Source organism: Prosopis cineraria, unplaced genomic scaffold, assembly GCF_029017545.1.
Source record: "Prosopis cineraria cultivar Desert tree isolate PC_DT_omini unplaced genomic scaffold, ASM2901754v1 PC13, whole genome shotgun sequence".
Lineage (NCBI taxonomy): Eukaryota > Viridiplantae > Streptophyta > Magnoliopsida > Fabales > Fabaceae > Prosopis > Prosopis cineraria.
Genome location: NW_026555344.1, coordinates 31,716,551 through 31,830,223, shown reverse-complemented (window position 1 = coordinate 31,830,223; position 113,673 = coordinate 31,716,551). Strand labels below are relative to the sequence as shown.

At 30.5% G+C, this 113,673-nt stretch overlaps 6 protein-coding genes across 14 annotated transcripts; 5 read left to right on the top strand and 1 right to left on the bottom strand.

Annotated features, from left to right (window-relative positions):
• Positions 1-12,534: 12,534 nt before the first annotated feature.
• Positions 12,535-19,832, top strand: LOC129290143 (MLO-like protein 1). The gene is made up of 13 exons (XM_054926849.1): positions 12,535-12,857; positions 12,983-13,233; positions 15,306-15,422; positions 15,513-15,573; positions 15,866-15,960; positions 16,308-16,382; positions 16,496-16,584; positions 16,725-16,774; positions 17,114-17,154; positions 17,973-18,182; positions 18,297-18,364; positions 18,499-18,559; positions 19,331-19,832. The coding sequence occupies exons 1-13, from the start codon at positions 12,668-12,670 to the stop codon at positions 19,523-19,525; spliced, it is 1,503 nt and encodes a 500-aa protein (XP_054782824.1). The 5' UTR covers positions 12,535-12,667; the 3' UTR covers positions 19,526-19,832.
• Positions 19,833-20,207: 375 nt separating this feature from the next.
• On the bottom strand, positions 20,208-24,731 carry LOC129290146 (chromo domain protein LHP1-like). Its single transcript, XM_054926851.1, has 6 exons — positions 24,161-24,731; positions 23,911-23,936; positions 23,711-23,797; positions 22,508-23,248; positions 20,734-20,794; positions 20,208-20,598 (listed from the first exon to the last, which is right to left on the bottom strand). The coding sequence occupies exons 1-6, from the start codon at positions 24,518-24,520 to the stop codon at positions 20,545-20,547; spliced, it is 1,329 nt and encodes a 442-aa protein (XP_054782826.1). The 5' UTR covers positions 24,521-24,731; the 3' UTR covers positions 20,208-20,544.
• A 22,631-nt stretch (positions 24,732-47,362) lies between these two features.
• Positions 47,363-50,428, top strand: LOC129291432 (uncharacterized). The gene is made up of 3 exons (XM_054928768.1): positions 47,363-47,483; positions 49,852-50,026; positions 50,192-50,428. Exons 2-3 carry the CDS (start codon positions 49,856-49,858, stop codon positions 50,261-50,263), a joined length of 243 nt encoding a protein of 80 aa, XP_054784743.1. The 5' UTR covers positions 47,363-47,483; positions 49,852-49,855; the 3' UTR covers positions 50,264-50,428.
• Positions 50,429-54,817: 4,389 nt separating this feature from the next.
• LOC129291362 (uncharacterized) lies at positions 54,818-60,293 on the top strand. 4 transcript variants are annotated; one of them, XM_054928662.1, is made up of 9 exons: positions 54,818-55,145; positions 55,270-55,326; positions 56,043-56,118; positions 56,434-56,513; positions 56,662-56,711; positions 56,798-56,882; positions 57,020-57,118; positions 58,346-58,459; positions 59,847-59,988. In XM_054928662.1, the coding sequence occupies exons 1-8, from the start codon at positions 54,861-54,863 to the stop codon at positions 58,418-58,420; spliced, it is 807 nt and encodes a 268-aa protein (XP_054784637.1). In that variant the 5' UTR covers positions 54,818-54,860; the 3' UTR covers positions 58,421-58,459; positions 59,847-59,988. The 4 variants fall into 4 exon arrangements, with proteins under 4 accessions (XP_054784637.1, XP_054784636.1, XP_054784635.1 ...); XM_054928661.1 differs by lacking the exon at positions 58,346-58,459 and having other exon boundaries at positions 59,898-60,293; XM_054928660.1 differs by lacking the exon at positions 58,346-58,459 and having other exon boundaries at positions 59,847-60,293.
• A 12,210-nt stretch (positions 60,294-72,503) lies between these two features.
• Positions 72,504-96,825, top strand: LOC129290594 (protein CYSTEINE-RICH TRANSMEMBRANE MODULE 10-like). 4 transcript variants are annotated; one of them, XM_054927405.1, is made up of 5 exons: positions 72,550-72,620; positions 88,879-88,999; positions 91,272-91,361; positions 95,492-95,790; positions 96,478-96,825. In XM_054927405.1, exons 4-5 carry the CDS (start codon positions 95,523-95,525, stop codon positions 96,582-96,584), a joined length of 375 nt encoding a protein of 124 aa, XP_054783380.1. In that variant the 5' UTR covers positions 72,550-72,620; positions 88,879-88,999; positions 91,272-91,361; positions 95,492-95,522; the 3' UTR covers positions 96,585-96,825. The 4 variants fall into 4 exon arrangements, with proteins under 4 accessions (XP_054783377.1, XP_054783379.1, XP_054783378.1 ...); XM_054927404.1 differs by lacking the exons at positions 88,879-88,999; positions 91,272-91,361; positions 95,492-95,790; positions 96,478-96,825 and adding exons at positions 76,068-76,356; positions 76,729-77,027; positions 79,157-79,504 and having other exon boundaries at positions 72,531-72,620; XM_054927403.1 differs by lacking the exons at positions 88,879-88,999; positions 91,272-91,361; positions 95,492-95,790; positions 96,478-96,825 and adding exons at positions 76,065-76,356; positions 76,729-77,027; positions 79,157-79,504 and having other exon boundaries at positions 72,549-72,620.
• An 11,605-nt stretch (positions 96,826-108,430) lies between these two features.
• On the top strand, positions 108,431-111,510 carry LOC129291852 (glycine-rich protein A3-like). 3 transcript variants are annotated; one of them, XM_054929407.1, is made up of 3 exons: positions 108,431-108,545; positions 110,196-110,378; positions 111,129-111,510. In XM_054929407.1, exons 2-3 carry the CDS (start codon positions 110,198-110,200, stop codon positions 111,272-111,274), a joined length of 327 nt encoding a protein of 108 aa, XP_054785382.1. In that variant the 5' UTR covers positions 108,431-108,545; positions 110,196-110,197; the 3' UTR covers positions 111,275-111,510. The 3 variants fall into 3 exon arrangements, with proteins under 3 accessions (XP_054785382.1, XP_054785380.1, XP_054785381.1); XM_054929405.1 differs by having other exon boundaries at positions 110,196-110,465; XM_054929406.1 differs by having other exon boundaries at positions 108,495-108,545; positions 110,167-110,465.
• The last annotated feature ends 2,163 nt before the right edge of the window (positions 111,511-113,673 follow it).

The window sequence follows — 113,673 nt, the reverse complement described above, 5'->3', positions numbered from 1 at the left end:
GTTGGCGCAATACACACAGATCTTTACGATATATAATATATTCTGGTTTCTTTGTACTTTTTGTTTAACATTTGTTGAGTTAAGAAGTTCAAGAAAGTTAATATCTACATTAATTTTATAGAAACTCTTTCACTAATTCATAATGAGTTTCCTATTACTTATCTACTCACTGTTATTATTAATAAAATTAAAGACCTCACTATATGAGATTGGACAATCACTTCGATCACACTTTTAGGGAGGCAAATAGATGTGCCGATTAGTTATCTCATCAAGCTTATACTGACAATCATTATATTTGTATCTTTGATATCCTGTCGCCTGATTGTTGTAATATCTTATATGCTGACATGACTTATCTTGTCAATTAGCACGGTTTACCCGTGGCCTCCAATTCAAAATATATATATATATATATATATTTTAACCTTCTAATTTTATATAAAATTTTAATCTAATCTTTTAATTTTATAAAGTATATTTTTGTCATTTAATCTTACTACTGTCCATTTCAATTGATTATTTTTGTGATAATCATTGTTATTTTGAAAAAAAAAAAGAAACTTAAAAAGTCAACATTATTTAAGAATGTTTTGTCAATATAAAAGTTCAACATAAAATATTTATGATAAAACTAATAATATTAGGATTAAAGGATTAAAAATGTACTTTACAAAATTAAGAAATTAAAATAAAGCCTTGTATAAAATTAAAGAATTAAAAGTATACTTTTCCTATTTATAATAATAATAATAATAATAATAATAATAATAATAAGAGGAGAAAAAATAAGAAGGTAGACTAAAGTTTCAAAAATAGTAATTAATGATAATTATATCCTAATAAGATTTTTGAAAATAAATCACAAATATTTATTTAAATAATTGCAAACAAAAATCCAATTACATGAGAATTAATTTTAAAGTAAAGGATTAGAATTTAGTAAATATCCTAAGTACACTCACTTAATAAATGTTTCAATTACAATCACTAAATTTTATTAAATACTTAAAAATTATTAAAATATTTTTTCTCAAAAATTTAAAATAATCAACACTATTATAACATTTCTTACTTATGTTATCCCCTCAATTTGCAAAGCACATAAATTTTTTTAAACGATTAGGAGGAAAGACATACACAAAAAATCTTATTACTTGCAAAGCACATAAACTCTTTTTTGTACCCTTCAAAACTTAATTTTACCTGCCACTCAATTTTTTTATTGTCAAATAAAAAATAAGAAAGAATATTTTATTAGATAGAATTCACATTCCACATCATTTGTTTGCTTTAAGAAAAACCAGGTGTACTTTGCAGATGTTAAGATTTTTTGTACGCTACCTTTTGCCCAACCATTAAATAAAATGCACGGTCAGAATCTCTCCACTTCTCATCCATCACACCAAGTATGCTGCATGTGATGATTCAAATCCAATAATAATAAAAAGCAAAAATATATATTTTTTGTCCCCACATTTTATTTATATTTTGTTACAAATTTCTGCATTTTTTAATATTTTAAATTCTTTAAAAATTTTTACACTTTGTTCATTTAGAAAGTTAAAACATCAAAAAATAAAAGTATAAAAATTTAAAATATAAAAAAATTGTAGAAATTTATAGTAAAATAAAAATAACAGGATCAAAAGTTATATTTTTTTTAATAATAACAACGACAACGATAACAATAATAATAACAAAACCAACGAGATTGCAGGGGAGGTTCATTTATGGAATGGCTATGGATGGAATTTTATTTTTATTCTTTCAAATTCAAATTCAAATATGCAAACAACATGTTGTGGGAATAAACTATTAAAGACAAACCATTTCTGCATAAAAGAACTTCTCCACAGCTCAACTGGACATGTTATTCACTTTATATATATATATATATATATATACATATATATATATATACATATATATATATATATGTATGTATGTATGTATGTATGTGTATATCTATAAATTATTGTCTTGTCCTCTTAACTTGATATTTAATTCTTCCTGGTATTCGTCCAATCCATCACCATCGATCCATAATACAATACTCTTTAAAAAATTGAAGATTAAGGGCTTGTTGGGTTTGTGTTTTATAAAACAATTTCTTTGTTTTTAAAAATAAAAAATTTAAAAACTTGTTTGGATAAGTGTTTTAAATTTAATTGTTTTTAAAATTATTTTAATTTTTTATTTTTAAAAATAAAAAATAAAGACACCTTAAAGCTTTTTTTCATTTTTTTTCTTATTTTCAAAATGCGTGACATTTAATTATTAAAAAATATAATTACATTAACCAACAATTATTATAAGCCAGTACCATTAACGGTCAATAACCATTAGCATCAACTTTTTTTTTAATTCTAAAATTATCTTTAAATTAATACAACTAAACAAATTATTTTATTTTATTTTGAAAAATAATTTTTAAAATTATATTACAAAAAAATTTTTAAAAATAAAAGATGAAAACAGAAGTCAAACAGCCTTTAAAACTTTTCATGCTTTCACATTAATGAATTCAGTTTGTCTCTCGGCACCCAAAAAAAAAAAAAAAAGACAAACAAAGATGTTCAGTTTAAAAGCAAGAATTATTCAATTTGAATTTATAATTATTGCATCGCATGTATAGTTATTAGACTCTCAAGTTGACTCTTTAAGTTTAATATTTTTACATTTTTAACTTATAAAACTGTGTTAACTTACTTATAAACTTGGATGAAATACAAACTTAATTAAATTTACAAGATTACTTTTGAGTTTATCATTTTCATGCTTCTAACTTACCAAATCATGTCAACTAACTAATAAACTCAGATTAGATATAAGTTTAGTTAAACTTGTTAAACTCATTAATTTATTTTGAGTTGATTGAATTAAGTATATATTATAAAGAATTTGATTAATAAAAGTTATATGACCTGATTAAAAAATACTTAAAACTCAAAAACTAATATTAATAAAAAAGAAAACAAAAAATATCAAAAATAATTTTTTTTATTTTAAAATTTCTATGTTTTATATATATGATAATTTATCAATGTAGAAGGATTTAATTTTTATGTTCAATAATGGCTATTTATTAATAGAAGTGAATTTTTACAAGTTTATAATTCGAGTTTATATTTTTATCATGAGTCTATTTAAACTTACGAGTTCAACAACTTTGATCGCACGAGACACTTATTGAATGAGAATATTTAAACTACTCATTGGACTCAAATTTAAATTTAAATATTTTATTTGTTATTGGAATTCTAATTTATAATTTATTTTTAAAATTTTTTTATCAAAAACCTAACAGTCATTAATTTTTTTTTAAATTATTGTCATTTTCTATGATGATGATGATGGATTCGGATCACATGTAAGTATATCTGGTGCACGAATGGAAAGTGGGGAAGATCCTGATCGTGGATTCTATTCAACGGTTGAGAAGAAAGAAGTGCATAAAAAAGCCTTATCATTCGATGTTAAGATATTTTGTACACCTCTTTTTTTTCAACCATTAGATTAAATGTAAGGTCAGGATTTTCCCACTTTTCCATCAACCACACCAAATTCTGCATGTGATTCAAATCCATAGTAGTAATAATAATAATAGAACCAACGAGATTGCAGGGGAGGTTCATTTATGGAATGGTCATGGATGGAATTTTATTTTTATTCTTTCAAATTCAAATCCAAATATGCAAACAACATGTGGTGATAATAAGCCATTAAAAATAAACCATTTCTGCAGAAAAGAACTTCTCCACAGGTCAACTGGATATGTTTTTAAGCATATCAATATATATATATATATATATATATATATATTGTCTTGTCCGATCTTGACTTGATATGTAATTCTCCCTGTTATTTGTCCAATCCTTCATTGATCGATCTATAATACAATCCTCTTTGAAAAATTGAAGATTAAGGGCTTGTTTGGTTTGTAATTTTAGAAACAATTTTTTTATTTTTAAAAAATAAAAACTTTGTTTGGATAAGTGTTATGAATCTAATCGTTTTTAAAAATTTTCTTATTTTTCTTAAAAAAAATAAATACAGCTTAAATCTTTTTTTCATTTTATTTTTTTTTTTTTAAAATATATCACATTTTATTATTAAAAAACTATAATTACATTGATTAAGCCAACACCATTAACAATTGATAACCATAACCATCAACCGATTTGACGTACACTTCTCTTTTTCCAACCATTAGATAGAAGGCACCATCAGAATTTCCCTATTTCTTATCCACCCCAGCAAGTATACTGCGTGTGTTTCAAATCCAATAATCCAATAATAATAATAATAATAGAACCAACGAGAGTGCAGGGGAGGTTCATTCATCGAATAGTCATGGATGGATTTTTTTTTTTAATTCATTCAAATTCAAATTCAAATATGCAAACAAGATGTGTTGACAATAAACAAATAAAAGACAAACCATTTCTGCAGAAAAGAACTTCCCCACATCTCAACTGGACCATGTTCTTCAAGCATATCACTTATATATATATATATATATATATATTATATTGTCTTGTCCTCTGATCTTGACTTGATATTCAATTCTTCTTTGTTATCCGTCCAATCCATCGTCATCCATCCACAATACAAGACTGGTTCAAAATTTAATAAAATATTTGTGACTGATTTTCGAAAATTCCTTTTTTTTTATGGGGAAAAAAACGCAGTGATCAAAATCACTACTCCAAAAATTCCATTTCTCTCTTTTACTTTTAGCTTAAAAATAATTCTAATTTAATTAAGGGTAGTTTTGAAAAGTTATAAATTTTTTTAACATATAACTGATTTCAATTAATTTCTTTTTAATTTTATGAAAGTAGCTAGTTAGCACTTAACGGGGTTTTATAAAGGACCAAGGATGTGTATGTTCTATGAAAAATCGTTTTATCTACACACTATCAATGACATTTAATCCATGCACAAGATGTCTTGAAAACTAAAACTATAGTTTGTTTAGGAAGATTGAAAAAAAAAAAACCTACTCTTTTTTGTAAAGAAGAAAATAGTGTGATCATGTATGTTACATAGAATCTAGGGTTAAAAGGTAAAATGCCTTAAAACTTTTTTTTAATGGGTATTTGGCATCTTAAACTTTTTTTGGAGTATTTTTTTCCCAAAAATTTAAAAAATAGAACATTTTCACTCCACCATTAAAAATCCCTAACATTGACTGTAACCTCCTCCCATATCAGTCAAATCCAGGAAAAGATTAATAGAATCACTACTGCAAACACTAGTTAATAATCAAATATTTTGTTTGAAAAACTTCGGCCAAAGACTTATTTGCAAAATCATCAAAATCACAAAGCAATTATGGCAATACGTAGCGAAAATAAATAATATACATTCATCTTGATTATTGCATACATTTAAAACTCCAAAATCAAGTTGGAAATTAGGTTATGCATTGTGGCATGCAGTACATACATCACGGCATGTGGCACAGAGCCACATGCTCATCTTTTTGTGCTATGCGTCATGGCATGTGACACAATGCACCATAATGCGCCTGTCCGAAATTTCTATTGACATTTTGACAATAAAATGGCAAACTTCCAACGTGCATCGTTTTCACATATGATGTTTGATCGGAGTAATTCAAGCACGCATACAAAACTTATCTTATAAGTTAGCTAATGAGACAGGATTGGATATGATCTAATAGTCCAATCGAAATTTGAACACCCAAATGCAAAAAATTACATTTTTTGAAAATTTTGCACATTCAAGCACTCAAATTGATCCTTTTCTCTCATTAGACCACACAAGGCCTTAAATCAAGTTCAAAATGCTTTAATACACCTAATTAACCATAATATATCACACATGCACATATATATCGAAATTTGGCCTCTCAACAGCCAATTTCCACATATCATAAATTTTCACCATTTACTATCACTTGGCACAACATAGCTCACTTGACTTTTTTTTCAACACATTCACATGAAATCACATCCATAATATATTCACAACTCAATCTTAATCTTAAATTACTCATTTCATCACAATCTCACACATGGGCTTAAGATTCACCAACATTTACGACATTGACAACACATACGCACCTAAATCTTAGCGCTTAATTCATTTCACCACAGATATACACAATTGGGCTAAGATTTCACAAAAATCACTATTTAAAACATGCACGCAATCCTATGGCAACTTATCTACATATTATCTATAGGAATTCTAGTTCATCACACAAACTCTGGAATCACATGGCTTCTTGATTCTAAACCGGCCCATACTTTTTTTCCTTGTCCTGATCACTACTTTATCCTATAAAAATGTAACCACGAGAGTAAGATAAAAATTTTAATAATAGAATAACTTGTTCCTGTTAACTATCATATGCAACTATATGAGAGTAAAGCATAATATATTATTTAATATAACATATTACATATTCCATTTCAATTCACAACCACATGTGTCAATTCACTTCTTTTACCACTATAATAACCACTTTTCATCACTTTTTTACATATACAACATATAGTATGACTACCATTGACTGAACCTTCAAATCACCCCAACACAAAACCATAAACTCTCCTTAGACCAATGTACACTCTCATTGGCCTTGAACTCACCTTTAATGGTAGAATCACCCGGCCAAAGATGTTCTATCTCACTTTCAGACTATGATTTTTCCTAATACACAAAATGGGGTGTCGTTGACTCCAACACCATATCACATAGACACTAAGGAGTCCTAAATCTCTAACACTACACCTCAATAGGTACTAAGAAGATCTTCTCCAACACCGCACCTCGAAAGGCACTGAGGAGGTATAATTCTTCAACATTGCATCTCATCGGGTATTAAGGAAAATGTGTCATATGGCCTTATTACCACCTCTCTACTCTGGTGAACTCTCACTCCTATGATCATGTTTTCCAAACCATTCGTAGGTTTCCAATCACCACTTTAGTAATATATATGCAAATATACATTTCTATATCAAATTACACAATTTTTATTACTTGTTTAACTAAAATCTCTTCTTATGCAATAAACATTCAATACTATGAAACATGTTCAGTTTAAAATTATTTCATGCATTACATAGCAAATTCACACACAATTACAATAAACAGTCAAACAAAAGAAGTTATTCGGTTATGTTAACCCTTCTGTCACAAGAAAAATTACTCGTGGATTTTAATTATCACAACAGCTTATCACAAGCTTACTTTCTCAACTCACATACTTAATATACCAATCTGAACACATTTGGCACAATTTAATCATTTAGTCCAATTTGACAAAAAAATATTTACTACTTATGGTTATATTTTGCGATATATCTTTTCCATTTATTCATTATAAGTTCATTGCTATTTGATTACTACTTTACATCATCTCAATCAATCTCACTTCACTCAAACCAGATTCTTACCCCTTTCTCTCTCTAACTTAGGGCCAAATTGAGCCTATAAGTTCAAAGCTTTATCTTCAGCTTTAAACCAATTGCAAAGCTCTAATTTAACTTCTGAGAACCTTTTTATTACTATTAAAAAAGAATCAAACTGCTAAAACTTCACCGATTCAACTTCTCTACAACTCATATTCAAAGAAATTTAAGTAAAATGAAAGGTAAGGATTACACGTAGCTTACTTGCTAAGTTATCGATCAGAAGCACCTTCTAATGACCTGAAATAGCTTGCCCTAGCACATCGGCCCCTCTCCTCTTCTCCTCTCCCGCGTTTTTGATTTCTTCCTTACGAAAATCACCCAAAATTCATGACTTAAGGGATTATTTTTTAGTCTATGCACTACGGTGTATGCAACACAAGCTGTGACGCGTGCATAGTGAGAAGAATTTTTACCACGCATACTTTTTTCGACCCGAAATGCAATCCTTCCACCCGTATCTATTTATACAACATCCCAATGAGTCAAACTACCAAGTAATTATCCGAATCTTAAATTCTACACTAATGATCACTTTTACCCTCAATTAATTACTAATTACGGAATTAAGAAATTCAAGATGTTACATTGAGTGTATTGAAGTTTGTCTAAGGATACTTTTGTATTTTTTCCCCTCCTTTCTATATTTAGTCTTTAATTTTGTTTTCCAATGAATTCTTTCTTTCTTTCAATGAATGAAAACAAAGATTAAAAAAATGCAAAAATGAAGGAGGGCAAAATCAAAAAATATCATGGTCAAATTTTAGTTAATGTTCAATATTGAGGATTTTTAATGGTAGGACAAAAATACTCTAAAAATATGTTTAGAACGTCAAGTGCTTTTAAAAAAAAGTTTCAAAATATTTTATCATTTAATCCTAGAATCTAAGGATTACTATTGCACTTTTCATCGTTGATGAAGAATAGTGCAGCATATTAAAATTATTATTATTATACATATATTTATCTTAGCCTATTAAAGGATATAAAATTTCATATACAACTAGATATGGACTTTTGCATTACATGAAAATTTAAGGAGAAATTTTTTATCAGTCACTCTTGTCTTAAATATAAAACTTAGTTAACTAACTCACATAAATTTGAAAAGTTAGTTAAGTTGATTATTTCTTGTATTGTGTTAAAAAAGAAAAAAAAAAAAGTTAGTTATGCCACTTTCTTTGAATTACCCTGAAGGGAGAAAGCATTAAATATATGGGAAACAAAAAAAGTGAAAAAACTATGAAATTCATAAGAGTAATATTCACTTCATCTTAAATTATAAAATAATTTTGAAAGTATTTCATCTCAAAATATAAGATAATTTTAAAACAATAAAGTTTTATTAATTATGCTTTTTTAATATTACCCTTCTATTATATTCTCTCTCTTTAACATTTTTTCACAAATGAAGTATTAAATTAAGGGCATTTTTGTAAACTTATATTTTTATTTTAAAAAAATAAAGTTGTAAAATATATTTGATGAGCTATATTGGTATGAGTGATTTTGTCTAAAAATGTCCTTATAAATTAAGATGGAGAGGGTTGTATTTTGGACCAAAATTAGTTGGAGAAAAATGAATTACATTTTACTTTATTAGAATTAATAAGAGGTAGTTAATTCAATAACTTTATTTAAAAATTAAATACTTATATTTTGAGCCAAACATGACTTTTAAAAATATCCCTTCATCTAATTTATAAGATACTTTTAAGGGAGATTCAGCGTTCCAAAATATAAAATATTTTGACAAAAATAATATTTTATTAATTATACTTTTTAATATTATCTTTTTTATTATATTCTTTCTTTAATTTTTTATAAATAAAATATTAAATGAAGAATATTTTTAAAAATTTATATTTTTATTTTTTTAAAAGATTGTAAAGTGTATTTATTAAATTTTATCAATATATGTAATTTTATTTAAAAATATTTTATAATTTAAGAGAGAGTAATTCTGTGGATGATATTGAGCGGATTAATTGTGACAGTGATAAGGAGAAAATTCTAACAAAACGCGTTCAGGTATCAATCATCTCAGGACTTTTTGTGCCTTTTCTCTTGCATTTTTTCTTTCTTTCATTCATTACCGATGACTGTAACATCTTTCATTCATTACTCTTTCTCACCTTTTGGAACCTTTTGCACAATATATATATATATATATATATAAAGGAGGAAAAAAAATAAAAAATTCCAACTCCGTGTTTTTTTAATAGAATAAAGAAAAATAATAATAAAATTTATTAAATTATATAAATAATAATTTAATCATTCAAATATTATAATATCAATAAAATTTTTAGAAATCTCTTTATCAATAACTTTTTTTTAAAAAATTATTTTACCTTTATTAAAAAATTATAATTTTTAATTCAATTCTTATAATTCTTTAAACAAAATTTATGAACGGGGTTTGTTATTATAAGAACTTATTTTTTAATAATAAAAATTATACTTAATAAATTATAGTTTTTATTCAACTTTGACAATTTACAGAATAAAAGTTGTTATTTATTAAATAAAAGTTATAATTAAGGCTTATTTTTAAATAATAAAAATTACACTTGATAAATTATGATTTTTTATTCAACTCTTGCAATTTATGAAATAAAATTGTGACTGGGTTTTATGATTTTCAGTAAAGGTAAAATAGTTTTTTATATAAAAAAATTATTGACAAAGAGGTCTCTAAAGACCTCATTAATATTATGATATTTTGAGAGATCAAATTATCATTTACATAATTTAAAAGAATTTTATTTTTATTTTTCCTAGAGTAAATCCGTGTGAGATGCAAAGGACATTTTCATTAATAATTACTCACTTTTGTTACGTAATTTAGTCAATTGCCGAGTGAAATCCGCGTTGAAGCAAAATGCCAATTATTTTTTATAATAAAAAAATTATATTTGAATATTACAAGGATTAATCAAATTACGGTAAAAAAGAATAGTCATTTGTAAATCTCGAATACAATTCTTAATTTATGGAGGAAGACTTGTAAATATACAAATGTGATTTGTAATTGCATGTGAAGATTTTTAAATAGTAATAATAATAATTGAGTTATTAACTATTAAATTATTAATATTTTAATGAGAAAGAAATGACATTAATTCCTTCACATTTGTTTGTAATTTCGAGATCTTAATTAATACCTCTGTCTCTGTGGCTCAAAGTATAAGAATTTTGTCCTAGCTAATCTTAATCGAAAATATAAACAATTTAACATTTGTAATTTTTTTTCATTTTACCTCTTTATTTATTAACCTAAATTTTTATGTTTTTTTGCAAATTTATTACCTTTCTCTCACTCATCATAAATTCAAATTAAAATTAAGTGTAAAAAGGAAAAACAATATATATTCTAAAAGGAATAAAAAATTTATAGGTACATGAATTATTACTAAAAGATGCTTATATTTTTTATTAGATATAATATTAATTTTTTTAAAACATTATTCATAATTTTTAATGGTTTTATTTGCGATTTTTTTATATCAGTAACGGTAAAAATAACATAAAAATACAACAGCATCGCTCCATTGTGTCGCCTTTTACTTTAAAGTAAACAATACATAAAACAAAGTGTAAATTTACACGTTAACACTTTTTTTTTTAATCAAATTAAAAGAGTTTTTTTTTTTTTTTTTTGGGTCTGAAAAATCGAAAGAGTTTAATGTATGGACTTTTATACCCTCGGGTCCCGTTTCCTTTTTTATATTATAGTTATTAGCCTGGCAACGACTATGTTTTTTACGTGCTTCTCCCACATGTTTTACACATTAGCGTTTATGTTTGTATGAAAACCACTGTTATAATTAATTGATTGATTGATAATTGATTATTAATTATTTAATCAATAAACTATGCTGGTGGTAAGGATCAGATTACCTAGAACTGGAAAGGACCAGCCTAATTTGTACTCCCTCTATTTCTATAACACAGCGCTTCTTTGAAAAATTTCTTAATCTTTAATGTAAATTATATGGAAGGTTATTAATTAATAGTTTTAAATTTTACAACTAAGAAATCATTAAAATAAAAATTTAACTATAACTTAGTGTTTTTTATACGGCTTTTCGAATATTGTGTTTCTTTTTCTATAAAATATTTTTTATTTTTAAAACAGATTTAATAAGTTATTCCCTTTAATTTAAAATATAAAAATTTTCCTCCAACTAATATTTATTCAAAATATAAGTAATATAATAAAAGTAAACAAAAATTCAATCTACCCTTTATATTTATTAATCTAATTATTTGAGTAAATGTGTTTTTCAGTTATCATATAGTGCTTTGGTAATTAGAATTAAAGATAAAAAGAAAAACAATATATATTTTTATGAAAATAAAAAATTTATTAATATGCTGATTTTTTTAAAAAAATTATTGGCTAAACTATACTTTTAATCTTTTAATTTTATATAAGGTTTCAATTTGATCTTTTAATTTTATAAAATATCTTTTTAATCCTTTAATTCAAACATCGTTAGTTTTAAATAATTATTTTTTATATCAACCATTGTTATTTAAAAAAATTAAACTTAATATATATCAACATTTAAATGTTTTGTCAATATTTAAAAGTTTAATATAAAAATTTGTCAGATAAAATTAACAATGCAAGAATTAAATAATTAAAAAATATTTTATAAAGTTAAGTGACTAAAATAAAATGTCCTGTAAAATTAAAGAATTAAATATATACTTTAACAAAAATTATTTGTATTTTGGACACGAGTAACCCTTGACAGTTCTGTAATGGGTAAAGCAAATTGGAGAGCAGAGTTCATTGTCGTTTTTTTTTTTTTTGGTGGGCCAACAGTTCATTATCAAATAACACTCAATTTAGTTGAAAAAAAAAAAATAATACTCAATTTAATTTAAAAAAAAAATTAAGAACTCCGCGGAATCATCGGTTGTTTGCGCGGGTCAAGAAGGACTCAGGCTTTCTGAAATTTGATTTGATTTTATTAAAATATTTAAATCTAAATAGAGAGAGTCCCGAGAGTGGTCCACCAAAAACATTTGTGAAGTTGACTATAAAATGCAGAAAATAACCGTGACTGATTCCTAGAACACGAGAGATATATAGAGACAGAGCAGTGCAGAGTCTCTATAACCAGAGAATCAATTGCTGGGAAGACGATAGGCAAAGGTCAGGGTGAGAGAGAGGGAGATCATCAAGACGAAGAAGAAGAAGAATGAGCGGAGGTGGTGGTGGTGACGATGAGAACAACTTAGAATTCACTCCCACATGGGTAGTGGCCGTCGTTTGCTCTGTTATTGTTGCAGTTTCATTCGCTGTCGAACGTTTTCTTCATTATGGTGGGAAGTACCTCAAACGGAAGAATCAGAAGCCGCTTTTCCAAGCGCTTCAGAAGATCAAAGAAGGTTCTTCTTTTCCTGTTTCATTTTCATGCAATGTTAATTAATGTGGTTTGACGTCCGTACATTTCTGATCTGCAAACTGAGGGTTTCGTTTTGTTTGAATTTTTGTTTTCTCTCCCTCTCTTCAGAACTGATGCTGATGGGTTTTATATCTCTGCTTCTGACGGTTTCGCAAAATGGCATCACTAAAATCTGCATTCATCCGAGTTGGACTCGCCATATGCTACCTTGTTCGCTGGAGGAGAAAGAACAGAAAGAATCACAAAGTGGCACTTCCCATTTTCAGACTTCGTTGTCTTTTCCTGCTATTTCGGGCATCAGGCACCTTCTTGCTGAGGAGCCATCGTCGGAGTCCGCAACCGGATACTGCGCTCGTAAGGTAATGACACAGCGTTGATCAGTTTATTATAATATGATTTTAGCTGGTCCTCTAGTTTGTTCCTGTAAAAAAATTGTCCTTTGGACAAGAAGACTGTGGTTTCTGTTGCGAGCTTTCCAGTTTGAGGAAACAAAAGAAGCATCTCAAAATGGAAAAAAGACAATTTCAGAATTCTCTCATCAAATCCCTTATATTGGGAATGATGATCTAGGCATTTTTATTACCAACGTTTCCAAAAGTGACGAGCTTTCAGTGTCATATCATCAAATCACTTAGGATCCAACATTCCTTATGACAATTTTAAAAACAAAAATGTTTTTGACGTTGTATGTGGCAATTATGGCAGAACACAGGGAGGAATAAAAGACCAACATGTATGAACACATTTGGCTTTATATTTTGGTTTCATTTTCATTTTTTTTTTTATATGGGAATCTCGTTGTCTTTCACTTTTCCCCCCTATCGTTAACTTTTGGAAGCCTCGGCTGTACTTTTTCACTTATCTAGTCCATGTATTTTTGTTGGATAGCAGGAACCCAAGAGATACTCGTTTTTCTCTTACATATTGCAATTATAATGGATTTTTGCTTGGCAATTGGCCGTATAATGGAATTGGTTGGTCAATGTTCTAGACTATCTGTTTTATGTAAATCTTTTTATATATGGATGCTTCTTGAGATTCTTCTGGAACTGTGATCTTCTTTTTAGGTTTTGCGGTGGCATTTATGTCAGTATGCATGTTTATAAATGATTCAACGAAAAATTGGCAAGTCCTTGTTCATAGCTTGTAGATGGTTGGCTCCGTTACTCAACCATCATATAAACATGGGTCATATACTCATTGTCATCTTACTTGTGGATCTTTCTTGGATTTTATTAAGTAAATTATGTGTTGCCCTACTAGTTGTTTGGTAACAGTTGGTTGGTTATAAAGTTAATTATACAGGTTTAAGGCAACAGTCTGCTCTCTCTATCTAACTCATTACATGTTTCTAACAATAAAAATTAAGCTCTCTGAAACTTTATATGCACACGTGATGGGAAAATTAGGTTGTCTGAGAGTAAAATGATGGATATTATGTTTATTTTGAATTAACCAGTAATTTTCCTCGTACACCAAAACATATTTTACCCTTTTCATGTTTCAACAGTTCCTCTATTCAATTTTTACGTTTCCCTAATTAGTCTTCCAGTGACACTAGCTTTTTCCTTAGAACGCTGAGTTTCCCTGTTTCTGTTTATCCTTTACAAAGCAATGAGAAGGATTAGACTTTTGTTACTGGTTCCAGTGTTAGAAGAAATTACATTGTCAATGCTTACTGGTTGATGACAATGACCCGAAAGTCAGTTGTCCGTGCAAACATTGTGTCTTGAATTATGAAGTGTCCACAATTTTTTTCATGCACAATACTGTTTGACACGTCAGACAAAAACTGCCATGATATGCAAAAAACAACTCCAATGCATATTTTCATGTGATGGAATGAAAATAATTACTTTTTGGTTTGGAACACACCTGACATGCATTGGAATCAGATTGGAAAAAGAAATGGTGAGGGAAATTAAAAAAAAAAAAAGGGGATAGGATGAGATCCTAACAATTCTTTCCAATCATATCGTGTTCAAATTGATTTTGAGGAGTCATATCAGTTCTCTGTCCCCAGTCATTTAGGGGTGATGTGATCAGGATAACTTTCTTAATTTCCTTGTGTTTCTCTATTATCTTATTTGTTATGCCAAGCAGGATATTACTAATATGTGCTGGCACTGGCACAGCAGAAAATTATGAATTTTTGCTACAACCTTGTATCGTTGTATTCCATTAATTTTGCATATTGATTACTTGTGCCTTTGTCAGATTGGGTCTTACCCCATTCTCACATTTATCAAGAGGATTTCACTGGACTGTTATTTTTATTAAAATATTATTGCCTTCTGCCTCAAGCAATATAGATAGTGTTTCACTGAATTGAATCCTTTTTATGATTTTCCCCAGTTACTCATGTAATATGTCTATTTTTTCCACATGCTACAGCATCTTATTCTGTAATATGTTTTTGATTAAATTTCAGGGTAAGGTACCATTAATAGCTTCAGAAGCACTGCATCACCTGCATATATTTATTTTTGTTCTAGCTGTCGTCCATGTGACATTCTGTGTGCTGACTATTGTTTTTGGAAGTGCAAGAGTGAGTATCTAGTAATCTTATTCAAAAATGCCTCTGCTTGTTTAGGTTCTCTTAGTCTTCTTTATTGATAATCCAACTTTCTTGATATAGATACGTCAGTGGAAGCATTGGGAGAATTCAATTGCCAGAGAAAACGATGAAACAAATCAAGGTAAGCAATTTGACCATTTATTGTGCATACCCTTTCGATAATATTGTTAGCTTCTGGAATCTTTGATGGTCATTGAATATGTCGGTTGCATAGTTTTAAAATCAACATGATGGCACTTTAAATATGTCAATATTTGGTTTGAGGATTACAATGAACAATTGGAAACTTGAGCAAGTCAAATTTCTTTATTTAAGTTCCAGAAATTCTCTTGAATATAGTTATTTCTTAAGATATGATGAATACAGTGTTGTCTTTCCTAATTACTCTGTTTATGCATATTGAGTAACTGCAGTTCCAGAACCAGCAGTCACTCATGTTCAGCAGCATGATTTTATTAAGGGTCGATTTCTGGGTTTTGGTAAAGATTCAATTTTGCTAAGCTGGTTGGTAAGTTATTCTATGCTTTACAGTCATGATAAACCCCTCTATCCGTCTGCTTGTCTAGCTCCTGGTTGGCCATCCTTGTTACTAAACTCAATGTGACAATTAAAACCTGGAATTTGATTTCCTATTTATTTATTTTTCATTTTAGTTTGATTACACCTAGGTAGTTTCGTCATATTTTCTAGTTCAGGTTTACAATTTCATCAGGGATAAAAAAATTGGTTGATCCTTTGTTTAGACAACATGACCTATTAATTCTATGGAAATGTTGAAACAGTCATTATTTATGGATTTATGCCATGTTTACTGAAATTTTAGTTATTCATCCTGAATTTATATTTTTCTTTCAGCATTCGTTTTTTAAGCAATTTTATGGCTCTGTGACAAAATCAGATTACAAGACATTACGGCTTGGTTTTATTATGGTATGGCTCTGATGGACAATATTTGCTTTTCCATGTTCTCTTGACTGATTATCAGGCAGTCTAATGAAAGCCAGAATAATAACATAATCTTTGTATGTTTTTTCTTGTTTTAGACCCACTGTAATCAAAACCGAAAGTTTGACTTTCACAAATATATGATGCGTGCGCTTGAAGATGATTTCAAAAAAGTTGTTGGCATAAGGTAAGTGCTTCTCTAAAATGACTTTGTAGTTATAGTTCTTCTTAGTTTACCTTACATGATTAGCAATCTAATTGCTTTTAATGTCATTTGTTTTGTCCTATGTGATCTGTGTAGTTACATTTATATTTTCATGGCTGCAGTTGGTACCTGTGGATCTTTGTGGTCATCTTCTTGTTGCTTAATGTTAACGGTATGCTCTATAGCTTTAACGCTCCTGCTATATGACATATCTTCTTTTTGAACAAATGGCTATTACCAAGCATTTATTGTGGCTACAGTTTGATCTTTTTGGCCTCTTTCTCAATCCATATCAGAACTTGATCTCGATAAGTTTAGTTGCTCGTAGCTGTGTGCCACTGGTGTTTAAAAACAATGACATCTGGCACCATGGGCTTTAACAACAGTGACTAATAAACTCTTGCAGTTTTGCCTGCATAGAGCAATCGATCAAATTGCTTCTTTTGATTTGCTAGTTTACAGTGAATATTACTTCAATTTCTTAGCTAAGATGGTTTCTTTACTCATCCAGGTTGGCATACATATTTCTGGATCGCCTTCATTCCTTTCATTGTAAGCTTCTTGATGAACTTTTTTCTTATTTCTTGTTGACATGTGCATCGTTGGGCATATATTTAATCATGTCATCTAACTTAAATCCAAACTGTTGTTTCCATTAACCTGATGCCATCTCATAATTTTGTTGGCTACATTTTCTCTATTGAATTACTTGGAAATTGATCTCAAGGGCTTCCTTCCAATTCTGTTGACAATATTAAATATCTCATCCTAAGCTGATGTAAATTTTGAAATTTAGTTATTGAATTCAGTGTCTTCTAGTGAGAGTTGATGAATGTTGAAATATGCTTTGGGAGCAGAGAATCGCTCATGTATAATACGGTTGATCTGTTTGGTTAGAGTTTAACATAAGAGATCATTATCAAATAACCCTTTCCCTGCTTCTCCTCCAAATCTCCTGTAGCATTTAGAAGTTCAAAAACTAGAGTTTAGCTTTTGTAATTTATATACAGCCAGAGTCAAGGCACTGGTCAAGTGTGGATTGAAAAATGTTTATCAATTGATTCCGTATCTATTATTTCCTAGTGGAAGTCTCTTTTGCAATGAATCATGTGAAGTGGTGACCCCCAGCAAACACATCATTCTATATGTTGATGGTGATCTAAAGATGAGTTTTTGCTTACATTCTGCAGCCTACAAAATTTAATAGGAATGCAATTTTACTCTTATATGGGCATTGTCTGTCTTGTTCCCAATTTAATTTCTGTTTGAGTTGTGTTTTATATTGGTGCAAGTGTTTCTATTTTTAATAATCATTTTCTTGTCCTATTGCATCTTCTTTATTGATTCGGTTGCTGTTTCTTTTCTTTAAGCTTCTACTTGCTGTGGGAGCTAAGCTGGAGCATGTAATCACTCAATTAGCCCATGAAGTAGCTGAGAAGCATGCAGCTGTAGAAGGTGAATTGGTGGTCCAACCATCAGATGATCACTTTTGGTTTCATCGACCCAAATTTGTCCTCTTCTTGATTCATTTTATCCTTTTCCAAAACGCTTTTGAGATAGCATTCTTTTTTTGGATTTGGGTAAGCAAATTCTTCTGAAGCATAATTTCATGATACCATTTGTTTTATTTCCCCTTCGTTTAAGATCACTCAGAGTAATACAACTTTTAAACACTATCTGCTTCTGTATCTTAGGTTACGTATCACTTTGACTCATGCATAATGGGAGAAGTCGGATACATTGTGCCCAGGCTTGTTATAGGGTAAATGCAACACTGTTCTTGCCCTTTATCTAGCATTCTCTTTTCTGTTTCTATAGTGTGTGCTGACACTCATTCAATTTTTTTGCCCCCCTTTTTCTCCTCTTCAATTTTTCTGCTGGGATTGCATTTTGCAGGATATTTATACAAGTACTTTGTAGCTACAGCACCCTACCCCTTTATGCTATTGTTACACAGGTGAGTTTGAGTTTCTAGTGAGAATGAATTGAGAAGAAATTGTTAGAAATTGTAAGTACCTGTTTGGTACGTAAAAAAGTGTTTTCTAGAAAGGAAATGGAGAATGTATCACAGAAACATGAGATAGGTGCATTTATCATTTCCTTTCTAGAAAATACTTTTCTATCTACCAAACATTGCATAAGTTTCAGTTAGGTAATACAAGGAGTCAACATAAATTGGTTAAAGTGATTGTAGTGATTTTTAGAGGAACTATATGCTACTGCTTGATAGTTCAAGAAGTCAATATAAAATCATTAAAGTGAGAGTATCTGTGAACTTTATTATCTAAAACTCCCACATCTACGAGTTTTTATCAGATAGTTCGAGAGGTCAATATAAATTTTTAGGAACTATAAGTGAATGTTAATTCATCAGAGTTATAGAGTGAGTGTATCAGTGAACTCCACTTGAAACACCAATCACAGCAAATTTCCATTGGACCAGCATACGAATGCATTATGCGTGATTGAAAACTGCTAAGAAGCCTTTGGATTTGGTGGTTTCAAATGAGAAACCAAACGTTCTGTGGCGATATTTGGCACACAGAAAAATGTTTTCTAATAGGAAATGAGAAATATACCAAGAAATAAAATGGGATAAGTACATCTCACATTTCCTTTCCAGAAGACATTTTTCTACCTACGACAGACACACACACACATTACATGCACCTGAGGATTTCTGGTAGGTTCTAACGCATTGACATTCATCATTTTCAAAACCATGTAGATGGGAACATATTACAAGGCCGCAATATTTAATGAGCATGTACAAGCAGGCCTGGTTGGCTGGGCAGAAAGAGTGAAGAAGAAGAAAGGACTAAAACTTGAAAACCAACAAGATGGTTCTTCTGCAGGAGGAGTTCAACTTAGTTCACTTCTCCGGAAGCCATCTGCACCACAAAACAGTCCACCCAATCCTTAGAGCTCACACACACGTAATGGTTTTGTATAGTGAAGAATGGCAAACATTTTCACGTTGTATGTTTTGTGCTGTTATATATTGTAATATACGTTGCAAGGCTCCTTACTTGGAGGAGTTTCTTTCTCGTACCAAAGAGTTCAAGGTGCGAGAGAAAGAGCCGGGGTGGGGGTAGGTTTGGAGTCCACATAGGTGAGTTTGATTGGACTCCGTTACCTGTCTATTTCTTTCATATTTATGATGGGAATTTAATTAAACCGTTGTAGTTTATTTCTTAATACAAATCTTAACGTTTGCAGTGTGTAACAAAGCATTTTCACAAGTCATCTTTCCGATTAAAATGCACTTAGGATTGGTTTATGCATCAATTCAACTTTGTTTATCATTCAAGAGTTGCTCATTGTAAAGCGTTTGTTGTTGCCTCTAAGCAATTGTTTTATAGCGTACTTGGAAGTTAAAAGTTTGTATAGGTCGTATACTTGGAATTGCATTTGAACTGTTGAATTAAATATTTAAAACATATTCTAGTTATATAACAAAAGGGAGGTTTTGATTTTGAATGGTGCTATAAACCATAATTGGGAGTTGGGAATTCACATATAAAAGTTTATTACTAACTCTGAAAAACTAAATTATTCAAAACAAACTAGAAGCATTGAAATAGATAATTTCAGACATTATGATATATAAGCAACCCAACACGGCATTTAAAACGAAGAACTGAGCAGCTTTAATAGTTTATACACTAAATCACCAACGAAGAGTCTGACCTGTAGACAATTTCCTATCATAATGGTAAAAACTAAATACACAGACATCATATAATGTACTCATGAGCATTTTAAAACATAGAACAAAGCTACTTAAACAGTTCATATTCATATACTAAATCATAAACCAGCTAGGAGATTTTGACCCTATACTTTCTGCTGAATCTACACAAGAACAAATTCTACAGCACTGAAAGCAACATGATGTTTTCACTGCACATGTGAGACCATTTGCTGCTCTACTCTGTCCAATCATGGTGTCGGTGCAGGAGTGTACCTCAGGTGTTGCTCATAGAAATTGATCAGCTGTAACATAAAAAAGGTCGTTAGATTTTGGTAAGAGGAAGGCAAAGAAAGTGAAAAATTTTGCATGTCCCTGAAACTGTGGAACATTAATAAGCAAAGATCCACAGAACATTCTGCATCTACATGACAAATTACCATAATTGGATTGTTCAACTTGAGATACTTATTATCCACTATCACTTCAGCTCCATCATTCCTGGACAATAAACCAGAAAAGGCAATTGTGAAGAGGCATACTACATGATAATCCAGCTCACTCCTTAGAAAGGAGGTTAAACAGATACAAATGTCATTTCCAACAAGAATGAATAAGGGAAATGAAATCCTAATCAAAGTAAGGAGACAAACAGATCAACAAATTCCAAAATTGGGGAGTGTTCCAGAAAATGGCTCCAAATCAATAAATCAATGAAAGGTTCTAGGAAAAGGGAACCAAAATTGCCTCTTGCCCAAAGCATTTCACTCATCCAAAACCTTGAAAATGTCTCTCGACAAAATAGGAGACAAACAGATCAACAAATTCAAAAAATCAAACAAGTATTGTACTAATTACACCCAAAAACCTATATGCTGAGCCAACTCAGCTTCTTGAAAATGATGGTTCCCAAAGTTCCCGAATCCTGATAAATAGATGCATGGATTATAGAGGTTTTATTGAATAAGTTGATTGATAATAATTTAATATCTTCAAATGTTGAAATAAATAATTCAACTACTTGATTGTCTTCTTCCCAACAGAGCAATCAGGATGAAAAATTCTTGATAGAAAGATGTTTTTTTCTTTTTTTTTTTTGTGGAAAAAAACAAGGACAAAAATCCTATTTTAGTCCCAAAAAGATGGTGTCACCATCTGTTTAAAAATCTACATCCACAAAAACCTACAAGTAACCCAATAGACCCACTATCAGTCCCATTCCAAACAAACCACGGATGTTTATGTTTTTATTCATTAACTCAAACAATCGAACAGTTTGTTACACAACCAAACAACTTCAGACAAAGGATAAGTCACCCAGTAAAGACATTTATGTACAAGTTATCAGGAAGCTTGATTTAGGAGAAAAATTGTTGAAAGAAAAATGCAAGTCAATTCATTCACTAAGATTCATCAGAAAACTGGCACAAGTATTTATACTATAACGGTAACCCCCACCCCCCACCCGGAAAAAAAAAAAATCTACTTCATGGGACATCCCTTTTTGGATTGAATGCAGAAATATTTGGCATCAAATTGCACAGTAACATCCAACAAATTGAATATCTGATGTACTAAAGCAGTTTTAAATTATATTCTTGAAATTGTGAAACTATGAAACTAATACATAAATAAACATTTGATCAGTTGTCATTTGTTAATAATCATAATTTTAAATAATTGTAGAAATTTCATTAATTTAGCAAAACTGGAAATGATTTCATCTATGATATGATATTCTCTCGTGCCATATTCTCTATTTTAATAAGATTATTAATGTGTTTACTATATAAAATAGTCAAAAGATCAAATCATTGACCTAATTATCAAAGCAGTGAAGGAATAACCCGAACAGGATTAGATGCCTTGCAGTTCTAATAAGTAGTAACCATGGATACAATACAAGTGATCTTAACCTTCATCAACGTGAAACAGAATACATGTTAAACATGGATGAGTTGTAAAGTCTAATAATTCTAATTACTAATAATTATTCAAAGTGTAAGGTTCCTCTCGTTTGCTCATGACTTGACGTATATTATAGGTAAGAGGAAATATACGTCCAACAGAACCATTCTTCCCATTTCTAAGGTGTCAAGCAATCTGAGAAAAATTATAGATTATTCTATATCAGCAAATAAGATCAGTAGCGCACATACCAAAAATATCAAAGGTATCACTAAATAATTTGGAGATATCAGTTGAACAACTAACCTCAAAGCCACAAAAGTCACCAAAATATTCTGCCCATTGCCATCGGCTATAGAAGCTGAATAGCCTACTGGCCTTATAAGCTTGACGATATTACAGGCAGTCATAGCATCATTCGTCTTGGCATGACCATTGTTCCCTGCAGAAGCAAGAGTGCCTGTGTGCGCATGTTCTGCTGCACCACCTGACAAGGCCATTTGAGCATCAACAGGCTCTCCTGATTGCGAATCCTTCTTGAACCTCTTAACAGAACCTGATTTTCTCCTCTTTGCTCCTCGGCAGCGGCCACTTTGACCAGGTTCCCCAGAATCCGCCTTGCATTGACCACCCATTTGGCCACTGCCAGTTGAGGTCTTGGCTTCTTGGGAGCGCATTGCAACCTTATCTCCATCAACTCCATTGATTGTGGTTGCTTTAAGCTCACTAAGCTTTGGGTCATAATCAGGTTCCTCATTTTCAACATTTAGCTTTGAAATATTTGCATGCCCATTTTCATCAGCTCGACCGACTTTTCCATAATTTTCTCCATCATCAGCAAAGATCACAGTATGAGGACGGGCAGGAATATCAGGAGTACCAGGATCATTGAGAGGAGAAGATTGTGTTTGGTTATCAGCAACTGGAGGTGAAAAATGTCTAAGACTGTAAGAAGTGGCTGAACGTTGCTGCCTCTTCTTGATTTGAGTGTGTTGAACCACATGCTTGCGTTTGCGCTTCCGAGGCCTCACTACTCCGGATTTCAAGCTTCAAAAACCAAAAAGAACAACAAACATTTTTAAACCAACATTTTTATCTTTGGGAATCATTGGGGCCAATGCCCAAACTCTTCATTAATCTATATCAAAACTCCTCTTGGGCAAGCTTCAACCAAGATATCACTGTACAGAAGTTCTATACACTCACTAGGAGAATCTACAGGTGTAACAAAATCAAAATCATGAGCAAAACTGAAGTTAGCTACCCAGTGTAAACCGGCATATTTAACTGGTCCAGCTATTGAGCCCATCCAATTTCTATTTAAAATCAACAATAGAAAGGCAAGCCAAAAACTTTAGTAGCCGTTTTGAGATTCATAAACTACCTATTATCAGTGCTGCATAATTTTTTTTTTTTTAAAGAAAAGATATGTCTTTCATATTCACTCATTTTGTACATAAACGTAAAAATATCATGAAAAATAAATGCAAGAAAAAACCAAGGGTTTACCTCTTTTCAAAAGCTTCGATGACATCAGGAACTGACTTCAGATTTTCCAGCGGCTCCCAAGTGCTAGCACTCTCAGGCCAATCACGCCTTTGAGGGAGGCAAAAAAGGGGAAAAAAAAAGGAAAAAAAAAAAGCAATTATACTTCCCTTCACTTCCAGCTAAACAATGAGAATAAAAAGCCAACAAAGAGAAACACTCACCATTTGACGAGGTACTGGACCTTACCCTGCAGTTTTAACATTTTCGTGATGAATTAGAACAACGAAATTCCATGGTCAGGAAGAATAAGAAGAATACCAAAACCACCTCCAATATATTCAAAGAAAACCATAAAAAAAATACAATAAAAACGAAGAATTACTCCATATCCGCGGAATCAAAGGGGAAAGAACCCACAGAAGAAACAAGAACAAACGAAAGAAAAAAGAAACAAACTTGCGGGCACTCTACCTTGCGAATCCTTTTGCGACGTATTGCTTCGACTTCATAGAAGTCATCATCGAGCTTGGGACCCTGAACCTGAACCTGAACCTCTTCAGCCACAGTATCTCTATCCACCTTCTCTTTCTCCTTCCCTCCTTCCTCTTCCTGCTCCTCCTCTTCTTCTGGTCCTTCTTCTTCATCCTCTCCTTCCCAATCCTGCAAAGGGGTCTCCTCCCGTTCGTCCCCTTTCTGCCAGAAGCCATCGTTGTTCTCCACAGAAGGAGCCAACGAATCACCAACACCATTAATGCCAGCATCCCCATCACCACCGTTAAAAGCATCAACCGGTGCCTCCAAACCAGTCTTCTTCTTCGCGCTTCCCTTCATCGTAGCAGACAAAAATCAAACGAGAGACAAATCAAATCACCTCGAGAGGGAAAAGAGAAGCACAAGAGCTCTCTATCTCTCTCTCCCCCCTGTGGTAGGAGTAAATGGCGCTCCTCAATGTGGGAAACGCCAAAAGCTGAGAGCTTTGCGTGTGTGTGAGCCAACTCGACCAATGACTACACTCCGATTACTCCCAAGCGAGGACACAGTCTATTTATATTTTGCCCACCTCCATTCCCTTTTCTGGTGTCCTTGTTTTCATAGTAATTTGTTGTATTTTGTTTTCCCTCCCACTCCTCATCCCGCCATTGTCTTTTCTTTTTTATTTATTTGTTTATTTGGTTCAATTTGTTCATGTCATGAGGTAAGTTTTCAAATTAGTAATTAGTGGTTCTAGGTTAAATTGTAAGAAAATCCATATTGTTAAATTGCTTTTAAAATTTATCTGATTATTAGATGTCAGAACGGCACGTACATTCGTCTGAATATAGTCGGATTCAATTAATTTGTATAGTGAAATTAATAAATAAGGTTTTATCTATTTTTAGCCGTTCCTAAAAGGCCTAATTTTGATTATGTTTGGCATTAAATTACGGTTCATTTCACTAATGAATCATCACGTCCCACTCCCATCTGTACAATGTTATTATAGATAGTCTCTATTATCGTCATAAGCAACCTAATAAATTTTTAAAATTATCTAAATGAGACATTTTTGTATGTACTCAATACACCATGCCATCCATGTTCCATCTATGATATTCATACATGTCAAATTGAACCATATGAAAAATATATCTGGATGACATATTTTTTTTTTTAGATAACATATATTGTTATTACACAATGTTCATAATAAAAAAAATAAATAATGATAACATATATTTGTTAAAGTGTCTTATAATTTGAAAGCTAAATCTATTTCAAAAGTGTCATATAATTTAAGATAGAAGGAATAATTTTTTATATTATTTCACAAGTAGATCAAAACATGATAGTGTTAATGAATCTTTTAAACTTAATTTTTTTCATAAACATTTGGACTGCACATGATAATCCATTTTATGTGGATCATATCTTAACTAGTGAAATGACAAACTACTGATAAGGATTATTTGAACAAATTTTAAAATTTATAGGTTAAACAAGATATATGTGAGTCAAAGTCTAAGAATGTTTATGTTGTTTGATTAAATTACTTAAATTTTTTTCACTTTTTCAAGTTATAAATTGGATCCTTAATTTGTTTGACTCGTTCCGTGAAGATCATCTGAGGTGTGTTTTATGAGTGATGTCAAAATGTTGGGATGCTCTTGATTAAATGGTAAGAAAATCCATTTTGTCAAATGTTTTTAAAATTTATTTGACTGTCCATGGTCGGAACGGCACGTACATCTAAACATAGTTGGATTCAGTTAATCCAAAAAAAAAAAAAAAGGATGTTATCTATTTTAATCCATTCCTAAAAAGCCTAATTTTGATAATGTTCAGCATTAGATTATGATTCATTTCACTAATGAATCAATGCGTCCCATCAATATTTTACAATATTTTTATAGATAATTTCCATTATCTTTAAAAGCCAAATGAATCTAATAAATTTTTAAATTTCTCTAGAAAAAAAATACTTTTTGAACTCAACCGACCACATTGTCCATGCTCCATCCATAATGTTCATACATGTCAAATTGAACCATATAGGATTCTCCTTACTAATTCAATTCTCAACTAAACACATCATCAGTAATTATTAGAATTAAACCTAAGAGGATTACACAATCATAGTTAACCATTTAAAAATATTTTGGAAAACAAAAAGTATTTCTTTCAACAATTGGGACCCAACTTTAAACTTTTCAAAAGCATATCAAATAAAAAAATGACAATAAAATCCTTTTAAATTATGTAAATAATATTTTGATCTCTTAAAATACCACAATTTTCTTGAAGTTTCTAGAGACATTTCTGTCATTAAGGAATTAATATAAATAATCAAATTGCCCTTATTTTAAATTTGCAAATTACTTTTAAATTCTTGCGATTTTAAGAAAAAAGTTGTTAATCTTAGAACAAAACTTGTAAATGATAATTGATATTTGCAACACTTAAAGAATATCAAGATTCTAAATGCGAACTTGCAAATTGTTATTGAATTTTTGCGATTTTAAGAAGAAAAGTTGTGAATCTTAGAACAAACTTGTGATGGTAATTGAAATTTGAATTAAGGACAATTTAGTTATTTATATTAATTCTTCAATGACAGAAAAGTCTCTAGAAACTTTAAAAAAATTATGACATTTCAAAGGATCAAAATATTATTTATATAATTTAAAAAGATTTTATTATTATTTTCTTTATCAAATATGACTTAATTAAGTCAAAAGTGAAGTATAAATAAGTACGAAAGCTTGAGATACCATTTTCTAATAAAAAAGATTCAAACTTAGTTGAAAAACATTAAGTGAGAATAAAAACATAGGGGCCCTATGCCGTGACATGTGCACATGCATTGTAGCTTGTTCCTCTTTATAATGCGTGCCACAGTGCAAGATGTAACATCTCAATTTTTAATCCCCTGATTAACTAAAATTAGGGTAATTAAGTAGGTTAAGTGGTGTGTGGCCACGGAGGTCTAATAATCATGTTTGATTGTATTATAGCCTAAATTATGGGTTTGGTATCAAGTTGGACCACTCGAGCATCGAAAGGAGTAGAAAATGAAGAGTTAATATTGCTGTGCACACACCGCGGCGGGGAGTGCATCTGTTGCGGCGCATAGACACTTCAAATGCAGAATGAGGACCTCTCTGTGCCATGCGCCTTGTAAAATCTCACTCCACTAAACACAATTAATCAAATAATTTATAGTAATCAAAGGATTAACCTCTTTCAAAAGATTACCAAGTTTTAATTCAAAATCAAGGGATCCTAAATTTTCTAATCAAAATGAACTTAAATCAATCATAATTTTATATATCAGAGTAAAAACAAGTTACGGAAGCATGGAATACCTTAAAGAAATGAAAGAAATTGAAAACAAGTGAAAAAAACTTATATGCTATGAAACAGGGCAATGCGCTGCGGCTCATGCATGCTGTGCCGTGGCATGTTGCTCTTTGTGTCAAGCACCATGATTCAGGTGCCATGTGTCACGGCGTGTTGCGTGAAAATATCAACAATTCTGCTATCATTTGATAGCAGAATTAGGGAACTTTCGACGCACCCCAATTCTCCATCCGATGTTCGAATGACATGATTAGGTGTCTACGGAAAGCTCTTTCATGAACTAACTAATGGCACGGGAGTTCACTTCCAAAATGAGTCACACTAGGAAGTTGGACACTCAAAACATTTTAACCACTTTTCACAATGTCCAAAACCCTCAACAAGTGTCAAAAGCCTTTCATAACACTTAGATCATATCCATTAGACTTAGAACTATTAGTACAACACATCACACATACTTATATAATAGTATAAGATAAATTCACTTCTCAACCCCTTTTTACCAAAAACAAAGAGGGAGGCACATAGTTATTGAATTGCATCAAAAATCATTGTAACATGTTTAAAATATCATTTCTACATTTGCACTAGTATTTTGGCACTATAAACATATATATCTCATCATACACAATTACTCAAGCCCAAAATATAAATCAGATATTTATAGCAACAATATAGTGCAAATATGATGGCATACAACCTATAATTGACAATTATATATTATTACACAAAATAAAACTAAGTTAGAGGCATACAAAAAGAATATGTTAATTCCTAACCTCTTGAGCCTTCTCCTTCTCTGTACTAAAGCTAGAGCCTAAAAAATATTAAATAAAATAGGTGAGTCTAGCCACTCAATAATCAAGGTAAAACCTACTCTATACAATTATATATCAATTATAAACCAAGCAAATGCATATAAAACCAAATACTAAAACATGCTCACACATATCATAACTCATCATTTCTTATTTAATAACATTTTTATCTCATATATACTTAGTGCATTGTCAAAATATTCTCAGATATGTGATCATGACCCCTTATTCACGTGACTTGCCACAACTCAACACGTGTGACATGTCATAAGCTTATATAAGCAATGATCAATCAACTTTATACCCTTTCTATTTTTTTAAACTGAAACTGTGGACTATAACACTAAATAGGGTCTCGTTCGTGTGACTAGACTATCCAAGCTCACTAATCGTGAGGTGTACCTAGCTAAAAATCACATGACTCACTCTCGAATCATGGCTTTCCCCATTCTCAAATCTCTAGGGTTTCTCATACTTTAAGTTATTCTCCTCACTGAACTGGTGGAGATAGCTAAGTTCTAGTCACTCGACAAACTATGGGATAGTCTCTCGACAAACTATGGGACAAGGCTATACCTTCGTGCACCAAAGGATAGTCTAAATATCATATAAATTTTTCTCTACTCCCAATCTCTAGGCGAACTCCTGCCACTAATCATACCGTATATGATACTCAATTATTTCACATTTTTATTTTCATTTACTCATTATCACAATAATCACATTAGGCTCACGATTGTGTACTACCCAAGTATGTATCCTCATCATTTTCTCAACATTATTTTCACTTATCTGAAAAATCTATTTTTCATTAACACACATTTATCTCAACACAACATCACATTCATTTTCCTAAAGACAATGCATGTTCATAGTTCAAAAACATCTTGATTTTGCATTTACATTTCAAACAAAAAATAACATTATGAACATTCAATTTCAATACACTTATTGAAACTAATGTATGCTTTCACATTGAAAATCAATCCATGCATGCAACATTCACAATTCACAAATTAACAATCAATTAACATATAATTGCCCAAAGTAAGATTTCTTCGGTTACCTCAAACCTTTAAGAGGTCAAAGGTTTATCTCTCAATATAAAAGCTTTCAAGCTTGAATTCCTAAGTCAATTAGGTGAACAAGAGCTTAATCTACAATCAACTAAGTTGAATTTCATTAACAAAGTCAATCACACACAATTATTAGCTCACTTTCCATCTCTAGGTCACCCAATGCCCACATTGCTTACACTTGGGCCTACCTATTAGGTTTATTAATTATTTTTAGTCTTCAATAATATTAATGAGCTATTAAACTCTCATTACTGGCATCATACTCTTCTAACCACCCATATTAAATATAATTTTGAATATTAATGGTGCCCAGCAACCTAAAACACTAAAATTCATTACATCTAGGTTTAGATACTCTAATATACTCCCATTAACTCTATTTGAGTCAATAAATTTAGACCCATAACCACTATGGACCAAAAATTATCTTCCACTATTAAATCCTAACCATAAACTCATAAATATGGAAGGATGGGGAGATTTATGAGTATGGTACTTACCTTGGGTATTTGTAGCTTTCAAAATACTCCTAATGTCATCTATGAGTGAACCCTAATAGAGCTTGGCACATCTCTCCATTTTCCCTTCCTTTTTCTTTCCATTTCTGTCTCATTTTTGCAACTGATAAACTGTAAAAAATGACCATGCGTTGTGATGGATGCACAATGCATGACAGTATATGGCATAGAGAAGCCCTCATTTCACATAAGAAGTGTCATTGCATTGCAATAGATGCACTCCACACCATGACGTATGGTATAGCAATATTAACTCTTCATTTTCTTCTCCTTTCATTGCTCTGGTGGCTTGACTTGATATCAAACCCACAATTTGGGTTATAATACAATTAAACATGATTATTAGACCTCTCTAACCATACACCACCTCAACCTACTTAATTATCCTATTTAAGTTTAGTTAATTAAGGGACTAAAAATTAAGATGTTACATACTGTGGCACATTATGCGTCTGCCACGACGCATGATCATTTTCTGCAATTTATCAGACACAAAACTGAGATAGAAATGGAAAGGAGAGAAAGGAGAAAATGAATAGGCGTGCCAAGCTCTAATAGGGTTTGTTATTGGACAACATTGGGAGTATTTGAGAGGCTACAAACAACCAAGGTAAGTACCATACTCATTATGTTGGAAATTGTGCCCTAGGGCCAATCATTGCACTATGCACATTATTATTTAATGAATTTTTCTTTATTATCATATCAATTGCATGTTTAATATAATAACTGTATTCTTGGGCAAACTATAGTGATTGTCCTAAATGTCCCTAGTACGGTCATCTATGAGGGATCATAAATGAAATAGGATTAGTATGACTTTGATTAATTATATAGATACAAATCAAAGTCATAGGCACTTGAAAGAGTATAAGGTGCTGGACCGACCAGCTATGAGAAAGCTACATAGTACAAATCATAAGCTTATCTCATATGTACCTATATCACTAAGCTCTTTGACTTAAGATCATCATGGATTTCTCCATGATAACCATTAAACTTTGACCTAGTCAAAAGTCACCTTTGACTGGGCGATCATAAAGGCTATAATTGAGTTTAGTGATATTCATGCAAAGAAATATGAGTAGTCAATATGGAATTTGTCCCTCACATTAAGTGAGAGATATTAGTAGGCCCCTCGATGAGTAAAACTGAGAAAATGTATGGCCATACTACAATGAAAAGAGTTTTTTCTATTGATATAGTTAGTTCACTCAGAGATCGAGAAAGTAACGGTCAGGTAAAGGAGAATAACAATTCCATATCTTACACTTGACTAAAATATCGCGTGACAAAAGGGATGTGATATGGTTGTATGATAGGTTACATCGGATCATCAATCCCCATATAAATTGGGTAGTTACAATGTCTTACTAATAGCTACTTGTGACATGTGGGCTAATAGTGTAATTAGCTTATTGCCAACTTCTTATGGGCCTACAGGGTCGCATATAAGAACAACTCAACTCAAGCTATAATGTCCAAGTTCATTAAATTTGAAATATGTTTAGATTCAATGAATGTGATATAAGGTGAATGAATTATATATGTATGAATATTTATTTGATAAATATTTATATATATTTATATGAAATATAAAATTCAAAATATGATATATATATACACAATATATATATATTCATATGTGTGTACGTATATATAATATATATATGATATGTGTATATGATATATAAAATTAAATATAATATATATATATATAAAATATATGTATGTATGTATGTATGTATGTATGTATGTATTCGTGTATATATATAATATAATATGTATATGTAACATATATTATATTATATTATTTATATTATATTATATTATATTGTGCTAGTTTAAAATTTAATTTTATGATAGATTAAATTTAATAACTAACATGATCTGAGGGAATATCATGTCAGTTTTTATAATTTAAATTTATAAGATAAATTCAAATTTGATATGATATCATGGATTAAATTTATGAGATAAATTTAATTAAATTTTTATGGGCTCTTTAAGTAGAAGATAAAAACCCTAATCCATACACTATATATATGGATAGGAACGTCCTTTATGGAGTAGAAGAGAGTTAGAAAAGTTCTGACGACAAAAAAAAAAAACTCTGAGAGCCACAAAATACCCTATAGAAAGGAAAACTAACGTTCAAAGAAGAATGGACACTAGGAGCACCAGCACGCTATTCGAGTTAGAGAGCTATTCATGTGGATACTGATAGAGGGAGTAGATTACATTGTCAGTTCCTGAGATACAAACTCTTGAAGAGAATGTGCACCAAGTTCAAAGAATTAAAAGGTAACTCTTCTATCTATCTTGACTTAAACGAATTCGTTCAGTCCACATCAAGATAGGGACTTTAAAATTTTAATCTTTCATTGTGCCTTCCTATCCAACACATTAATCTCCCCATTTCTTTCACATTTATGAGTTTATAGTTAAGGTTTGATAATGGAAGATAATTTTTGGTTCATATAGGTTATGGGTTCAAATTTATTAAATCAAATAGAGTTAATGGGAGTAGATTAGAGTATCTAAACCTAGATATAATAAATTTTGGTGTCTTAGGTGGTTGGGCACCATAAATACTTGAAATTTGTATTTAATGTGAGTTGTTGGAAGAGTGTGATGCCATTAATGGGAGTTTAATGGCTCACTAATGTTATTGGAGACTAAAGATTATTAATAAACCCAATGGTTAGGGTCAAACTCTTGTGGAGTGGGCATTAGGCAATTTAAAAGTAGAGAAATGAGAGTTAATGCTTGAGTTTAGCTATATTAATAGAGATTAACTTGTTGAATTGTAGATTTTAGCTCCTAGTCACCTAATTGACTTGGAAATTCAAGCTTGGAAGCTATTAGCATTGAGGGAAAAACTTTTAGCCTCTCAAAGGTTTGAGATAATCAGAGAAACCCTACTTTGAGTAGTTATAAGTTAATTAATTGTTAATTGATTACTAACTGTGAGTTGTGAATATTGCATGCATGAATTGATTCTCAATGTGAAAGCATGTATTAGCTTTTGTAAGTGTATGAAAATTTGAATGTGTATAATGTTATTTTTAGCTTGAATTGCAAAATGTGAAATCAAGATGGTTTGCAAACTATGAACATGCATATGTCTTTAGGAAAATGAATGTGATGTTTGTAACATCCGAAAAATTTTAACCCTGATTTGTTAACTTAATTACGGTAGTTAGTGAGTTAACGAGGTGTGTAGCCAAAGGAACTTAACTTAGCATAATTGACGTGATTTCAGCCTTAGAAGTGGGTCTAGATTAATGGCGGGCCACCCGGGTAAGGAAAGAGGATGAAAAAGTCAAGAGTTGTATTTTGTGCCACACGCCGTGGCGCGTGGTTGGTTCGCCGTGGCACACAGACACAATTTAAACATAGTGCGCTCCTCTGTGCCATGCACCGCGGCGCACGGCCAAAAATCAAATATATCTAATTCGTCTCTGTGTGAAAACAGAAGAGAGAAAGAGGAGGAAAACAAAGAGCTTTGTTTTGGCTCTGCTAAGGCATGACTTTTGGTCCCATTGTTGATAGATTAGAGCTCCCAAACACCCAAGGTAAGATCATGGTACCTTCTTCTTCCTTTCTCTCCCTCATTTATGATTATTTATGGTAAGGTTTGAGTTGGGAGATGGATTTTCCATCCATAAGAGTATGGGTTCAATTCCATTAGTTAAAATAAGGTCAGTAGGAGTAATTTAATGTATTGGAATATCATATTGATGATTTTGAAAGTGGTTGGTCCATGGGAGCATTAAATGTCTAAAAATTGATATTTATGAGGTAGTTGGGAGAGGTTAATGTGCATTAATGATGGTTTGATGTGTTATTAATGATAATGTGCATTAATGAAATCTAATGAGCCCATTGGGTATAAATGGGTAGTGATTATGAGTTACTAAAATAGTGTATGAGGAGTTTTATGTTAATAAAGCTTAAAGAGCTAGATGATAATGATATCCTTGTGATATGGTTATAGAGAGATTCGTCTTGGCACCTTTCAAGCTTGTTGAAGCTTTGAGAAGTTGATATAGTGAGGGATAAACTTTTGACCTCTCAAAGGTTTGAGGTAATCAAGGGAAACTTAATTTTTATAGTTGTATGTTAATTGCATTGTGAAATGTGATTTATGGTTAATTTGATGATGCATGTTGGCAAGTGCGTGATTATGAAATGGTTTCTTTTGAAAGAAAACCTTGATTTCTACCACCCTTGATGTTTTATGAAATTAATTGTAAATTATGAATAGGGGTGGAGAATTGTGATAAAATATGTGTTAAAGTGTAGAGCAATTGTGTTATGTGAGTTCATGTGTTGAGAAAAGATTGTTAAAATGCATATTATGTGTGAGATATGCATAACATGATCATTGGCGAGAGTTCGCCTAGGGAGATTAATAGATTAGTTGAAATTCATGTGGTATTGGTAGTGACTGTTGGAATCAAGAACTAGCCTTGGCACCGATCGTTAGAATCGAGAGGTAGCCCTTGTCCCATGGTTGATTCGAGACTATCCTACTTATTCTATGAGGGACTCAAACCTAATTAGTCTCTACCGGTTCATGAGAAGGTTAAATTAGGGATACGACACCCCATGGTTGTTAGTATTGGGGAAACCAGATTACATAAGTGAGTGAGTTAACCCTAGCCCGATAGCTCCGCACAAGTGGAAGGCTAGGTTAGTTCGTAAAGGATATAGCCTTGTGATAGCCACCAGTTTTGTGTCGGAGGTAACAAGAGGATATAAGTTTGGCATATGATCATACATATAAGTTTGGCTACATGGTTGTTAGTTTTGTGGTCTGGCACGTGTTAAGGGCACATAGTTGTTATTTTTGCAACCCTGAGTTATGTCTTGAAAATAACATGATATAGTGTTTTTTTATAAGCTCGGTCACATGGTTGTTAGTTTTGTGAACCGTGGCCTAATGCTATGTGAAATATATGTTTATGTGCCTAATTGCATCTATTTACAATTAATATATAACTGTAAGGGTTAAATGAAACTTGGTTACTGAGTGATTGTACTCACCCCTTAATTCTCAATATTTTCAGGACTTAACTTATTGGATCCAAGTCAGGGAAAACATACTGAGGCTTAGGATTGGTGGAGTAAATCCTTTATATGCCTCTCTTTTGTTATTTGCATGTGTATTTGTTAATTTAATTGCCAACTAAGATTAATTTTCATGATTGGTATACTACTTGCATGATTTTGTGTTTAACTAATGTATTTTGTACCCTGGATTAGTGAGTTTTTATTGTGAACCTTAGGATAGGGCCAAAATACTTGTACAAGTATGAACATATGTATTTTTGAGAAATATGAATGAAATGGTTGATTTTGTGCAACTTTTCCTCCCCTTCTATGTTTTGTGAAAATTAAGGTTGAGTGGTGATTTTGTGAAATAAGTGTTTTTGGTTATGTGTGGTGTGTTGCACGAGTCCGCAAGAGTCTATTGAGTGTGGTCGGAAGGTTGGTGTAGGCTATTGGCAAGTATGGTTGAGTTGGGACACCCCATTTGAAAAATTTTGTGAAAATGTATCAAAATGAGTTTTAGTATCTAACTTTTGATAGAACATGAATTTGAGTATGAAACTAGTGCCATTATCTAGAGTTAGAAGAAAGCTCCGTATAGACACTGAAACCACCTCAATTGAACGTCGGACGGAGATTTAGAACGTGTCAGAAGTTTACTCCCTATGCTGTTAAATAATAGCACTGATCTATCAAATTTCATGCAATGCGCCATGATGCATGGCACAGAGAAGACACACCGTGGCATACAAGTCGTAAGCCATAGTGCACGTGTCAAATTCTGTGTGAAAATCTGTTTTGAGTTTAAAACTCATTATTTAGGTCCCATTGTCTTCCAAGCTTTCGCTTTATTTTTAAAACTCTGATTTAGAGTTCTTAAATTATATTTGAGATTTGAAATGGCAAATTAGGATTCCTTTGAAATAATTTTGAGAAAATCCTTCTTTTAAACCCTCAGATAACTATGTTTTAGAGTAATTTGTAGTTTAACTTCAGGGAGGTTACAATGTTGTGTTAAGATAAATGTGTGTTAATGAAGAAATGAATTTTTGAGATAAGTGAAAATAATGTTGAGAAAATGATTAGGATGTATACTTGGGTAGTGCATGGTCAAGAGTCTAACGTAATTATTGCGATAATGAGTAAATGAAAATAAAAATGTGAAAATGATTGGGTATCATATATGGCATGATCAGAGGGCGGGAGTTCGACTAGGGATTGGGGGTAAAGAAAAATCTATATGGTATTTTGGATGCCCTCCAGTATACTAGATATAGCCTTGTCCTATAGTTTGTTAAGGGACTGTCCTATAGTTTATCGAGGGACTAGAACCTAGCTTGTTCTATCAGTTCAATAAAGGGAATAGCCTAGGGTATGACACCATAGAGATTCGAGAATGGGGGAAGCCATGGTTTGAGAGTGAGTCATGTGATCTTTGGCTAGGTCACACCTTATGATTGATGAGTTTGGGTAGTCCAATTACACGAATGGAACCCTATTTAGTGTTATAGCCCATGGTTTTAGTCTAAGAACATAAGGAGGGTATAAGGTTGGTTGATCATTGCCTATATAAATATATGATGTGTCACACATGTTGAGTTGTGGCAAGTCACCTGAATAAGGGGTCATGGTCACATATTTGAGAATATTGTGACAATGCACCTAATATATGTGAGATAAAGATGTTATTAAATGAGAAATGATGAGTTATGATGTGTGTGAGCATGTTTTAAGTACTTGATTTCATATGCATGTGATTGGTTTATAATTGATATATAAATGTATAAAGTAGGTTTTATCTTAGTTATTAAGTAGCTAGACTCACCCCTTTTATTTAACACTTTTTAGGCTCTAACTCTGGTGCAGAGAGGGAAAAGGTCTAAAAGGCTAGGAATTAGGACATTCCTATTGTATGCCTCTAGTTTAGTTTTATTTTGTGTAATAGTGTATAATTGCCAATTCTAAGTTGCATGTCCTCACACTTGTACTACTTTATTATTGTAAATGTTTGATTTGTATTTTAGGCCCTAAGTAATTGTGTATGATGAGATATATATGTTTATAAGGCCAAAATACTAGTGTAAGTATAGAAAAGATGTTTTAAATATGTTACAATGATTTTTGATGCAATGCAATGAAAATTACCTCCCCCTTTGTTTTTGGTAAAAAGGGGTTGAGGAGTGAACTTATATTATACTATTGTGTAAATGTGTGTGTGTGTGACGTGTTGTACTAATAGTTCTAAGTCTAATGGATATGGTCCAGGTGTTATAAAAGGTTTTTGGCACTTGTTAAGAGTTTTGAACACCATTTTTGTGTGAAAGTTGTGAAAAATGGTCAAAATATATTTAGGTGTTCAACTTCCTGGTGTGAGTTATTTTGGAAGTTAAACCTATGCCACTAGCTAGTTCATGCAAAGATCTTTTCGTAGACACTTAGATCACATCATTCAGACATCGAATGTAGAATTAGGGTGCGTCAAAAGTTTCCTGAATTTGTTATCAAATGATAACAAAATTGCTGATATTTTTATGCAACATACCATGGCACATGGTGCTAGAGAGCAACACACCGTGGTGCAGTGTGCACAAGCCATGGCACATTGCCTTATCACACAGCGAAAGAGTTATTTTTCAATCGTTTTTTATTTCTTTCACTTCTTCGAGGTATCTCATACTTTCATAACTTGTTCTTACTCTGATATAAGAGTTTATGATTGTTTTGAACTCATTTTGATTTGGAAAAAACTTGAGATCCCTTGAATTTGAATTAAAACTTGGTAATTACTCTTGAAATTAATCCTTTAATTATCATGATTTTATTAGTTAATTGTGTTTAATGGAGTGAGATTTTACATAAGAGCCATATGCTGTAGCGCTATATAGAATTTGATAACATTGTGCCATCATATGACTTCACCAAAGGACAACATTCGATAGGCCTTATTTCTTCGTCCGATCTTCTACCGAAATAGTTTAGATGTCTACAAGAAGCATTTTACATAAACTAGCTAGCTAATGACATGGTTGTACTCCCAAAAGATTTCACATAAAGGAGTTGGACATTCAAACATATTTTTTCACTTTTCACATCATAAGGGTGTTTAAAACTCAAACATATGTGCCAAAGCTACAATTGACATTTAGATCATAAAATGGACTTAGAATAACTCGTGCAATACACCACATGCACATAATAACAACACTATCTCATTTTCAACTCCCACCCTCTCGATATCAAAAACAATGGGGGAGGTTCATTATGGCATAATTTCAAATTGATTCAACCATAATAATATCACCACTTGTCCTATACTTGTACTAATATTTTAGCTCTATTGAAAATAATCAAATCTACATACAAACATTCTAGGGTCTAAAATATGACAATCAAATCATGAAAATCTCTATAGTGTAAGTATACTCAAAATGCATTCCTAGTTGGCAATATCTTTATAACCACATAAAAATAAATTAAGATGGGAGCCTTTACAGTAGGAATATCAAATTCCTAAACCTCTAGAGCTTTTTCCTTATCTACACTCAAGCTAGAACTTGTAAAATTTAAAGAGAGATAAGTGAGTACAACTACTCAATAACTAAGGTACATACATCCTATGCAATTGCATATTAATTGATATTTAAACATATATATATATATATATGTATATATATACAAGTACAAAACCACATGAACAAACTTAGCTCATATCACAAACGTGCAAAATTTATCATATATCTCACAATCATATCATAATGCTCATTGCCATAATACTAACAACCATGTGGCAATAGCAATTCAATGATCATGACTTGTCACAAACTTAACAACTATGTGATTTATTAGATATTATGCATGAATGAACTACCCTTATATCCTCCTCATACCTTCCGACCAAAACCATTAGCTATAATTCAATTAAGGCTCTGTCTATGAGAATGAACTACCTAATCTCACCAATCACAAGGAGTGACCCAGCCAAAGATACCATGCTCATTGTTGAACCATAACTTTCCCTATTCTCAAATCTCTGAGGTATCATAAACCCTAACTAGTCACCTCAACAAACAAGTAGAGATGGCTAGAGTCAAGTCCCTTGACAAATAATAGGACAATCTCTCAACAAACAATGGGACAAAGCTACCCCTCGATTCTAATGATTGGCAGCCATTATCATGTGAATTTTTATCTACTCCTCTCTTTAAACGAACTTTCGGTGAAATAGTCATGTAGTGTTTCATGCTCTCTCATACACACATGCTTGTATCTCACAATAACAAGCTTGTTGTTTTTGATTATTTAATAGACTAGAACATGTGAGCATCACAAATAATTCTTCTCATCAACACATATCACATACCCTCATACATAAATATTTACAAGCATATTATCATTTTTCTCATGTATTTCACATCATGATAGTGCAACAATGTAATCAACTCATACTTAGTCACATCATGTTATTAATCCAATGATCAATAAAATCTCATTGTTCAATTTGCACATAATTAAAGTCATGCGATTCAATCATTCATTTTTGAAAGCATAAATCAATTAATACACAACTATACAAAAAAGATTTCCCTCTATTATCTCAAATCTTTTAGAGATTAAAAGTTTACCCCTTAAACAATTTGCTTCCAAGCTTGCTCTCAAGCCAATAGGTGCACAAATAATTAATCTACAATTAATCATGTTTAAACTCATCATTATCACCATTTGCACAATTTAAATTTTTATTTCAACACTTGAAATATCCCAATGTTCTCATTTCTAGCATCTAGGCTTACCTATTGGATTTATTAACTTACGTTAACCCTAACTAACTTCATTAATCTCCGAGCTCATCATTAATGACATTCAAACTTTTCCAACCACCCTATTAGATATCAAAATTTGGCCATAAATGCATCATCAACCACCAAATGTGTAAAGTTTAAACAATTCAAATAACCCCTATTAACTTTATTTAAGTTAATAAATTCAAACTCATAGCTTTTATGTATCAAAAATCACATCTAACAATAAACTCTAACCTCTAAGACTATCATAAGAGGAAGGGTAAGGTTTGAGAAATTTACCTCTTGTATTTGTTAACTTCTAAATGCTCTAAAATCCTTTAGGATGCAAATCCTAGCAGAGCTCCCAAGCCTCCTTCATCTCTCTCGTCCAATATGTTTGTTTTCTCTCTCTTTTTTTGCCTTAGAATGCAACTTTATTAATGTCAGATTTTGGCCGTGTGCTACAGCTCATGTCACACGCTCCATGACATATGATACAAAAAAGGTTCCTTCAGGCTATTGCACTGTAGCGCATGACACACACATCGCGACATCTGACACAGGGGCATTCTTCTTTGTTTTTCTCTTTTTTTGAGATCTAAGTGACCCAATTTTACTTTGAACTTAAACCTAGGGCTGAAAACACAATTCAAAATATTCATTAATCCTTTCTGACCACACACCAAACTAATTTTACTTAATTAACCTTAATTAGTCTAATTAATAAGAGGTTAATTTTTAGAATGTTACGAACCATATGAGAAATATGTCTAGATGATATACTGTTTTTTTTTCTAGATAGCATATATTGTTATTACATAATGTTCATACATGTAAATAATAATGAATAACTTCTACTTCCTTCATCCCAATTTATATAGGACACTTTTAAATAAAATTACATATACTAATAAAATTTATTAAATATACTTTACTACCTTACTTTTTCAAAACAAAATTATAAACTTACAAAAATGCCATTAATTTAATACTCTATCTGTGAAAGACTGTTAAGAAGAGAAAATATATTAGAAGAGTAATATGGAAAAGTATCATTAATAAAACTTTATTTTTTGTCAAAAGGTCTTATAATTCAAGATGTTGAATCTCTCTTTAAAGTGTCTTATAATTTGAGATAACTATACTATTTGATTTTTTTAAATAGTATTTCACAGGAAGATCAAGACATGATAGCGTTTGACTACTAATGATGTTTTTAGGGAGAATTACAACCAGGTCTCACACAGAAAAGTTAATTACTGCGAGATCCATTAACAACTGAACAAAACTGTATTGACAACTAGTTATGTTATCAATACAGTTTAGTTCAATTATTAATATTTCTTACAGTAATTAATTTTCTTGTGTGAGACTTCAATATAATTCTTCCAAGCTTTTAAACATAATTTTTTTTCATAAACATTTGGACTTCACATGATAATCCATTTTATGTGGATTATATCTTAACAAGTGGGTTAACAAACTAATAATAAGGATTATTTGAACAAATTTTAAAATTATATTAGAACTTATCATAAAATTTATTGATTAAAGAAGATATCTACATGTGACTCTAAAGGCTAAGAAATTTTTATGTTATTTGGTTAAATTATTTAAATGTTTACCTTTTTTTTAAGGTATAACTTAGTTCCTTAAATTGTTTGACTCATTTCATGTTAATCATTTGAGGTATCTCTTATGACCAATATCAAAATGTTGATAACCTTGATCACTGAAGGTTAATATGATAAGTACATTCATATAAATATAATCAAATTAAGTTAATTTATATAATGAAATTTAAAATAAGATTTTATCTATTCTGGTTCTTTTTTGGGAGAATGACATTGAAGGACTTAAAAAAGAAATTATTATAATAAGAACCTATTAATTTTGCATCGGATATTATATTGTGAAAATACGAACATGTTGTTATTAAAAGAAGAACCTTAACTTATATTTTTTGTTAGGGCTTCTTCAAAAATTTATCAAGTTAAGGTTCATTTTTAACAACAACATGTCCATATTTTATAACACAATATCTAATGCAAAACTGATAGGCCCTTATTGTAATGCTTTTTTTTCTTTTAGGGCCCTCATTGTCATTCTCCCTTCTTCAACTGGTTCTTAAAAGGCATAATTTTAATGGCATTTTTTGCTATACTAAGATTCACTTAACCAATTGAATCATCCCATCTTATCAAAAATTCAAAACTTTACAACATTATTACATATAATTGTTTATTTAGTTAAATTTGTTCATGTCATGTTGTACGTACATTATCAAATTAATAATTAGTAATCAAGACTGAATGGTAAGAAAATATATGTGGATAAAGATTATTGAAGATAATTAAAATGACGGGAACATTTATTTGAAGATAATCAAATGAAGTTAATTAATTTATCTAATAAAATTAAAAAAATTATCTATTTTAACCGATCCTTAAAAGGCCTACTTTTGACAGTGTTTTGAACTGATCTAAATATTCATTTCACCAATTATTAAATCATCCCGTCTCATCAAAATTTTACAATATTGTTATAAATAATTTTCTATTTGGTTGAATTTGTTTGTATTATGTGGTCAATTATCAAATTAGTCATTAGTAATGAAGATTAAATTGAAGAAAAATCTATATTGATAAATGCTTTTAAAATTTATTCAATTTTTGAAACCTGGAACAATAGATATATTCATCTGAACGTAGCCAAATCAAGTTAAGTTATATGATGAAAATAAAAAAAAAGATTTCATCTATTTTAATCGATTCTTAAAAAAGCTTAATTTTAATGATGTTCTACATTATACTAAGGCCTTGTTTGGCATCATTAAACTGGGAAGAAGAAAACAGAATCAAAAGTGGAATCTGATGCAAGTGCATTTGGTTGGCGAGAGTTGTGATTCCCAAGGAATTCAATTCTGGGAAAAATGTCAGAATCTGATTCTCTCACATGCTCTATGGAATTGGTTGGATTCCATGGAATTCATCCCTAAAGACCTCAATGCCCTCCACTTCGTTTCAATCTCGATCTCACACCTCTGTCTTCTTGTCACACTTTTGCCACCCTCACAACCCTATTATTGTCTCTTCTCCCTACCTTTGACATCCCCAATCCAACTTGATCTTTGGCTCATTTATCTGACATCTTGAGTGATGTTGTCAGCCCATTTGGCAGTTGCTTGGTCTAGGGGAGCTTGTTGAGGTTAGCAAGTGGAGGCTTGCCTGAAACGTAAGGAAGGAACTTCATCAATGAACGATGTGACCATCATGGTCGACAACGCAGTCATTTGAGATCTTGAATGATATCATCCACCCATTTGACGATGCATCTTGCCTAAAACATATGAAGGCTCTGAGCTGGAATTAGTTTGGAGTTGTGCTTCTAGTTCTAGTGTTATCAACTTTTCAATTCTAGTTCACTATTGCTAAATTGTTGTTTTGTTTTTTTAGGTTCATTGTTGCCTTCTAGTTGTGTCTATCGTTGCATTTTTGAGAAGGGGAGGGATGGGGTTGCTAGGCTTATGGGGATGAGTTTTTTAAAATTTTTTGAAAAGTACATTTTGGTCTTTTTTTATTTTAAATATATATATTTTATTAAAATCATATTAGGATTTCATTGTCGCGTCAAACACACTCTCAAAATCAAATTTTATTTCAATTTCAATTTCAGTTTTAATTTTATCAAAAACTCTTCAACCATACCAAGCATAGCCTAAGATTCATTTGACCAATTGAATCATCATGTGGGATCAAAATTTCACAACATTATTCTGGATAGTATTTTGTATCTTCAAAAGTTGAGGATCTCCTATGAATTAAAAATATTTTGAATTTTTGTTGATAACCTATATTATTATTACCCTAGCATAAAGTTGGGAGAATAACAATTAAGTCACGAAAGAACAAATTAATAATAATTAAGTCCACGATAAAAATTTTTGAAAAGTAAATTGCAAATCTTAATTCAAATAATTGCAAATTCATGAGTTCTAATAGCAAATACAATATTTAAATTATAGATAATACAATCTTTTGTTTATAATTGTTTAAATTGATATTTGCAACTTATTTTTTAAAAAATATTAAAAGTTTAATTGTCATTAATTTAATTTTTAGAAACTTTACTATCATGCTTCTTATAAAGTTTCAAATGATAATGAATAACTTCTTCTTCTTCTTCTTTTTTAATCTTTGTCTATTATTTCTGGAATGGACCAAAACATGCATCATGATAATGAACCCTTTAAAATTCAATTTTTTAAAAACTACTTGGACTTCACATTATGTATAAATAATCCATTTAATGATGGACAAAAATATCTAAGTGATGTGTCCTACCTTGACTGACTAATAATAAGGATTATTCATTATTTGAACTAATTTAAAAGTTCTAGAAAACTTGTCATAAAATTTATACGTTGAATAGGTCATTTACATGTGACTCAAACTTTAATAAAAATTTATTCAATTTAACAAATTTAAATTTTAAGCTCTTTTTTGAAGGTGTAAATTAGTTCATTAAATTGTTTGATTCATGCATGTTAGTCATTTTGATGCATGTTTTATGACTAGTATCAAAATTTTGGGCTACTGTCTTGATTGAATTGACAAGTTATGATTTGTATAGGAGTAAGCTAGATTCATTGGTTTTACAAAGTATTTATGGAACTTTAATATTCTTTTTTACATATTTAACAAACCAAAATTCAATGAATCTAATATTTATTCATGATTATCCTCCATTAATTTTAATTTGAATTATTCAGGGATAACGCATTTCTTTGATAGGAGATATAGTCAATAAATTTTAAATAATAGTTATTGTTATAAAAATAAAAGAAATATCATTAGTAAGGGAGAGAGAGAGAAAATAATAAACAAGAAAGGGGAAAGAAAAAACACTGGAGGAGTGTTTCTAATTCACCTGAGCTACAAGCCTCCCACCATTAAAGTCTAATCCTAATATTGTAAACAAATAAAGAAGAATATAATAACACATTATGCAACATTTAATTTGAAGGTTATAAGGTATTACTTATATAAAATTCCTTTCAAGTCATTTGTTAGGAAGGCTATATATAACTCTTAGAAAGGTTATGGGTTTAAAACATTGAGAATAAATAATACTAAAAGATAGGATTTATGTACATTCACAATACAATATTTATAATACTCTCTCTTGAATGTTTAAAACAAATATTGTTCATCACTAAAACTACAATAGGAAGAACTCAGTGGGATGAAAAGCTAATGAAGGGTGGTGATATAGATATTCAACAAATTTGTTCACGTGACAATCTTGCATATTTGTTTATTAGGACAATTCCAACATTAATATTTGAAAAAATAATTGCTCCTCGTTGAAAACCTTTCTATGAAAACCCACGGAGACAAAACATTGAAAAGAAAAAAAAGCTCAACATATTATTGTTGGATACTTTGTTTTAACAATAATCAAAATCAAATAAGATTCTATTTGTGTAAAGTACATATTTATTCATGACAAAACTATTCAAAAAGAACATACGATCAAGATCATTATGCATTTGTTATGGTGAATGACATAGTCAGCCCAACTCAAAATTGTGCCATCTACTTGGGTCCAAAGTGGCCCAATCATTCCTCTAAACCCTATCCAATGCCACTTAAGAGTCCAATTGAGCCCATTAGTGATCCCCAATCACATTTGGCTTAATTAACTCATTATTTCACCATTTTGTCCTTAATTAATTTAATTAATCTTAATTAAATTCTTACGAATTGGGGTTTGCTAACAAGTATATTTGTTACAAATTGGGGTTTTTTTTTGCATATTTTAGGATTTATGGGCAAAATTGCACTGGTAGTAGTACCCTATATATATTTTTGCCTCTAACTCATTCACATGTGACATACCATCTGAAACCCACAATCTTACTTAATGGAACCCACAAACCTTACTTAATGGACGTTAGGTATTTGTTATAAGTTTGAGATTTTTGCACCTTTTTTCAGAGTTGATGGGTAAATTCTACTATACTTGAGTTAAGGATGCCAGTAGCTCCTCTTAAAATATTTTATAAATATTTTTGCATATTAACTCTTACATATAATATAATTTGAGTTTTAATTTATTTATTTAAATAAGTCAAATCATAAGTCTACATTTCACCTTTTTTCTGAAAAAAAAAAGAATAGACCTAGCTAGGCCTTTTACAGACCTCCTTTCCTGTTTTTACTCTAAATCACTTGTAGTAGTATATTATTGAAAAAAAAAATTACCATCTGATTTCTATGCTTTTGATTTCACTATAGCTGAATTTTTAAACTTTAATTTAATACAATTCTAGTTATATATATATGTTTAGATAAAATTCAAATTGAGGTTTGGATCCAAAGCTCATCGGAAAGCCTAAAAGGTTGTTAGGATAAAACATATTCCTTCCATTCAAAAAATGTAAGGTAATTTTTGAGGAGTTAGATGTTAAAAAATATAAAACATTTTTAGTCTTTCGAGATGTAATTATTATTTTTTTTCAAAAATATCCCTATTGATGAATGACTTTATATTCATTATAGGGTGTCTAATAGGGGTAAATATAGAATGATAGGGTTAGTTTGAAAGTAAGTAACTATTTTATTAGAGGTGAGATTCGACTAAAAATGCCTTACATTTTTAAATGGAGGGAGTAGTCAAAAGAGCTTTTGGTCAAGACCATTTATATGAAAGTTGAAACTATAAGCCTTTGGCTTTAGCTGTATGTAAAATTTAGAAGTCCATCCAAACATTAATCACATTACAATTATTGACTTTTATCTTAATTTTAGATTGCAAATCTCAATTTATTTTAATTTCAGTTTTGCAATTTCTAATCTAAACATACCTTTGGTTCTTATAGTTGAATTTAATTATAATTTAATTCTTAAACTTTAATTCAATATAACTAAGTCCTTATAGTTTTAACAATTTAAAACATTAAAATATTAATAGCTAAGCTTTAATAAGAATTTTACTCTTTATAATTTTATTTTTTAAGATGTAGGGATTAACTTTTTAAATAGATAAAATTATAGGGATTAAGTTGTATGAGTCAAAGTTGTAAGATAGCCACTAAGATGTTATGATTGCTTTTTAACCTAATAAAAAATATAGAAATTGTGTTTTAATTAAGTTAAAATTATAGAGACCAACTAATTAATTTTCTTGCATTATTGTTATTGTGAGACCAACGTTTGATGAGGGTTGTTACAACTTATCTTTGTGGCTCATCAAATAATTAATTAAATTTATATTAAAATTGAAAAATTAACATGACAAAAATGCATAAACGAAAGGCATTTAAACCTATATTTAGTAAAATATTCTTAAAAACTAAACAATAATTTCTGACAAATGAAAAAAATAGTGATCTGTTTGATTTCTATTTAAAAAAAAATTAAAAACCTTCTTATAATGGTAACAATAAAAATAACGGATTTTTAATTTTTAACTGATTTTCAAAACTAGTCCTATTTTTTCTTTAAAATTATTTTTATTTTAACAAAATATTATCAATGGCAAATTTGTAATTATCTGGCATTAGGTTTCCGTCGGAACACTAGCTGCTCGTTGGCGGATCTCTCGTCGTAGTCTCTCTATTGCTCACTTGTCTCGCCTCTCTCGCTCTGTCTCTCACTGCTCGCCGGTCCTTGTCCTCGCCACTCTTTCACCGCTCTCAGGTGCTTGGCGCTCTCACTCACTCTCAGTTTCGTCTTCATCTTCTTCCGTGAATTACTCTCTCTCTCTTTCACTCTCAACCTTCATCTCCCTCGCCGGTCATCCCTTTTATCTCTCAGGATTCGATCTTTCTTTGTGAAGCCTTTTATTCCTCATCTATTTTAGTTTGGTGATGAAGTAGCTGTATCGAGTGTGTGTTTGAATTTATTTCTCCTTCATCTGTGTTTGCTTATAAACTTCATCCATTTGTGTTCCTTTCTTGTCTATTCAAAGTATTTGTATTAAATTTTCCCATTATCGGCTATTTTCTTTTATTGGAAAGCGAGCATCTTCTTTGGGTGAAGCAGCTGTAAATGTTTTCGTCTAGTCTGCATTTTCTTCTATGCTTGGGAAGAATTCTGTGTTTTATTCGAGAGATTTAGAATGGAAGCCTCGAACTACTTAGAATGAGATCTCAGTTAAAGTATCTTGCTTCATAGTCTCACAATTTCACTCATAACGTTGCGCACTCATTGGCCACTTTGTTGACAGCATTGTCTTTTATTTCTGCTTACTCTTCTCATGGTTTTGATGCTGGTTTCTAACCAGTGATAACTATGATGAGAAAGTGTTATATCCGCTAATTGCATAATCATAATGGTACATGATGCTAATCTTGATTGTGTAATTGCATGCATGGACAGAAATTATAGGATAAGAATATTTAGTTTCATATATACTCAAGCAGAGGATAAAAAATATAGGAGGCTTGCAGAATCTTGAGTGTATATGTCCCTATTATCTCTGCCAATACCTGTTTTATTTGTTTATTGCATTAACCCAAACAAGTTTATGTTTAATGTCTATTAGTTAAGCTGCTGCAGGGTTATGATTGAAGTGCCTTTTTTGTTACTTAGTTTATTAATATGATTGCCTTTAATCTATTCTATAACGTTTTATAAAATATTTCTAAGTTCTTTACTTAAAGTAATTCATTTAATTTTTTTTCCTAATTTTCTTATTCTCAAAACCTGTCCTCAAAACAAACTATACCAAGCAGGTTTTCCCCCTAACTCTGAAACTGTTTCCAAATTAACATTTCTGAATAGATTTTATTTTTGTTTTGTTTTCAAAAGTAGTTTTTTAAAGTTGTCCTATAAAATGGTTTTTAAAAACAAAAATTGAATGCCCAATCAAACAGAGCCTTAATTTTGATGTTTTCTAACATTTTGTTCTATAGAATTGTGGAAGAGGGGCTTTTCATTGTTTTCATTAATCACAAATTTGTAAATAACACAGACGCAACTTTTATGCTTTGTCAAGCCTAACAAACGACTTTTCATCATTCTTCAACTCATCAATTTTTTCCTTTGCCGTCTTCTCCACCAGCAGTGCGTCTGGCTATCAGCTGCCTTCAGGCACCCCATCATTGTTAGTCAAGCACTCTGCAACTAGTTCCATTGCCGTCTTCATTGATCTAACTTGTTCTATTGAACCTTATTAAGGTAGCTTGCTCTGTTCTAAACCTGTACATTTCATCTTTTCTAAATCCATCTATAAATCAGTTAGAAGCTTTCAAATACCAGTCACTTTAATTGTACCCCTTTCTCATTCAATTCCTAAGCATCCATTTATTATGCATTACAGTGTCATTTTCTCCAAATGGTGTGTCCCATCTACCCCCCCCCCCCAAACAATATTGAATGCCCCTCGCTAATCTTATCTTTTCCAAACCTGAGTAGAACTTGGAGAAGGCGTCTTATTGAGTAAACAATGACCCATAGTGTTTGATGGTAGATCATTTTCCCTCCGTACACTTGGATAAGAAACTGAATGCGGAGTTGTGCTTATGGTTGATAAGTCTTAAAATCACGCTTTAATTTATATCATAGTTTTTATTTATTTTAATTTATATGCATATCCCAGATGGATCTCATTTTTTTTATATCATATTGAATGCATCAAAACAGGATTTTAAAATTTTGCTCATAGACGTTATATTTCAATTCGGTGACATGGACTAGAAACAAAGAAAGGAAAAGAAAGAAAGGAAGCCATGGATTAGTGTCTCTCTCTCCCTCTCTATTTTTAATCAAGAGGGGGAAATTAATTCAAATCAACCAAAAATCAGTTACGTCCTTGGGGCATATTCTAGTCCATGGATGAGTGTTTCCTTTGCTAGCATCTGGGGATTATAAAATTGCACCTGCATTATTCCTCATGTGGAATTAATATTCCTTAGTGACATGAGAAGTGAGGATTAGACTTGTATTATTGAGTTGATGTTGACATTTGTAATTCGTGTCTTCAATACTTGCTTACATATTTCTTTCTATGTAAATCTTAATGCTATTAACATTTTCGTGGTGAATTGCGATGTTTGAATTGCAGGATAATGGGGCGGAAAGCTGGTGGACTTTACATTAACCCTAAGAGATATGGTTCACTTCATAAACCTTGCATGAAGGAAATGATGACTTTTCTCAGCTGTATGGCTGTTAACCAAGCCAACAGTGATGTGTGTACTCGACAGAAGGATTTATTAAAAACCTGTTTGGATTCACAGGTAATATAGATGTTTTTGTTTTCAGGAAAGCATGTTTGTTCATTCTCCTTGTCCATTCTTCCTTTTCGATCCTTATTTTTCCAAAAAGTAAGTGCGCGCGTGTGTGAAATCATGTTATAGGAGAACTAAGGAGTATGAAAAATTTCTGACTCTTGTTTGTTTCAGAGTAAAAAGAATAGAAACGCCTGGGGAAGTGTCAATTATCAGCTGCAGAGGCTTAACCGGGGAAGGAAGTAATCTGACATTGTCTAATTTAAAACATTTGTATGATTCAAGTTCAGGAATTCCCAACATAGCATTTTGGTGCCAGTTTGTTTGTCAAGCTAGAAGAACAGCTCGTACTGTGTCTTTATTTATTTATTTTTTTAAGTGCAAAATCAGATGAATTTGTGTAATTTTTTTTTTGAGGATGCCTTGTCTAATTTCTAAAGAGCATGTTTTTATAGTTTGAACAAGATTCAAGTAATATCTGTCTAATCTACTTTGTAAGAAATGATAAAAAATAATGTTTTCTAATGCATATTTTTTATGCACACAACAACAACAACAACAACAACAAGCCTTTATCTCATTAGGTGAAGTCGGCTACATGGATTGCAAGACGCCATTGTGCTCTATCATTTATCAAACTTTTCGGAATATTATTAATTAAGAGATCGCGTTTAACAACTTCCAAGAGTGTTCTCTTAGGCCTTCCTCTACCTCTCTTAATCGGACTCAAAGTTATATGTTCCACTCTTCTCACTGGTGCCTCCCTTGGTCTTCTTTGTACATACCCAAACCATCTCAACCGATTTTCTACCATTTTTTCCTCAATAGGTGTCACCCTCACTTTTTCGCGTATGTGTTCATTTTGAATTTTATCTTTACATGTATGTCCGCACATTCATCGTAACATTCTCATCTCTGCTACTCCAACTTTATGCTCTTGCTGTCCCGTTAGAGCTCAGCATTCACTACTATATAACATTGCCGGTCTGATAGCAGTGTGATAAAACTTTCCTTTAAGTTTATTAGGCACCTTACGGTCACAAATAACTCCTTTAACTTTTCTCCAATTAAACCACCCAGCTTGAATTCTATGTGAAATATCTCTACTAATTTTGCCATCATTTTGAATAATGGCTCCTAAATATCTAAACTTTTCCACTTGAGGTATAATTTGATCTCCCAATTTCACTTCCAAATTATTTTCAAATGGTCCTTTACCAAATTTATAATATAAATATTCCGTCTTACTTCTACTCAGACGAAAACCTTTCGACTCCAATGTCCTCCTCTATAACTCAAGTTTGTAATTAACCTCTTCTCTTGTCTCTGCTATAAGAACTATATCATCCGCGAAGAGCATACATTTCGGGATTTCCTCTTGAATATGTTCCGTCAAAACATTTAAAATCAAGTTGAACAAATAAGGACTCAGAGATGATTCCTGATGTAGTCCAATCTTTATAGGAAAATCCTTTGTTTGACCACTAGGCGTTCTTATACTAGTTTTTACCCTTCATACATATCTTGTATGGTTTTAATATAAGCAATCCGTACTCTCTTTTTTTCCAACGCTTTCCAAAGCACTTCTCTTGGTATACGGTCATAAGCTTTTTCCAAATCAATAAAAATCATGTGTAGTTTTTTATCTTTACAATGATACTTTTCCATTAATCCCCTTAATAGATAAATCGCCTCTGTAGTTGATCTACCTGGCATAAAACTAAATTGATTCTCAGAAATACTTGTCTCCAATCTCAACCTGTGCTCAATTACTTTCTCCCACAATTTCATTGTGTGGCTCATGAGTTTAATCCCTCTATAGTTAGTACAATTCTGAATATCTCCTTTATTTTTATAAATAGGAATTAATGTACTTCTCCTCCACTCATCAGGCATTTTATAAATAGATTTTTTATGCACACAAAAATAAAATAAAATATCTCTTACTTGCATGCTAATTTCATCCATCCCATTAAAATCTTAGCAAAAAAGATTTACCTAGTTCTTGTAATCAACTTTAGAAATTCTCCTTTCAGCTAAATTCTGCATGGTGCTCGCATTTTGACATCGATGAGGACATTAGGAACTTTCTTTCTTTCTTTTTTTTTGCGCCTTTTTCTTTCTTGTTTAATTGCTAACACCTGTCTCCCATGTCAGGTTTTTAGTTTTTAATTTTTTATATATTTGTATTTCTTTTTTATTTTTTAATATAAATTTGCCTCATATTAAAAAAAATCAACTTCAGAAATTGATACTCCATTGATGGAGAAGTGAAAGTGCACCTTGTGTTGGCTTTTGGAAGGTTCAGTGAGTCACTTGCAAGCTTAAGTATAACACTTGACATTGTTGGATGTTGATCTATCTACTTGCCTATGAGTGCCTCCAAAAGTTCTTGCTAATTCAAAATATGATTTTATTTTTTTGGGGGTTCATTTCCTGATCTAGTAAGATACTGCTAGCTTTTAGATACTTGCAAATATGAATAACCATTAGTCTAGAGCTTTTATGGAGATATAAAAATCTAAATTTGCAATTCCATTAATTCTAATGATGTTTAATTACAGCCTCCATTCCGCCTTGAACCCGTTTTTAATTTTTGGGGGGTTGTTGTGGGGCGGGGGGCGCGGCTAAACAAAGAAAACAACAAAAACAACCTTACATTACAAATAGCGAAAGAACAATACTCCTTCCCAGGGCAGAAAGTGAAGACCAAAGGGTATTCCGAGAGCATGTTTCGCAAGTTGATCAGCTTTCATATTTTCTCCTCTATGGATGTAACTGAGATCAACAGTTCACTCTCAACTAAGCAAACTATGGCACCCAAGAATCAAATCCCAGTGTGTTACACCTCTTCTCCATATTTAAAAGCAATGTACAATTATAAAAGTAGTAAATACTCCATTCATTTAAAAATGTAAGACATTTTTAATGAATTTAATCTCTCAATAAAGCAGTTACTTATTTTCAAATTAATTCTATCTTTTTATATTTATTCCTATTAAACATCCTACAATAAATATAAAGTCATTATCAATAGGGCACTTTTAGGAAAAAAAAGGTAATGATTATACCTTTCTCGTTTGGTATAATGGAAGAGTTTTTAATAGAATCGGAATCGAAATCGGAATTGGAATCAGAATTAGAATCGGAATAGAATTGAGTTTTAAAAGTGTGTTTGGTATGAAGATGGAATTATAATATAATATTAATTTATATATGTACTTAAAATAGGAAAAGACTAAATTGCCTTTTTTTCAAATTAAAAAAACCTATCTTGTTATAAATGGACAAAAAAGATGAGGATAATGGGGGTCCACAAATTGAATTCAAGGGAATTGAAGCAATTCCATGGTCAATATGATGGAATTGGATTCTCACATTTTTGGTGAAATTAGGATTTTTAGAAATTACAACTCTTACATACCAATTATGTTTAAATTAGGATTCCATCTTTGATTTCATTTCCACCTTGCCAATTCAATACTACCAAACATGGCCTAAAAGACTAAAAATGTCTTAAATTTTTTAACATCTAATTCATTAAAAAATATTTTATATTTTTAAACGGAGGGAGTAGTAAACTACATTTTGATACTCAAAATGAGATCAATCAGAAAGTTGAGCCAAAAAAATTGTGAATATAAAATACTTTTTTTTTTTTAATGATGAGCATAAGTAGGTCCTTAGTAACAAACTAACTTACCTTCATGAGATATTAATAGTAAATGATAGACTTCTCCCAATTAAATCATTACATATATAAAAATTAAGATTTGAATTCTTTGAATGTAAAATACTCTCTTGTCAGTAAATCCCAAATAATAATAATAAAAAAATATTAATAAGAACTCAAAATAAGCATGCATAAATTCTCCTGAAAATATAAGAGATAATTGTATAGTTAAGTGAAACTCAAAAGAAGTATGTGTAACTTACTCTGTTTTAATAAAAACTTGTGTAGGTCTTGAAAATAACAATGAGCCATGTCTAGTTTTAATTAATAAGGTATTGAAAATTGAATTGATTATTGAACCAGTCAACATAGTGGCTTAAGAATTAATGATTAAAATTATACTTGAATCATATCAAGCTGATCATTTTATTAAACTAGTCAAGATATTAGTTTAACGATTTAATCAGACAAGTTAACCTAAATTTTCATGCTATATTAATAAGATTCAAAAGAAATCTATGGTTCTTTTAGTTTAGAAGAAAAAAGTCTTCAAAAAGTGCACATGAAACAAGAAAATAGTTAAAGTATTAAAAATTGAATAGTTTATTAGATCAGTCAAGACATTAGTTTAAAAATCAATAATCAAAAGTATAGTCAAATTGTATCAAAACAATAATTTAAGAATTTAATGGTTTAATCAAATGGGTTAACCTGAATTTCCATGCTATAAACAATATTACTTGAACTATGCAGGAGAAAGTATGGGAAATCGATTGATGAGCTCTAGCTGAGATGGCTTGGATAGAATATCGACAGAGCTGCTACCACCAAGCTTTGAACGGAGAGGGTAAACAGAAAAGCAAGGCAACAAATTTTAATCGGTCGGAAGATAGTGAAGGGCATAATTGTAATTTCAACAGACCAGGCTGGACCGGGTTCAGAAATCGGGGCTGCTGGACTCTCGATTTTTTATTTTGGGCAAGAAAGGCGGTGGCCCAAATTAGCGGGTCGGGTTACGTATTATTATTGCTGTTATTGTTGTTGTTGTTCCTTTTTTTTTTTTTTTTAAAATCAAGATAAATTAAATTTATTCAAATAAATGATTCATGTTCAAAAAGAAAATTTTGGAAGACAAGAACTTCAGTTCAATGGTAGTGCCAATAATAGCTAATGGCTTCATCTCGTTTGTTACAGCTACACAACTACACTACCCATGGTAGCTCAGCTGCTTCTTTGCCGCGCAGGGCTGCGAGGGTCGCTCTTTCGTCGCTAATACTACAAACTTCGCTTTCTCTTCATCCTCCGTCCTCGCTTCGTTATCATTCACACTGTTACTGTAGCGGCAGAGATGTTCCTGTTGCTGAAGTAGCAGAAAAGCACTATAATAAGGAGCATTTCAATAGCCCCGAACTGGTGGCATTGGAGTATGCAGATCTTAATCTTTCGTACAAGTTGGTAATTTTATCTTTATCTTAATTTTGTTGAGATCGGAGGGGGTTTTTTTTTTCTTTGATTCTCTCTGTTTTTTTAAATGACTTCAGGGTTAATATTTTGTTGTTTTGCTACATATCCAACGCAGGACTTGGGTCATGTGAGAATCAGGCAACATGTCAATCCCCTTAGTTCCTCTTTCTCTGTATGTTCTTTCGTAAACTCCAGCAATCCTTTCCATTATATTTTTTGCTGATTTTATAGTCATTTATGATTTTCATATAAGTAGCTTCCAAGAGGTATACCGACTCATATTTTAAAAAGTAAAAAATGAGATTAAAAGTCAATAAATTGTTTTTCATGTTAGGTGTCGAGATATTGAAACAATTCTAATTTGAATGTAAAGGTATACTGTGTCAACCTAAATGACCCAGTAAACCTATCATACATACATGTCTGCAATACACACATAAGCACTCTGGGGTTTTACATGGATTGTTGAACGCTGTAGCTACATGACGTAGGACTTCAAATTGGGGAAATGCAGCAGTCTTGTATCTGAATGAATAAGAAATATTGAAGATTCTTGATTTTTCTTAATTTGAATTCAAGATTGCAAATGATATGCTCTTGTTTACTGCTTCTAAATTGCATTGATTAACCCTAAAAATTTTATTTCAATTAGAATTTGATTATTCAACATGTGCAAGGAAACTTGCTAGTCAGTCATCGTTAGCTGAATGGTCATAGCGTCCAACTCATAATTTGCGACTTGTTATATTCATTTCCTACAAGATACTTGCCATTGGGACCCTCCAATAATTCTATTGAAATTGGCCCATATCATAGGAGTTTAGCTGGATTCTTACTTTATTTCCTTGGTATGGGATTCAATTTTTTATTGTTTCTATTTCTTGATAGGTACCTACACAAGCTCCAGACTGGAACCAAGTGTTCAGGGACCCAACATTACCACTCATGGTTGACATCGGATGTGGTAACTTGTTTGCTTCTGTGATAAAATTTGCTTGCAGCATCGCTCCTTGTTAATTATTAGTAATTTGAAGTGGTGCTTAGTATGCATGTTGTGGACTGATGTCTATGCCATCTATGCTTATATGATAGATTGTAAAGTTGGTATTTTCCCCTCTTCTGATATATTGGGCTAGCTGTTTATCATTTTGTTAATTTTCTTCTCATCATAAGCAATTTCAACTTTTTTTTCCAGTAATTAAATCATCATGTCAGTACTTGGAAGGCAAATTGTTTCCATTGTTGTTTCTGTGCATCTAAAATTTGTAAGTATTCTCAGGTAGTGGTAGGCTTCTTTTATGGCTTGCTAAACGAAATCCTGGAGTAAGAAATTATTTGGGGTTGGAAATAAGGAAAAAGGTAAGGACATTTTTTGTTTTTAATAAATATACTTCTGCTATGAATTCTTTTGATGATTTCTTCCTTCTAAATGATTTTAGTTGTTGATCCGCTATTTCACCTTTAGCTCCAACTATAACGTATTGTAATGTATTCCATTCATGTGCAGTTGGTCAAGCGTGCTGAGGTATGGGTAAAAGATTTGGCTCTTAAAAACATGTACCAACCATAACTTTATCCCAATGGTGATTTAGCAAAAGGAGATGCTTAACTTTTGAGTAATTGACTGTTTGAATGAAATGCAGTCATTTCTTGTTTGCAAATGCCACAATTTCCTTCAAGCATTTGGTTACATCATATCCTGGGCCACTGATGTTTGTTTCGATTTTGGTGAGTATCTCCTCATCCTAGGATCAATTTGACTCCGTATATTTACATCTAGAATGCTTTCGTCCAAAATATTTTGGTGAAGAACTTACGTTGAAATTCTTTTTATTTGCAATCTTATAATTTTTCCATAAATGCAGTGCCCAGACCCACATTTCAAGAAGAGACATCATAAAAGAAGAGTTTTGCAGAAGCCTTTGGTTGGTGCTATTGTAGAGACGATGATGCCAGGGGGACAGGTATATATGTGCGTGTTTTCGTGTGTCTTGCATGATTCCTTATAATTGTGTGCTACACATGGTTTATCCAGTGGTTCAGTAAATAGCTTCCTGTCAAAATTACTTGTGTCTTGAATGATTTTGCATGAAAATTATTTGTTGTCATGTATTAGGCATTAATTTATCGGAATTATTCTATGACTCTTGTCTCACATGCTCAGTAAATAATGTATGATTGAAGATCACACTGCCATTCACTGTAATATTTGAAAATGAGTTTTTGTCTGTTGCCAAAGACCAAAAATGTTGTAGTGTGAGTTGTAGCTATTTTGGTGATTTTTCATTACTTTTTTTTTTCTGGGTGTTATGGGAAGGCAGGGGATCAGTTATTAGTGAAGAACAACTTTGTAGGTTGAAAGGGTTAGGTATGGATTGCAAATGAGTGCTTTCAAGTGGAAAAGGAGGATAAAATTGGGAAGGAAAGTGATGGCTTAGGAAAAGTTAATTCACTTGAGTCATTGAGGGAGTGAGATGGACATCTGAGAGTCCAAGACCCACAAACTTTCCATGCTAAACTTAGTTTTTAACTGTTAGATAAATCTGGGAGAGAAATGAAGTTGCAAGGACACCCTTACTCAAATGCTCTTGTTGTGGGAGATTTTGGTTATTTTATTTGAGATTGTGATTTACGAGTGATGCCTTCTAATAAATGTTTAACTCACTTTTTTGATAAGATATTCTTGGTGACTTCTGTGTGGAAGGATTTTTTTTCCCCAGATTGATTAAAGAGACTCTTCTATGTCCTGTGTTTGATCATATCCCTCTCCTTAGATCTGGCTGATTGAAGTGGGATCTGTTTCCATTTCTGGTTGAGAACATGTGGATTAGCACTATTCTTTTTTTAATTTGAGTTTAAATCTAGTGGGAAGAGTGTTCTGTCACTGGTGTGGTGTAAAGAGATCATAGTTTATGAGGAAGCTGAAGTTTTTGAGGAGACATTGAAAATTGGGAGTATGGAGGTTTTTGGAGATATTTAGATTAAAAAGAGGAATATTCTTTTGCAGTTTGATGTTTTGGATAGGCTTGAAATTGAGGATTAAAATATCAACATGCACGCAGGTTAAATTTAGGAAATGAATTAAATAAGATTCTCAATTCGAGGAAACTACCTTGTGGCAAAAGAGTTAAAGATTATGTGGGCAAGGGAAGGGATTTTGTCGGTTCTAAATTTTTCACTTCACATGTTAGGAGACGTACGAGTATGATAAGGCAGCTGGAGATACAGAAAGGAAGAAATGTTACGGATGGTGCTATAACAGTTGAAGTGTTTTGGATTTTTGGGATAAATGAGCTTTATCCTGAGTAAGTTCTCATAAAAGTGTCTTGAGGATTTATATTGAAACCCTGCTGCTTGTTACCCACCACTTGCATTGTACTTCAAACCTTAACCTATGGCTACCTCTCATTGTGCTTGTGCAATCCTACACTTTCGTCTGTGCTGACATGAAAACTATGACTGTAGTGTAGTGTATCTGGACATTTTTCATGGAAAATCATCTCTTTCTTCCTTCTTTATAGATGCTGAGATGACTTTTTAATTTTTATTGATAAAATGGATCTCACCTAACGAGATAATGCTATTCTTCATTTGAATTTCTTATTGAGCATGGTTCAGCTTATATCTGCATTGATGAGAAAATTTGACGATTCAAATATGGTTTTCATTCCCATTACTGTACATGTTCCCCTTTTCTTCCCCCTTTTATTTTTATATCATATGCTATAAGAAAACGGCGAACGGAAACAAAACCATAAGATATGAAAAGGGAAATGAAATTAAAAAAAAATCAGAGAAAATGAGCCTTGCATTCTTATTAATAAAAGTAACTGAAGGAGTCAGATATATATATTTTTTTCTTTGAATGGGAGGCCACGGAAAGACCATGTTAACTGACATGTTGAGTCATGTCAGCGTACAAAAAATTCCTACAACTAAGGGGCGTAGTGTCAAAAATAAGTACATTGAAATTACTGATAGAGGCTTGGTGGGTCAACCAGTCAGCGCAAGTGTTTGCTTCTTTAAAAATGTGATCAAAGGTAATAGTCCAATCTCGCATAATAAGATTTCTGATATCATTGATAGTAGCAAAAAGAGGGTGATTGGTAGAGAACTTATTGCGAATTACTGATAGAGCTTCAGTTAAGTCAGAGTAGATATTAACTTTGTTAAACTTTTCAGCCCAATAGATAGTAAGTCCTTTCAGGGTACCGATAAGTTCAGCAGCTGCACTTGGGTGATATCCACGATACTTGGAGAAGCCTTTAATTAGTTGTCTTGTTTGTTCCATATGAGACCGCCACAAGAGTAGACATGGTGTATTTTGCATTAGAGAATAACATGCACTCTGTAATGATATACCAAACATGCCCTTGAGGATATGTGATGCAGGGAGTTTGCATTATTTTAAAAGATATTGATAGAATGCTAATATCCTATTTTGTTTAAGACAAATAAATCTAAGATAATAATAAATCCTAATTCTAATGTATAAATATCTTTATTTAAATATCTCTAATATATAACATTAATATCTTTAATTATCTTAATTAACCATTATTCCATATTCCATTCAGGCAAAAAAAAAAAAAAAATTCCATATTTCATCAATACGATTTTCAACGATTGAAAATTTTCAGTTATTTGCTGAATTTCTGGCTTAAAATCAGGTCTGGGGTTATGTTTTACCAGGTTCTTATACAATCTGATGTTCTTGAAGTGGCAATTGACATGAGAAATCAGTTTGATGTAGTTGAAGCACTTCGACACATTGATGCTGTGAACCCAAGCGTGTTGTGTGACAGTGAAGGATGGTTGTTAAGCAACCCCATGGGAATAAGGACTGAGAGAGAGATTCGTGCAGAATTGGAAGGTGCAAGAATTTTCAGAAGGATGTACCAAAAGCATTAAAAGAAGAGATGCTTGGAGTCTTTTAGGTTATTAGAAAAGAATGAAATGGATTAAAAAAATAAAAATAAAAATAAAAATAAATGATTCTTATTAGGGATTCTTATTGTGCCAAGTATGATTAGGGTTAAAAGGTATTTTTGTTCTTAACTATTTGTGTAAGAACCTATGGTATCTTAATTTTTTTTTTGGTGGTGTAATGTTATTTAAAAACAGTGTAATTTTGATCTTACCGTTAAATAGGTTAAGATATTATGTTTGATTTTTAGTCAACTCAAAAAAATTATAGAAAATGATTTCAAAAATTATATTAAAGGATCCTACAAGAAAATTAATATTAATTAAGTTTTTTAAATTATAAATAAATTTCAAAAGACTAATGTAATTTCTTGCCTATATAAAATATTAAAATATCATTTTAACCAATCAATTTGATTGATTATTAGATTATCATTGCTCATAGTATCACAAGTAAATATTATCAAATATTAAAGGGTTAATGTTTTAATAAGATGTTATTAAAATAAAAATATTTTTCATTAATTGTCAATATTTGGCCAATGATAATGATTTGATAATCATCTAATAGCTTGTTAAAACAGTATTTTAATCTTTTACATAGTAAAAAATTATATTTGTTTCTTGGTATTTATTCGTAATTTAAGAGAGTTAAATAATGTTAATTTTTTTATAAGATACTTTTAATTTTTTGAATTCATTTTTGTAAATTTTATGTTATTTTTTTGTAATTTTTGGAATCCATTAAAATTAATTTTTGTTGATAATAAAGGTAATATTGTATTGTTTTTAACTATTGAAAGACAACATGTACTATGAAAAAAATTTAAGATACATGCTCTTACGTGAATATATATATTAGCAAACTTACGTGAATACTTAAGAGGTAAATATATCATCCCAACTCTATTTTCCAACACACAACACATAATATTTAGCTAACCCACACGGCCATGCCCACCTGCATAATCTAAAGCCCTACCCAGTTTGGGTCTATAGGGAATAAAGCTCACAACCCCTTGCAAGGGGAAGGTTTATATCATTGAACCAAATGATTCTTGACTTCAATTCTTTGTTTGAATATTGATATTGATGTCGATGATATTATTTAAGAATTAGTTTTTTTTTTTGGTTTGCCTAAAACATGAAATATCATTAAGAACCAAAGGATTTACAAGATAAACCAAGGACAATGAATAAAATACAAATAAGAGAAACAACACAATAAAAAAACGTAAACCCACTACAAAATGATACAAAGAAATAAAAGAAACGACACTACCAAGACCATTTCAAGCCTTAAAAACATAACCAGAAAGCAAAAAATGTTGCTATTGCCGTGAAATCTCCAAGAGATCAAAAGTGACATTAGAAAATAGGAACGGGGGTTTATGTAACACCTTAAATTTCAAATTGACAATTTTAATTAGGAGTATTGTGAAATTGAGGTTTTTACCAGAGGAATAAATGGTGATAGAAGTTTGTTGAGATAAATTGATTATTTAGGCATTACATTATGATTAAAATTGAGCCTAGTTTCATGTATGAGAGTTATTTGGGGTTTAAAATGAGCATTGAATTGGATTAGGCCCAATAGTTTAGGTTTACATTGATGCCTCTGTTTTTGTACCATGCACATGATCCGTTAGCGCATAGCCACACAAAGTAGAATTTATTATGGGTCGCAACATAGAATGTGTGGGGAGAGGAACTAAGGGGTTTTGGTGCGATTTTGAAGGCTCTCTATTAGGGTTTGCTAAAAGGCATCAATTCTACATGTGTTTGGGGCTCTAAATCATTAAGGTAACCCATCTAATCTTCCTCCTATCCTCTAATATCTATTCTAAGCTTGTTTAAGAAGAGAAAAGTATTAGGGTTTGTGATAAATTTAGGTTCCATCCAATTAGTACAAATCTTAAGGTTGTTTTGAGGTTAAAAGAGTGTTATTTAGGTAGTTTTGATTATATTTATGACTATGAGATGCTTAAATCTGAAACCTTAAAGTTGTTTTGGGTGAGATTAAGCTAATGACAGTATTTATTAATAGTTTAAAAGTGAAATAATTGATGTTTAAGTCTAATGATGATGAGAATGATTAAGTTTGATGGGTAGGTTTACAGAAAAGTGCTTGGAATTATGAGGTTAATTTACCTAACCCTAAAATTAAAGTGTGATTATTTTTTAATCACAAATATTAATTATGTTTGGTATTATATAATATGTAGATTGTAGTGTTAGCATTGTTGGAAGTGAAGGAACACTTGTAAGGGGAAGTTTGTTTGCAAGTATCAAAGTTAACCTTTATTTTTATGTTGTAGTGTGTGTTGTGTGATTGGCTATGTGTGTTTTATTGAATAAAGTTATTGTTTGAAAATATTATGTTTGGAAAAATGCATACTTATTGTTTGAAAAATGTATTGCTAGTAGGATGAAAATTTCCATATGATTATGTCTAGTTTGAATCTCTTGTTTTTGGAAGCTCACTTAATTGTTTGGAAATTTCATTTGTTTGGAAATCTTTTATGCATAACTTGTTTATGTTTGGGATGGAAAGTGGGAGGCTATTTGTGCAAATATGAAATTCTTACCATGTGGTATGCCCTCAGTTGGACACAATGAGTGGCTTATTAGGATTTGGACTAGTTTACCTTTGTAAGGTTGCTCTTACTAATTCACAACTTAACCATAACTCACCAGGTAATCATGGTACTAACTTACTTACAATCTCTTGCCAACACTTTAACTTGTGTCCTCTAAAAGAACCCGTATGCCCCATTGTTAGTTTCCTATGTTTGGGGTACATTGGCTTTTAAGCTCAATTTTTTAGTCTTACTCATCATGTTATTTATCATAACATCTACTATCCTATCCTATAGTTGCCATATCTTTCTATCCTGAAGGTTCTAATGGGTCTCCTTGACTTAATGACACTAGAATCCCTTATCAATCTCTTTGCATGCACAAAATTAGCATACATACTATAAACCATTTGCTTTACCCCTCTTTGGGAACTCTAATTCCTAACAAGAGTAGGAGCCAATTTCTAGTATTTCCTTAATATCATCCTAACTCTAAGACCTTAAAACAAAAATGATATCACTTGATGACAACTTGCAACTTAATAAAATTTTCAATTCGTTATCAATAATCCAATTCCTAGTCCTTTTTGTACTATTCACAATATCAAATTAATTCATCAAGTGGGCATATATACCTCAAAGCATATGTGACACTAAGCCAATTTTCTACCAAGAGAAAAGAAACATCCTACTAGCCATAACAATACTAGCCTTTCGGGAAGGTTGCTTGTCTCCTGTGTAGAATCGAGCAATATGCCCACATTTCCCATACTTAAAAAATTTCCATCATTCCTTTTTGTGTGCTTCCTACAAATTGAACAAGCAATAATGGGTATAGGGGTGCTAGCATTTTCTCGTGGTTTACGATTGTCTCCCTTGTATAATTTGCCACTAACCCAAACTTTGCCACTTTATTGCCCTTTTGACTCTTCCCTTTCCACTTCTTCTCACACCCTTATCCTAAGGAAGAGTAAGTCACTCTAGTGTTAGGGGTGGCAAGATATAGTTGTGTGCTCGAGCCCTTATCACCGTTATGGTTGTAGTTCTTCTCATGCTATAATTCTTTCTATTTCTCATTGAATGGAAAATCGAACTAGACCAGCCGGTTCAACTTGTGATCTGGTGAACTGGCCTTTTTCCTAGTTTGGTTTTCCACTTCAACCAATCTAGGATTGACTCGGTATAATGCGGCCAACCTAGGATAACTCAGCTAACTTGATAGGTTAGGCGAGTTGGTCAAGTTACATTTTTTCTAGCAAAACCCCCCAAAATGACGTTGCAACTTCACTCTGGTTCACTGGGTTGGTTTAAAATTAAAAAACAAAAAACAAAAAAGAAGCTGACAGTGGGAAGAAGAAATAGGAAGAGATGAAGGAAGAAGAAAAGAAAGGATACGATGAAGAAGGAAGATAGGGAAAGAAACAATGATGAAGAAGTGGAAAAAGAAGAACAAGATATAAAAAGTTAAAAGCCCTTACTCTTTTGAGATCCATCTATTTACCATTTTTGTTACAAATCTACAATGGAAAGGAAGATGGAATATGAAAAAACTGCATATCCAATAGAAAAAATCAAGAGAGAAGTTTTCTGGCTTGATTTTTTAGATTGTAGAAAATAAGAGATAATCGATTGACATATGTTTCCTAACTTACTTTCGGGATTTTGCAATTTTTTACATAATTAAGGAAAAATATAAGATCAGTTGTGGGTGAGTAAAAAGCCTGAGAAGATAATAATAAAATATTATTATTTACACTAATATCTTAGAAGTTGGGAGCATATTTCAGTAAGTGTGTATCTTCTATTTTGAATTTTTCTTTAACAAATTACTACTGCATTTAATTTAATTAATTCTAATGCAAAACATTAATACTATTTCATTTAATTTTTTCATTGTATTTATTTTCTAAATGATAAAATCTTGGTTTGTAAAAATTAAAATACTTTATTTTTTAATTTTTAGGATTTCTTATTTATTTAGTCCATAGCAGTAGAAAATGGAGAAGGTAAATGAAATATGTTAAATTATTTTTTTAGAAAACTACTAAATTATGAATTTTAAAAATTTAAAAGAAAAATTATAAATTTTATGTCTTTAAATGAATATTGTCATTTATTTAAATATTCATTTTTCATATTCAAATTCATATTTTATTTATATAAATTAAATTAAATTATTTTAATTAAGACCGGCCTGACTCCGAATTAACAGTTGAACCATTAACCCTTAATCCCTTGTCTTGACTGGCTTAATGACCTATTCAATTTTTAGTACCTTTTTATTTCTTCTTATGCTGAAGCATTTTCTCTTTAAGGATATTACCTCCCTTATTTACCTCAATTCTTTTAGGATATGTTTGTCATTACCATGTTGATGCCTTTATTGGTCCGATTGTTGTACTTGTTCTACTGGTCTTTGTTCTTACTTAACCAATACTTCTTGTTGTCCTGCCAGAAAAACTTATTTCAATCTTGGTATATTCTCTAAAACATTTTTGACTGTATCTCTTGTTTACACTATATTCTCCTTTTCTAAGGATGAAAGCAATAACAAAGAAATAGGAAGTTAGCATTGGCTCAATAAAGGGCATTAGTATGTGTGATAAGATAATTGCCAATTTTATATGCAGTGCATTTACAAATCACTTACAACTCACAACAACAGACCACAAATTAGTTTTTAAAACTTGAGAAATTAATACCAAGTTGTAAGGTCATACTTACCAATCCACAAATTAATAATAACTCACCAAGCAATTATGGGGCTAACTTAAATGGATTACCTAACCATAGTTAACCATTTTGAAAACATTTTCAAATCAAATTGTATTCTTTCTCAAATTGGGTTCCCAAATTTAAAACCATTCAAATATATTTCAAGGACATCAAAAAGTCCAAACTAGAGTTTATGACAATGAAGATGTGGCGTATTGCATACTTTTGATAGTAATATTGCTGTCGTTTGACAACAACAAGGCCAACTTTTGACTTGCCTCAATTTTTTGTCTAATATCTGATTGAAGTGATATATGTATTTATAGAAAGCTCTTTTCATAACCTAGTTAATGGTACAGGTTTTACTCCTAAATTATTTCACACAAAAGAATTGGACATCTAAACACATTTTCTCCACTTTTCACAATAAAAAAGGTGTCCAAAACCCAATACTTAGTATCAAAAGTTATAAAACATAATTCACATAATACGACCCGTATAACACACCACATCCACAATATAATTCACATATCATTTTCAACTCTCAACCCCTTAATATCAAAATAGACGGGGGAGATCTATCATTGCATAAAACATGATATTCATACTTAAATAGTAATTCTAATTCATGTCAATACTTGCACTATAAATTTTAGCCTTATAGAAAGTTTATTCAAGCTTATAAAGTAACTCTAAGGCTTTGAAATACAATAATTTAGTCATGCAAATCACAAAGTACAAGTAAAGATCAAAACTTGATCATAGTTGGCAATGTCATACTCATTACAAAACATTAACATAAAGAATAGGGATTATTTGCAATAGAAATAACTGATTCCTAAACCTTCAAAACTTTTCCTTTTTAACACTCGAGCTAGAGCTTGTAAAATGTTGAGGGCGAGTACAACCATTCATTAACTAAGGTTTTTTACCCTATGCAATTACATATTAATTGAATTTTTTTAAAACAAAGAATATATGAGGCATACAATCACATATTTCACAATTTCACATATACCCCATGTTATATTTGTATAAATCATCATATTATCATTTTCCACAAGTCATACCACAAGACACATTACCACAATACTAACAACCATGTGACAATGGCCCAATCAGATATAATAATGCACAGTATCACAATAATAACAACTATATGACAATGGCACAATTAAATATAACAATGCACATTGCTATAATCATAATAACAATGTGACAATAGCATAATCAAATATCATGATCTACTACAAACTTAACAACCATATGGCACGTCAGATAATATGCATATTCAAACCAATCTTATATCCTTCTTCCACCTTCCAATTGAAACCATGGGTTATAAATCAAATAAGGCTCTATCTATGTGAATGGACTACCAAAATTCACCAATTGTAAGAAGTAACGTAGCCAACGATTACCACTCTCACTCTTGGACCATGGCTTCTGTAAAATCTTACTCCACTAAACACAATTAACCAATATAGTTCATGGTAATCAAATACTTAACTCAAAATCATGATTACCAAGCTTTAGTTTAAATTCAAGGGATCTCAAGTTTTCTAAATAACAATGAGTTTAAATCAATCAAAATCCTTTATATTAGAGGATAAACAAGTTTTGAAAGCATGTGATACCTCAAAGGAGTGAAGGAAGTCTAAAACAAGTAAAAAATAACTCTTTTAATGGGTGACAGAGCAATGCACTGTGGCATGTGCATGCTACGCCACGGCATGTTATATGAAAATTCAGCAGATTCTACTATCATTTCACGGCAGAATGGGGGAACTTCTGACGGGCCCTGATTCTTCGTCTGACGTCCGAATGACGTGATTTATGTGTCTACAGAAAGCTCTTTACATGAACTAGTTAATGGCATGGGTTTCACTTTCAAAACAAGTCATACTAGAAAGTTGGACTCCTAAATGTATTTTAACCACTTTTCACAATTTTCACACAAAATAGGTGTCCAAAACCTCAACATGTGCCAAAAGCTTTTCCTAACATCAAGGACCATGTCCATTGGACCTAGGACTACCAGTACAACACGTCACACATGCCAAAACACAAGCTTAACAAAATTTTACTCTTCAACCCCATTTTACCAAAAATAGAGGGAGAGGTAAATTATCATTACTTTGCATCCAATTCAATCTAAACATATTTAAATCATTATTTCTACATTTGCTCTAGTATTTTGGCCCTATAAACATATATATCTCAACATAACATAAATATTCAGGGCCTAAAATACAAATCAAACATTTTTAACAATAAAATAGTGCAAGTGAGATGACATGCAACCTAGAATTGCAAATATATACTATTATACAAAATAAACTAAGCTAGAGGTATAAAAAAAGAATATGCTAATTCTTAACCTTTTGAGCCTTCTTCCTCTCATCACCAGAGCTAGAGCCTGAAAAGTGTTAAATGAAAGGGGTGAGTCTAGCCACTCAATAACTAAGGTAAAACTTACCCTATGCAGTTATATATCAATTATACGCTAAGCACATGCATATGAAACCAAGCACTTAATACATACTCACACATATCATAACTCATCATTTCTCATTTAATAACTTCTTTATCTCACATAACTAGGTGCATTGTCACCGTATTCTCAAATATGTAACCATGACCCATTATTCACACGATTTGCCACAACTTAATAGGTGTAACACGTCATATATTTATTTAGAAAATAATCAACCAACCTTATACCCTCTTTATTTTCTCAGACCGAAACCGTGGGCTATAACACTGATTAGGGCTTCGTTCGTGTGACTGGACTACCTAAGTTCATCAATTGTAAGGTGTGACCTGGTCAAAAATTACATGACTTACTCTCAGACCACAGCTTCAAATCTCTAGGGTTTCTTACGCCCTAGACTATTCTCCTTATTGAACATGTGGAGATAGCTAAGTTCTTGTCCCTCGACAAACTTTGGGACAATCCCTTGACAAACTGTGGGACAAGGCTGTACCCCCGTGCACTAGAGGGCAGCCTAAATACCATATAGATTTTTTTCTACTCCCAATCCCGAGGCGAACTCCCACCACTGATCATGCCATAAACATACTCACTTATTTTTCACATTTCATTTATTGTTTATCACATTCTTACATTGGGTTCATGATCGTACACTACCCAAGTGAGTATAATTTCTCATTTTCAATTATAACACATCAACACACCCTTTTTAATCACAATGCTTATCTTTATCAAAGCCATTATCAACCACTTATTTAGAGTACATTATAAACATACAACTTGTATCAATTTTCACTTTTGCAATTTAAAACTCCTTTAGAAATCTCTTTAGCATGCTTACACATATCAAAGTGATTGGATAAATATGAGGTGTTCATTGCATGATGCATTCATTCACAAGTCAACATTTTCATTTTAAACACATAATCAGTATCCACATTACAATTAACACATAACTATCTAAAGTAGGATTCTCTTAGTTACCTTAAACCTTTGAGAGGTCAAAGATTTACCCCTTAATGTTTTAATCTCCAAACTTGAATTCCAAGCCAAATAGGTATCCAAGAGCTAAAAACTACAATCAACCAAGTTGAATTTCATCAACATGACTAACTCAAGTATTTAAACCCTCAATCCTCTACTTCTAAATTGTCCAATATTCACTCTACATGAGTTTCAGCCTATCCATTAGGTTTATTATCCCTCTTTAGTCTCCAATAACATTAATGAACCATTAAACTTTTATTAATGGCATCACACTCTTCCAACCACCCATATAAATGCAAATTTCAGGCATTAATGGAGCTCTCCCTTCAACAATCGCCAAAATCATTTATATTAGGTTTAAATACTCGAAACAACTCTAAATAACTCTCATTAACTCCATTTAAGTCAATATATTCGAACCCATACCCTCTATGGACCGAAATCACTATCCTCATCTAAATCCTAGCTTAAATCCTTGAAAAAATGGAGTAAAGGAGAAAAAGAATTTAGGAATCTTACCTTGGATGATTTAGAGTTTCAAAACTTCTTAAATCCTCCTCTAGATCATTCTCTAGTAGAGAAAATTTGCGTCTCCTTCATTTTCCTTTTCTTATAATTTTATTTTTTATTTCATTTTCTATTTTCAAAACTTATTCTAAAATATTTCTCTTTAAATTTTTGAAATAAATTTTTATTAAATAGATCAGGCCACAGTTTGAATAAATCAGACTATAAGTATTTGCTTACAGTCTAACTTACTCTATCATTTTTAAATATATTTTTATTAAATAGATCATATCAAAACTTAAATAAGCTAGACTATAAGTACATGTTTAGAGTCTAACTTACTCTATAGATTTTTTTTAAGCAAATTTTTATTAAATTAGCCAAGTTAGAGTATGAATAAACTAGACTATAAATTCCTTTATAAAAATCTAGAGAAATATTTTAGAATAAGTTTTGAAAATAGAAAATGAAATAAAAATAAAATTATTTTCTATGAAATGATGTAACAAAATATGAGACCTTAGATATTTATTGAAAGGACGGAATTTGGGATGCGGAGAGATGCTGAGGGAGACGCCGCTGAGAGGATTTGGATCCAAGAAATCCATAGAAGAGGGAAAACTATGACTTTTAAACTTGTCTGCTCCATTCAAGAATCAGTCAGCGCATGTGGTTTTCGTATGTGTACATGTTTCGTCATTTCGTGCAAGAAATTAAATCTTTTATATAATAGAAAAAATATGCTTTATTTTATAAAAATTATTCTTTTGGGATGGTATACGAATCTAATTCAATATTGCACTCCCAGAATTTAAAATCAATGTACTTGGCGAAATTATCGCCAACAATTATAACAAAATGATAAACAGTATGAAAAAAGACTTAGAGTTAACCCTAATTAAAAAAGGCTTGTTTTATTTTTAAAAAAATATTTAAAAATTATTTTGGTAAGTATTTTCAATGTAAATTGTTTCAAAATTGCTTTTATTTTTTATTTTCAAAAAAATGACATATTTTTTGTTTTGAAAGTATATTATATTTGATTATTAGAAACTACTACCAGCTGTGATTAATTACTATTATAAGCCACCACTATTAATTATGGGTGACCACTATCGGTTGAATTTTTTAATTCTAAAATTATTTTTAAATTAATATAATCAAACATATTTTTTGGTTTGATAATTAATAAAAAATTATAATTTAATATTTTTGGTAAAAACGTTTTACGTTTATATATAAAAATACAAAAAAGTTAGTACACCGCCAAATGACTCAACTACTACACTTACGATGCAAGTTAGGTCACAAGCAAGAGGACCAACTAATTGCAAGTTTGCAACCAGATACAAACGAAAACCAACACAGATCTAAAAAGTAAATACTTCATCTGTTTAAAGTATTTTTAATTAAATTTTACCTCTCAATAAAGTAATTATCTATTTTTAAACTAACCTTGTCTTTTTATATTTATCCTTATTAAATACCTTACAATAAATAAAAAGTCATTATCAATAAGGACACTTTTGAAAAAAGCCAATAATTACACCATAAAAAATTAAAAATGCCTTACATTTTTAAACATTCAATTCTTTAAAAGATACTTTATATTTTTGAATAGAGGGAGTACAAACTAACAATCAACAACAATTTAATATGTTTTTGTCTAAACTTCACTAAAATTTGTTTTTAAATTAACCCCTTGTATTTAATTTGACATTTTTGGTATTATATTTATAACATAAAAATAAATTAAAGAGATACACCTGTGCCTTGTTGTTTGCATGGTTCAAGACAAGACATCCCGTTTATATTTTATAAATAGTAAGATTTTATAAAATTTATATTTTATACTAACTCGATCCTAAATTATAAGATACTTTTGAATAAAATCTCACATACTAATAAACGTCATTAAATATATTTAATAACTTTATTTTTTCAAAATAAAAAATATAAACTTTTAAAAATAACTTTCATTTAATTTATTGATTAAAGAGAAAGGAACAAAAATTAAATAGAGAGGGAAATGGTAATATTTAAATAAGCATATTTAATAAAATTTAAAATTTTTAAAGTGTCTTATATTTTAAAATGCCGAATATCTATTCAAAGTGTCTTATGATGTGGGATAGAAGGAATAATATAATATAGAAGATATTGCTATTAGTTAATTAATACTCCATCCGTTCTCAAATATAAGTAAATTTTAATTAATTCACAAAGTTCAAAAAACTTAGTTAGTTCTAATAATTATGTATGAAATTAAGAAATTTGGACTAAAGTGCCCTTATAATTAATTTTTATTTTAAAATTTAATGATACTGTTTATTTATGATGGACAATTTGATATAAATATAATAAATGCTTCTTGAAATTTGTTGTTTCGCTTATAAAAAAAGAATCTCAACTTATTACTATATTAATTTGATATAAATAGAGGATGTATTATTACTTATTAATTTACAAAATAATTTCAATTTTTTTATTTATTACTATATTAAAATAATTAATCTCAACTTTCATTTGCACCCAAACTCACCTATCAAGCCAAACCTCATTCTCAATGTCATTGAAAATCGTACCCTTTATTAAATGGGTCAATACACTACTTTAAAAAATTAAAAATCAAAATTACAGTAATCAAATTAATTATAAACAAAGCATTTAATCAAATCAATCAAAATACTTTTTCAACAGCAACGGCCATTTTAAATATTATGGTATGTTCTTTGCATTGTATTATTGTATATGATGATAAAAAAAGTTGAAAAAAATATAACTTTGAATCTCTACATTTTGCTTGTGTTTTTCAATTGGTCCTTGCACTTTTTTATATATTTTATGTTCTCACACTTTTATTTTTCAATGTTTTAGGTCCTCTATGAACAAAGTGTAGAAACCTAAAACATTGAAAAGCCAAAATATAGAAACTTAAAATATTAAAAAAAAGTACAGAGATCGATAGCAAAATATAAGCAAAATGTATGGATCTAAAGTTATGTTGTTTTCAAAAAAGCTAGAAACGGTGGAATCGAAGCCTGTTTCTAAAATGATCCAACGATCAGAGAGAAGGCAAAGTTTCAATTGGATTGGTACTCTTTAAGTTTCTGTCATTAATCTATTAATTGAGTACTACATTAAGCCACCGATTTTGTATTTGCTTATTTATATTGAAGCTGTGTATCACTATCAGAGCTTGTTGGTTTCATTCTGGCTTCACGAGAGTCACCATCCCTCTTTCCCCTTTCTTGAAAGGTATCGGAATTTCTATATTTTATTTTATATAATCACAGTGCTTAATTTTTTCCCCTTTCTCTTTAGTTTTAACTTCGACTGACCCATTACGGGTTTACATGTTTTAAATTTCCCCTCATTTTTGGAGAAGCAAAAATGAAATTGAATATTCAGGAGAAGAAAAGGAACCTTATTTGTCCCTATAATAGTTTCTATATTTTTTTCATTCCTTCAAGTTTATTAAGTTTTATATATTTACAATGTTAGTCCTTATTGTGACTTACAGGAACTAGATGTATACATAACTTTATTCAATTTTATTGCTGAGTTGATAAAATTTTAATGAGTTGCATATTATATAAATAAAATTACTGCTAATTTTTACTTAGATTATTCTTTCATCATATCTTTAAAGGATTATTTCCTTGTTTTTCATTCATAAAGATGATTATTCTATCACATTTTGCCGTTGGACAGGCATATAATTTTGTTCATAGCAGTATGACGGGGCACCATCCATTTTGTTTTTTGTCTATGTATGTTGTTGATTCTTTTGCATAAGTACTCTAGTCTGGTATAATCCAGATCAACTCTGACAAACTTAGTCTAGTTTGATCCTAAAAAAATTGACCCAAAAGATTAAAAAGACCAACGAGACTAGATTTCATCTTTGGATTGAATTGGATAGGGTCTCCAGCTTTTAAACTACTTGTTCTAATCTAGTCCTACAAAATTACTTTAATATAATTATAATTATTTTTAAAAGAGTTAATTCAATTGATGTTGGAGGAAATGATTGCATGAAGATTGGTTGGAATATATTGTTATCTTGTTGTAATGTAATTTGAACATATTATTGAAGTTTGTTAAATGTTATTATGAATTTGAATCTTTTAGATTGTTATTGGAGATTGTTATGGATTTATTATGGTTAGCTTTTAATGTTTTGTGATAATTTTTATATGATTATAAGCAATTATCTAATTGAGTTTATCATGTTGAAATGAATTGTTGCCTCTCATAAAGGAAAAAAGAAAAAAAAAAACCAAAATGAGGTACTAGACTGTTGAAATTAGTCTTTCAATCCTAGGGTTCAAGTTTGGTCTTGTTTAATTTCAGGTTACATCTATATTAGACTAGACTATGGGTTGTTTAATTCAATCTTTTTTATAAAAAAAATTAAATTTTAAGTTAGACCGAAGTCATGTATTGTCTATCCTTTATGCAACCCTAGCCTAAAAATCATAAAAAGAAAGATCGATTGCTGGTGTTGATTTTCCTTATGAAAATAAATTTCTTTTCTCTTTCTAAATATTTGACCAATGAAGCTATTCACTATAATACATATTGCTATTTTGTTTTCCATAGTTGATTGATAATTGTTTCTAGTATTGAAAATATCATACATATTAAAACTCAAAAAAAAAAAAATTGCCACAGTTGAAGAATGAAGATTACCCTCACGAACTTTAAGCAATTGATTGGGATTAGATCTTATGCATCTCATTTCTACTTCGTGGTCTTTTATTTCCCCTTAACTTTCAATGAATGTGATAAGTCATGTTCTTGGGATTGCAGCAGATAGTTATTTCTAGTTCGATTCTTTTCCAACTTTTTTCCCTCTTAGCTTGAGAAGATTTATAATAATTTTTTTTGGAAAAATTAATTATTTGTCTTATAATTTTGACTTAATTATAATTTAATTATTGAACTTTAAATTGTTGTAACTTAACTTTTTTAGTTTTGATTCAATTGTAACTTAGTTCTTATTATTTTAACTCTTTGAGGTGCACCTGAATTACAAGTATAAAATAAGTAATGTTCTATTATTTGAATAGTTTTTGTCAACCCCGAACTTTTGAAGTGTGATAAGCTAGAATATCAAAAAACTCATATTCCATAAGCTTAAACCCTTAACACATCTAACATATTAATTCAATTTTATCATACAATCATTATTTATAATAAGCAATCCTTAAGAAGAACAAAACATTTAAACTTGTAAAAATTTTGATAGAATCTCTACTATAAGTTAGACTTTCCAAAATTTTTACAATCTGCTACAAAGGACATCTAAGTAGCATTTAGAGTTTTGCTCTGATATAGTATGTATATATATACATACAAACCAAAATACTTTAAGCAAGAATTCTGCCTACATGATTCGTGCAGTGACTCTATAACAAAACAAAGTACTTAAATGTTTACATTAATCCACAATGTAATTGGAGTAACAAAATATTTCTGGTCTCAAGGAGTCCCACGAGGTCTATTGAAGAGCATATCCACTTCTACTATCTAAATATAAAAAATTCTTCTAGTAAATAACGTCTCCAATAATACTAATAAATAAAAATGATAATCATAAACATATACAATAGAAAACAAAAAACTAATTTAATTATCGATGGTATTAGAAAATAATAGCACAATTTATCTTTGATAATTGAGTTACAAAAATAGAAAAGAGAAAATAGAGAATCATAATTAACAAATTAGGAATTTTTCTTTTATATAAAACAAAACATAAAAATACAATTCTTAAGAGCAAAAATACAACTTCAAAAACTTGTTTTCTATTAGGGCCTAAATAGAACAAATAACAGGTGTGAATACACAATCCACGAGGCTAATAACATCTAATATGGCTAAAAGCCATGAAAAACAAGCACAATCATAAAGTTCATGAATAACAAATGTGGATTATATTCACAAAATTACATCATTTCTTTCACGTGTGTTGGCCGACACATGGGGCTAGCACCTCTAATGTACCCTAGCTAGATATGCCATGGTGTGCCAAGAGCTAATGAAATTATCATTAGCAATTAGTGTTCTGTATTTAGTCCTATAAAACATTTATACCATGCACGGAACTCAGAAATTCTTATAGTTCAAAATTTTTCTTTAGTCATAAAGTGTAAATAACTTTTTTTTAATCTATAATTTATTTGATCCTCGCATGTATAATATTTTTAAGAAAAATAAAATACCATGAGAATAACTACATAATTAAAGTTATATAATAAATAAACTAATTACATATAAATCAGCTTAATCATAAGATACAATTAAAATATGTTTAGAACAATGAAAGTAAATAAATAAATAAATGTAAGAGAAAGATTATTACTTCTATTTGTTGGGGAATATTATTTACTTACTTGGTATATCATCCAGTGCCAAAATTTCTTTCTTATAGTTTCAATTCAGTTTTCTCTTCTTCTAATGACCCTATCAAAATCAAATTAAGCTCAAAAAAAGATAGATTTTATACCCACTTCCTTCCTCTTACATTAATCAAAATAACTTAAGTGAAATTATCTACCAAAACGCACCCTTTAAATTTTAAGTTCCAACTCGTTTAAATTCCATCTACTTTCCATTTCATACATCAACAAGAATAGGAGAAAGATTCAATTTTTTAACAACCCAAACAATACACTCACACACACGGATGGACAGCAGCAGAAGGGGGAAAAAACAAGAAGAGATTTCAAGCATACCCACACCCGATCAAACTAAGGGCAAGAGGAAGATCAGTGCTGAACCACTAAGACAAGGATGACTCAGTACGTTACTATAGCGACTGAAGAGGGAAGAGGAGAAGACCGACGACGAGAAATATGGGGAGGAAAAAGACTACACAAACGGACCTCCACGGCAGCGACGGTCGCAACACGGTCACCGGCAATTGACAGAAATGATCAGAAGAGGAAAAAGGAAGAAAGGAGGGTAGGACGTGGGTTTTTCTCTCGTGCGTTCCCTCTCTCTGATTGTTGAAATTCGAGAATATGAAAGAACGGGAAGGAACAGAATAAATGTTTGCTGCCCATGCGTGTGTTTACTCACTTTTATTAAGGCATTTTCTTTTGTAATTTATAATGGTAAAACAAAAATAAGTTAAGTTATTTGGCATCAACCATATTGAACTCTAAAGCTGCTAATAGAGAGACACAACTATTCCCACCAAGCTACCATTCACTTTGTTATAATTATCCCAAAATTTTATATACAAAAAAATATACACTTAAATATTTTATTATAAAATTTTAATTAGTTAATTAATTAATTAATTTATATACTTGGGTTATTTCAGTTTTTGAACTAACAATGCATTCTATTGCAGATTTTAACATAATTAATTTTAAGTTGAAGCCATGGGCAGTGAAAATGACAAGGATAAAGGCCTGTTCCCGAATCTACATGGTTATCCTTCATATCCATATCCTCCTCCACCTGCTGTATCATATCCAGAAGCACAATATCCACCTCCAGGCGGCTATCCACCACTTGCCTACCCGCCGACGGGATATCCTCCGGCCGGTTACCTTCCGGTAGGTCAGTATCCACCTGCCTGTTATCCTCCTTCTGGATATCTATTGGCTTATCCAGCGTCATGTTGTCATCCAGCTCCATACCCTGCAGGTGTGCATCTCTTGTTTATCACTAATTGTAGTATTCCCGAACGGTTAGTTCGTGATAGAGTATTTTGATGATATTGTGCAATCCACATAACTAACTTTATTTAGTAGCCTATCAATAAAGGATTCCTGAAAGAATTTAATATATTACAAGGATCTTGGACAAATTGAATACTTGTATGTTAAAACAATAACTTCACTGATTAATTTGTTAATGTTTACTTGTAAAAAATCTTTTTTTAAGAAATTACGTTTCTTCCAAAATCCTTTATTGAGGCTTTTTTACCAAAATGCTGCATAAAGTAAAAAAAAATTCTTGAAATGCTGCAGCGTGGAAAGTATTTTCCAAAATATGACACCAAAAATTGCTCATGGGAAGAATGATTTTGAGGTTTTGAAGAAGTCGTTCTTGCGTGGAACAATTTTAGAGTGAGAAATTATTTTCTTATTGCATTAAAAGTGAAATTGTTCACTGCCTAAACAATTTCAATTTATTATTGTTAATTTGACATTTTATTCTCAGTCCTTGCATTCTTTTAACATGTTATCATTTTGTAAAAATCTTCAGCATAATGCATGTTCATGCGAGAATAAAAAATTCATGCATAGTGGCTATAAAAAGATCTGAAAACATGAAAATGTGGTAGCAAAGTTGAAGTCAGATAGTGCTAAGTTAGTTTTTTCACTGACATGCCATACAATATATAAAAAAAATACTAAAATATTACACAAAATGCTACATTTAAAATCGTGTAGGGGGAGAACAATTTTTAAAATTTATCACCGTAAGAATAATTTTTTCAATGTATCAATTTAGTTCCAAGAACGATTTATGAACTTCAGCTGCACCTTACAATTGCAATAATAATTTAGTAATCATTTGAATTAAAATGATAAATAATAATTGGTTCTAATATGATTGAGGAATTATTATGAGGTGTATTAAATTAAAAATTATTAATAATAAATAAATAATTATTACATTGTTCTTGTTGTATCCCATGTGGTCATTGTTGTTAAACGTATTAGAAGGAGAATAAGATGTGACATCAAAAGTCATTATTTGTGAGGTAAATTAATTTTCACTTTTTATTCATATAACTTAACTATTCATTATTAATTTTCATAAAACCTAATATTTATTTATTTATTATTAATAATTTTTAATTTAACACACCTCATAATAATTCCTTAATCATATTAGAACCAATTATTATATATCATTTTCATTCAAATGATTACTAAATTATTATTGCAATTGTAAAGTGTAGCTAAAATTCATAAATCGTTCCTGGAATTGAATTGATACATTGAAGAAATCATTCTTATGGTGATGAATTTTAAAAATTGTTCTCCCTCTACACGATTTTAAATGTAGCATTTTGTGTAATATTTTAGTTTTTTTTATATTGTATAGTATGTCAGTGAAAAAACTAGCTTTACACTATCTGACTTCAATTTTGCTACTGCATCTTCATGTTTTCAAACCTTTTTATAGCCACTATGCATGAATTTTTTATTCTTGCGTGAATATGCATTTTGCTGAAGATTTTCACAAAATGATAATGTGTTAAAAAATATAAGGACTGAAAATAAAATGTCAAATCAGCAAAATAAACTAAAATCGTTCAAGTAGTAAATGATTTTACTTTTAATGTAATAAAAAAATAATTTCTCACTTTAAAATCGTTCCAGGCAAGAATGACTTCTTCAGAACCTCAAAATCATTCTTTCCATGAACGATTTTTGGTGTAATATTTTGGGAAATGCTTTCCACTCTGCAGCATTTTAGGAATTTTTTTTTACTGTATGCAGCATTTTGGTAAAAAAGCCCTTTATTGATATTCTCCCAAAAGAAAAAAAATTTTTCATTACCCATCATGTGATATGTTTAAGAGAAGTTATCCAGGGCAAAATATTGCTAAAACTTGGCTGCATGCAAAGCAGTCAAAATGAGATAAAGAAAAAAGAAGATTATATAAGGGTTTTTAAAAACAATACAAATGAGTCTTGTACAGTCTCATTTTACTGTGCTACTCTCTGTTTTTTTTTTAAAGCACATCCCTTGTATGATGGTATGGGATACAATTGCAATATGCATTGATGTAATTTCATTATTTTCTTGACACACAGCTTGTGGCCGTGGTAGGGGAGCGTGTGGTCATGGCACAGGAGCCGCAGCGGCTATGGCTGCCGCATACGGTGGTCATTGTCTATCTCATGGTGGTCACCATATTTTCCATCATTGAATGTTTTGTTAGAGAGGTATAATTGCCAATCATGAGATTGGGCAAAACTTGGAAAGATGGAAGCAATACAGCTGCCAGCATAAATATTTAGTGTTAAACTTGGTAAAGATGGTTTGAATACTTGTATTATGAGTCATTTGCTATCAAGAACATATGCTTTTTCTTTGTATGTGTGTGTAATATTGTACAGGTTTGCAACCAGCTGTTTTGCTCTATTTAATTATTTTATTTATTGGACTTCCCCCTTCTTTTCAGATTTAGTTGCTTCTGTGGCTATCATAAAGATAAACAAAACATATAATATAATCAGAGAAAAAAGGAGGGAAAATATGTTACTTTTTATTCAGCAAGTTTGGGAGTCACTTTCTAAAGTTCATCCGAATTAAATGTTAATTCTTGTTTTGGTCAATTTTGTTTTTTTATTTATTTATTTAACAATTGAAACATTGAGATGAAACGTGTATGATAGAGAGAGATTAGCTTTTTTGAGATTTGAGATGTGATAAAATTTGAAAAACAGAGAGAAAACTAAAAAATCAGCTTTAATAAAAGGGATGATGACACTTTAATCTCAATGGATCATTTTATTTTTGCTAAAATCTCAATAAATTTAAAAATATAAAGTGAGTCCCATAAGTCCTTAGTTGATCTTCTTACATATTGAAAAAGACTCAAATATCTTAGTAATTATAACACATTAAATTAGAAATTTACAATCCACTTTCTTGGATTTACAATTTCTTTTACTGTGATTTGCAATTCAATTACCGAATTTTATTTAAGAACACAATTTTAATATTGAATTTTATTATATTATTTATTCAACTTTATGGATTTGCAACTTTCTATTTTTGATTTGTAACTCATTCCTATTTTTTTTTATGAACTCAAAATCTCAATATTGATTTTTCTTATGAGAAGTTATTTGTTTAATTCCAAAAATTTGCAACTTATTCTCTTTGATTTGTAACTCCATTTATCTTGGTTTGCAACTTAATTTTTAAATTTTGTTTAAGCATACAAGATTTTAACATAGAATTTTATTTGGTCAATTCTAGGGATTTTTAACTTATTCTCTGACATTTGCAACTCTATTTACCTTGATTTGTAATTGCAATTTTGCATCCCAATTTTATTTATGAATACATGATCTCAACATTATGATTTTTTCTCTGAGAAACTATTTTTTCAGTTCTAAGATATGCAAGTTACTGTCTTTGATCTACAACTCTATGTACCACGAGTTTTATGAGATTATTTATTCAATTTTAGATATTTGCAGTTTATCCTCTTAAATTCGTAACTCCTATAGTTATAATTATATTTCTCATAATATCATTTTCATTACAGCCAAAAAAAAGTGGTTACGTTATGACACCATTCGCATCCAGTACAAAACAATTAAACAATTCACTAGAGTACCTTGTTAACATTTTCAGAAGCATGCTGCTCAATGTTGCGTTTCCCGTATTAATATGGCCCTAAAGACAATAAATATTCCTAGCGCTTGAAATCATAGATATCAAATTTTTGAGTTGGCTCTTTGATTTTAACATTTTTAATTTATAAAATTTTATCAACTCACTTATAAACTCGAATTAGATACAAACTTGGCTAAAATCATAAGGTTACTTTCAAATTTACCGTTTTTATGTTTTTTAACTTATAAAATTATGTTAACTAATTTATAAACTCGTATTGGATATAAGTTTACTAGATATAAGTGAATACTATGAAAAATTCAATTCATAAAAGTTATAGGACATGTTTCTAAGAAAAAGATTTAAAATGCAAAAATTAATATTAATAAAACATAACCAAAATAAGTTTTTCTATTTTAAAATTTATGTTTTTTATATATATGATAATTTATCGATGTTGATATTTTCAATAATTTATATTTTAAATATATTTAAATTAAATTATGGTTATATTTTAATAATTATTTATTAATAGAGGTAAACTTTTACAAGTTTATAATTTAAGTTTGCAATTTGAGTTTACATTACTTTTACGAGTTTATTTCAACTCACAAGTTTGACAACCTTGCTTGAAACATTAAAATCTTTAAACCACGTATCTATTGAATATTATTGAAGGGAGTAAATAGAAACAAGATACTGTATATTTGTAATGGACAGACATTAAACCAATCCTTTATATATATGCATACATATAAGCAATTTTCAGTCAAACTCCTTCATCTTTCATTCAACTTAACGGTAACATTTACACAAATTTGACGTCAAGGGCTAATATTATTACAATTCAATTACTTTAAGGATGACATAATTATGATAAAAAATTTAGGATGCTAAATCAATGCTTTTAAGGGCAAAATTAGACATCATCACTTTTATCTATACATACATTTCCAAGGACACGAGTGTATAATCACAATCTCACATACCATATAACATCATATATTCTACTTCCCATCATTTCATCATCACATATTCACATCATATTGCTCATGATAGCATATCACCACTTTTCTTATATATATATATATATATATATCATGCTTTCCTAACAACACATATAATTATTTATTCTCATGTTACAATTTCAGCTTCATCACATACATATTCCATAGATATCACAATCATTATCATGACTAAACATGTAATTTTCATCATTTATTCATCATGTTACAGTTTAAAACTCATCATAGCCTCATTTATGTTCTTCAAAACATGCTACATAACAACAAATAGGAAATTTCAACTATTCTTGCTAATCACATATCATTTTAGCAATGCAAATTAATTAACATATAACTACATAAAATAGATTCTCCTAATTATCTCAAACCTTTGAGTGATCAAAAGTTTATCCCTCAATAAATACTTTCAAAGCTTGACCTCAAGCCCAATTCGATGCACGGGATGATTCATTTACAATTAATAAAGTCCATAATAATCAATATCACCACTTAAAATCTCTTCCTATTTCAATACTTTAAATATTCTAAAGCCCTTATGTCTAGCATTTAGGCTTACTCATTAGGTTTATTTACTCTTTTTAGCTTACATTAACTTAAATAATTCCTAAATTTCACCCAACAATCCAAAATCATACTCATAGAGTCTAGGGTTAAATCGTCCATTAATGGGAGTTCAAGTCCAAGCGGTGATAGATGGAGGGGGGCCAACAAGGGCCGTTGTAACATCCCGAAATTTTAAGACTCAGATTTATAAAAATAAAATAAAATAAAATATCTATAATTAAATTAAAATTTAAAATAATTTAATAGAGGCCCAGAGTTTGAATTTTTCTAAGCAAAAGTTTGGTTTTATTTAATTTTTAACTATGAAAAAAATTACCAAAGTTGACCTGGGCTTTTGTGTAATGATAAAAAATGTTGGGCCCTTTCTTGTAATTTTCCCCAAACTTTTTGACCAGCAATTTAAAGACCAAAACTAATACAGAAACGCAGAAACTGAATTGGAAAGGAAAGGAAAGGAAACGCATGAGAGGGAGAGAGGAAGAAGAGAAGAGAAAGGGAGGGAGTTAGGCTTGGATCTAGGGGTCTTTGCGACCGTTGCGAGCTCGGCTACACGATAGGTAAACTCCCTACTTCAATCCTCTTCTCTTTCTCTTAATTTTCTTCAATTTTTGGAAGAAAAAATTTTTGGATTTTGATCCCAAAGGCTTTATTCTTGTAAGCTTTTGTTTCTTTGGATCTTAGAGAGCATGTTTTAAGTTTCTATATAGTGATCTAATGTTTTGAGTGGATAATTGGATGAAAAGAGGTGTTTGGGGCACAAAATAAACCCTGAGAAATTGGGTTTTTGCTCCTCAATGGTTTAAACCTATTGATTTAGTTATAATTTTACTATTTGAACCCAATAAGATTTAAATTAAGGTTTGGTTTTCATTATAAGGGCTAATGGTGAAAGTTGGTGGCACTAAGTAAAGGTTTCTAATTGATTAAAAAATTATATAAATTGGAAATTAGCCTAGTGATGGCTAATAAATGGTTTTGGTGATTAAGTGATACTATGAGAATGGTTGGTTTAATATATGGACCATTGGGATGGATTATGGCTCATAGACCCAAGTTGTGTGGTATGAGTTATAGTCTTTATTAATGCTATTTGACATGATAAGTGATGTGGATCACTTATATGTTGTAGGAATTGTTGGTGGAATTTGTTCAGAAATTAAGGAACAAGCTGAGCCCTATTTTATACAAGGGGAACCCTTTTGATACCAAAGGGTTGAGGTAACAGGGGAATTTATATTTCTTATTACTTTGTTTTAGCTATTTTTGAATAAATATTACTAGTTATCATGCATTACATGTTTTAAAAGATTAAATATGCTTTATAAGGGGTTATGGGGTACTACTTTGATTATAGTGCAAATATATTTTCTAATTGTTTAATAACAATGTTTTTATGGAAATGAGATTTATAAATATTATACTACTTTAGAGTGTTGAATGGTCAATACTCAGGAAAGGTAGACAAGAGTAAAAGGCATGATCTTGGTGGGAGTTCACCAATGAGAAGGTGTGTATTTTTGATATTCTATGGCACACTGTCAGTACTCAGTGTTGTCTTACGTATTGTGGGCTCAGTGCACTAAAGTGGTTAGTGTATTGAGTGTTCGACACCTCTCAGTGGGGGAGGGAATCCAACATATGAAGTGTGAGGTTGAGTGCCTAGGCCAAGGTAGCCCTCACATGGAGAGTAAGTCGGGCTGGCTCTGGGAGGGAGTTAGCTTTGACTGCTCAGGATTCACGTCGAAGGGGCATAGGCGGTTCGGTGGATTCGATCATGCTTTAGATTATGTTTTGTGCCTGTGGAGGTAGAAGTAGGTATAAGGTTTACCTATGAGTTAAAGAGTGACAGGGGGCATTCTGTTGGTCATGAAAGGCCATACCGGCCTAGGTCATGCATTCATGCATTTTAAATGGCTAAATTATATACTATGTTGAATTTATTATTCGTTTATTTGATTATGGCTTACTTTGTAATAATCAATGTAGATTCGCTGTTACTGAGACTGTGGTTGTCTCACCCCTTTCTTTTCAATATTTTAGGTCCAGGCGAAGGATCCAGTGGTGGACGGGGAAAGGAGCAAAGCTAGGGATTTGCTTGTGATTTGTAAAGAACTGCAACCCCTTTCTTTTGAGCAAATATATTGTAATGTATTTAAGATTAGGGTGCCAGTAGGATATGATTATGTATGTGTGTGTGAATATGTGTGGATTGTGTGCTTGTGTATGAATTTTTATTTGTTTGTAGACTTGTGGCTAGAAAACTTGGTTATGGTGTATGGTTTTGATGAATTTACTTAGTAGACCAAGTTTCTATTACAAGCAGATATTTATTTTGATATATATATGTGATTCTATAAGCAATTGCAAAGTGGTTGCATTGCAAATGGTGTGCTATGGGCAAACATACACCTTGGATAGAGAGAGTGGGTGCGTGGGCCCCACAAGGAGCTCTGAGCCAAGTGAAAATGTTTAGCATATGTATTTATATAAATACATGGTATTTGGATTGATTTGTGACCACTCTTGTATGATTTGTGCATTTTGGGGGTTTAGGGTCCATTTTGAGAAATGGCACCCGGGTGGTCAAATTTTGATGTATGGGAGTTTTCCATCATTTAAATGTTCTATCAGGTGTTTTTAGTCTTATTTGACGTGTCCAAAGTGTTTCCATAGGTTTGTGACCATTAGGATGAGATTTGGACAATTTTGAAAATGGTTTTTACCAAAAAGCTGCACTTTTGCATCTAGGTGTCCAAATCTTAATCCGACCATTGGATTTTTCTAAAATTTGGTCACAAGTAAAACCTTTTATAAGCTTCGTGTGGACTTTGGAATCACATTGATCGGATATCAGACGGAGAAATGACGCACTCCGGAATTTGGTCTGGAAGTGCTGCTGTCATGACAGCTACAGTATTGATGTTGTAACCTGCACAAAATTCTATCCGTCCGTTAGATCTTTTCAAAATTTAGTATGCTAATAGTATTCTTTAAAAGTGACATGTAGGCTTTAGAATCGCTCCGATCGGAGGTCGGATGATGAAATGGTGCACCCTAAAAGTTAGACCGGAGGTGCTGTCATGACAGCTAAAAAGCTATCATGACAGCAAAAATAACCAATCTTTTAACATGTCAAATTTTCAATCCGATCGTTGGATCTTTTTGAAATTTGGTACACTTATAGTACCCTTTGAATGTGATGTGTGAGCTTTAAAATCACTTCGATCGGAGGTCGGATGGCGGAACGGCACCTCCTAAAAGTTGACCCGGGAGGGCTGTTTGCTGTCATGATAGCAATTTAAATGCTGTCATGACAGTATATTTTTATTTCTCTTTCATCTAGCTTGCTTCCGTGCGCTATAGTTAGAACCTATAATTTTTTTAAGGTTTTAAATGTTTACTTTGCAATCATGTATTTGCTTAGTGATTTAAATGGTTTGTTTCCTAAGTTGGTTTTAGGATTAACTCCTTAACTACACTTAGTTTATTTGACTTGTGTGATTTTTGGATAACACTCGGGGCAAGTGTTACAGCCGTGGCCCCCCAATTTTTTAAAATTTTCTTTATATTATATTTGTGTTACATACTTTCACTTCCTTAAAATTTATGAAAACTTTGTAATATATATGTTTTTTAATCTTGACCACCTGTATTCTTAAATTCTAGCTCTGCCCCTGAGTCCAAGAATACTTAGCATCAATAATACTATGTTTAGATAACCTAAACAACTTTCATTGACTCCATTTAAGTTAATGGGTTTGAGTTTAGCCTTATAAATTTTGAAAATCATCCTCAGAGGACTAAGGTTCATCTAAAAGAAATGACCCAATCTCACCATCCTGCAAAACTTCCCAACCTAGGTGTAGAACACTTAAGCAACTCCCGTTAGTTTTATTTAAACTAATAGGTTCGGACCATAGACCTATAGGTTCGAAAATCACTTCCTATCAACAAGCCCTGACCTCAAATCTATCAAAAGAGGAAGATAAAGGAACATTAGGGCTATGGAAACCCACCTTTGGTATTAGATAGCTTAGAAACTCTCCCAAAGCTTCAATTTTAGCTTGCTCTAGCAGAGTTCCGCTGGTTCCTCCTTTCCTCTCTCACTAAAACTTTGTTCTTCTCCTTTATTCTCTAACTGATTCATGCCCTATTTATTGTTAGAATTTGGCCATGCACCATGGCGTGTGGCACAAAAAGCCACTCTTATGCCTATGTGATCCATACACCACGCCCAAAGCTACACATGTCACGGGGGATCACACAAAGAGGTCTTTCTCTTGTTTCTAGCTTAATGCACCATGGCAAAAGATGACTATGTCGTGGCGCATGGCATAGAGCCACCCTTCCCTGACTTTTCTCCTTCTTTTGGGCTCAAGTGGCCAACTGCATTCTTGACTCAATCCTAAGGCTATAACCAAAGCCAAATAGGTCCGTTACCCCTCTCTAAGTATCCTCTAACTTAATTCAAGTTAGATTTAACTCAATTAACCCTTGATTACTTGATTAATTAGTGAGTTAAAAATTTAAGATGTTACAACCTTTGCTCAGTTGAATAGTACTAAGTATGGGCTTTGGTTTAGAGATAAAGGATGAGAGAAGTTGGCAGGCATGCATTCTTGTTTGGATTTGTTCAAAATTGTTTGGAATTTGTTTGGATCAATTGTTTGGAATATTGTTTTGTATGCCTCATTTTACAATCATATGATTAGTTGCATGGCATGCATTGTATCAAATTAGTATTGGTTATTGAGACTTTTGTGTCTCATTTCTCATTATCAACAATTTTTTAGGGAAAGGTTCAGCCAAAGAAGTACTCAACGCATAGTGTTGGTATATGGGTCACCAATTGTTGGTTAGGCCTACTTTGGTTTGTTTTATGTATATTTGCCAATCTAGGGTATTGTTTTATATCAATGAGAATTGTGACTCCATATTTTGATTAAGCTTGTTTATGGCAGCTATGAGTTGGTTTTCGACATTCATGGCATTGTTTTAATATGCATAAAGTATTAAAAATGTGTTTGGAGTGAAGGATGTTGTTATGCTGAATTTATGTTAATTATTCAATTTTAACTGTGTTGAGTGGTTATAATCCAATTATGGGCATTTTTAGTTTTATTGGGGTGGTTGTTGGTTCATAAGTGTTGATTAACATGTTTTGGATGTGGAAAAGATGTAGTCAAGTGATCCACACCCTTTTTTGGCTTTGGTTTTGGTTTGGAGAGTGAAATTGATTGGGAAATGTGTAGATTGGATTTTTATGGATGGAATTTTCATATGAAGAAATTTTTGCACTAAACTAAAGCCATTAGCTAATTTATGTGATAAGCTTTGTAAGGACATTTGAATAATTTAATTTGGATAAGTATGCTAAAAGTTGTGAACATTTAAAATTTAGGCTTACTATTCATTCTGGTTGAGTACTAATGTGCCACATGCATTGTAATGTATGCCTTCTTAGCTATAGTGCAAGTCACTTTTGCGGAGTTTCTACTGTGTGTTGTCTGTCACAGCATGACAACGTTAGTTGCAGCAGATAATGCACACAAGACATAAATGCTCCTGTTTCAAAAATTGTTTTTAGAAAGGTCATTTTGGACACTTTTACCCTTTTGAAACTTGTTTGGAACAATTTAACCCCTTTGAACCATGCTTAACAACTAAATGAGTTTTAGAACATCATTTTAGATTTTAAACACTTATTTTTAATGGGATCTCATTTGTTGCTCCTTTAATTAACTAAGTGGTGCTCCTTTAATTAACTAAGTTACTTCCTAAATTATTATGGTAGATATAAATTACTCTGTTTAATTTTTTTTTACCATGGTAGTCATTTTTGGAAATTGTTTGTATATAGAAAATTCTTTCTATAATGGTAAGCCTTTTAAATGTGAATTTGATTATTTATTATTATGGTAGACTCTTTTCTATCATTATAGGGTTTTGAAATATTGGTTGTTGTTCTTTCTAGCAGGGTAAGCCTCTCACTATTATGGTAGTGTTTGAAAAAATAACTTTTCCTTTATTATCATGGTAGACACCTTTTTATCATGATAAGTGGTTTACAAACAGTAATTTTTATAAATTATATTTTTTTGAAAATAAATCAGTCACAATTTTAGAGTGTTATATTTCACAAAACTATCCTAACAATTCCATCTCTATTTAAACAATAACTACTATTCAGATAGCACATTTACCAATTCCACACATCATATTTCATGTAGAGAGAACCAAAACCACCAGTGATGACAAATCAACTATTAGCGTCACAAAAAAGAAGCCCCATCTTTGCCAAAAATAATTGTTTATCGAATTGAGATACCTAAGCCAAAACCCTAACAGCAAACCCATATTTCTTAGCTTGTGAGAAGAAGTCACAAAACTCTTGATTAACCATTGCTCAAATTACCATTCCTCCATATAGACCTCTGCCTCGCCAATGCCAATCAAATCCTAATCCCAAGAGAAATATTTTGGAATAAGTTTTGAAAATAAAAAATGAAATAAAAGCTAAAATTATTTTATATGAGATGATGTAGTAAAATATGAGACATTAGATCTTTATTGAAGGGATGGGATTTGGGATGCAGGGGGACGTTGAGGGAGACGCAGCTGAGAGGATCTGGTTCCAAGAAATCTATGGGAGAGGGAAAAGTATGACTTTTAAACTTGTCTACTCCATTCAAGAATCAGTCAGCGCATATGGTTTTGGTATGTGTACATGTTTCGTCATTCCGTGCAAGAAATTAAATCTTTTATATAACAGAAAAGTATGCTTTATTTTATAAAAATTATTCTCTTGGGATGGGATATGAATCTAGTTTATATTGAACTCCCAGAATTTAAAACCAATGTACTTGGGGAAATTACCGCCAACAATTATAACAAAATGATAAACATTATGAAAAAGAGACTTCGAGTTAGCCCTAATTATAAAGGCTTGTTTTATTTTGTTTTATTTTTTAAAAAATATTTAAAAATCATTGTTGCAAGTAGTTTTAATTTAAATTGTTTCAAAATTTTTTTTATTTTTTATTTTCAGAAATTGAAAAATGAAAACATTTTTTATTTTCAAAGTATGCTATATTTGATTATTAGAAACTACTACTAGCTGCAATTAATTACTATCATAAGCCACCACTATTAACTATGGGTGACCAGCACTATCAATTATTTTTTAATTCTAAAATTATTTTTAAATTAATATAATCAAACATATTTTTTGGTTTGATAATTACTTTTGATAATTAATAAAAAATTCTAATTTAATATTTTTTGGTAAAAACGTTTTACATTTATATATAAAAATACAAAAAAGTTAGCACACCGCCAAATGACTCAACTACTACACTTACAATGCAAGTTAGGTCACAAACAAGAGGACCAACTAATTGCAAGTTTGCAACCAGATGCAAACGAAAACCAACACAGATCTAAAAAGTAAATACAACTAACAATCAACAATTTAATATGTTATTGTCTAAACTTCAGTAAAATTTGTTTTTAAATTCACCCTTTGTATTTAATTTGACATTTTTGGTATTATGTTTATAACACAAAAATAAATTAAAGAGAGACACCTGTGCCTTGTTGTTTGCATGGTTTAAGATAAGACATCCGGTTTATATTTTATCAGTAGTAAAATTTTATAAAATTTATATTTTATACTAACTCCATCATAAATTATAAGATATTTTGAATAAAATTTCACATATCAATAAGCCTCATTAAATATATTTAATAACTTTATTTTTTTAAAAATAAAAATAAAAATTTTTAAAAATACATTTTATTTAATGTATTGATTAAAGAGAAAGGGACGAAAATCAAATAGAGAGGCAATGATATATTTAAATAAGCATACTTAATGAAAATTTAAAGTTTTTAAAATATCTTATATTTTGGGAGGTTGAATCTCTATCCAAAGTGTTTTATAATTTGGGATAAAGGAAGTAGTATAATATAGAAGACATTGATATTAGTTAATTAATACTCCATCGGTTCTCAAATATAAGTAAATTTTAATTAATTCACAAAATTTTAAGAAAGTTGGTTAATTCTAATAATTATATATGAAATTAAAAATTTGGACTAAAGTGCCCTTATAATTAATTTTTATTTTTTAAATTTAATGATTCCATTTATTTATGATGGAAAATTTGATATAAATATAATAAATACTTCTTGAAATTTGTTGTTTTGCTCATAAAAAAAGAATCATATAATAGTTTGTCTTATAATAAAAAATGGAGGATGTATTATTACTCATTAATTTAAAAAATAATTTCAATTTTTTTTATTTATTACTATATTAAAATAATTAATCTCAACTTTCATGTGCATCCAAACTCACCCATCAAGCCTAACCTCATTCTCAATGTCATTGAAAATCGTACCTTTATTAAATGGGTCAATACACTAATTTAAAAAATTAATAATCAAAATCATAATAATCAAATTAGTTATAAACAAAACATTTAATCAAATCAATTAAAATACTTTTTCAACAGTAATGGCCATTTTAAATATTATGGTATGTTCTTCGCATTGTATTATTGTATATGATGATAAAAAAAAGTTAGAAAAACATAACTTTAAATTCTTGCACTTTGTTTGCATTTTTATATTAGTCCCTGCACTTTTTTTCAGTGTTTTAGGTCCTTATACTTTTATTTTTTAATATTTTAATTTTCTCTATAAACAAAATGTAGGGACCTAAAGCATTGAAAAGCAAAAGTATAGGGACTTAAAATATTAAAAAAAATACAGAGATGTAAAATGCATGAAAACTGTAAGACCCAAAGTTATGTTTTTTTTTTTTTTTTTTCAAAAAAGTTAAAACCGTGGAATCGAAGCCTGTTTTTAAAATGATCCAACGATCAGGGAGAAGGCAAAGTTTCAATTTGATTGGTACTCTTTAAGTTTCTGTCATTAATCTATTAATTGAGTACTACATTAAGCCACCGATTTTGTATTTGCTTAGTTATATTGAAGCTGTGTATCACTATCAGAGCTTGCTGGTTTCATTCTGGCTTCACGAGAGTTACCATCCCTCTTTTCCCTTTCTCGAAAGGTATCGGAATTTCTATATTTTATTTTAGATAATCACAGTGCTTAATTTTTTCCCCCTTTCTCTTTAGTTTTAACTTCGACTGACTCATTACGGGTTTACATGTTTTAAATTTTCCCCTCATTTTTGGAGAAGCAAAAATGAAATTTAATATTCAGGAGAAGAAAAGGAACCTTATTTGTCCCTATAATAGTTTCTATATTTTTTTATTCCTTCAAGTTTATTAAGTTTTATATATTTACAATGTTAGTCCTTATTGTCACTTACAGGAACTAGATGTATACATAACTTTATTCAATTTTATTGCTGAGTTGATAAAATTTTAATGATTTGAATATTATATAAGTAAAATTACTGCTAATTTTTACTTAGATGAATCTTGCATCATATCTTTAAAGGATTATTTCCTTGTTTTTCATTCATAAAGATGATTATTCTATTGCATTTTGCCGTTGAACAGGCATATAATTTTGTTCATAGCAGTATGATGGGGCACCATCTATTTTGTTTTTTTGTCTATGAATGTTGTTGATTTTTTTGCCTAAACTATAGCTGTGTAAAAGTACTCTAGTCTAGTATAATCCAGTTCAACTCTGACAAACTTAGTCTAGTTCGGTCCTAAAAAAAATTGACCCAAAAGATTAAAAAGACCAATGAGACTAGACTTCATCTTCAAGTTGAATTGGACAGGGTCTCGAGCTTTTAAACCACTTGGTCTGGTCTAGTCTAGTCCTATAAAATTACTTTAATATAATTATATTATTTTTAATAGAGTTAATTCAATTGATGTTGAAGGAAATGATTGCATGAAGATTGGTTGAAATTTATTGTCAACTTGTTGTAATGTAATTTGAACATACTATGGAAGTTTGCTGAATGTTATTATGAATTTAAATCTTTTAGATTGTTGTTGGAGATTGTTATGGATTTATTATGGTTCGCTTTTTAATATTTTGTGATAATTTTTATATAATTATAAAAATTTATCTTAATTGAGTTTATCATGTTAAAATGAATTGTTGCTTCTCATAAAGAAAAAGAAGGGAAAAAGCAAAGTGAGGTATTAGACTATTGAAATTAGTCTTTCAATCTTGTAGATTAAGTTTGGTTCTATTCAATTTTCGGTTACATCTAGATTAGACCAGACTATGAGTTTTCTAATTCAATACTTTTTATAAAAGAAACTAAATTTCAAGTTAGGTTAAAGTCATCTCTTGTACGTCCTTTATGCAACTCTAGCCTAAAACATCATAAAAAGAAAGATCGAATTGCTAGTGTAGATTTTCCTTATGAAAATAAATTTCTTTTCTCTTTTTAATATTTGACCAATGAAGCTATTCACTATAATATATATTGCTATTTTGTTTTGCATAGTTCATTGATAATTGTTTCTAGTATTGAAAATATCATACATATTAAACTAAAAAAAAAAAAAAGTTGCCACAGTTGAAGAATATTGAAGATTACCCCCACGAACTTTAAGCAATTGATTGGGATTAGATCTTATGGATCCCTTTCCTACTTCGTGGTCTTTTATTGCTCCTTAACTTTCAATGAATGTGATAAGTCATGTTCTTGGGATTGCGGATAGTTATTTCTAGTTTGATTATTTTCCAACTTTTTTCCCTCCTAGCTTGAGAAGATTGGTGATAATTTTTTTTGGAACAATTAATTATGTGGCCTTATAATTTTGACTCAATGATAATTCAATTATTAAACTTTAAAACTTATTGTAACTTAATTTTTATAGTTTTAACTTAATTGTAACTTAATCCCTATTATTTTTAACTCTTTGAGATATGCATGAACTACAATTATAAAATAAGTAATGTTCTATTATTTGAATAGTTTTTGTCACACCCTGAACTTTTGAAGTGTGATAAACTGGAATATCAAAAAATTCATATCCCATAAGCTTAAACCCTTAACATGTCTAACATATTGATTACAATTTTATCATACAATTATTATTTATAATTAGAAATCGTTAATAGGAACAAAATATTTAAATTTGTTGTAGAAATTTCGGTAGAGTTGATACTATAAGTTGGACTTTCTGAAATCTCTACAACTTGCTAAAAGGAACATTCAAGCAACATTCAGAGTTTTGCTCTGATATAGTATATATATACAAACCAAAATACTTTAAGCAAGGATTCTGCTTATATGATTCGTGGACCGACTCTATAACAAAACAAAATACTTAGATATTTGCATTAATCCACAATGTAATTGGAGAAACAAAATATTTCTTATCTCAAGGAATCCCACAAGGTCTACTGAAGGGCAGATCCACTTCTATTATCTGAATACAAAAAATTTTTCTAGTAAATAACGTCCCCGATAATACTAATAAATAAAAATGATAATCATAAGCATATACAATAGGAAACAAGAAACTAATCTAATTATCGATGGTATTAGAAAATAACAGTATAATTTATCTTTGATAGTTGAGTTACAAAAATTGAAAAGAGAAAATAAAGAATCATAATCAACAAATTAGGAATATATCTTTTATATAAAAAAAATACAATTCTTAAGAACAAAAATACAACTTGAAAAACTTGTTTTCTATTAATACCTAAATAGAATGAATAAAAGGTGTGAATACACAATTCACGAGAGTAATAACATCTAATGTGGCTAGAAATCACGAAAAACAGGCGATATCATAAAGTTCATGAATAACATATGTGGATTATATTCACAAAATTACATCCTCCCTTTCATGCGTGATGGCCAACACACGGGGCTAGCACCTCTAATGTACCCTAGCTAGGTATGCCTAATAAAATTATCGTTAGCAACCAATATTCTGTATTTAATCCTATAAGACATTTATGCCATGTATAGAGCTCAAAAATCCTTTCAATTCAAAATTTTCATTTAGTCATAAAGTGTAAATAACTTTTTTTTAATCTATAATTTATCTGATCCATGCATATATAATATTTTTAAGAAAAATAAAATATCATGAGAATACCTATATAATTAAAGTTATATAATAAATAAACTAATTACATATAAATCAGCTTAATCATAAGATACAATTAAAATAATATGTTTAGAACAATTAAAGTAAATAAATAAATAAATGTAAGAGAAAGATTATTACTTCTATTTATTGGGAAACATTATTTACTTACCTGGTATATCATCCAGTGCCAAAATTCCTTTCTTATATCTTCAATTTAATTTTCTATTCTTCCAATGACCCTATCAAAATCAAATTAAGCTCAAAAAAAGATAGATTTTATACCCACTTCCTTCCTCTTACATTAATCAAAATAACTTAAGTGAAATTATCTACCAAAATGCACCTTGAAATTTTAAGTTCCAACTTGTTTAAATTCCATCTACTTTCTATTTCATACATCAACAAGAATAGGAAAAAGATTCAAATTTTTGAAAAACCCAAACAATACAGTAGTCACACACACGGATGGGCGGCAGCAGAAGGGGGAAAAAAACAAGGAGAAGAGATTTCAAGCATACCCACACCCGATCAAACTGAGGGCAAGAAGAAGATCAGTGCTGGGCTACTAAGACAAGGATGACTCAGTACGTTACTATGGCGACTGAAGAGGGAAAAACAGAAGACCGACGACGAGAAACATGGGGAGGCAAAAGACTACACAAACGGACCTCCACGGCAGCGACGGCCGCAAAACGGTCACCGGCAATTGACAGAAATGATCAGAAGAGGAAGAACAAAAGGAAGGAAGGAGAAAAGGACGTGGGTTTTTTCTCTCGTGCGTTCGCTCTCTCTGATTGTTGAAATTCAAGAATATGAAAGAAGGGAAGGGAAGAGAATAAATGTTTGCTGCCCATGATGCGTGTGTTTACTCACTTCTATTAAGGCATTTTCTTTTGTAATTTTTAATGGTAAAACGAAAATAAGTTAAGTTATTTGGCATCAACCATATTAAACTCTAAACCTGCTAATAGAGACCCAAAACTATTCCCACCAAGCTACCATTCACTTTGTTATAATTATCCCAAAATTTTATATATAAAAAATATATACTTAAATATTTTATTATAAATTTTTAATTTGTTAATTAATTAATTAATTAATTTATATACCTGGGTTATTACAGTTTTTGAACTAACAATGCATTCTATTGCAGATTTTAACATAATTAATTTTAAGTTGAAGCCATGGGCAGTGAAAATGACAAGCATAAAGGCCTATTCCCGAATCAACATGGTTATCCTTCATATCCATATCCTCCTCCACCTGCTGTATCATATCCAGAAGCACAATATCCACCTCCAGGCGGCTATCCACCACTTGCCTACCCGCCGACGGGATATCCTCCGGCCGGTTACCTTCGGGTAGGTCAGTATCCACCTGCCTGTTATCCTCCTTCTGGATATCTATTGGCTTATCCACCGTCATGTTGCCATCCAGCTCCGTACCCTGCAGGTGTGCATCTCTTGCTCATCACTAATTGTAGTATTCCCGAACGGTTAGTTCATGACAGAGTATTTTGATGATATTGTGCAATCCACATAACCTACTTCATTTAGTAAGGGGGATATCAATAAAGAATTACTGAAAATAAAATATCAAATCAGTAATAATAAGCTGAAATCATTCAGATAGTGAACGATTTCACTTTTAATGTAATAAAAAAATAATTTTCCACTCTAAAATCGTTCCAGGCGAGAACAACTTCTTCAGAACCTCAAAATCATTATTCCCATGAACGATTTTTGATGTAGTATTTTGGAAAATACTTTTCATGCTATAGCATTTCAGGAATTTTTTTTACTATATGCAGCATTTTTGTAAAAAAGCCCTTTATTGATATTCTCCAAAAGAAAAAAGACTTTTTTCATTACCCATCATGTGATATGTTTAGGAGAACTTGTACAGGGCAAAGTATTGCTAAAACTTGACTGCATGCAGAGCAGTCAAAATGAGATACAGTAAAAAAAAAAAAAGAGGATTATATAAGGGTTAAAAAAGGTACAAATGAGTCTTGTACAATCTCATTTACTGTGCCTCTCTCTCTGTTTTTTTTTTTTTTTAAGCACATTGCTTGTGTGATGGTATGGGATACAATTGCAATATGCATTGATGTAATTTCATTATTTTCTTGACACACAGCTTGTGGGCGTGGTAAGGGAGCGTGTGGTCATGGCACAGGAGCCGCCGCTGCCGCATACGGTGGTCATTGTCTATCTCATGGTGGTCACCATATTGTCCATCATTGAATGTTTTGTTAGAGAGGTATAGTTGCCAATCATGAGATTTGGCAAAACTTGGAAAGATGGAAGCAATACAGCTGCCAGCATAAATATTTAGTGTTAAACTTGGTAAAGATGGTTTGAACACTTGTATTATGAGTCATTTGCTATCAAGAACATATGCTTTTTCTTTGTATGTGTGTGTAATATTGTACAGGTTTGCAACCAGCTGTTTTGCTCTATTTAATTATTTTATTTATTGGATTTTCCCCTTCTTTTAAGATTTAGTTGCTTCTGTGGTCATCATAAAGATAAATAAAACATATAATATAATCAGAGAAAACAAGGAGGGAAAATATGTTACTTTTTATTCAGCAAGTTTGGCAGTCACTTTTTAAAGTTCATCCGAATTAAATGTTAATTCTTGTTTTGGTCAATTTTGTTTTTTTTTTTTATTTAACAACTGAAACATTGAGATGAAACGTGTGTGATAGAGGGAGATTAGCTTTTTTGAGATTTGAGATGTGATAAAATTTGAAAAACAGAGAGAGAATTAAAAAAAAGCAGCTTTAATAAAAGGGATGATGACACTTTAATCTCAATGGATTATTTTATTTTAGCTAAAATCTCAATAAATTTAAAAAATATAAAGTGAGTCCTATAAGTCCTTAGTTGATCTTCTTACATATTAAAAAAGACTCAAATATCTTAGTAATTATAACATATTAAATTAGAAATTTACAATCCACTTTCTTGGATTTACAATTTCTTTTACTGTAATTTGCAATTCAATTACCCAATTTTATTTAAGAACACAATTTTAATATTGAATTTTATTATATTATTTATTCAATTTTATGGATTTGAAACTTTCTATTTTTGATTTGTAACTTATTCCTAATTTTTTTATGAACTCAAAATCTCAATATTGATTTTTCTTATGGGAAGTTATTCATTTAATTTCAAAAATTTACAACTTATTCTCTTTCAGTGATGGATCTAAAAAAATAAATTGATGGGCGCATAATTTATTTTAAAATAAATATTAATATTTTATTAAAATTGTAAATTTAATTATTTAATAACTTATGTTAAAGGTATAATTTAATAAAATTAAATGCTAAAAACAATGCATAAAATATAAAATAATAATAATAAATTATCTTTATATAAAATTTTTTTACGTCTATTCATTTCATTTTTTTTATTTTTATTAAATTAAATCTATATACCTCGTTTTTATAGAAGAGAATTAATTTGTGATAAAATTTCCTATAAACAAAATATTTTATTAAATTATTACTCTTCTATTGTAAAACTATTCCTACTTAAGATATAGTATATAAATAAGATTTTAAGTTATCAAATTTTTAATGAAATAAGTAAATTTTTTTAAGGAGACAAATGAATTTTTTAAAATGATGGCGGCAATTGAAATTTTTTAAAGGGGCCACTAAAACATTTTAGGGTCATTTTATATAATTTTCTCTTGGCTAGTGGGGGCAATTGCCCCCACTATCCATAACGTGGGTACGTCCCTGTTCTCTTTGATTTGTAACTCCATTAATCTTGGTTTGCAACTTAATTTTTAAATATTATTTAAGCATACCATATTTTAACATAGAATTTTATTTGGTCAATTCTAGGGATTTTTAACTTATTCTTTGACATTTGCAACTCCATTTACCTTGATTTCTAATTCAAATTTTGCATCCCAATTTTATTTATGAATACGTGATGTCAACATTTTTTTTTCTGAGAAACTATTTATTCAGTTCTAAGATATGCAAGTTACTCTCTTTGATCTGCAACTTTATGTACCACGAGTTTTATGAGATTATTTATTCAATTTTAGATATTTGTAGTTTATCCTCTTAAATTCGTAACTCCTATAGTTATAATTATATTTCTCATAATATCATTTTCATTACAGCCAAAAAAAAAAAATCTGGTTACGTCATGACACCATTCGCATCCAGTACAAAACAATTAAACAATCACTATTCACTAGGGTACCTTGTTAACCATTTCAGAAGCATGCTGCTCAATGTTGCGTTTCCCGTATTAATATGGCCCTAAAGAAAATAAATATTCCTAGCGCTTGAAACCATAGATATCAAATTCTTGAGTTGGCTCTTTGATTTTAACATTTTTAATTTATAAAATTATGTAAATTCACTTATAAACTTGAATTAAATAAAAACTTGGCTAAAATCGCAAGGTTATCTTCAAATTTATGATTTTTATGCTTCTAACCTATAAAATCGTATCAACTAATTTATAAACTCATATTAGATATAAGTTTACTAGATGTAAGTGTATATTATGAAGAATTCAATTCATAAAAATTATAGGACATGTTTCAAATAAAAAAATTTAAAATGCTAAAATTAATATTAATATGATAATTTATTGATGTAGATATTTTCAATAATTTATATTTTAAATATATTTAAATTAAATTATGATCAAATTTTAATGATTATTTATTAATAAAAGTAAACTCTTATAAGTTTACAATTCGAATTTGCAATTCAAGTTTATATTACTGCCATGAATGTACTTCAACTTACAAGTTTAACAACTTTGCTTGAAACATTAAAATCTTTAAACCACATATCTATTGAATATTATTGAAGGGAATAAATAGAAACAAGATATTGTATATCTGTAATGGACTGACATTAAACCAATCCTTTATATATATATATATATATATATATACATACATATGTATAAGCAATTTTCAGTCAAACTCCTTCATCTTTCATTCAACTTAACGGTAACATTTACACAAATTTGACGGCAGGGCTAGTAGTATTACAATTCAATTACTTAAGGGTGACATAATTATGATAAAAAATTTAGGATACTAAATGCTTCTCTAGAAATGGTTTAAGGGCAAAATTAGACATTATCACTTTTATCTATATATATATATATATATATCTCCAAGGACACAAGCGTATAATCACAATCTCACATACCATATAACATCATATGTTCTACTTCCCATCATTTCATCATCACATATTCACATCATATTGCTCATAATAGCATATCACCATTTTTCTTATATACATATCATGTTTCCCAACAACATATATAATTATTTATTCTCGTGTTACAATTTCATCTTCATCATATATATATTCCATAGATATCATAATCATTATCATGACTAAACATGTGATTTTAATCATTTATTCATCATGTTATAGTTTAAAACTCATCATAGCCTCATTTATGTTTTTCAAAACATGCTACATAACAACAAATAGGAAATTTCAACTATTCTTGCTAATCACATATTATTTTAGCAATGGAAATCAATTAACATATAACTATATAAAATAAATTCTCCTGATTATCTCAAAACTTTAAGTGGTCAAAAGTTTATTTCTCAATAAATACTTTCAAAGCTTGACCTCAAGCCCAATTCAATGTACGGGATGATTAATTTACAATTAATGAAGTCCATAATAATCAATATCACTGCTTACAATCTCTTAACTTCTTATTTCAATACTTTAAATATTCTAAAGCCTTTATGTCTAGCATTTAGGCTTGCTCATTAGGTTTATTTATTCCTTTTAGCTTACATTAACTTAAATAATCTCTAAATTTCATCCAACAATCTAAAATCATACTCATAGAGTCTAGGGTTAAATCATCCATTAATGGAAGTTCAAGTCCAAGTAGTGGCAGATAGAGGGGGGGACTAGCAAGGGTTGTGACGCCCTAATTTTTTAAAATTTTCTTTATATTATGTTTTTGTTACATACTTTCAGCTTTCTTAAAATTTATAAAAACTTTATAGTACATATGTTTTTTTTATCTTGACCACCCTTATTCTTAAATTCTAGCTCTACCCCTGAGTCTAAAAATACTCAAAATCAACAATACTATGTTTATATAACTTAAACTGTCATTGACTTCATTTAAGTTAATGGGTTTGAGTTTTTAGCCTTATAAATTTTGAAAATCATCCTTAGAGGACTAAGGTTTATCTAAAAGAAATGACCCAATCTCACCATCTTGCAAAACTTCCCAAACTAGATGTAAAACACTTAAACAACTCTCATTAATTTCATTTAGACCAATAGGTACGGACTCATAGGCTGTAGGTCTGAAAATCACTTCCCATCAACAAGCCTTGACCTCAAATCTATCAAAAGAGGAAGATGAAGATTAGGGCAATGGAAACCCACCTTGGGTATTAGATAGCTTTGAAACTCTCCCAAAGCTTTAATTTTAGCTTGCCTTAGCAGAGTTTCCTAGTTCTTCTTTCCTCTCTTACTCAAACTTTGTTTTTCTCCTCTATTTTCTAACTGATTCACACCCTATTTACTATTAGAATTTGGCCATGTGCTATGGTGTGTGGCACAAAAAAGCCACTCTTATGCCTATATGGTCCATATGCCATGCCTAAAGCTACACACGTCACAACAGATCGCACAAAGAGGTCCTCCTCTTGTTTCTAGCTCAATGCACCATGACAAAAGATGAACATGTCATGGCGCATGGCATATAGCCATCTTTCATTGACTTTTCTCCCTCTTTTGGGCCCGAGTGGTCAATTACATTCCTAACTCAATCCTAAGGCTATAACCAAATCCAAATACATCCGTTACCCCTCTCTAAGTATCCTTTAACTTAATCAAGTTAGATTTAACTCAATTAACCCTTGGTTACTTGATTAATTAGGGAGTTAAAAATTTAGGATATTACAACCTTTGCTCAGTTGAATAGTACCAAGTATGGACTTCAGTTTAGAGATAAAGGACAAGATAAGTTAGTGGCCATGCATTCTTGTTTGGATTTGTTCAAAATTGTTTAGAATTTGTTTGAAATTTGTTTGGATCAATTGTTTGGAATATTGTTTTGTATGCCTCACTTAAGAATCATATGATTAGTTACATGGCATGCATTATGTCAAATTAGTATTGGTTACTAGGACTTTTGTATCTCATTTCTCATTATTAATAATTTTTCAGGGAAAGGTTGGTATATGGGTTACCAATTGTTGTTTAGGCCTCCTTTGGTTTGTTTTAAGTATATTTGCCAATCTAGGGTATTATTATATCAGTGAGAATTGTGACTCCATATTTTGATTAAGCTTGTTTATGGCAGTTATGAGTTGGTTTTCGACATTTATGGCATTGTTTTGATATATGCAAAGTATTAAAAATGTGTTTGGAGTGAAGGATGATGTTTACCAAATTTATGTTAATTATTCAATTTTAACTGTGTTGAGAGGCTATAATCCAACTATGGGCATTTTTACTTGTATTGGGGTGGTTGTTGGTTTATAAGTGTTGATTAACATGTTTTAGATGTGGAAAACATGTAGTCAAGTGATCCACACACTTGTTTTGGCTTTGGTTTTGTTTTAGAGAGTGAAATTGATCGAGAAAGGTGTAGATAGGATTTGTATGGATGAATTTTTTGTTGGATAATGATACGCAATGAAAGATTAAAATTTTTTGAGTCCCTATCCTAATATGGATCAAACGAACTCATTTAAGTTAGGGTGGATAGAAGGGTTACATTTTAATTTTCTGAACTTGGCACACGTTCTCTTCAAGAGTTTGGATCTCAGGAGCTAATAATGTAGATCTTCTTCCTCTACTGATGTCCACACAAATAGCTCTCTAACTTAAACAGCGTACTAGCGCTCCTAGCGCCTATTCTTCTTTGAATGTTATTTTTCTTTCTATAGGGTGTTCCGTGGCTCTCAAAGTATTTTTGCTATCAAAACTTTTCTAACTCTCTGTTTCTTCATAAAGGACGTCCCTATCTATATATAGTATATAAATAAGGGTTTTTGTCTTCCACTTAAAAAGTGTACGAAAATATAATTAAATTTATCTCATAAATTTAATCTATAATATCATATTTAATTTAAATTTATCTTATAAATTTAAATTATAAAACTGACATGATATTCTCTCATATCATGTTAGTTATTAAATTTAATATAAATTTAATCTATCATATAAAATTAAATTTAAAACAAACATAATATAATATAATATAATATCACATATACATATCATATTATATATATACGAATATATATATACTTATATATTTCAAATATATATTATATATATATATATATTTAATCTTATATATCATATACATATATCATATATATATACATATGAATATATATATATATATATATATTTCAAATATATATAATTATATTTTATATTATATAAATATATATATAAATATTTATCAAATATATAGATATATATATATATATATATAATTCATTTACCCTATATTACATTCATTAAATCTAGACATATTCAAGATTCAATGAACTTAGACATTATAACTCGAGTTGGGCTATTCTTGTGTATAACCCTTTAAACTCATATGAAATTGACTACGATTTGCCCATAAGTCACAAGTGGCCTTTAGCAAGACATTGCAATTATCCAATTCATATGGGCATTGATGATCCAATGTAACCTATCATGCAACTGTATCACATTCCTTTTGTCATACGATATTTTGGTCAAGTATGAGATATGTAATTGTCATTTTTCTTTACCTGATCATTACTTTCTCAATCTTTAACTGGACTGATAGTAGCAATGGAAAAATCCTTTCCATTATAGTATGACCATACATTTTCTCAGTTTTACTCATCGAGAGGCCCAGTAATATCTCTCACTTAATGTGAAGGACAAATTCCATCTTGACCACTGATATTTCTCTACATGAATATCACTAAATTCAATCATAGCCTTTATGATCACCCGGTCAAAGATGACTTTTGACTAGGTCAAAGTTTAGTAGTCACCATGTAGGAATCCATTATAATCTCAAGTCAAAGGGTTTAGTGATATAGTTACATCTGAGATAAGCTTATGACTTGTACCATGCTACTTTCTTATAGTGGGTCGATCCAGCACTTTGTACTCTTTTAAATTCCTATAACTTTAATTTTTATCTCTATAATTAATCAAAGTCATACTAGTCTTGTTTCATCTATAATCCCTCATAGATGACTGACCAGAAACATTTATGACAATCACTATAGTTTGTCCAAGGATATAGTTATCATATTGAACACGCAATTGTTATGATAATAAAAGAGAAATTCATTAAATAACAATATGCATAGTACAATGATTGGCTCTAAGGCACAATTTTCAACATTTTTCATATGATGAAATTTTTATACCAAACTAAAGCCATTAGCTAATTTATGTGATAAGCTTTGTGGGGATATTTAAATAATTCAATTTGGATAAGTATGCAAAAGTTGCGTACATTTAAAATTTAGGCTCACTATTCATTTTGATTAAGTACTGGTGTGCCACATGCATTGTAATGTATGCCTTCTTAGCTATAGCGCAAGTCACCTTTGAGGAGTTTCTACTGTGCGTTGTCTATTACGGCAGGGACAACGTTAGCTGTAGCGGATAACGCACACAAGACATAAATGTTCTTGTTTCAAAAATTGTTTTCAGAAAGGTCCTTTTGGACACTTTTACCCTTTTGAAACTTGTTCTAGAACACTTTAACCCCTTCAAAATATGCTTAACCACTAATTGAGTTTTAGAACATCATTTTGGATTTTAAACATTTATTTTTAATGGGATCCCATTTGGTGCTCCTTTAATTAACTTAATTGCTTCCTAAATTATCATGGTAGGTTTAAATTACTTTGTTTAATTTTTTCTACCATGGTAGTTGTTTTTGAAAATTATTTGTGTATGGAAAATTCTTGCTACAATGATAAGCCTTTTAAATGTGAATTTGGTTATTATTACCATGGTAGATTCTTTTCTACTATGGTGGGGTTTTGAAATGATGGTTATTGTTCTTTCTAGTAGGATAAGCTACTCACTATTATGGTAGTGTTTAAAAAATAACTTTTACTGTCATGGTAGATACTTTCCTATCATGATAAATGGTTTACAAACAATAATTATTATTAATTATATTTGTTTTGGAAATAAATCGGTCATAATTTTAGAGTGTTACAGTTTACAAAACTATCCTAACAATTTCATCTCTATGCAAACAATAACTACTATTTAGATAGCATATTTACCACCTTCATGCATCAAATTTCATGTAAAGATAACCAAAACCACAAGCAATGATGACAAATCAACAATTAGCATCACAAAAAAGCACCCTCATCTTTGCCGCAAATCATTGTATATCAAATTGAGATGCCTAAGTCGAGACCCCAACAACAAACTCAACTCATCAATATCCATATCCAAAAAACCTCATATCTCTTAGCCTGCAAGAAGTCAAAAAACTCGTGACTAACTATTGCCCAAATCACCATTCCTCCATATAGACCTCTACCTCGCAAACACCAATCAAATCCTAATTCCTTTCTCAGTGAGTTAGATCAAAGGAAGAAACAACTCATACTGACGAAAAGAGACAGAAAATCAGCCACACATGCACCCATGCTGAATATCCCTTTCTTGGCAAAAGTCGGCGAGAGAAGTTTGCAGAAAGAAGGTAATAAAAAACATTAACTCTCACTGATTGTGAGAGAAAAGATACACAAGAAATCCCTAGGAGAGGGAAAAATATGACTTTTTTTCTATGCTTGGCATGAGAGAAAAGAGATGGGAAGAGAAAAATGGAAGGGAATAGTGGAGAGAAGACAAAATTTCCCCTGCTTGGCTACGAAGAGAAAAGTGGAGGGAAAAGAAAAGTGGGAAGAAAATAACATTTGAGGCTCACATATTTTTACCTCTAACTTTTCTCTTCAAATATGGGAAGATTTTGGAGAGAAAATTTCATTTTGAAATTTAAGCCACCAATTTTTTTTGTTGCCACCCCTTGCTTCCTTCTATTTTTATCATGCTATTTGTAGTGTAGTTACATTTTGATCATGAATTTTTGTTAAACAAGCAGTATATTTATAGACTAATTAAATAAATGTTAATTCTAAATTTCCAGGTTAATTTTTAGTTAAGTAGTAGTTTCAAATTTTAAGATTATTATATATTTAATAATTTAATAAATGAAGTTTAAATTGAAAAAAATTGTTAGTATTGGATGAAATAATTTTTAATTATGTTTTTATCCAATCAATAATATATGATAAAAATTAGTATTATATATAATATATTAAATTATTAAACTCTGTCATATAAATGTTTTTATAAATAAAGGATTATTATTGTTAATATAAAATTGACCACTTTCCTCTTCTCTTTGTTTTCTCTCACTCAGTCAAACATGATAAGAGAAAATTATATTCCTTTCATCTTCTCTCCTTCCCACTTTCTTCTATGAGCCAAGCACATTATTAAACTTGTCTGCTCCATTCAAGGATTAGTGAGCGCATATGGTTTTCGTATGTGTACATGTTTCGTCATTTCGTGCAAGAAATTAAATCTTTTATATAATAGAAAAATATGCTTTATTTTATAAAAAGTGTTCTTTTGGGATGGGATATGAATCTAATTTAATATTGCACTCCCAGAATTTAAAACCAATGTACCTGGGGAAATTACCGCCAACAGTTATAACAAAATGATAAACAGTATGAAAAAAGACTTAGGCTTAGCCGTAATTATAAAGAATTGTTTTATTTTTTAAAAAATATTTAAAAATTATTTTGGTAAGTATTTTAAATTTAAATAGTTTTAAAATTGTTTTTATTTTTTATTTTCAAAAATAAAAAATGAAAATCACTATCATAAGCCACTACTATTAACTATGGATGACTACCAGTATCAATTAATTTTTTTAATTCTAAAATTATTTTCAAATTAATATAATAAAACATATTTTTTGGTTTGGTAATTACTTTTGATAATTAATAAAAATATGATTTAATATTTTTTTTGATAAAAACGTTTTACATTTATATATAAAAGGGTTAAAGGAAAAAAATATCCTGAAATTTTTTCTCCAGAAATGCTTGGCATTCTAAACTTTTTTTAAAGTATTTTTGCTTTGGAAGATTCAAAACAGAGTATTTTTGCACCGTCGTCAAAAATCGCAAACATTGATCATTAAATTGATGTTTGACCAAAGATATTTTTATATATTTTTCCCTTCCTCCTATGTTTAGTTTCCGATTTCATTTTTTAATGAATTCTTTAACATTTTTTCTTTTAAAGAATGAAAACAAAGACCCCAAAAATGCAAAACCAAAGGAGGGTAAAGTCATAAAATACCCTAATCAAACATAAGTTAACAGTCAACATTTATGATTTTTAATAGTAGAACAAAAATACTCTATTTTTGAAACTTTTTGAACAAAAATATTTTAAAAAGTTTAAAATATTAGGTACCATTAAAGAAAAAATTCTAGAATATTTTTATCATTTAACTTTATATAAAAATACAAAAAAAGTTAGTACGCCGTCAAATGACTCAACTACTACACTTACATGCAAGTTAGGTCAGAAAAAAGAGGACCAACTAGTTGCAACCAGATACAAACGAAAACCAACACAGAGCTAAAAAGTAAACACAAACTAGCAATCAGCAACAATTTAATATGTTTTTGTCTAAACTTCGGTAAAATTTGCTTTTTATATTAACCCGTTGTATTTAATTTGACATTTTTTGGTATTATATTTATAACATAAAAGTAAATTAAAGATAGACACCTGTGCCTTGTTGATTGCATGGTTTAAGATAAGGCATCCAGTTTATATTTTATAAATAGTAAAATTTTATAGAATTTATATTTTATACTACCTCTATTTTAAATTACAAGATACTTTTGGATAAAATCTCACATACCAATAAGTCTCATTAAATACATTTAGCAATTTTATTTTTTTCAAAATAAAAATATAAACTTTTAAAAATATTCTTCATTTAATGTATTGATCAATGAGAAATGGACAGAAATTAAATAGAGAGGGAAATGATAATATTTAAATAAGCTTATTTAATAAAACTTTAAAATTTTCAAAGTATCTTATATTTTGAGATGTGGAATCTCTATCCAAAGTGTCTTATAGAAGATATTGATATTAGTTGATTAATGCTCCGATCCATCCATTATCAAATAAAAGTAAATTTTAATTAATTCACACAACTCAAGAAAGTTAAATAATTTTAATAATTATGTATGAAATTGAAAATTTTGGATTAAAATGGCCTTATAATTAATTTTCATTTTTTTAAAAATTAACGATGCTGTTTATTTACGATGGACAATTTGATATAAATATAATAAATACTTCTTTAAATTTGTTGTTTTGTTTACAAAAAAAAAATGAATCATATGGTATTTTTGCTTATAATAAAAATGGAGGATGTATTATTAATTATTAATTTTAAAAACCCAAACTCACCCATCAAGCCTAACCGCATTCTCCATGTCATTGAAAATCGCACCCTTTATTAAATGGGTCAATGCACTAGTTCAAAAATTAATAATCCTTTGATTATCCTCCCTCTTGAGTTTTGAAATGGAAAATGATGAAAGAGTTTTTTCTTTTTTTTTTCCTCTTTATCTTTTGAGTTTGTATTTCTTGTTATGTAGAATGTTTACTTATTGATGTGCTACTTTTCTTCCAAAAAAAATTAATTATCAAAATCATAATTAAATCATGGTAATCAAGTAGTTATAACCAAAAACATTTCATCAAGTCAATTAAAATACTTTTTCAACGGTACCGGCCATTTTCAATATTGTGGTATATATGTCCTTTGCATTGTATTATTGTATATGATGATAAAAAAAAAAAGGTGGAAACAGTGGAATCGAAGCCTGATTTTAAAATGATCCAACGATTAGAGAAAAATGCAAAGTTTCAATTCGATTGGTACTCGTCTACTCTAGAATATATTTTGGAGGTAAGCTCTTGTCTTTAATCTTTCAATTGAGTACTCATTAAGCCAACAATTTTTTATTTCCTTATTTATATTTATATTCCCTGAAGCTGTGTATCACTATCAGAGCTTGCTGGTTTCATTTTGGCTTCACTAGAGTTACAATCCTTCTTTCCCCTTTCTCGAAAGGTATCGGAATTTCTATATTTTCTTGTATATAATCACAATGTTATTGTTGTTGTTGTTGTTCTTTTCATTCTGTAGTTTTAACTTCGATTGACTCATTACGGGTTTACATGTGCCATATTTTCCTCTCATTTTTGGAGAAGCGAGAATGAAAATGAATATTCAGGAAGAAAAGGAACCTTCGGGCTATATTTCGTTGAGAAAATACATTGTCCCAATATTTTTAGCATGTTTTCGTATTTCTTATATTTTTTTTATTGCTTCGAGTTTATAAAGTTTCATATATTTACAATGTTAGTTCTTGTTGTTACTTAGGGAACTAAATATGCTAGTGTGTACATTTATTGCTGAGTTGGATATTGTAGGAATAAAATTGCTACTAATTTTTACTTGATGCATGATTCTTTCATCATGTATTTAGAGGATTATTTTTCTCTGTTTTTCGTTCATAAAAATGATTATTCTATCATTTTTTGCCATTGAACAGGGATATAATTTTTTTCATAGCAGTATGATGGGGCACCATCCATTTTGCTTTTGTCTATCTATGTTGTTGATTCTTTTGTCTAAAATATGCGTGCAAAAGTATTCCAATCCTTACAACTTGATTTAACTTGGACAAACCCAATCTAGTCTAATCCTAAAAAAAAATGATTTAAAGGATTAAAAAGACCAATGATGTTGGATTTCATCTTTGGGTTAACTAGATAGGGAACCAAGCCTTTAGATCATTTACTCTGGTCCAATCCTATAAAATTACTTTAATATAAATAATTATAATTATTTTTAAGACAGTTGATTCAGTTGATGCTAGAGGAGATGATTGCATGAGAATTGGCTAAAGTTTGTTGTTAACTTGTTGTAATGTAGTTTAAACATAATGTTGAAGTTTGTTAAATGTTGTTATGAATTTGAAATCAATTGTCACCTTTCATAGAGGAAAAAGAGATGGGAAAAAAAAAAGCAAAGTGAAGTACTGAACTACCAAAACTAGTCTCCCAGTTTTATAAATTAATGACCAAGTCTGATTTTGTTTAACTTCGAGTTAAGTTTAGACCAGACTAAACTATATCTTACCTAACTTAGTTCTTTTCATGAAAGTGATCAAATTTCAGGTTGGCCGAAATCTTGTTCAGTCCGTCCTTTGTGCAGCCCTAGCCTAAAACATCATAAAAAGAAAGATCAAATTGCGGCTGTTGATTTTCCTTGTGAAAATAACTTTCTTTTGTTTTTCATATTTGACCAATGAAGCCATTCACTATAATATATAATGCTATTCTGTTCTGCATAGTTGGCTGATAATTGTTTCTAGTATTGAAAAAATCATATATATTAAACTAAAAAAAAATTGCCACAGCTGTAGAATGAAGATTACTCTCATGAACTTTAAGCAATTGATTGGGACTGGATCTTATGCATCTCTCATTTCTACTTCGTGCTCTTTTATTGTTCCTTTAAAGAATGTGATAAATCATGTTATTGGGATTGCAGATAGTTTTTTCTAGTTTGATTATTTTTTTTAAAAATTAATTATTTGGTTCTATAATTTTAACTTAATTGTAATTCAATTATTGAACTTTGACTTGTTGTACCTTAGCTTTTATAGTTTTGACTTCTATGGCAGATTTTAACATAATTAATTTTAAACTGAAGCCATGGGTAGTGAAAATGACAAGGATAAAGGCCTATTCCTGAATCAACATGGTTATCCTTCATATCCTTATCCTCCTCCACCTGCTGTATCATATCCAGCAGCACAATATCTGCCTCCGGGCAGCCATCCACCACCTTCCTACCCGGCAAACGGATATCCTCCGGCCGATTATCTTCCGGTAGGTCAGTATCCACTTGCCTATTATCCTCCTTCCGAATATCTATTGGCTTATCCTGCCTCATGTTGCTATCCAACTCCATACCCTGCAGGTGTGCATCTCTTACTCATCACTAATTTTAGTATTTCTGAATGGTCAGTTCATGATAGAGTATTTTGATGATATTGTGCATACCATGTAACCAACTTTATTTAGTGAGATAAAGTTTTTTTTTATTGTTGTTTTGACGTCATTTTTCAATATCCTCTTTTGAGTAGTCACTTGAACGGGTAAAGAAGCAAAAAGAGGGGGGGGGGCAGGAAGAATATCAATAAAGGATTTTTGAAAGAATTTAATATATTGCAAGGATCTTGGACAAATTGAATACTTATATACTAAAACAATAACTTCACTTATTAATTTGTTAAAAATAGTTTTAAGAAAATTCGTTTCTTTCAAAGTCCTTTATTGATATTCTCCCAATTGAAAAAAAAAAAAAGACCTTTTTCATCACCCATCATGTGATATGTTTTAGAGAACTCATCTAGGTGAAGGTATCGCTAAAACCTGACTACATGCAGAGCAGTCAAAATGAGATGAAGCCAAAAAAGAAAAAAGATACAAAGGTTAAAACAAAAAACAAGTGAGTCTTGTAGAGTCTCACTTTAATTACCGTGCGACTTTCTTTTTCTAAGAACATTCCTTATGTGATGGTATGGGGTACAATTGCAATATGCATCGTTGTAATTTCACTACTTTCTTGACACACATACAGCATGTGGTCGTGGTAGGAGAGCGTGTGGTCATGGCACCGGAGCCTTACTAGCAGGGGGAGCCGCGGCCGCCATGGCTGCCGCATATGGTGCTCATTATCTATTTCATGGTGGTCACCATATTTTCCATCATGGAATGTTTTGTTAGAGAGGTAAATTTGGCAATCATGAGATTTGGCAAAACTTGGAAAGATATGGAAGTGATACAACTGCCAGCATAAATATTTAGTAAACTTAGTAAAGATGGTTTGAATTCTTGTATTGTGAGTTATTTGCTATCAACAACATATGCTTTTTCTTTGTGTGTGTGTGTGTGTATTTTACAGGTTTGCAACTAGTTGTTTTGCTCTATTTAATTAGTTTATCAATTGGATTTTCCCCTTCTTTTAAGATTTAGTTGCTTCTGTGGCTATCATAAAGATAAATAAAACATATAATATAATCAGATAAAAAAAGGAGGGAAAATATGTTACTTTAATTCAGCAAGTTTGGAGTCACTTTTTAAAGTTCATCCGAATTAAATGTTAATTATTGTTTTGGTCGATTTCGTTTGTTTGTTTAACAATCGAAGCATCGAGATGAAATAGAGAGAGAGAGAGAGAGAGAGAGAGAGAGAGAGAGAGAGAGAGAGAGAGCTTTTTTGAGATTTGAGTAAAATTTTAAAAAGAGAGAGAATTAAAAAAGCAGCTTTAATAAAAGGGATGATGACACTTGATTCTCAATGGATCATTTTATTTTAATAAAATCTCGATAAATTTAAAATTATAAAGTGAGTCCCATAGTTTTTAGTTGATCTTCTAACATTGAAAAAGACTCAAATATCTTAATAATTATAACATATTAAATTAGAAATTTACAGTCCGCTTTATCAGATTTGCAACTTCTTTTACCCTAATTACCCAATTTCATTTTTAAAAACATTTTAGCATTGAATTTTATGATATTATTTATTCAATTCTATGGATTTGCAACTTTCTATTTCGGATTTGTGACTTATTCCCCATTTTTTTATGAATACAAAATCTCAACATTGATTTTTTTAATGAGAAGTTATTTGTTCAATTCCAAAAATTCACAATCTATTCTCTTTGATTTGTAACTCCATTTATCTTGGTTTGCATTTTAATTTTCAAATTTTATTTAGGTATACAAGATTTTAACATTGAATTTTATATTATATTATTTGGTCAAATCTAAGGATTTGCAACTTATTTTTTAATATTTGCAACTCTATCTACCTGGATTTGTAACTTCACATCAAAATTTTATTTATGAGCACATGATCTCAACATAAATTTTTCTCTTGAGAAACTATTTGTTCAGTTCTAAGATTTGCAAGTTACTTTTATTGATTTACAACTCTATATATCACGAGTTTTATGAAATTATTTGTTCAATTGTAGCTATTTGCAACTTATATTTTTAAATTTGCAACTCCTATATTTATTATTATTATATTTTTCACAATTTCCTTACTGAAAAAAAAAAATGGTTACATTACGACACCATTCACATCCAGAACAAAACAATCAAACAAGCACTAGTATATCTTGTTAACATTGTCCGAAGCATGTAGCTCAGTGTTGCATATCCCATACTACTTTGAGAGAGACACTCCTATTAGCATTTAGGATATTCTCAGTGCTCAATACCTTCAATCAAAAGTCAACATTTTAACTCAATAGGGCAATAGAGCAAAAGCAAAATGGTTGTCTCCTAATGTTAGATGGCTTAGATTAGATATTAATAGCTCTGTCAATAACTAAAGTGTAACTTCCTGTGGCGATCTCATCTGGGACAATCATTGCAATTGAATTGAAAGTTTTTTCCAATACCTTGGATATCACCCAAATATAGCAGCTAAACTTATAGATATATTGGAAAGACTAAACATTTGTTGAGCTGCAAAGTTTGAAAAAAATTAATGTTTATTTTGACTCTATTGAAGTTCTCACATTAATATACAATGAGTTCTCTATGAATCACCCTCTTACTTCAACAATCAATAAAATCAGAAAATTTGTTATGAGAGATTGGATGATTACCTTTGATCATGTTTTTAAAAAAGCAAATAAATGTACAAATTGATTGGCTCATTAAGTGTCTGTCGATGATTTAAATGTTCATATTTTTGACCCCATCATTTGGTTGTAGAAATCTTTTATATACTAATATGACACATCTTGTCATTTAGTATTAAAGTGTGTGCAGCCCCCTCCCCCGTGCGTGCTTGTGTGTGGTCCTAATAAACATTCCTAGCACTTGAAAGTTTAAAATCTTTAAACTACATACCTATTGAATATTTGTTGAAGGGAATAAATAGAAACCAAATACTGAATATCTGTTTTGTTAGGAAAAAATAAAAAGGGGCGTCACAAAGTGTGCTAGAAATGCGAGGTTTTAAAAGGATGAAAGAACCTAAGTTCTGATCAAACGCGGGAAACCGAGCTCCCTTACCATAGTTCACCCCACTATGAGAATGCGAAGTAAAGAAAATTAATGTAGATGCGAAAAAACAAAGAAACATTAATTAAAGAAAGAGATGAC

Coding starts and splice junctions, on each gene's coding strand:
- LOC129291362 (XM_054928660.1), top strand. CDS start 54,861: ATGGCTTCATCTCGTTTGTTACAGCTACACAACTACACTACCCATGGT. Junction 56,712..56,797: donor GATTTGGCTCTTAAAAACAT/GTACCAACCATA, acceptor AATGAAATGCAG/TCATTTCTTGTTTGCAAATG. Junction 57,119..59,846: donor CGATGATGCCAGGGGGACAG/GTATATATGTGC, acceptor ATGTTTTACCAG/GTTCTTATACAATCTGATGT.
- LOC129290594 (XM_054927402.1), top strand. CDS start 76,760: ATGGGCAGTGAAAATGACAAGGATAAAGGCCTGTTCCCGAATCTACAT. Junction 77,028..79,156: donor TCCAGCTCCATACCCTGCAG/GTGTGCATCTCT, acceptor CTTGACACACAG/CTTGTGGCCGTGGTAGGGGA.
- LOC129291852 (XM_054929405.1), top strand. CDS start 110,198: ATGGGTAGTGAAAATGACAAGGATAAAGGCCTATTCCTGAATCAACAT. Junction 110,466..111,128: donor TCCAACTCCATACCCTGCAG/GTGTGCATCTCT, acceptor ACACACATACAG/CATGTGGTCGTGGTAGGAGA.
- LOC129290146 (XM_054926851.1), bottom strand. CDS start 24,520: ATGAAGGGAAGCGCGAAGAAGAAGACTGGTTTGGAGGCACCGGTTGAT. Junction 23,798..23,910: donor GTCCAGTACCTCGTCAAATG/GTGAGTGTTTCT, acceptor CCTCCCTCAAAG/GCGTGATTGGCCTGAGAGTG. Junction 23,249..23,710: donor ATCGAAGCTTTTGAAAAGAG/GTAAACCCTTGG, acceptor TGGTTTTTGAAG/CTTGAAATCCGGAGTAGTGA.
- LOC129290143 (XM_054926849.1), top strand. CDS start 12,668: ATGAGCGGAGGTGGTGGTGGTGACGATGAGAACAACTTAGAATTCACT. Junction 15,423..15,512: donor TTGTTTTTGGAAGTGCAAGA/GTGAGTATCTAG, acceptor TTCTTGATATAG/ATACGTCAGTGGAAGCATTG. Junction 18,183..18,296: donor CATTCTTTTTTTGGATTTGG/GTAAGCAAATTC, acceptor TCTGTATCTTAG/GTTACGTATCACTTTGACTC.
- LOC129291432 (XM_054928768.1), top strand. CDS start 49,856: ATGGGGCGGAAAGCTGGTGGACTTTACATTAACCCTAAGAGATATGGT. Junction 50,027..50,191: donor AAACCTGTTTGGATTCACAG/GTAATATAGATG, acceptor TGTTTGTTTCAG/AGTAAAAAGAATAGAAACGC.